The sequence below is a fragment of the Leuresthes tenuis genome, unplaced genomic scaffold (genome assembly GCF_036924035.1).
Source record: "Leuresthes tenuis unplaced genomic scaffold, fLeuTen1.0.hap1 SCAF_23, whole genome shotgun sequence".
NCBI lineage: Eukaryota > Metazoa > Chordata > Actinopteri > Atheriniformes > Atherinopsidae > Leuresthes > Leuresthes tenuis.
The window spans coordinates 3,927,601-4,066,767 of record NW_027325377.1 but is presented as its reverse complement, the minus strand read 5'-3'; the positions used below and the strand labels follow the sequence as shown (position 1 = coordinate 4,066,767).

Below are 139,167 nucleotides of genomic sequence, written 5' to 3'. Positions count from 1 at the left end.
TAAAGGTCACCCCAAGGTGAAGAAGCCCAGAGCTACATCTCAGACTCTCCAGGCCTCAGTTAGCATGTTAAAGGTTAAAGGTCGTGACAGCACAGTTAGAAAAAGACTGAACAAGTTTTATTTACACTTACAACATTTATAAGTTGCCTTTTTGAAGCCCTAAACTTTCTCACCAGCCATCTTTAAAAGTTTGATTAATTATTCCACAATGGCTCTACTGTTTGGGATTTCTACATCACATAATTGATTATTTACCAGATAAAATGAAGAGAATAAAAGATAACTTTAACAGAGACCTAAATGTTTAAAGCACATGAGATGTTTCATTGGAATACATTTAATATGGATAGTAGATTTTTAAAATCCAATATGTTTGGAATTAGAATATTTGAAGTAGCCGTAAAAACCTGAAATAGTCACATAACTTCTATTAATCACCATTTAAACCATTCTGGAATGAAAACAATTCTGTTCTGGGATTTTGTTTTTGATTATTAGTCAATTAAAGGCATAAAATCTAATGTTAATATCACTAACTGAAAAAAATGTACAGTGAAAAACATTATATAAAGTATAATATAACAAGTTAAAAGCCATTAAAATATAGGTAATTGGACACAATTTTGCATTCAAATACACGGATCAGCCATAATATTAAAACCTCTGACAGGTAACACTTCTCATCTTGATCCAATGCAATGTTCTGCTGGGAAAACCTGCATCCTGGGACTCACATGTAGTTCACTTTGACACCTACCTAAACATTTCTGCAGACCAATCACCCCCCACAGACCACACCACTGCCCTAACGAGCAGCTCGCTGCAGAGAGACAGCACTGAGCCTTGCAAAAACAGCTTAGGAAAGGATAAAAAACATGTCAAAGATCCCGAGGTGTTCCCCTGACCCCTAAACTCCCCAGATACCGATGTGATGGGATCTGATAGCATCCGTGAGAAGTAAAGACCCTCCCCACAGGGCCCAAAGAAACCTTTTATTGAGGTCCTGATAGAAGGCACAACGGGACACCTTCAGATGTTCTTTGACCACTTTGGCAGGATGAGGACAGCAGGCTGTGTTAGGCAGGTAGTCATAACAGCTGATTATGAGTATTTCAGTGTTAACATAGAAAATAAACTCTTAAAGTTGAACATTTATTGGTTCCTAAGCTTCTTATTGACAAATGAAAATAATTTCAGGTTGATATGTAAAAGCACAACCATCTTTTAGGCACCATAGGTAACTGATTTCATACTAAATGTAACTGCTTTGACGTGGCTGCAGGTTCAGAATAGTTGGTAAAGTTAAACATGGGATATTAGAGATTTAGGCTGGGATACGGAGCGATTCTGCTGGTTTTTTAACTTCAAATAAATGTGTATATACTTTATTCTTGTATGAACTCATCATTTCATACTGGCATTCTCCAGGAAGTGACATTTAGCACATGTTTAACATGTTTTTCTGTGAGTTTGTGTGAATCAGGTGAGCCTGAAACATCCGTCAAACAGCCTGAACGTGACGTGGGGATGTGGGTTAATCTGGACTCTGAAGTTTGGGCCGTTTCCACCTCGCTGCAGCTCTGATGCCAGCAGACGAATGAGATTCACCTCTAACATGCGGAAACAAACCTGCGAGTGCGTCTATTTTAAACTGGATGTAGATCAGAGCTCAGTGGGAGGTCATGACGGCTGCATATACGCGTAACATGATCGAGTGTGACTGGCTGTTGAGATAAAGGGTCCAAATTAATATCCACTTACAGTACAAATGTCAAACCACATGTACTGTGTACTTAGTGATGAGGCAGCTGTTCCGATATGACATTTACTGTTGACTGTAAATTCCTCTCTTGTCTGTTTCCGTATTTTATTAACTGTTTCTTTAGGTTTTATTGTTTTTACTTTTCGCCACAGTACATGAAGAATGTTTGAGATGAAGTTTCAGTTTACTTGTTTTTAGGCCACTTTCTTATTTGTGCAGAAAAGAACTGAATGGAAATAAGGACGATAGAAGCAGGTTTTACCGGTACAATAGAAACAGATACAGCAAATATGCAAACATTGTTTGGAGAAAAGTTGGTAAAGTTTTCTAAAAATGCAAGAAAAACTTGAATCTGTAATTTGTTTATTAGTTTTAATCTTTATCTTACAGACACAAGTCCAAAGAAATGATTTTCAGTGTCTTCACTGACCAACTCGTTGTATTTAGGGGATAGAAGCAAATCTCCACTCAGTAAAAGTTGTTCCAGAGTCATGTTTCCCATCGTGTTCCTTTGGCTTCCTTTAAAGACACTTTTTAATGCTTTGGGGACACTTTGGGACACTGATTGTTGCAGTTTTTCACAGGAATCTGAGTCCATTCCTGCTGAATCCCAGATTCCAGCTGCTCAGCTCCCTGGTTGCTGTTGTCTGGTTCTCCTCTTCATGATGCTCCAACATCTGCAGCAGGAGACAGATGTGGCCTGCAGGCAGGCAGCCGAGCTCACACACTCTGTGTGTCTGAAGCTGCTGGAAGTCCTGCAGAATGAGGTCTGGCATCGTCCTGCTGAAAGAACCACGGACCTCCCGGGAAAAGATGGCACCTTGATGGCAGCATCTGTCTCTCCAGAACTCCAACATCCAGCTGTGCATCAGTGGTACCTTCACCCAGATGAAGCCCTCCATGCCATGGACTCTGATGCAGCCCCAGACCATCACAGACGCTGGCTTTAAACCTTCCTCTGAGAACAGCTGGATGCTCTTTCTCAGCAGTTTTTCCCAGAAGCAGCTGAAACGTGGACTCATCTGCCCACAGAACACCTGTCCACTGTCTTTCTGTCCCTCTGAGCTGAGCTGGAGTCCAGAGAACTGGGCCGTGGTTCTGCTCAGAGCTGATATATGGCTTCCTCCTGGTGTGATGCAGCTTCAGGTCACATTTCTGGATGCAGCCGTGGACTGTGTTGAGTGGAAATGCTTTTCCCAGCTCCTCCTGAGCCCATGTGGCTGTATGGATCATGGTGGCCCGACGGTTTCTCCTGCAGTGCTACCTGAGGGCTCCGAGCTCATCCAACAGTGCTTTCTGTCCTTGGCCTTTCCACACTGAGACTTCCCCAGACTCTCTGAATCTGTTCCCAATATTCTGCTCTGTAGATGCTGAAAGACCAAAGTTCTTTCCAGTCTGACTCTGAGGAATATTTCCTGAACTTATTGATGATTCTCTGATGGAGTTTGGCACAAAGTGGTGAGCCACGACCCATCCTTGTTGGAGAGGCTGAACCTTTGGTGGAAGCTGCTTTTATACCCAACCCTGACACCCTCACCTGTCAGCAGGTAACCTGCTGCTTGGAGAAGCTCCAGAAGCTGTTGCTGTGGAGTCTATAAACTTTTATGTATTTCTTTGCTGCTACAACAACTTTTACTGAGTGTGTTGCTGCATGTTTTGTTCTCCACATTTTACCTGATAACCTGTTGTTTGTGGCATGTACATCAACAGAAATATAAAAGTTGATGCTCCCAACAGGCTCCTGCAGCTCTCCCAGCATGCACTGGGCTGTCACCTGAGCAGGTGGGACGAATGGGTGGGAGTACAGCTACAGGTATAGTCACCTGAAATGAATAAGTAACAACACTCATCACTGATGACCACTGACGGTAATGTTGTGAGGCCGTTGCCAGGGTGACTAGTAGCTGATGTCCTGTTGGTATTGCTATGGTAACATATTGACCATATTGTGTTTATGTTTATGCGTCTGCATTTGGGTAGGCAGGTAGGGTAAGGGGGTCTTGCCTAAGGACCCCTACTGGAGGTAGGCTTTCATGCAGAGGTGTCAGGATTTCAACCCAGGTCACCCACTCGAAAGGTGGCAATCTTACCACTACACTATCCCAGAAGGTTAGACTCAGTTCCAACCTTCTCTGATGCACCTTCTCGTGTTTTATTTACTTCCAATGTGATGTTTTTGGGGTAAAATCCAAGATTGTACACGTGTTTTTATGAAGAAACAGACCCTGAGGAAGTGATTTTGGTCGACTTTTTGGATGCAGTCTGAAACTTCACCACAAGATGGCAATAAAACCAACTGCCAGATTTGTAAAACCAAAAATTCATGTATAACTTGTATCAAACACATTCTGACCCACTCTCAAAAAAAGATGAAACCTTCTATCAACATACCAAACCCACACACATCACATTTGAACTCAGTAACCCAGTAATTACACTGGTCTGGCAGCTGATAACCAATCCTGAACTTGTTGTCTGAAAACCTATTTAACACTTTTATAATTCATTTAGAAATCATTAGAGTGCATCCTAAACCTTTTACTAATACTCTAAATTTTAACCTATCAGGACTCTTTTAGAATAGATGCTTTTCATGCAGGGAGTGATAAATGATGAGATGATAAATCAATAACATCAGCAGCTTTTTACCATCTAAAAACATTGTCAGAATCAAAGTAATAGTGTCTAATCCAGACTTAGAAAGACTAATCCATGCATTTGTCTCCAGCAGGTTAGACCACTGTAACGGCTGCTCACTGGGCTCTAAACGGGCCGTAAGACAGCTGCAGTACATCCAGAACGCTGCTGCTCAGTCCTGACTAGAACCAGGAAATACGGCCTTATTAGTCCAGAGCTCAGGTCTCTGCACTGGCTTCCTGTCGCTCAGAGAATAAACTTTAAAACAGTTCTGTTCGTGTACATCTCTGACATGTTAGAGCAGGGGTCGGGAACCTATGGCTCGCGAGCCAGGTGTGGCTCTTTTGATGATTGCATCTGGCTCGCAGATAAAACTAAATATTCTCACTTGTTTTAATCCATCCATCGATTTTTCGCTGCTCATGTCCTGTTCAGGGCTGCAGGAGCAATTGTCCATTATTTTAATTGGATGATGCTGGACTACGTTGGCAGCGTAAAACAGGTAAACGGCCCCTTTTGAATCAGTCTGCTCGGTCATTAGCTCAAAGCTAACCCTTCGACGAAGAAGATGGCGAAAAGAAAAAAAGAGTATCGTACATTTCAGGCCGAATGGACTGAAGAATTCGCCTTTGTGGAGAAAGCAAATTCTGCCGCGTGTCTAATTTGCAAAGACAAAATTACATCGATGAAACGGTCGAATGTAAAGCGGCACTTCGACACGCGCCATGCTACCTTTGCATCAAAATACCCGGCAGGAGGCAGCAGAAAGAAAGCGTGCCGAGAGCTACTAAAATATATTATATGGCTCTCTTAGTCAAAAAGGTTCCCGACCCCTGTGTTAGAGCCATAAGAACCAGCTGGGACTCTGAGGACCTCAGGGGGGGGTCTCCTGCTGGGGCCCAGAGTCAGGACTGAACAAGGTTTCAGCTTTATGCTCCTAAAATCTGGACAATGTCTAAATCCAGGCTGAAAACAGTTTATTTAGCTGTGCATATGACAGCTGAAAGTATTTTATCTGCACTCTGAGCTTTCAATTTAATTAATTAAAGATTATTTTTATGTTTTATTGAATGATTTTATTTGCCTTCTTGTGATTTTATGCAGCTGTAAAGCACTTTAAATTGAGCTCTACAAATAAACTTGCCTTGCCACTCAATGCGAATATTAACCTTATTTGAGCTAAGATCATCAGAAAATGCTTTTGACATGGCAGTATCTTACTAAAAATAAGGATAAATGAGGTTAATGTCAGAATATTGCTGTGCATGTAAACAAAATAAAATGAAGACTCACAAGGGGCATCTGAACAGTTTTGATGAAACTTACAAAACAAACAGAAGCTCATCCAGAAAGTCCAGTAAAAGAAAATCCAAAGTGAATTCAAAGGGTATAAAAACAAGATAAAACATTAAACAGGAAGAGAGTTAGTTGGTAAAAGAATGGGACTTACACCTTAATCACTCAACCAACTCATCCTCTCACTTTTCTGCTTACATTTCAGTATTATCTGAGACATAGGTCTGAATTATTATTATCTGAATGTGGTTTCAGGTTCTTTAATTTACAAAAAAGTCCAGAAGACTGAATGCAAATGCACTCAGAGTTATTGAAAGGTAGAGTTGGAGTTGCAGAATCCTGTCAGACACACAGCTCAAATGGTAGAGTGCTTGTTTCACACACTAGATTTGGCAGAATGGTCGTCCACGGTTCTCAAAAATCTTTGATTTGCTCTTCTGGTGATGAACTTAATTACTAACTGTTTTAAAAAGCCAAAAACTGATGTGCAAATTCTTTCTTTTTGGCAAACTGAAAGAAAAGGGAATCTGTAAAATGTTTAAAATCCAACAAGAAGCCATGCAAATAGAGCATAAAACAACAGAGACACCAAGACTACGCCCCAAAGATCCAGGAGAGCTCAGCATCAGCTGGCCTCAGAGCTACAGACTATGAAAGCTCAAAAACTCCCACCTGGAAGTAGCAGTGGGCTTTTTAGTGTTAGGCTCAAATCCTCTGAAATCAATTCCAAAGCAGTTCTAATCAGATCATAAATGACTGTAAACCTGCAACTACTAAGTCCACATGTGTTCTCCCAGAAAACCTGAAATCCTTCATGAGCTTTAGCCCCTTAAACATCCTAATTGTTCTCCTATCTATGCCCCTTCTAAACTCACTCCAGCCCAAAGCTTTTCTCCACTTTTCTTCTCTTCTCTTCAGGGAACACTTCTTTTCCAAACACACCTAACTTGAAATGACTTCTTAACCTCTTCTGTGTGTACCTTACTGCCTATGCCAGGCTTTTCTTCCTGTTTTCTTCCCCAAACTGTTCCAGTAAACCTTGGGAGCACTCAAACCCACTGATAGATGTTAGTTGTTCTAACCTCACTTCCAAAACTGTTAGAATCCACAATTGTGAGCTCTTCCAAACTGTTATAAACCTTGTAAACCGTCAGTTTTGCTTAAAGGATACTTCTTCCACAGCTTTCTTACAGCAAAACTAACCCAAAAATGTTAACCCAAATGTTATGCAAGACTGAATAACCAAGCGGCATTCCTTTCTTTCCAACCCCTGTCTCGGTTTAAACCCACTCTAAATCCATTCTAATCCATCCGTCTAAACTTTAACCTCATTTTCAGTGCAGTGTAACTCAATCTAAAGCTACTACAGCTGTGCACAGAGCCACACGGTCAACTTTCCAAGCACATAAATATGAAACCATGTTGAACCATCTAACACCATCCAATCCAATCTAACCCATTCTGAGTGGGCTCTAACCCAGATTAACTGGTCGTAATGTCAGAGTTACTGGAGTGGCTTTTCACCTCAAACATTTCACCTTCCTCAAACCCTAAATATAAAAGCAGTCATGGAAAGTGTCGCTACCTGCCTCTCTGTCCGTCTGGCTGTCTGTATAATTGAATATAGACCCCCAGCAGGCACACACTGATCTGCTGTGAGGGTCTTCGAGTTCAGGACAAATGGAAAACCGTGTGCGTGTGTGTGTGTGTTTTCAGAGGGTGTCAGATTTGTCAGGCCAGAGGTCAGTTTATTTCCAGCGCCTGTCTTCATCACACGACCACCTCTCGCACACGCTCAGTCTCACCCGTCAGTCATTCCCCGCAGGGTGCTCCAACCATTCTGACCCTCCTCGGTTTTCCAGCTGAGTGCATCCGTTCAAAGTTGCTGTGACAGAAAGTGAGATGTTCAAAGAAAAAGTCCAAACGCTGCCCCTTAAGTCTAAGATTCCCGCTCTGCCGCCATCTAGTGTTCAAAGGCCGTCACTGACCGTTTTAGCTTCATGTGCCACACTAAACATTTAGCAGCTTATGTTTCGACAAATGATCTTTGTTGGCTGGATGAAGCTCAGAAGGAATTCATTAAGTCCCCAAGTTATTTCTTACTCATGTATTTAAGGAGGCAGTGACTGGTTAACAGCATCGTAGGGCTCAGTTCAAACTAAAAAGGTCAACAGTGAGCTATTTTGAATGTTGAGAGTGAGACATTTTACTGTTTCATGAAAACTATCAGCTCATCCTGAATTTGGCAGCAACACTTCCGCCATGTTTGTCCCCCGTGCTTCTGAGACCAGCTGCTGGACCTTCATTTCATCACTGAATGACTGGATATCTATCACCTTTACACCTCTCTGGCCCAACATGGCAAAAAAAAGTCCATTTTTAGATGTTGTCGATTGTATTTTTGAGTTTTTGACCATTATTTTATGGTGTTTACGACTAATCCTGCATCCAGAGGAGTGTAAGTTTTGCATGGATTAATGTTGGCAATCACTCCAGTACAGGTTTTTTTTGTTTTTTTGCCGTTTTAAACCCCAAAGTGCTACTTTTATTTAGAGGAACCCTCCATTTAAGTCCTTATGTCCCTCTGTCTGAGTAAAGAAAAGAGGTTCCATTATGATCTGATGTGATCTACTTTTACCGCTTAATGATGCACACAGCAACATTTTCAAGGCAAACCAACAACTATGATTTAGAAAAAAGAGGGCAAAGTCAGTCATTTACAGTTAAAGCAGAATGTTTGTTCCTTCTGATGGTTTTAATTCATGTTTCTAGTAATAAATAAAAGATTTTTCAAACCAAAGTATCAGTGTCATATAAAAGAATGTGTGCTGCAGAAAGTTGCTGTCCTCACAAGTTTTAGCTAAATAGTTTAAGCAGGATTATGATTTAATTAATCATAAATTCATTAGAAATTTGAATAATCGCAGTAGAAAGAAGTGACTTTCTTTCTACTGCAACATGACATTTCCTCCTCTAACTGTGGTCCTGCTCTAAAAATTTACCGAAAGCTCAGTTTGATTAGCTTTATTTTAGTTCAAACTTGCTGCTTTTTGTGTGTATTCAAGTCGTAAACACAAAAAATATCTGGAAACAGGTGATATTATTTGTTTTAACAATGAAATAACACATTTTTATGGGTCAAACATCAGAATTTATTGGAAAATGGCAGTTATGTCCTAACGTTTGCATTTCAGAAACTGATTTAAATGAAAGACTTCAGGGTTTAAAGCAATGAGCAAAACTGCTACTTCATAGATTTTCAGCAAAGTTGCTAATTAATCATTTCAGCCTATTTGTGCTGGTTAATGTCTTCTTGGTCACTTGGGGAAATAATGACACAAATCAGTGCTGTGATGATCAAGTGGGTACAGTAGCTGATATATAGCTAACACCAGATATAATTAGTTAAATATTGTAGTTATAAATGTTACTTAAACATCACTCAACCAGTGAAATGTATGATTTACATCACATTTTACTGATCTGACCAGTGTTCAAGGCGTAGTTGCAGATTATGTCCACTAGATGTCAGCAGAGACTTCAGGTTCATAACTACAGCGAAGCGCCCAGTTATTGTCACACTCAGTCTGGGCCTAAACTACATGTCCCTCCCTGCAAACAAGACAAAAGCTCCAGTGCGAATAAACACATCAAATATTAGTCTAATAAGGATGAGACAGGGGTGAAGAACACAGGCCCAGACCAACTAATTCCAGCATATTTCTCTCCCAGTTCTAAAACTACATAAAACAGCAACATGTTTCCTTCAGAGCCGTTCTTAAAGCACCCCTAATGGTGTCTAAAGCAGGGAGTGTTTGGAAATGAATTATGGTTAATTTTCTGCATCAGCAGAAGCAAGCACCCCAGAATAATACTGGATGGTGTGATATGACAGAAGGCTGGAAATGTTCGCTGGTAATTTACCGAACAATGTCTGTGAAATAAACAGCAGGATGATTTTTCAGACATGCTTTGAGGGGCAGGGGGTGTTTAATTCATGTATTTCACTATTTATGTTGATGCATATGAGCACATCCAACACAGTGGACCGAATTTGCGGGTAATCTTTTGCGTGTTTGGTATATGATCTAATAAATGCTCCTGATCAGCTGCCCTGAACAAATCATTTTCAACCCAAAATCTTTCTTATTGAGGTCCATTTCCTTTGGGTGACGGAAGCTGTGTGAAACTGACAGCGTGGCAGTGAAGTTTCTGTATTGGGAGTTAGACTTTACCACTACCTTACATGCAAGTTACTATGAGGAAGCAAACTATAACCAATGCCAGGCAGGAGAGCCAATCAGTCAGAGAGATTCTCTTTTTAAGCTCCAAAGTTTAGCCTATGCACTCACATTCACATGAACAGGTGCACTAACCACAGAGAGTTCATGTTATGGATAGTTTTATAGCGTTTTCTTGCAGTGACACCTGGTGGCCGTTAGCGGAACTGCAGCAGTCAATTGCTGTTGCTCCTGGGTGTATTTCTATGAGCCTGTTCTGTGTCTCTGACACATAAACAACACTCGTATTTTAAAGAAACATATTCTGCAAAGTTCTCTTAAAGAAATAAAACTTCCAAAGATAGACTCTGTTTCTGTGGCAGAGTTATTGTCAGCAGCTGATTTCAGAGATGCAGAATAAATTGGATTTTGTTTGTTACAGTGCTGCATTTTCAAAGTCTCTGTAGTCCATTAAGATTCAGTTTAAAGGTGTAATTAATGAATCCACAGAATACACTCAGACACCTTCAGACATCAGTCAAATCCAACAGGAATATTACGAGATGTGGCTGAAAAACACTAGCTGGCTTTTTGTCCCAATTCATTTAGTTTCTTCATGAGTCTCTGTGGTACCGTCACAGTTTATATTCTTGCATGCTGCCAGTATAAAAATGACATGATACAAAACATAACTGCTTGTGTTTATGTGTGTGTGTGTGTGTGTGTGGTTGCTGTTAACCCACTCGGGGCTTCCTTTGCAACAGGAAACAACACACAACTTCATGGAAATGCCACAGTGTGTTTTTGACAGATATGTTAATGAGTTTAATGTGTTTAATGACGCTAAGGTGTTGCCTTTTTTCTTCAGTCAGCATTTACATTGAAACTATGAAACTCTTTGGGAAAAGCTTGTGTTGAAAACACCTTCAGAAAGATCGCTGAATCATCTTTTCATGTACAAACAGAAAGCTCACCCCAACTTTTAGCTTTGTTAAGTGTGCGTTTCCACCTCAGTACCAATGTTGGAAGGACAGTCTGTTTCGTTTCATTAAATGTTCCATCTAATTGGACGGATAAGGACTAAACACTAACAGTTGTGAATCCTTCTGTCCATCTTTGCAAAGGTTATGGTTGAAAATGATTGTTGACATTGGGACTATTCCACCCAGATAGAAGTCAGTCAGCAGCGTTGCCATGGGGACATTCATTCTCAGGTTGTCCGGGATACATCATCTCTCTTACACCCAGTTAACATAGTAAAAACCAGCTTGGTCTCATGAGGAGGCATTGTTACTATTATATATTGTTGCTGGACATTATCAGTGGGGCATATGAGTCAGTGAGTAAGTTGAGTTTATATTATATATAAGGCATAGGTTATATATACATGTGCTTTATCAGCAGTTTTGTTATTTGACTAAAACCTTTATTAGTTTAATTCTACTGCAGTATATCTGGTGGCTGTTATTCCTCAATCTGTCTGTTTCTGTGAACATTACATCCATCCGTTTTCCATACCTGCTTAATCCAGTTTAGGGTTGCGGGGGGGAACCCACGCATACACGGGGAGAACATGCAAATAAATCCTTAAGAAAAGAAATAAGGCTATTCATAAAACAGTAATATAATATTAAATTAGTTTTTAGAATGGGCATATTATCCTTTGATTTAGACTCAGTTTGGTTGTCAGTTTACCTCCAGATGGTGCAACTTACCCCTAGCTGGGGGCATATTTCTACAAGTATTTGTCATAGATTAATTTGGATTATTCAAATTGATAAGACACTTCCTGAAATCTGGTTCGTTTTGCTTCATTTTCTCTTATCTGGAGGACCACACAAGTTAAAAATAAATAAATAAAGGGCCCATCTTACCCCTCGACCCATTTTGCTGTCTTATTTCGCACTTTGTCCTGTGACAGGAAGTCCCTGCCGTGTACTTTTACCTTAACCTGAACCAACTAGGGTCATTTTAGGAGCATAAAAGGTGGCTGAGAATGCATTAAAGGTGGTGTGCCATTTCAACACAGTGTCATGGCTAAATATGGAATCTCACAAAAATTTAATCTATTGATTCATGTCCATCCATTTTCTTTTCCCGCTTAATCCGTCGGTCGGGTCGCGGAGGGGGGGGGGGGGGGGGGGGGGGGGGGGGGGGGGGGGGGGGGGGGGGGGGGGGGGGGGGGGGGGTTCACCCTGGACAGGTCACCAGTCCATCACAGGGCTGATTAATGTCCACAGAACTGATTAATACAGTTCCACAGCATTTTGTGCAATAGTCACATTCTGACTGTTGACATTTAATGAGCCAAAAAGTCCCCATTTGGATATGACGCTATATAACCAACTGCCAAGAGGAGACTTGAGCTGGCCATGTCCTGACCAATAGCGTCTTCTACCAACTTTACCGTACAGTTTCATCTTTGTCAGCAGAATACATGAATCACAATTTCCCATGAGACTGTGCTGGCTATTCATTCTTGAAATAATTTAGTATAAACACCTTTGCAGTGTCCTATGAAACTTTTAACCCTCTCCTCTATCTGCACTTAGCAGTAGGTCATTTCCCACCTTAACAAGGGCTGTCTCAGTGCTACAGAGCAGTGCTATTTTCCTCTAAAACTAGACTGAAAGCTGTTAAAATACTGTTTTCTTTCATAAATCGTATCAACTGTGCAGAGATGACATTTTCCGAGACCTTAGATTGAGCGGAAAGCTTAGAGATGGTCTGTAGCACATTAGAGACGTGGCGTCCATGTTGGGTTTCTTTAGCAGTGGCTGCACAACTGCATGCTTAAAACTGCCTGGAAAAGATCCAGAGGCCAGATACATTAATCAGTGAGATATATATATAAGACCTTAAAGCACTAATTCATTCATCTTAAACTCATTTCAGGAAAGGACATTCAGGGAATTAAATGCATCTCATCTTGTAACACAATGTTGGAAAAATTATATAGTTATACTGTGACAGAAGAGTCCCTCCATCTTTTCTTCTTCTATGATTCAAGCAAAAGTGTTTTGACTCTGGTTCTAGTCTTTCCCATAACATTGAATGTTCCTTCCCATAATAATGAATGGGGAGAGAAGCACCTTTTCTCATAACATTGTGTGATCAGCATAAACAACATAAATAGCTGGAGCTGATTTTTGTCCATTTTTTAATCATTTAGTCATAGTTTTATTGATTTCCATGTTTATTGATTTTGTCCTTATTTCCATGTATTTTTGGTTGTGTATCCGTTTTGTGTTTGCTGGTCACACCGAGGTCCATCACCATTCATTGAAATTAACGGTTCGGAGTGCGACCTTTGATACTGAGTGAGTGACTAAGCGGTCGGTCGCCAAGGAGAGAATGGGGCCATAGGAGAATTTTCCCGTAAATAAAGCAAATGGGTTTTTCGCTCCTATGCACTGCGAACGGTAGAAATACATTCAATGTTAATTGTACGGGGTGCAGGGTTTTTGGAGTTTTAATACTTCATAGCATAAACAGGAGGGATTGTTGGAAAAATGATATAGTTATACTATGACAGAAGAGTCCCTCCATCTTTTCTCTTCTATGATTCAAGCAAAAGTGTTTTGACTCTGGTTCTAGTCTTTCCCATAATATTAACTGGTGAGAAGCACCTTTTATGTTCCTTCCCATAACAAGGAATGGGGAGAGAAGCACCTTTTCCCATAACATTGAATGTTCCTCCCCATAATATTAACTGGTGAGAGAAGCACCTTTTCTCATAACATTGTGTGATCAGCATAAACAACATAAATAGCTGGAGCACCATTTTGTCGGGAGACAACTCTGAGCCAGCTTCCTGACAGGTTGTGCGGACTTGTCTCTTTCTTGCAAGAAATAAATGTTTTGTGTTAATCGTATCCAGCGACTCTGAGCCTAATTTTGAGAGAATTTTTCTAACACACAGGAACAATAACTAAAGTTAAAGTGTGTTGCAGGAACGAAGATCTATGGGTAAACATTGATTTATGATAAAAGTTATGTTTCCATTTGTATCTAATTGCTGTGCTAAATTAATTCTTATGGTATTATTACTTTAGAATGAACCATTTATATGTTTCTGGTCCTTCCACATGGGGACAGACGCATTACTGCCTTTGAATTGAAGAAGAGTAGCGTTCAGAGGGGAATAAAGAAGAAGAAAACACATGTCTGGTTGTGGATTCTTCTTTGTGGGACGTTTGAGGATGCATATTTGGGAAATGGATGATTGTACTTACTGTCCATCGAATGTTTGGGTCTCTGTTCACAGTGAAATCTGTTATGCACTCTGATAATTCCACCAAGGCATCCACAAATTACTTTAAATTCAGCCGGCTGTAACTCGGGAGGAAGAGCATTTTTCTGCCAAAAACAAAGATCAGTGGTTCGACTCCCACCTTCTTCAGATTGTATGCCAAAGTTTCCTGACAATGAGCCTCACGCTGCCTACTGATGCATCCATCAGTGTGTGTGTGTGTGTAGCCTGTAGTGTAAAAGCACTTTGAGTGGTCAACAAACGAGAAAAAGTGCTACATATGCACATATAAAATGTAAAAAACAATCCAGGATATGAAATAAATAAGTGAGGTTTTACTGGAGTTTTACTGCTTTTTATACACGCGGTCATATTCATTCATAGCAGCCCACACAATGATGCTCTCAATAGCCGATAAAGTAAGATGTTCCTCTCTTTCTATTTCTGAAGAGGAGTTTTTTAAAGTTCATATTAGTCATCAACGTCTTGCAGGAGACGATTTGAGAATCAGTGAAGAATTTAGTGAATTTCCTCACTGAGGGACTAATAAAAGTTTTGCTCTCTTTTGATGAGTTGAGCTAAGCTAACAGCTAAAACCTCAAAGATTCAATAGCTGAAATTTTACATTAATTCTATCAGCAGAAGAATCATGTCAGACTTGTTGTTTAGCTTCCTGCAGGGCTTCTTTTTTTTTAAAGATTTAAAATTCAGAAAGTGTTTGCACCTTTCCAGGCTCTGTCTCTTGAATTACTGAATATAATGTTAACTTGAACCAGCAGGATATTTTTTTACATCTGAGTTTTTTAGAGGTGATGCTATGTTAGTAGCTGTTAGCTTAACTCCCCAGTCAAAATTCCTCTGTTCTTCTATGCTATCTATTTAAGATTTAAGATTTTTTCATTTAATTTTCATTTAAGATCAGATTTATTGTCATGCACAGTGAATACACAGAATTTGTCATCCGTTTTTAACCCATCCAGGTTGGCACCTGTTGACGCACACATGCACAGGGTCACGCATTCATAGAGGCAGATGCCATACACTGGAGCGGTGGGCAGCCAATCGCATGTCGGTACGGTGCTTTTGCTCAAGGGCACCACCCATTGAGTGTAAGACACCGACTATTCATAGATACTTCACACAATTAATTCATCCAATTCATCTAAAAGTCTGTCAGGTTGAGGTCAGGACTCTGTGCAGGACAGACAGGTTCTTCCACACCAAACTGGCTCATCCATATCTTTGCTTTGTGCTCTGGTGCGCAGCCATGTTGGAACAGGAAGGGTCCGTCCCCAAACTGTTTCCACAGACTTGGGAGCATGAAATGGTCCAAAATCTCTTGGTATGCTGAAGCATTCAAAGTTCCTTTCACTGGAACTAAGAGGTCGAGCCCACTTTGTTATAACCCCACTGACAGCTGACTGTGGAATATTTAGTTGTGAGGAAATTTCCCAACAGGCCTTATTGCACAGGCATCCTATCATGGTACCATGCTGGAACTCACTGAGCTCCTAAGAGTGACCCATTCTTTCACAGAGGTTTGTGGAAGCAGTCTGCATGTCGCTTTAATTTATACACCTGTGGCCACGGAAGTGATTGGAACACCTGAATTTAATTATTTGAATGGGTGAGTGAATACTTTTGAATTGAATATCTTCTGTATGATGTAAGATCTGCATCTGCCAGATTTGTCCAATCGCATAACAAGTTGCCAGCACACAAACAAGGTCTAATAATTTTAGATAGAAAACCCAAATGTACCATCGCTGTCAAATCTTGAGGAAAACTGCCACAAAAAACTGGGATATTGTTTAATGCATTGACTCCACTGTAAGAATGTTTTAAAAAGAACTCAAACCGAACAACCAGAGCTGGTTCCTGAGGAGACTGCACATCCTTTAGGGAAGCACCTCTGGACAAGTTGTATTTTCCTTTCAAGCATCTCAAACCTGCAGCACGACACCAAGTGCACTGCGTAAACGGTCAACTCTTAACAATAAAAACAGGGTTACTGGAAAACCAAAACTGCCATCATGATTCTGCAAAATCAGTGATTTGTCTGTTGTTTTATTTCATTAATCCAACTTATTCTTGTTTATTAGAGACCATCAACTCACACAAGCGACAAAAGATGAAAAATTGTCATTGGCTGCAGTTTAGTTTGTTTGAATTCTTAATGTTCGTTGCTATATGTTGCTCCTGTTCTAACTTAATACATTTCAAACTTCAGTGGAAATTAGTTTGCATCATCTATGCCACAACCAGCCTGTTGAGGAGAAGGATCGGAGATGACTCACAGACTGCAGCTTATCACGGCAGCTCTTTTTTTTTCAAAAACCTTTGTTGTTTAGTGTTTTGAGCCTTACTTGTCATGTAGTTCTGTTTCTGATTTTATATCCTCCTTATCAGGTTATCCGCTCTCAGTGGTTAGATAGCAATCTGTCTGCTGTGTTCGTGTGTGGTTTTATGATAAAGATCTATTGCTGTTCTACTCATAACGAAAAGGAAACTCTTTAGATTAAAGCGTTTTTTTTAGAAAAACTATAAAATGGATTTATAAACTATGAAATGGCTCCAGTTTGCAGTGTTTGTCCATCACAGAACACACCATCAATGGTTGGATGGACCCAATGAAACTGTGCTCTGTTACTTTATATTTTTATGTCACTGCTTTGGATACATTCTCATGATTTTGGTAATCATCTCAGGTTTTACTTCATCCACATCTTTGATTTACAGCCAAACTTCCAGTAAAAGTAATGAAATTCAAGTATTCAATTACAAGTATTTGTGTTTACTGCTTATTGTGTGAAAATAGTATCGTTGTTGACCTTTTGTATCACTTCAGTTTCAGTTAAATCCTTTTTTTGTCCCAGAAAGAGGAATTGTGTGAGCAATGTGCTGCTTTTTAGCTTCAAGGCAGCAGAGCAAAGTTGTACCAAGGGATTCTGCTTTTGATGCCTTGCAAAGCCTGGAGCTCACCCCATCTGCCACTTGCAGTCATACAAAAACTTCTGTCCTCTCTCCTGCTGCAGCATCTGCAACAAGCTGACTCACACTGAAACCCATTCAGACACAAACTCTCAGAGCAACCACAGAAACAGAGGTGGGGGTAAATGTGGACTCCAATGGCCTCTCTCTGTGTCATCATGGTTTCCATCACTGCCCCACAGAAGGGCCTTTTAGCACTTCTGCATTCTCCCTCTAGATTTTTATAAACCTTCTGTCACCCCCACCCCATCTAAAGAGAGTCTGTGTCATCATCCATCCAACTTATAAGTCATTTAGAACTGTTTGACACCTCTTCTGCAACCTCCAGGATCCTATTTTTATCTATTGACCTAATTTGTCAATGAAAATTTCAACCCTTCCTGCTCTTCACCATACTCTCTTTTCACAATGAACTGCAATTCAAATTGTCTGCATGCTGAATTCAGAGAAAACTGTGACTGGTTTACGAAGATAATTTCAGTTAATGTCAACATACATCTGTTAACCATTTATGCTAGAAATGATATGACTTTGTGAGGCAAGTTAATCTTTAACGATGCCTGTCAAAAGCTTGCATAACAAAAGACAAGGTAATTGTACTTGTAGTCCTTTTGGTTTAAACCTGTAGTTTATGGTACATTCAAGCTGTTTTCTATTACAATATAGGATATTGAGAATACTTGGCCTATTTTGATCTATGAGAGGTGAACTTGCTATTTAAAAAAAAAAACAAAAGCAGGTAAATGTTCAATTAAAGAGGCTCCAGGTTTGAGCTTTGTGGAGCTCCATGCATCATGTCTTCACTCAGCATAAGAAAACAAGCTGAAAAAGCAATCCATCTAAACAAATAATAAAAAATAGCTTTTCTTTTTCTCTATCTGTCCTTTGTGGTATGTATAACCGTTGTGAATTGCCTCTGAAACTGTTCATTGACCACACAGCACTGCCTCTCCAGCTTCTGTGGGGAAGCACAGCTCTGATTCTTAGAAGTCACAGCCTCACATACAAACACACTTAGCACTCAGGATGCATTGTGGGTAAGGGCAGCAGTTACTGTAATTGACGGCTACTCGTTTACCAGAAGTGATGTCGCAGGAAGTGACATCACAGCTGTGGGTTGGAGGGCTGGGGTCTGGCTGGTTGTTGCTGCAGAAGCTCAGCAACCAGCTGGCTCGCCTGCAGAAGGTGGTGGTCGCAGTTTGATTCTGTTTACATTTGGTTCTCCTGTATGCAGAAGTTTCTGTGAAATTAAGGAGTAACAAACAAGGCCCGAGGTCAATTTGAAAGTACTTCAGCGTGCAGATTTTTCATGCATTATTTACCTGTTTTTATGTTTGCATCATAGTTTGTGAATGTAGATTAAGACTTCATACCAAAAGCAAATAATGATCTTGCACCATAGAAAAAACAGACTGAATTATTGGTTTCCAGCCTTTTTTACTTGTAACCTCGTGCTACCTGGAGATTAGCAGCGGGACATGTAAAAAAACTCATCTGGCCCTTTATCACCTGGTGATGAAATGAGGTAAATCCAGTTTCAGATGAACAACAACACATGACTTATTACACTGTGTATTATTTATTGATCAAAAACTGAGACAAAATGCTGAAGCAGTGTCTTCAACTGCTCAGACAAACTTTGAAAAAGCCAAAGGCTCTCAGACTCTACAGGCACAAAAAAATGCAACCTTCACTCTCTTTCTCTTTTATGTATCAGGACATAATTAGAACCAGCTATTCCTGACCAGCTCTTGAAATTACTTAAATCAGACCGCAGATGAACAACCACACATGACATATTACACCAGGACTTTTTTTTTTAACACAAGCTAAGACAAAAATACAACAGCGGTGTGTGAAAAAGAAAAAGGCTCTTGATTAATTGGTCATCACTGCATCTGAACAAAGCACAAGACTTCTGGAACAATGTCCTTTGGACAGACCAGAGCAAAGTGGAGATGTTTGGTCCTAATGCACAGCAGCACGTTTGGAGGAAACCAAACACAGCATATCAGCACAAACACCTCATACCAGCTGTCAAGCACGGTGGTGGAGGGCTGATGATCTGGGCTGGTTCTGCAGGCACAGGACCTGGGCACCTTGCAGTCATTGAGTCCATCATGAACTCCTCTGGATACCAAAGTATTCTAGAGTCAAATGTGAGGCCATCTGTCCCACAGCTAAAGCTGGGCTGAAACTGGCTCATCAACAGGACAAAGATCCCAAACACAGCAGCAGATCTACAGCAGAATGTGGGAAAAAGAAAAGAATCAAGGTGCTGCAATGGTCCAGTCAGAGTCCAGACCTCAGCCTGACTGAAATGCTGTGGTGGGACCTTAAGAGAGCTGTGCAGAAACCAAAGCTGCAAACCTCAATGAGCTGAAGCAGCGCTGGAGAGAAGAGTGGCCGAGATTCCTCCAGAACCATGAGAGAGACTGATAACGTCCCACAGGAAACCATCACTGCAGCTCACTGCTGCTCTTCAATTTTTCTAATTTTAAGACCTGGTACAGACCAGAAGAATTTGAATGATTTTACTGGTACATAAAACCATAGAACGGAAGAGGAACATGCTTTCTTTTCATATGACTGTAGATGCTCCAATTTTTGTCTTTTCAGTGCAGTTCAGTTACCTTTAAGGACCACATATCTCTATGAAGAACATAAACACAATAACTGAGCAAACTTAAACGTATGCTGATCATTAAATGAATCAAATCACATGATACGATCAAAAGTTTGAATGAATTAACCTCTAGTTCACAAACATATGTTGAATCTTTAGCGGCCACATCAAACCAACAGAAAACAGAAAAAAATTCGACAAAAAAAGCAAATTGAAGTTCATTGTTTTATTATTCAGCTGCATTTTTCAGCATGTGCCAATCAATAAATAGATAATAAATAATCAACATCAGTGTTCACTATTAAATAACCATCTTAAATACAAAAATAAATAAAGAAATTTCAAACATGTCAGCAAAATACCACAGTGTTGCACCTGAATTTACAAAGTAAGTACTTTTAAGTGCTTCATCAATAAATTCTGAAGTATTTCGTGCTGTAAATAGGTACATAGAGAAGGAAGGTTGTTGTTGTCTTCCACCAATCAGACTGCTCCCAGTTTGGCTCCTCCCACTTCCCCACCACAGTCCAGTCAGAGTGCATAGAAAAGGATATTCTCTTAAAACAGCAGTAATAGAAATTCAAACCTGACTCACTCAAGACTACATAAATCAACATCTGTAACTAGCTGATTTTCAGAATATTTTATCATTGATTTTTACAAAAAACAAACACAAAATGTCAAGTATTTCCAGGTGATATTGAAACTGGATTCTTGCTGCGTCCACGTATCAAACCCTTAACTACCATTAAAAACTATAGATTTATGCAAAACTAGAACATCTATTAGGCTTAGTCTGCCATTTTAATACATCTTAATGAAATAATCCTTTAGATTAAAAAAACTCTTAAAAAGGCACATGAATTTAATTTTGGTCTTGTAATGTTTCTAATCTTTGTACAAATTTGACATCAGATATCATGCATCCTTGTTTTTGTTCTTTTCATTTGCATTGAAACTGCATTGTGCTTTTTTTTTCTAGCCTCTCCGGTTAGCTCTGTTCTTTGCTTGCCGTCGCCTTCTCCTCTTCTTGCTGATGGTCTCAGCCAGCGAGCTCGCCTCCTCAAACAGCCAGGGCAGCTCCCACAATGCTTTGCCCTGGACCTTCAGGTTGTTCATCTGGAGGAGAAAGACAGATGGAGAAGTTTTTCATTGATGGAGATCAGCAGTACAGTGTTAGACAGCACATTGATCATTATATTCAATGATAACAGAACAATTCAAAATAGAAACTTATATATCTAATGCAGCCTTACTTATAAGTCTTCAATAGGCTTTGCAAACAAACATTTACATACAGTAGCTTCTAATTGGGTCTATGATCTTTTACGAGCTCTGTTTTAAGACCTCTTTAAGATCCTGACAAACTTTTAAAAATCTTTACTTTCAGCCTTACATAGGCTGTAAATGTAATTTGTTCTAGTCCATGCAGAAAGCTTCATTTCAGCCCTTTGAAAATCCTTTGTGAGCTCCACATAAACCTGCTAAAAGGCTTCGTTTAAGCCCTTTAGGCAGGACCCAGGTCTAAGTTCTCAAGCATTACTTTAAGGCCTCTATAAAGCCTGTCTTTCCACAGGGCTTCCAGTAAGTCCTTCATATTCCTGCATAAACTTAACTGTGAAACTTAGAAAAACGCTCCAAGTTTACATTAAAGCACAGCTGCCACAACCCCTTTCACTCCACAGTTATTATGGTCAAAAGCATTCACAATAACTAAATTATCATAATATCAACAGAAATATATTACTTATTCATCTCACATTCAAAATTTTACAAAAGACAATCTCCATTCAATAAAGTGTTGATGCTATTAGCTTAAATTAACTCACAATTTTATCATATGTGTATTATCAACACAATATTGCTATTAACTTTTTGAAAATCCCAATCATCATACTAATACTAATATGTCACAACACCCCATCTTTAAGGTCTAAATTAGCCGTACTTAACATTCAGAAGGTTATCCTTTAGGCTCCCCATCAGTCCTCATTTCACTGACCCGTTATGAGTGTCACTTAAAGCTAAACTCAACATAAGCCTTGATAAGTATCAGGTCATCGTGCCAGCAGTCTCCATACCTGAATGTGTTTGAGCTCATGCAGTCCATGCACAAGCTTCACCTGCTCCTGATAATAGTGTTTCCTCAGCTTCTGGATCATCTCCAGGACGTCTTTCAGCCCCTGCCTGACATCTCCGGTGGCCTGTGACCCTTTCCCACTGGGCGTGATGGATCCAGCAGGGATGGAAGAGGTGACTTTCTCTTTGCTCCTGACTGTCAGAGGACTTGGAGTGGGCAACTGTATTAACATGCGCTGGATCAGATTTTCGTACATGTCCAAAACGCCACCCATGAACACCATCTTTGTCTGAGAAGGAACAAGAAAAAGGTATGTAAGTCAAAGGTTTAGTTCCTTTATTTTTACTTCAGCTGAAATTTCAAATATTGATGTTTTATGCAAGCTGATTTTTTGATGAATTCACTTTTAAAGGTAGGAACTGAATTATGAAAGATTACATTTAGAGTTAATGACATTCATAAAAGCAGTGGTATTTTCTTACTAACAAAGAAACTCCTCTGCTTTGGCTTGACAAACTTGTACCAGGCTCAATGTGCAATAAACATCTCACACAGTGGAAAAACTCTGTGGTTTCTCACACAGAATTAAAAAAAGCATAGTGTAGGCCTTAAAGGGGAAAACCACTCACTGACTGTGAAATATGAATGCCATATTCCTACGCTGCTTAACAGGTTTGAAACTCGTTTGGATGCAAGAGTCTCAGATTTGATATCATGTCAAATGTCAGGAGATACCAAAACTCTTTGTGTCAAGCCTGAACACTTTAAAGCTTTGCACTTCATAGACCCTGGAGAGGCATCCTCCAATTCACCTCAAAAAATGTAACCAACTGAGCAGCAACAATTGGAACATCAACAAAACATTTTCATGATATATATAAATATATATATATATATCATCAGAAAGATCAATTGTTGCCTAATAAGGTGATTCAACACAGATGAGTCATAACAGGACACTGGAGTGGAACAAATTCAAAGCTGTGTAAAGGAAAAAATAAATGGGAAAACCCAGATGTGTGTACATGCTATGTGGCCTTTAAGTCCATGCTAAATACAACGCTCTATATAGCAGCCTCTACCCTGAATACCAGCATGAATACCTAAATGTCTTGAGATATTCATCCTGACTTTCAGTCTTTTCTTCCTTTGTGACTTTTTTGGAAGATTCTGTAAATAAGCAATCAGAAAACCAAGAGATTAGGCCACTTTTGGACCATTTTAACATCCGGACACCAGTGTCAACTGTGGGATTTTGCTACTCAAAGTGCTCCAAATTATCCACAAAAGTCCACAAAATTACCTGATGTTTAATGCTATGTTGCACTGACTGTGAGCCACAATTGGCCCAACTTTGCTGCAACACACATTCAGAGAGCTGTTTTAAACTGTTTAAGAAAAGGTAGTGCAACATATTTTCTAATTCAACCCTGAAAGTGATCTCATCATAGTGTTTCCAAACTAGCCTTGGCATGGAATATGCTGTCTGTTGTAAAATTAAAGAGCAAACTTTGCCTCTGTGTTGTTTTCTGTTTATATTCTGTTCCTCAAATCTAAATCTGAAACTGATCCCTATGATATCACGAAAACCACATAAGACTTCACAAACAACAAGTAGCACTCCAGAAGAAAAGACACCGCCTTCTTCAGTGGTTCAAATATGCTGCGTTAGCTCTCAGTACTCGAAACCATAAGGTGACTTTGGCTCACAGTTGGTGAAGAGTGAAAGTTTAGTTAGGAGTCTGACAATAGTTACAGATAGGCTGCACGGTGAACAGCCAGCAGGAAAAAAACCACAAAAACCTCAACACAAACTCCAGTGTGATCAAGTTCAAACTGTTCAAAGAGTCTGACAGCGCTGTGACAGACAGAAACATGAGGAAAACATCAGCCAGTTGCTAACAAAATGATGGGCTAGTTTAGTTAGCTTAACAGGATAGCATGGAAAGCAGCTTAAAAGCAGTCCACCACCTTCTTCTACACCTAGTTTTCACATAGCAAACATTACTCAACTTTAACATACTTTAAAATCTCAAATCTGACATGAACATGTTTGTAAATTAGCTTTCTTTTTGTTTTTGCAAAGGGAGTCAGACAGTTAGCCTAGCTTAGCATAGAGACTCGAAACAGGGAGAAAGTGCTAGCCTAAGAAATATTTCTAAAAATGATTAACAATAATGTGTATCGTCTTTTTAATCTTTTTAATCGTCTTCCTTAATGAGAAATATAAACATGTCTAATTGTGGTTTTAGAACTATATGATGGAACTTTTCTGTACGGAATAGCTGCAAGGCACAGCAGCCCATAACCCATAACCAAAACCTTTAACTACATCTTTGAATCCCAACTACTGCTGGAAAAATTCCAGAAGAGCAGTGATGATATATACTGTTTCGTCAAGAGAAAGTGTTAGTTTTACCTAAACTTTGAACTTAAACACAAAGGCTTGATACTGATCTTGTCTTTTCTTTAAAATGTATTTAAGTCAAGCTAATTTCACAACTGTCAGTGTATCACCTGAAGAATTACAACTGAAGCAACGAATGGAGTTCAGATTTGTGCAAATCTTAAGAGTAACGGTTGTCTTGCAGCTATGGAAGGCAATTTCCAGTGTGATAAAACAATAAATCCTGTAATCCATCTATGAGTTATGTCTGTTTTAATTTTTTGGGAGACAATAAAACCTAATCCCAATTCTTTCTCTTTAATCTAGTCCTCTATTTAATAGAAGAAAGGTGCCCATATTCTTTTGAGGATCAAGGAGCGGTCATCAAGCCATCCAGTTGCCCCAAAACACCACAATTGGAGTTCTAGCTGCTACTCTTTGATCCGGAAAAGAAAAGGGGTATCTTAAATGTGCAAAACAGAGAAGTGGGGCCTTGAGATGACATTTGTTGTCATTTTGCACTATATAAATAAAAGTTAATTGAATTGAATTGAATTGAATTGAATTGAATTGAATTGAATTGAATTGAATTTAATTGAAACGAATTGAATTGAATTGAATTGAATTGAATTGAATTGAGGGAGGAACTGTGATTGCAAAAGTCTTTAGATTGGTGAAGTTTATCCTGTTAGGAGACTCTGACCCTTTGAGATACTAACTTACTGTTTTGAGATAGTATCTTAGAAACATCAGATGTTAAGCCATAATGTTTACATCAGTGTATATGTTTTCTCTGTGGATGTATATCTGAAGTTCTTGGATCTGTAGTAGTTGATATTTCTTCGGAGATCCACATTTTTTACAATAGGACGCTGAACAACATAAAGTCAGCTTACAGTTACCTCAATTTTGCCAGACAGTGGTTCCCTGGAGAAGACAGTTTTCCCGTTGAATATATCACTTGTTGAAATATTCTGCAAAAGGAGACAAAAACACAAGTATTAAAAGTTTTACATTATTTAATTAACCCTCACTTAAAGCACCGTTTTCACATTGTATTTCTGGTTTAGGATTGACCCCGTAAATGTGAATGACTGCTTTGCTGCGAAAGGTGCATTTAGAGACAGTAAGAAATCTGAGCTTTCACATCTATCTGTTGACTTATGCTGTTTGGTGTTCAAGTCAAATTTAAAATAGATAGATTTATAACAGATCAAGAAAATTAGGTTGTTTCTTTCATGGGCTTTTAAAATTGCGGATGCATTCAAGGACTGTCAGACAGTAATTTCAGTAATGGTGGTGCATTCAAGGACAGTTTGTAATATCAGCTTGAAGAATTGTTGACAAGTTCAGGTACCCAGTCCTCCAAAACAAAAGACAAATAGCACACTAATATAACTAAAACGATAAAAACATGTTTGTTTTTTTCTTCTTGCAGTTTGACTGTTTTAAAAACAAAAGAATACTAACGGTGCATTTAAGGACACTCAGACATGCAACTCTGATTGGTTCTTGCATGATGAAGCCAACTTTTAAAGTAATGTACTGCCTTTCAATACATTATCAGTGACAGTGTGCTTGGACTCCCACATGACCACAGTTTAATACACTTACCAACAAGTCTATGTCACAATTTGGGTGTTGAGTGAAAACACCAGAATGGCCCTTTAACTACTCAGCTCAAGACCAGAAAGGTCTGTTTGCGCATGTGTGTGTTTGTGGTGAGAGCATAAGGAAACAGAGGGTATTTGAAAACTGGTAGCACAAGAGTACAAACAGCAAAAGCAGAACTGTCGATACTCACATAGTGCTGCCGGAGGTTCTGGATGGTTCTGTTCATGTCGTCAGAGGCATATGAGCCGCTGACCTGACACACTGAGGTCCAGAGTGACAGGCAGACCACTGCCCTCACCATAGCTGCCATCATATTAACGCTCGTAGTACACCTGTGCTCTTGTCCAGTCCTTGTAGTCCGAAGTGACTGCTGGTTTTTGATCCGTGTCGGAGGCTGGCTGAGGAGGGAGGCAGAAACCTTGAGGACAATGTCTCTTGCCCTGAAGTTGGCTCAAACTGTTCGACTTGTCATGAAAGCCTTAGATATATCAGGCTGTGAGAGAGAGTGTGTGACGCAGCTTTGCAGCAATGATCTAGGTGTGAAAATTGTGGTTTACAGCTTCCTTTACATCAAACTTCATAGAAGTGGTAGAGGGGTCTCCCACTCATGCATGTCAGACACTAATTATCAGATGAATTTGACTCCACCCAGAGGTTTTATTGGAATTTATGATTTTAATGATCATACTGGAGATTCTAGCAGTCTATTTCCATGCACCCTTGTGGAGGATGCTGACGGGTTCTTCAGAGAGTAGAACCTGTTGGAAAACACTCAACCTGAGATGGTTACGTTGCATCCTGCGTCGGAAATCATTAGATCCAGTAGAAGTTCAATGGAAAATATTACAAAGCCTTACCAGCCTGTTGCATGAAATGTTTCACTGGAACTCTTAGGGTTATTTGAATGTACACTGAAATTTATTGAGATACGTTAAAAGTCATTGGAGACCACCGGTAAAATCTGTAGAAATAATTATCTAGTTTGATCTTTGTAAAAGCCATAATATTCCTGCAGAGAACATTAGAAAACCCCAAGGTTCTGATAAGGCCTTTAGAGGCCACTGGAAGCAATAACCAGCCACAGCCTGTATAAATGCTGATTTTACAAACAAAATCAAGATAAATCAGCTTGTAGCAGCAGCTTCAGCAGCAGTGAGCTGCAGTGATGGTTTTCTGTGGGACGTTATCAGTCTCTCTCATGGTTCTGGAGGAATTTCGGCCACTCTTCTCTCCAGCGCTGCTTCAGCTCATTGAGGTTTGCAGCTTTGGTTTCTGCACAGCTCTCTTAAGGTCCCACCACAGCATTTCAGTCAGGCTGAGGTCTGGACTCTGACTGGACCATTGCAACACCTTGATTCTTTCCTTTTCCGCACATTCTGCTGTAGATCTGCTGCTGTGTTTGGGATCTTTGTCCTGTTGATGAGCCAGTTTCAGCCCAGCTTTAGCTGTGGGACAGATGGCCTCACATTTGACTCTAGAATACTTTGGTATCCAGAGGAGTTCATGGTGGACTCGATGACTGCAAGGTGCCCAGGTCCTGTGGCTGCAGCACCAGCCCAGATCATCAGCCCTCCACCACCGTGCTTGACAGCTGGTATGAGGTGTTTGTGCTGATATGCTGTGTTTGGTTTCCTCCAAACGTGCTGCTGTGCATTATGACCAAACATCTCCACTTTGCTCTGGTCTGTCCAAAGGACATTGTTCCAGAAGTCTTGTGATGACCAATTAATCAAGAGCCTTTGATTAGCAGCTCCTGGCTGCTACTTACCCTCTTAATTCCTATGAGTGGAGTAAGGATGGACTTGTTCACACAACGCTGTTGTATTTTTGTCTTAGTTTGTGTTAAAAAAGGAATAGCTGGTTCTAATTATGTCCTGATACATAAAAGAGAATTGAAATATAGCTGCAAGCAGCGATGGCGGGGTCTAGCAGAATAGCAGGTAAGCCTGCGGCTGCTCAGGAAGGCATCATGAGTCCATAGACCAAGTTTGGTGTTTGAAATGAACTCGTCTTCATCCAGGGATTCCAACGGTACCTCATTTGTCCAATTTGAACCAACGGCTCCAAAGCTATGAGCAAAATGCAGTTTTTGTACTTATAGCGCCCCCACTGGGTGGACGTTCACCAGACTTCTTGGGCTTCTTACAGACTTGGTCATGAGTCTGTGTTATAAGTTTGATGTCAGAAGAGCAAATGGTTGCTGAGATATGGCCTCACGTCCTGTTTGGCGCGTCATCGCTGAGTTTGATTGGCTGCTACGGGCAAACGGTAGCGAATTAAAAAATACCACTTGAAAGCTCATGTGAGGCTTAGTCTGAAAATTCTATATGTCAAGTCCCGTGGAAATCAGACAATCTGGGTGACCTGTAATGCGTTTTGAAGGTTTTTGATATAATTCAAAATGGCGGACAATTAAAGATGGCGCACATGACGTCATAGGATTGGTTGACCTTGGATATATCCAGGGATTACAGCGGTACCTCATATGTGAAATTTGGACAAACGGGTCCAAAGATATGCTCAAAAATGCATTTTTGCTAAATATAGCGCCACCTATAGGTCAAAGATAACCACAATTCTTGGGCCTGTTAGGGATTGAGTTATGAGTCTGTGATATAAGTTTGATGTCAATAGACCAATTGGTTGCTGAGATATGGCCTCACGTCCTTTTTGGCGTAGTCGCCGCCAACTTTGATTGGTTATTGTGGGTGAACAAAGTCGAAATTGAAAAATCCGCTTCCTAACTTTTGTGCGGATTCGTCCAAAGATACTCTCTGCTAATTTTCATGAGAATCGGTTAAAATTTGTGAACGAAGTTTCCTTTTGAAGGTTTTCAACAAAATCCAAGATGGCGGAAAATCTAGTCAGACGGAAAATGACGTCATAGGGTGCGTTGAACTCGTCATGATCCAAGGATTCCAACGATACCTTGTTTTTGAAATTTGGACCAACGAGTCAAAAGTTATTTAGCTGAATGTGCTTCAAACTTTGACATGTTGGTGGCGCTAGAGAGTTTTGAATTTGGGTTCCAAATTTGTTGAATTTGCTAATGGGAATGTGCTAAATAGATGTGCCAAATTTCACAACTTTTTACCATTGCGTTAATGGGGCTGCCATAGACTTCAATTGCAGCGGAAAGTAGATCAATAAATATAGCTGCAAGCAGCGATTGCGGGGTCTAGCAGAACAGCAGGTAAGCCTGCGGCTGCTCAGGAGGGGCATCATGTGTCCACAGACCAAGTTTAGTGTTTGAGATGAACTCGTCTTCATCCAGGGATTCCAACGGTACCTCATTTGTCCAATTTGAACCAACGGCTCCAAAGCTATGAGCAAAATGCAGTTTTGCTACTTATAGCGCCCCCTGTGGGTGGAAGTTCCCCAGACTTCTTGGGCCTCTTACAGACTTGATCATGAGTCTGGGTTATAAGTTTGATGTCAAAAGATTAAATTGTTGCTGAGATATGGCCTCACGTCCTATTTGGCGTGTCAGCGCTGAGTTTGATTGGCTGCTACGGGCAAAGGGAAACTAAATAAAAAATTCCAGGTGATAGCTGTTGTGAGGCTTGGTCTGAAGATTCTATATGTCAAGTCCCATGGAATTCAGACAATCTGGGTGACCTGTAATGCGTTTTGAAGGTTTTTGATACAATTCAAAATGGCGGACAATCCAAGATGGCGCGAATGACGTCGTAGGGTGTGTTGACCTCGGATATATCCACGGATTACAACGGTACCTCATTTGTGAAATTTGGACAAACGGGTCCATTGTTTTGAGCAAAAATGCATTTTTGCTAAATATAGCGCCCCCTATAGATCAAAGATCACTATAATTCTTGGGCCTGTTCGGGATTGAGTAATGAGTCTTTGGTATAAGTTTGATGTCATAAGACCAACCGGTTGCTGAGATATGGCCTCACGTCCTTTTTGGCGTAGTCGCCACCAAATTTGATTGGTTTTTGTGGGTGAACAAAGTCGAAATTGAAAAATCCGCTTCCTAACTTTTGTGCGGATTCGTCCAAAGATACTGTGTGCCAATTTTCATGAGAATCGGTTAAAATGTGTGAACGAAGAATCCTTTTGAAGGTTTTGAACAAAATCCAAGATGGCGGAAAATCTAGTCAGACGGAAAATGACGTCATAGGGTGCGTTGGAATCGTCATGATCCAAGGATTCCAACGATGCCTTGTTTTTGAAATTTGGATCAACGAGTCAAAAGTTATTTAGCTGAATGGGCTTCCAACTTTGACATGTTGGTGGCGCTAGAGAGTTTTGAGTTTGGGCACCAAATTTGTTGAATTTGCTAATGGGATTGTCCTAAAGATATGGGCCAAATTTCACAACTTTTTACCATTGCGTTAATGGGGCTGCCATAGACTTCAATGGTGGCGGAAAGTAGAAGAATAAATATAGCTGCAAGCAGCGATGGCGGGGTCTAGCAGAATAGCAGGTAAGCCTGCGGCTGCTCAGGAAGGCATTATGAGTACATAGACCAAGTTTGGTGTTTGAGATGAACTCGTCTTCATCCAGGGATTCCAACGGTACCTCATTTGTCCAATTTGAAACAGCGGCTCCAAAGTTATGAGCAAAATGCATTTTTGCTACTTATAGCGCCCCCTGTGCTTGGAAGTTCACCAGACTTCTTGGGCTTCTTACAGACTTGGTCATGAGTCTGTGTTAGAAGTTTGATGTCAAAAGATTAAATGGTTGCTGAGATATGGCCTCACGTCCTGTTTGGCGCGTCATTGCTGAGTTTGATTGGCTGCTACGGGCAAACGGAAGCGAACTTAAAAATTCCACATGATAGCTCTTGTGAGGCTTGGTCTGACCATTCTATGTGTCAAGTCCCGTGGAAATCAGACAATCTGGGTGACCTGTAATGTGTTTTGAAGGTTTTTGATATAATTCAAAATGGCGGACAATCCAAGATGGCGCGCATGACGTCCTAGTATTGGTTGACCTCGGCTATGTCCAGGGATTACAACGGTACCTCATATGTGAAATTTGGACAAACGGGTCCAAAGTTATGAGCAAAAATGCATTTTTGCTAAATATAGCGCCACCTATATGTCAAAGATCACTATAATTCTTGGGACTGTTTGGGATCAAGTTATGAATATGTGTTATAAGTTTGATGTCAAAAGATTAAACTGTTGCTGAGATATGGCCTCACGTCCTTTTTGGCGTAGTCGCCGCCAACTTTGAATTGATGTAGCTAAATAACAAAGTCGAAATTGAAAAATCCATCTCCTAACTTTTGTGCGGATTGGTCCAAAGATACTATGTGCCAATTTTCATGAGATTTGGTCAAAATCTGTGACCTGTGAAAATTTTTTAAGGTTTTCAACAAAATCCAAGATGGCGGAAAATCTAGTCAGACGGAAAATGACGTCATAGGGTGCGTTGGACTCGGCATAATCCAAGGATTCCAACGATGCCTTGTTTTTGAAATTTGGATCAACGAGTCAAAAGTTATTTAGCTGAATGAGCTTGAAACTTTGACATGTTGGTGGCGCTAGAGAGTTTTGAATTTGGGCACGAAATTTGTTGAATTTGCTAATGGGAATGTGCTAAATAGATGTGCCAAATTTCACAACTTTTTACCATTGCGTTAATGGGGCTGCCATAGACTTCAATGGTGGCGGAAAGTAGAAGAATAATAATAAGAAAAACTACTAAAACAATAGGGTTCTGCAGCTTCGCTGCTAGACCCCTAAATATAGCTGCAAGCAGCGATACGGGGTCTAGCAGAACAGCAGGTAAGCCTGCGGCTGCTCAGGAAGGCATTATGAGTACACAGACCAAGTTTGGTGTTTGAGATGAACTCGTCTTCATCCAGGGATTCCAACGGTACCTCATTTGTCCAATTTGAACCAACGGCTCCAAAGTTATGAGCAAAATGCATGTTTGCTACTTATAGCGCCCCCTCTGGGTGGACGTTCACCAGACTTCTTGGGCCTCTTACAGACTTGATCATGAGTCTGTGTTAGAAGTTTGATGTCAAAAGAGCAAATGGTTGCTGAGATACGGCCTCACGTCCTGTTTGGCGCATCATCGCTGAATTTGATTGGCTGCTACGGGCAAACGGAAACGAAATAAAAAAATCAACATGATAGCTCTTGTGAGGCTTGGTATGAACATTCTATATCTCAAGTCCCGTGGAAATCAGACAATCTGGGTGACCTGTAATGCGTTTTGAAGGTTTTTGATATAATTCAAAATGGCGGACAATCCGAGATGGCGCGCATGACGTCATGAGATTGATTGACCTCGGCTATATCCAGGGACTCCAACGGTACCTGATTTGTGATATTTGGACAAACAGGTGTAAAGTTATGAGCAAAAATGCATTTTTGCTAAATATAGCGCCACCTATAGGTCAAAGATCACTAAAATTCTTAGGCCTGTTAAAGATCGAGTTATGAGTCAGTGTCATAAGTTTGATGTCAAAAGACCAACCGGTTGCTGAGATATGGCCTCACGTCTTTTTTGGCGTTGTCGCCGTTAACTTTGATTGGTTGTAATGGGTGAACAAAGTCGAAATTGAAAAATCCGCTTCGTATCCTTTGTGCGGATTCGTCCAAAGATACTGTGTGCCAATTTTCATGAGAATTGGTCAAAATTTGTGACCTGTGAAACTTTTTGAAGGTTTTCAACAAAATCCAAAATGGCGGAAAATCTAGTTAGACGGAAAATGACGTCATAGGGTGCGTTGGACTCGTCATGATCCAAGGATTCCAGCGATATGTTGTTTTTGAAATTTGGATCAACGAGTCAAAAGTTATTTAGCTGAATGGGCTTCAAACTTTGACATGTTGGTGGCGCTAGAGAGTTTAGAATTTGGGCACGAAATTTGTTGAATTTGCTAATGGGACTGTCCTAATTAGATGTGCCAAATTTCACAACTTTTTACCATTGCGTTAATGGGGCTGCCATAGACTTCAATTGCAGCGGAAAGTAGATCAATAATAAATATAGCTGCAAGCAGCGATGGCGGGGTCTAGCAGAACAGCAGGTAAGCCTGCGGCTGCTCAGGAAGGCATCATGAGTCCACACACCAAGTTTGGTGTTTGAGATGAACTCGTCTTCATCCAGGGATTCCAACGGTACCTCATTTGTCCAATTTGAACCAACGGCTCCAAAGTTATGAGCAAAATGCATGTTTGCTACTTATAGCGCCCCCTCTGGGTGGACGTTCATCAGACTTCTTGGGCCTCTTACAGACTTGATCATGAGTCTGTGTTAGAAGTTTGATGTCAAAAGAGCAAATGGTTGCTGAGATACGGCCTCACGTCCTGTTTGGCGCATCATTGCTGAATTTGATTGGCTGCTACGGGCAAACGATAACGAAATAAAAAAATCAACATGATAGCTCTTGTGAGGCTTGGTCTGAACATTCTATATGTCAAGTCCCGTGGAAAGCAGACAATCTGGGTGACCTGTAATGCGTTTTGAAGGTTTTTGATATAATTCAAAATGGCGGACAATCCAAGATGGCGCGCATGACGTCATGAGAATGATTGACCTCGGCTATATCCAGGGACTCCAACGGAACCTGATTTGTGAAATTTGGACAAACAGGTGTAAAGTTATGAGCAAAAATGCATTTTTGCTAAATATAGCGCCACCTATAGGTCAAAGATCACTAAAATTCTTAGGCCTATTAAGGATCGAGTTATGAGTCAGTTTAATAAGTTTGATGTCAAAAAACCAACCGGTTGCTGAGATATGGCCTCACGTCCTTTTTTGCGTTGTCGCCGTTAACTTTGATTGGTTGTAATGGGTGAACAAAGTCGAAATTGAAAAATCCGCTTCGTATCCTTTGTGCGGATTCGTCCAAAGATACTGTGTGCCAATTTTCATGAGAATTGGTCAAAATTTGTGACCTGTGAAACTTTTTGAAGGTTTTCAACAAAATCCAAGATGGCGGAAAATCTAGTTAGACGGAAAATGACGTCATAGGGTGCGTTGGACTCGTCATGATCCAAGGATTCCAGCGATATGTTGTTTTTGAAATTTGGATCAACGAGTCAAAAGTTATCTAGCTGAATGGGCTTCAAACTTTGACATGTTGGTGGCGCTAGAGAGTTTTGAATTTGGGCACGAAATTTGTTGAATTTGCTAATGGGACTGTCCTAATTAGATGTGCCAAATTTCACAACTTTTTACCATTGCGTTAATGGGGCTGCCATAGACTTCAATTGCAGCGGAAAGTAGATCAATAATAAATATAGCTGCAAGCAGCGATGGCGGGGTCTAGCAGAATAGCAGGTAAGCCTGCGGCTGCTCAGGAAGGCATTATGAGTACATAGACCAAGTTTGGTGTTTGAGATGAACTCGTCTTCATCCAGGGATTCCAACGGTACCTCATTTGTCCAATTTGAACCAACGGCTCCAAAGTTATGAGCAAAATGCATGTTTGCTACTTATAGCGCCCCCTCTGGGTGGACGTTCACCAGACTTCTTGGGCCTCTTACAGACTTGATCATGAGTCTGTGTTAGAAGTTTGATGTCAAAAGAGCAAATGGTTGCTGAGATACGGCCTCACGTCCTGTTTGGCGCATCATCGCTGAATTTGATTGGCTGCTACGGGCAAACGGAAACGAAATAAAAAAATCAACATGATAGATCTTGTGAGGCTTGGTCTGAACATTCTATATGTCAAGTCCTGTGGAAAGCAGACAATCTGGGTGACCTGTAATGCGTTTTGAAGGTTTTTGATATAATTAAAAATGGCGGACAATCCAAGATGGCGCGCATGACGTCATGAGATTTATTGACCTCGGCTATATCCAGGGACTCCAACGGTACCTGATTTGTGATATTTGGACAAACAGGTGTAAAGTTATGAGCAAAAATGCATTTTTGCTAAATATAGCGCCACCTATAGGTCAAAGATCACTAAAATTCTTAGGCCTGTTAAGGATCGAGTTATGAGTCAGTGTCATAAGTTTGATGTCAAAAGACCAACCGGTTGCTGAGATATAGCCTCACGTCCTTTTTGAAGTTGTCGCCGTTAACTTTGATTGGTTGTAATGGGTGAACAAAGTCGAAATTGAAAAATCCGCTTCGTATCCTTTGTGCGGATTCGTCCAAAGATACTGTGTGCCAATTTTCATGAGAATTGGTCAAAATTTGTGACCTGTGAAAATTTTTTAAGGTTTTCAACAAAATCCAAGATGGCGGAAAATCTAGTTAGACGGAAAATGACGTCATAGGGTGCGTTGGACTCGTCATGATCCAAGGATTCCAACGATGCCTTGTTTTTTAAATTTGGATCAACGAGTCAAAAGTTATTTAGCTGAATATGGGCTTCAAACTTTGACCCATTGGTGGCGCTAGAGAGTTTTGAATTTGGGCACGAAATTTGTTGAATTTGCTAATGGGACTGTCCTAATTAGATGTGCCAAATTTCAAAACTTTTTACCATTGCGTTAATGGGGCTGCCATAGACTTCAATTGCAGCGGAAAGTAGATCAATAATAAATATAGCTGCAAGCAGCGATTGCGGGGTCTAGCAGAACAGCAGGTAAGCCTGCGGCTGCTCAGGAGGGGCATCATGTGTCCACAGACCAAGTTTAGTGTTTGAGATGAACTCGTCTTCATCCAGGGATTCCAACGGTACCTCATTTGTCCAATTTGAACCAACGGCTCCAAAGCTATGAGCAAAATGCAGTTTTGCTACTTATAGCGCCCCCTGTGGGTGGAAGTTCCCCAGACTTCTTGGGCCTCTTACAGACTTGATCATGAGTCTGGGTTATAAGTTTGATGTCAAAAGATTAAATTGTTGCTGAGATATGGCCTCACGTCCTATTTGGCGTGTCAGCGCTGAGTTTGATTGGCTGCTACGGGCAAAGGGAAACTAAATAAAAAATTCCAGGTGATAGCTGTTGTGAGGCTTGGTCTGAAGATTCTATATGTCAAGTCCCATGGAATTCAGACAATCTGGGTGACCTGTAATGCGTTTTGAAGGTTTTTGATACAATTCAAAATGGCGGACAATCCAAGATGGCGCGAATGACGTCGTAGGGTGTGTTGACCTCGGATATATCCACGGATTACAACGGTACCTCATTTGTGAAATTTGGACAAACGGGTCCATTGTTTTGAGCAAAAATGCATTTTTGCTAAATATAGCGCCCCCTATAGATCAAAGATCACTATAATTCTTGGGCCTGTTCGGGATCGAGTATTGAGTCTTTGGTATAAGTTTGATGTCATAAGACCAACCGGTTGCTGAGATATGGCCTCACGTCCTTTTTGGCGTAGTCGCCACCAAATTTGATTGGTTTTTGTGGGTGAACAAAGTCGAAATTGAAAAATCCGCTTCCTAACTTTTGTGCGGATTCGTCCAAAGATACTGTGTGCCAATTTTCATGAGAATCGGTTAAAATGTGTGAACGAAGAATCCTTTTGAAGGTTTTCAACAAAATCCAAGATGGCGGAAAATCTAGTCAGACGGAAAATGACGTCATAGGGTGCGTTGGAATCGTCATGATCCAAGGATTCCAACGATGTCTTGTTTTTGAAATTTGGACCAACGAGTCAAAAGTTATTTAGCTGAATGGGCTTCCAACTTTGACATGTTGGTGGCGCTAGAGAGTTTTGAGTTTGGGCACCAAATTTGTTGAATTTGCTAATGGGATTGTCCTAAAGATATGGGCCAAATTTCACAACTTTTTACCATTGCGTTAATGGGGCTGCCATAGACTTCAATGGTGGCGGAAAGTAGAAGAATAAATATAGCTGCAAGCAGCGATACGGGGTCTAGCAGAAGAGCAGGTAAGTATACGGCTGCTCAGGAAGGCATCATGAGTCCATAGACCAAGTTTGGCGTTTGAAATGAACTCGTCATCATCCAGGGATTCCAACAGTACCTCATTTGTCCAATTTGAAACAACGGCTCCAAAGCTATGAGCAAAATGCAATTTTGCCACTTATAGCGCCCCCTCTGGGTGGAAGTGCAACAGACTTCTTGGGCCTCTTACAGACTTGTTCATGAGTCTGGGTTATAAGTTTGATGTCAAAAGATTAAATGGTTGCTGAGATATGGCCTCACGTCCTATTTGGCGTGTCAGCGCTGAGTTTGATTGGCTGCTACGGGCAAACGGTAGCGAATTTAAAAATTCAAGGTGATAGCTCTTGTGAGGCTTAGTCTGAAGATTCTATGTGTCAAGTCCCATGGAATTCAGACAATCTGGGTGACCTGTAATGCATTTTGAAGGTTTTTGACATAATTCAAAATGGCGGACAATCCAAGATGGTGCGAATGACCTCATAGGGTTGGGTGACCTCGGATATATCCATGAATTACAACGGTACCTCATTTGTGAAATTTGGAAAAACGGGTCCAAAGTTATGAGCAAAAATGCATTTTTGCTAAATATAGCGCCCCCTATAGGTCAAAGATCACTATAATTCTTGGGACTGTTTGGGATCGAGTTATGAATATGTGTTATAAGTTTGATGTCAAAAGATTAAACTGTTGCTGAGATATGGCCTCACGTCCTTTTTGGCGTAGTCGCCGCCAACTTTGAATTGATGTAGCTAATTAACAAAGTCGAAATTGAAAAATCCATCTCCTAACTTTTGTGCGGATTGGTCCAAAGATACTATGTGCCAATTTTCATGAGATTTGGTCAAAATTTCTGACCTGTGAAAATTTTTTAAGGTTTTCAACAAAATCCAAGATGGCGGAAAATCTAGTCCGACGGAAAATGACGTCATAGGGTGCGTTGGACTCGTCATGATCCAAGGATTCCAACGATGCCTTGTTTTTTAAATTTGGATCAACGAGTCAAAAGTTATTTAGCTGAATGGACTTCAAACTTTGACATGTTGGTGGCGCTAGAGAGTTTTGAATTTGGGCACGAAATTTGTTGAATTTGCTAATGGGAATGTGCTAAATAGATGTGCCAAATTTCACAACTTTTTACCATTGCGTTAATGGGGCTGCCATAGACTTCAATGGTGGCGGAAAGTAGAAGAATAATAATAAGAAAAGCTACTAAAACAATAGGGTTCTGCAGCTTCGCTGCTAGACCCCTAATAATAATAGGAAAAGCTACTAAAACAATAGGGTTCTGCAGCTTCGCTGCTAGACCCCTAAATATAGCTGCAAGCAGCGATGGCGGGGTCTAGCAGAACAGCAGGTAAGCCTGCGGCTGCTCAGGAAGGCATCATGAGTCCACACACCAAGTTTGGTGTTTGAGATGAACTCGTCTTCATCCAGGGATTCCAACGGTACCTCATTTGTCCAATTTGAACCAACGGCTCCAAAGCTATGAGCAAAATGCAGTTTTTCTACTTATAGCGCCCCCTCTGGGTGGAAGTTCCCCAGACTTCTTGGGCCTCTTAAAGACTTGGTCATGAGTCTGTGTTAGAAGTTTGATGTCAAAAGATCAAATGGTTGCTGAGATATGGCCTCACGTCCTGTTTGGCGCGTCATTGCTGAATTTGATTAGCTGCTACGGGCAAATGGAAGTGAATATAAAAATTTCACATGATAGCTCTTGTGGGGCATGGTCTGAAGATTCTATATCTCAAGTCCCGTGGAGATCAGACAATTTGGGTGACCTGTAATGCGTTTTGAAGGTTTTTGACATAATTCAAAATGGCGGACAATCCAAGATGGCGCGAATGACGTCATAGGGTTGCTTGACCTCGGCTATATCCAGGAATTACAACAATACCTGATTTGTGAAATTTGGACAAACGGGTCCAAAGATATGACCAAAAATGCATTTTTGCTAAATATAGCGCCACCTATAGGTCAAAGGTCTCCAGAATTCTTGGGCCTCTTCAAGATTGAGTTATAAGTCTGTGTCATAAGTTTGATGTCAAAAGAATAAACTGTTGCTGAGATATGGCCTCACGTCCTTTTTGGCGTTGTCGCCGTTAACTTTGATTGGTTGTATTGGGTGAACAAAGTCGAAATTGAAAAATCCGCTTCGTATCCTTTGTGCGGATTCGTCCAAAGATACTGTGTGCCAATTTTCATGAGAATTGGTCAAAATTTGTGACCTGTGAAACTTTTTGAAGGTTTTCAACAAAATCCAAGATGGCGGAAAATCTATTTAGACGGAAAATGACGTCATAGGGTGCGTTGGACTCGTCATGATCCAAGGATTCCAGCGATATGTTGTTTTTGAAATTTAGATCAACGAGTCAAAAGTTATTTAGCTGAATGGGCTTCAAATTTTTGACATGTTGGTGGCGCTAGAGAGTTTTGAATTTGGGCACGAAATTTGTTGAATTTGCTAATGGGACTGTCCTAATTAGATGTGCCAAATTTCACAACTTTTTACCATTGCGTTAATGGGGCTGCCATAGACTTCAATTGCAGCGGAAAGTAGATCAATAATAAATATAGCTGCAAGCAGCGATGGCGGGGTCTAGCAGAACAGCAGGCAAGCCTGCGGCTGCTCAGGAGGGCATCACGAGTCCACAGACCAAGTTTGGTGTTTGAAATGAACTCGTCTTCATCCAGGGATTCCAACGGTACCTCATTTGTCCAATTTGAACCAACGGCTCCAAAGCTATGAGCAAAATGCAGTTTTTCTACTTATAGCGCCCCCACTGGGTGGACGTTCACCAGACTTCTTGGGCCTCTTAAAGACTTGGTCATGAGTCTGTGTTATCAGTTTGATGTCAAAAGATCAAATGGTTGCTGAGATATGGCCTCACGTCCTGTTTGGCGCGTCATCGCTGAGTTTGATTGGCTGCTACGGGCAAACGGTAGCGAATTAAAAAATACCACTTAAATGCTCATGTGGGGCTCAGTCTGAAAATTCTATATGTCAAGTCCCGTGGAAAGCAGACAATCTGGGTGACCTGTAATGCGTTTTGAAGGTTTTTGATATAATTCAAAATGGCGGACAATCCAAGATGGCGCGCATGACGTCATGAGATTGATTGACCTCGGCTATATCCAGGGACTCCAACGGTACCTGATTTGTGATATTTGGACAAACAGGTGTAAAGTTATGAGCAAAAATGCATTTTTGCTAAATATAGCGCCACCTATAGGTCAAAGATCACTAAAATTCTTAGGCCTGTTAAGGATCGAGTTATAAGTCAGTGTCATAAGTTTGATGTCAAAAGACCAACCGGTTGCTGAGATATGGCCTCACGTCTTTTTTGGCGTTGTCGCCGTTAACTTTGATTGGTTGTAATGGGTGAACAAAGTCGAAATTGAAAAATCCGCTTCGTATCCTTTGTGCGGATTCGTCCAAAGATACTGTGTGCCAATTTTCATGAGAATTGGTCAAAATTTGTGACATGTGAAACTTTTTGAAGGTTTTCAACAAAATCCAAGATGGCGGAAAATCTAGTTAGACGGAAAATGACGTCATAGGGTGCGTTGGACTCGTCATGATCCACGAATTCCAACGATGCCTTGTTTTTTAAATTTGGATCAACGAGTCAAAAGTTATTTAGCTGAATGGGCTTCAAACTTTGACATGTTGGTGGCGCTAGAGAGTTTAGAATTTGGGCACGAAATTTGTTGAATTTGCTAATGGGACTGTCCTAATTAGATGTGCCAAATTTCACAACTTTTTACCATTGCGTTAATGGGGCTGCCATAGACTTCAATTGCAGCGGAAAGTAGAAGAATAATAAATATAGCTGCAAGCAGCGATACGGGGTCTAGCAGAACAGCAGGCAAGCCTGCGGCTGCTCAGGAGGGCATCATGAGTCCACAGACCAAGTTTGGTGTTTGAGATTAACTCGTTTTCATCCAGGGATTCCAACGGTACCTCATTTGTCCAATTTGAACCAACGGCTCCAAAGCTATGAGCAAAATGCAGTTTTTCTACTTATAGCGCCCCCTCTGGGTGGAAGTGCACCAGACTTATTGGGCTTCTTACAGACTTGATCATGAGTCTTTGTTAGAAGTTTGATGTCAAAAGAGCAAATGGTTGCTGAGATATGGCCTCACGTCTTGTTTGGCGCGTCATCGCTGAGTTTGATTGGCTACTACGGGCAAAGGGAAACGAAATAAAAAATTCCACATGATAGCTCTTGTGACGCTTAGTCTGAACATTCTATATGTCAAGTCCCGTGGAAATCAGACAATCTGGGTGACCTTTAATGCGTTTTGAAGGTTTTTGATATAATTCAAGATGGCGGACAATCAAAGATGGCGCACATGACGTCATAGTATTGGTTGACCTCGGATATATTCAGGGATTACAACGGTACCTCATATGTGAAATTTGGACAAACGGGTCCAAAGTTATGAGCAAAAATGCATTTTTGCTAAATATAGCGCCACCTATAGGTCAAAGATCACTATAATTCTTGGGACTGTTTGGGATCGAGTTATGAATATGTGTTATAAGTTTGATGTCAAAAGATTAATCTGTTGCTGAGATATGGCCTCACGTCCTTTTTGGCGTAGTCGCCGCCAACTTTGAATTGATGTAGCTAAATAACAAAGTCGAAATTGAAAAATCCATCTCCTAACTTTTGTGCGGATTGATCCAAAGATACTATGTGCCAATTTTCATGAGATTTGGTCAAAATTTGTGACCTGTGAAAATTTTTTAAGGTTTTCAACAAAATCCAAGATGGCGGAAAATCTAGTCAGACGGAAAATGACGTCATAGGGTGCGTTGGACTCGTCATAATCCAAGGATTCCAACGATGCCTTGTTTTTTAAATTTGGATCAACGATTCAAAAGTTATTTAGCTGAATGGGCTTGAAACTTTGACATGTTGGTGGCGCTAGAGAGTTTTGAATTTGGGCACGAAATTTGTTGAATTTGCTAATGGGAATGTGCTAAATAGATGTGCCAAATTTCACAACTTTTTACCATTGCGTTAATGGGGCTGCCATAGACTTCAATGGTGGCGGAAAGTAGAAGAATAATAATAAGAAAAACTACTAAAACAATAGGGTTCTGCAGCTTCGCTGCTAGACCCCTAATAAATATAGCTGCAAGCAGCGATGGCGGGGTCTAGCAGAACAGCAGGTAAGCCTGCGGCTGCTCAGGAGGGCATCATGAGTCCATAGACCAAGTTTGGTATTTCAGATGAACTCGTCTTCATCCAGGGATTCCAACGGTACCTTATTTGTCCAATTTGAACCAACGGCTCCAAAGTTATGAGCAAAATGCATGTTTGCTACTTATAGCGCCCCCTCTGGGTGGACGTTCACCAGACTTCTTGGGCCTCTTACAGACTTGATCATGAGTCTGTGTTAGAAGTTTGATGTCAAAAGAGCAAATGGTTGCTGAGATACGGCCTCACGTCCTGTTTGGCGCATCATCGCTGAATTTGATTGGCTGCGACGGGCAAACGGAAACGAAATAAAAAAATCAACATAATAGCTCTTGTGAGGCTTGGTCTGAACATTCTATATGTCAAGTCCCGTGGAAAGCAGACAATCTGGGTGACCTGTAATGCGTTTTGAAGGTTTTTGATATAATTCAAAATGGCGGACAATCCAAGATGGCGCGCATGACGTCATGAGATTTATTGACCTCGGCTATATCCAGGGACTCCAACGGTACCTGATTTGTGATATTTGGACAAACAGGTGTAAAGTTATGAGCAAAAATGCATTTTTGCTAAATATAGCGCCACCTATAGGTCAAAGATCACTAAAATTCGTAGGCCTGTTAAGGATCGAGTTATGAGTCAGTGTCATAAGTTTGATGTCAAAAGACCAACCGGTTGCTGAGATATGGCCTCACGTCCTTTTTGGCGTTGTCGCCGTTAACTTTGATTGGTTGTAATGGGTGAACAAAGTCGAAATTGAAAAATCCGCTTCGTATCCTTTGTGCGGATTCGTCCAAAGATACTGTGTGCCAATTTTCATGAGAATTGGTCAAAATTTGTGACCTGTGAAACTTTTTGAAGGTTTTCAACAAAATCCAAGATGGCGGAAAATCTAGTTAGACGGAAAATGACGTCATAGGGTGCGTTGGACTCGTCATGATCCAAGGATTCCAGCGATATGTTGTTTTTGAAATTTGGATCAACGAGTCAAAAGTTATTTAGCTGAATGGGCTTCAAACTTTGACATGTTGGTGGCGCTAGAGAGTTTAGAATTTGGGCACGAAATTTGTTGAATTTGCTAATGGGACTGTCCTAATTAGATGTGCCAAATTTCACAACTTTTTACCATTGCGTTAATGGGGCTGCCATAGACTTCAATTGCAGCGGAAAGTAGAAGAATAATAATAATAATAATAAGAAAAGCTACTAAAACAATAGGGTTCTGCAGCTTCGCTGCTAGACCCCTAAATATAGCTGCAAGCAGCGATGGCGGGGTCTAGCAGAATAGCAGGTAAGCCTGCGGCTGCTCAGGAAGGCATCATGAGTCCATAGACCAAGTTTGGTGTTTGAAATGAACTCGTCTTCATCCAGGGATTCCAACGGTACCTCATTTGTCCAATTTGAACAGACGGCTCCAAAGCTATGAGCAAAATGCAGTTTGTCTACTTATAGCGCCCCCACTGGGTGGACGTTCACCAGACTTCTTGGGCTTCTTACAGACTTGATCATGAGTCTGTGTTAGAAGTTTGATGTCAAAAGAGCAAATGGTTGCTGAGATATGGCCTCACGTCCTGTTTGGCGCGTCATCGCTGAGTTTGATTGGCTGCTACGGGCAAACGGTAGCGAATTAAAAAATACCACTTGAAAGCTCATGTGAGGCTCAGTCTGAAAATTCTATATGTCAAGTCCCGTGGAAATCAGACAATCTGGGTGACCTGTAATGCGTTTTGAAGGTTTTTGATATAATTCAAAATGGCGGACAATTAAAGATGGCGCACATGACGTTATAGGATTGGTTGACCTCGGATATATCCAGGGATTACAGCGGTACCTCATATGTGAAATTTGGACAAACGGGTCCAAAGATATGCTCAAAAATGCATTTTTGCTAAATATAGCGCCACCTATAGGTCAAAGGTTTCTAAAATTCTTGGGCCTCTTCGAGATCGAGTTATGAATATGTGTTATGAGTTTGATGTCAAAAGATTAAACTGTTGCCTAGATATGGCCTCACGTCCTTTTTAGCGTAGTCGCCATCAACTTTGATTGGATATACTGGTTGAACAAAGTCAAATTTGAAGTAAAAAACGAGCAACTTTTGTGCGGATTGGTCTAAAGATACTCTGTGCCAATTTTCATGAGAATTGGTCAAAATTTGTGACCTGTGAAAATTTTTTAAGGTTTTCAACAAAATCCAAGATGGCGGAAAATCTAGTCAGACGGAAAATGACGTCATAGGGTGCGTTGGAATTGTCATGATCTAATGATTCCAACGACACCTTGTTTTTGAAATTTGGATGAACGAGTCAAAAGTTATTTAGCTGAATGGGCTTCAAACTTTGACCCGTTGGTGGCGCTAGAGAGTTTTGAATTTGGGCACCAAATTTGTTGAATTTGCTAATGGGAATGTGCTAAATAGATGTGCCAAATTTCACAACTTTTTACCATTGCGTTAATGGGGCTGCCATAGACTTCAATTGCAGCGGAAAGTAGATCAATAATAATAATAGGAAAAACTACTAAAACAATAGGGTTCTGCAGCTTCGCTGCTAGACCCCTAAATATAGCTGCAAGCAGCGATACGGGGTCTAGCAGAACAGCAGGCAAGCCTGCGGCTTCTCAGGAGGGCATCATGAGTCCATAGACCAAGTTTGGTGTTTGAGATTACCTCATCTTCATCCAGGGATTCCAACGGTATCTCATTTGTCCAATTTGAACCAACGGCTCCAAAGCTATGAGCAAAATGCAGTTTTTGTACTTATAGCGCCCCCTCTAGGTGGAAGTGCACCAGACTACTTGGGCTTCATACAGACTTGGTCATAAGTCTGTGTTAGAAGTTTTATGTCAAAAGATTAATTGGTTGCTGAGATATGGCCTCACGTCCTGTTTGGCGCGTCATCGCTGAGTTTGATTGGCTGCTACGGGAAAAGAGAAACGAAATAAAAAAATCCACATAATAGCTCTTGTGAGGCTTGGTCTGAACATTCTATATCTCAAGTCCCGTGGAAATCAGACAATCTGGGTGACCTGTAATGCGTTTTTAAGGTTTTTGATATAATTCAAAATGGCGGACAATCCAAGATGGCGCGCATGACGTCATGAGATTGTTTGACCTCGGCTATATCCAGGGACTCCAACGGTACCTGATTTGTGATATTTGGACAAACAGGTGTAAAGTTATGAGCAAAAATGCATTTTTGCTAAATATAGCGCCACCTATAGGTCAAAGATCACTATAATTCTTGGGCCTGTTAAGGATCAAGTTATGAGTCAGTGTCATAAGTTTTATGTCAAAAGACCAACCGGTTGCTGAGATATGGCCTCACGTCCTTTTTGGCGTTGTTGCCGTTAACTTTGATTGGTTGTAATGGGTGAACAAAGTCGAAATTGAAAAATCCGCTTCGTATCCTTTGTGCGGATTCGTCCAAAGATACTGTGTGCCAATTTTCATGAGAATTGGTCAAAATTTGTGACCTGTGAAACTTTTTGAAGGTTTTCAACAAAATCCAAGATGGCGGAAAATCTAGTTAGACGGAAAATGACGTCATAGGGTGCGTTGGACTCGTCATGATCCAAGGATTCCAGCGATATGTTGTTTTTGAAATTTGGATCAACGAGTCAAAAGTTATTTAGCTGAATGGGCTTCAAACTTTGACATGTTGGTGGCGCTAGAGAGTTTTGAATTTGGGCACGAAATTTGTTGAATTTGCTAATGGGATGTTCCTGAAGATATGGGCCAAATTTCACAACTTTTTACCATTGCGTTAATGGGGCTGCCATAGACTTCAATTGCAGCGGAAAGTAGAAGAATAATAATAAGAAAAACAGCTAAAACAATAGGGTTCTGCAGCTTCGCTGCTAGACCCCTAATAAGAAAAGCTACTAAAACAATAGGGTTCTGCAGCTTCGCTGCTAGACCCCTAATAATAGGAATACCAGCTAAAACAATAGGGTTCTGCAGCTTCGCTGCTAGACCCCTAATAATAAAGGGTGCTTTTGTCAGGCTAGTTTCTCAGGCTAGCCGACCAACTCTAGAGAACAAATCTTTCAAGGAGGAGGTTGGTTTGTTTGCCTGTTTATACAGGAAACATGTTAATATACTGAAGCAAATGTTTTCTGCTAAGTAGGACCTTTAGATATCATGGGAATCAAGAGAGATCTGAAAACCAAGGCTTGTTGCATATCACGCATAATTTAACGCAAAACATAATAAAATTGCAGATAAGTTTGCTTTATGATGTGCAATAGATGATAGCTCAGCACATCTGACTGAGTAGTGAGGCAAAAATAGCTGTAGAAAAATGGGTGGGGTTGAAGAGTTCCTGCTTAGCAGTCAGTGAGGTGAGCTAATGCCGCATTTACTTAAAAGGAAACAGAGAATATGCAGACTTCTTGTTAGCCACCGACCAACCCATCTGAAAATAGCATGACGACTTACTAAATACTTGGAAACAAACACAGATACATTTCTTAGGCAGCAGGGACTCAGTGCAGCCTGGAAGGAGCACGAACAAACCTGCTGCATGTTGCAACAAACATAAAAGGAAATAAAACCACAGGAGAGCCTGAAAGTTTCATTCAAAATAAAGGCAGATGTTTTCATGTTGCTCAGTGGGTATAATGGCATTCTGACATCTGTTCAGTGCACTAACAACTTGAATTTTGTAAGAGACAAACAGTCAGCAGCCAATGAGCTCATAAGCTCGCATTCCTCTTTTCTAAAAAGATGAGAGATCATGAGAGCAAAATGTAGCGCTGAGGAAAGAGAAAGAAGCTTTCAGGGTTGCCATGGCTCCCATTTAGCATTTAGCTCACCTGCTAAAGACCTGTTTTTGTGCAGAAGTTGGCCTTTAGTGTGGTATCTTATTGCACCAGGTAAACATGGTTAAATGGTTTATCTCTGCGTTGTTATTCAATGATAGATAGCCGACAACTGAACAATACACATGCTTTAACTCATGCGTTTTATTGTTTATGATGGTTGTCTCACACATTCTGCATTTATATAGAGTGACAGTTGTGCACGTCAGGCGACTCAGGCATGAGTTTATGGTCACGTGACCAACGGAGACAGTGTAGGTACAAATGTTATTCAACCTCTAGATTTTTTGATGTTACACACTAATAAATCCAGGTGGAGGGGTGCAGCTAAAGATATTTAGGCTGCTGTGGATTGTGGCCCTGTGCTCTTATACACTCCTAACTGAGCATGGTTATCATGTGGGACCTGCACCATGTGTATCGCAGGCTCATGCACACACACACACACACACACACACACATACACACACACAGTCATTGGCCCAGTAGCAGGTTCGCTAAGCAGTTATTGTGTTATCCTGTGGGGTGGCTGTAGCTCAGGAGGAAGAACAGTCGCCCACCAATCGGAAGGTTGGTGGTTCGACTCTGAACCCCAGGATACATGTCGAAGCGTCCTTGGGCAAGACACTGAACCCCACGTTGCCCCCCCAGTGTATCATTGGGGGTATGAATGTGTGTGAATGATTAGAAGGCACGTAGTTATGTGTATCTTAAGACTTATGAGTGGGGTGAATGCGGCATGTAGTGAAGCGCTTTGAGTGGTCTGTTAGACTAGAAAAGCGCTATACAAGTACAAGTCCATTTACCATGTACCATTTCAGGTCATCTATATCCACACCTGTTGTTTGTGATTGCTGCTACTTGTGTTTTGTTTGTTTTTCTCTGCTTTCAGGTGCTCCTGGTGGCTCTAAGGCTGGATTCCCAACAGAGACCATGGATTGTTGTCTGTCATGTTTTTTACAGGTGTAGCAGCTGGTTGTCTGGTTTTTCTTTCTATTTCTATTTCTGTTCCGTTTCTTTTTCTCTTCTCTTCCTCTTCCCCTGTCCCCCGGTTCGGTACAGCACTATTACATGTTAAGTATTGTAATAAAAATAAATGAATATCAAGCATCAAGGTGAGCTTTACATTCATAAAGCTTCCCTTGGCAAAGCAAATGTGTTTGGCATAAACAGTATTCAGATTACAATTCTGCTGCCATAACGCTGGACAGGACAAGGGGAAAAATTGTAGAATAATCCTAAACATATTTAATCAGTCATACTTGGGGGGGGGGGGGGGGACCTGGACCTTAGAACACGACCTGGTCTAACTTAGGTTTCAATGAATTTTGTCTCAACTAGAATTTTAAACATTTCAAAATCTCCGTGGTGCTCTTGAATGCAACACATCGTGCCAGTCGATATTTCACACGTCAATCATAATTAGGTTATTAGCAGCGTGCACGCGTAGCTTTTACAAGAAGAGGGCAGTCTGTAGTGACGTAATGCAAGCTCCCATTGGCTCAAGTGTAGTGTCAATCATAAACCAGCCAATCGGGCTACATCTTGGTAACACACCTGTCGGGCAGAGTTAAACACATAAAACAGAGAAAATAATGCTAATTTAAATGGTTTATTAATCATGTCTTGGTATTTACGGAACAAACATTTTACTTGGTTAGATTAGTTGAACCGTTGCCGTCGTAACGAGACTTATTTTGATTGGATAACATGAATCAGTGGATGACTGTGGAGCATCACGGGTGAGTTCTTGAGTTTGATGAACGTTGGCGTGGCTTGTATCAGCTGTGGGGATTGAGTCTAAAGTTGGTAAGCATCAGTAACTTCACATTAATCTGGGCTTTCCAGCAGTATGTTGATTCTATTTACGAAAAAACAAGTATATATTTGTATTACTTTATTTTATTTCGTGTATTTATTTATCTCACTCATCCATCTACAAACCATCACACTGAACAAATTAAAATGGAAATATAATTGTTAGTTTTCTCATTGGGGAACATGTGTACATTTTAAAAGTAACAGGTTGTATCACTCGTTCATAGATACGTTTTTCAGTTTGTACTCTGCTTTAACATTTCAAAGCAAAACCTTTACATCTAAAAGTGAACTCATCCTCATTTATTTGTAGTTTGTTGTAAATGATTTTAATTTTCATGAAACTTGGCCTTGTTGGTGTTCTCAGCCTGGACCTGCAGTGAAGCCCAACACGCTGCAGCAGGATAGAAATACAGACCGACTTGTGGTTTGCAGAGCTCTGCAGATGCAAAGGTCTGCATGTGGGGTTAAGTTCAGGACACACACAACAACATTGGAGACATTTATTTGCAATTTTGGGTTACAGAACAAAGTATGCAAGATCTCCCTCAAACTCTGAGCTCTTTTTCCTCCTTTGTTTGGCTTTTGAGGCCCCGCACAAACGGAGGTTGCTGCTGAATGTTTGCTGAGAGCTACTGGTGAAGGATTCATTTAAGGTGAAGGTTTAAAGTGAAATTAGCAGAGTGGAGCATCCTCTGCTATGTGTGACTTTTCAAAACAAACTCATTAAAGAACATTTAAAAAGATGATGTAACATTCACAGCATGTTCAAAATACTCACTTCACCAACTCTCAAAGCCTTTCTGCATACCCTCAATTCAAACTATTTAGGTGTGCTCATGACTGTCTTTCCAATTCCACTTTTCAGATATAATAAGTTGGAATAAAATTTGTTGTGTCCAAACGTTGAAGTCTTTCATACTTTTGTGAAATCGTGAACAGAAAACAGTCAAGTACTTCAGGGGACACGGCTGACTTCCATCAACACATCGACCTTGTAATGTTTCTTCTTCCATCAGAGTAAAGGCATCTTGTTCCGATTACCGATGCAGGGTTTTTTTCGAGGAACTTAACAATTTGGGGACATGTCCAAGAAATCGTTAAAAAATGTTCTATGGCATAAACCAGAGTCCTTTGTGGTGATTGTTTCCGTGGTGGTACAGAAATTTGACCTCTTTGATCTGCAAACTAATACTTATGTGATAACCACCACGATAATATCAGAGATAATGTCAGAGTCCACCTGAACATCTCCTGCAGAAGCTGCCGTCTCCTCTGGTCCTTTACCAGACATCAGCCCCAAGTGATGGTGGAAATGTGCTGGTTTTCTTCAGCCAGTCATCTTTCGGTGTTTCATTGGACCAAACTAAAGCTCCAGCATCGTCTCCTTGGTGATTCATCTCTGAGTCTCACTTCCATCCAACCATCCACAGTCCATGGCTGCTTCTCCTCAGCCCGCTGTGACCTGCTTTTCTCCTCTTTAGGTGTTACTGATGGTTCATGTTTGGCTTTTCTGGATAGAAATCCCATTTCCTTCAGCTGCTTTCTTAGTTTGCTCACAAACATTGACTCCTGTTATTTTATTTTTCTTTTGTTCCTCCCTGTGATGGACTGGCGACCTGTCCAGGGTGTATCTGCTCATCACCCAATGAAAGCTGGGATAGGCTCCAGCCCCCCCATGACCCTAAATTGGATTAAGCGGGTATGGAAAATGGATGGATGGATTTCTTTAGTTTCATATTTTTTTATTGTCAGACATATTGTTGACTCCTTGGTCAACCTGTATGCCTCCATTTTACAACCTTCCCATTCTGTTTGTTGGTTCCAAATTTTAGACCCAGCTGACAGAGAACACCTAATATATTTTAGTGGAATTACCTTCTTTAAGGAGTTTTATAATCCTTTATTTTGTCTCCACTGACAGCTCTCTTGCTGTTTTCTGACAACCAACAGGTGAAACGGCTCGCTAAAGTCTGCAAGAACTCTCTTTTAGCTGCAGACTCATTTGCATTCTTAAACCTTTTTCAGGTATAGAAATGGGGATTCTTCTACTTGGTCTAAAACAGTAGCCATTGATAGCAGCAGTTTCATTCATTTTTTAAAGAATCTTTTACAAAGTGTGATAATATGTTTGTTTTTTTTCCTTTACAAAATGAAACCACTTCTAGGGTGACGATGCCATATTTTTTTGTCAGGGGTTGTATTCAAAGCAACTTCAGTAGCTGGTAGCTGTTCTTTTTCTTCCATTTTCTGTTCATTGTCACCACAGGAAGGCAGATGACGAGGTGACACCCTGACCCCTTTCACCTACCTGATGTCTGCTGGTATCGCTGCAGGAAACACTAAGACAAACAGGAAGGCAGGTAGACTGCTGCTGACAGTCGGCTGTCAGAACGTGTATCCCCTTCTCACACGCTGTCACAAACACTTCAAGGGGTTTCACATGTGGAATTTTGCGTCTGGTTTTAGAAGAATTTTCAGCAATTTCTTCTGAATTTCTGATAAAACTGGGTGTAGTCCTCTGAGCCTTGATTCACTTCTTTTGTAATGAACTGTAATGGTTTTCTAGTCAACTGTTAGTTTCTGGGTGAATTTTAGGGATGTTTGAAGGTTAATTTGGTCCAGATTCAGAACCGCTGCAGTGGTGAAAGTCTTGAGTCTGTGTATCAAAATCCAAATAGATCTGAGAGAATTTGCAGAATTGTGCAGATGGGGTTCCCATAGGTTGTGCTAAACTTATAGCAAAATATTTTCTTTAAAAGCCAAGACCAACATAGATGCACTGTTGGTATAAAGGCTGATATTTAACTCCATTAAAGTACAGGCAGTCAGGTAAAAAAAAAAGTATACTCTCTTTTTGACTCTAGAATACTTTGGTATCCAGAGGAGTTCATGGTGGACTCAATGCCTGCAAGGTGCCCAGGTCCTGTGGCTGCAGAACCAGCCCAGATCATCAGCCCTCCACCACCGTGCTTGACAGCTGGTATGAGGTGTTTGTGCTGATCTGCTGTGTTTGGTTTCCTCCAAACGTGCTGCTGTGCATTAGGACCAAACATCTCCACTTTGCTCTGGTCTGTCCAAAGGACATTGTTCCAGAAGTCTTGTGCTTTGTTCAGATGCAGCTTTGCAAACCTAAGCTGTGCTGCCATGTTCTTTTTAGAGAGAAGAGGCTTTCTCCTGCAGCCCTTCCAAACAAGCCATCCTTGTTCAGTCTTTTTCTAACTGTGCTGCCATGACCTTTGACCTTTAACATGCTAACTGAGGCAGCACCTGGCTGCTACTTACCCTTTTTTTTTCCGGATGAAGTAGTAAAGGTGGACTTTACTTTTTGACCAGAAGATTTTAGGTTATTATATCTTGATATATAAAACCTTAGAGCTGATGGGATGTGCACTTTCGTTTGTACATTACTGTTCGTGCAGTTGTAAAGAACTAGAGGAGGAGATGAGAAAATAATTCAGCTGATAGATGATGCAAAGGCTGCATCCATTTGGATCGCTTCCTTCCTTCCTTCCGGGCGTACTGCTGGCTCCGGGGTGGAAAGGGTTAAAACTGAGGCGTCCTGCAGCAGCTCAGCAGAGGACTGTCCACTGACTCAGAGGGGAAGCAGAGAGGTGGTATTTTCCATCGAAGCTGTCCATCCTCACCTGTCAGCCGGATGACTCAGTTTTTGCAAACTTTGGGGAAGACGTCAGATTTCCTTTTGCTCTGAGAGAGAAAAGTCCCGCCGTATGGCATGAGGGATATCCCCTGTTCGCAAAAATTATGACACCTGAATCAATCAAAACCTGTGGTTTAACGCGACATTCAGATCCCTGTGTGTAAAGAGAGAAGAAAGACCGACAAAGCATCGCAGGGATTCCTGTAAAACAAGGCTTATTCAAATAAACTTTACTGCTGTAGTGAAACCGCAGATTAAACACAAGAATTTAAGAAAACAAAATGATATTCCAGAAATGTTGTGTTAGTTTGATCTGTGCTTTGGTTGTTTATTGTAAACCAGCCAATGATGTAGTGGTGATTTTTCATAGATCAGGTGATTTATAGGTGAGATTTTTCTTTCAACTCATTGAATTTAATTAGATATTATTACTTTATTCATCCCAAAATCTTTTCCATCTCTATTTACATATATTTGTATCAATTAAATATGTTCTTTTTTTATCAGGCCTACCAGCACAGTCCAGCAAAACAGACACAATTCCCAGAAAACCCACCTTATATTATCAACCATGTATGACACTTTAATATCTTATTCAACCATATATTTACTCCTGGTGTGTATGTCTCCCTTAAAGGAGCTCCCCGTTAGCTCTCCTATAGCTGCAAGTAGCCACATAACAGCAGCTATGAGCTAACAGAGCTATAGCACACGTTCATTCATTCATTCTTCTTAAAGTATTGGTGAAATAAAGACAGATGATGCCTTATTTAGAGGCTGCATCCTCTAAGCCCCGTTCACTCCGTTATATGGATCTCCAGTTATCTAAATATCTTCTGAAGGACGCCGACTTTCACCAAACTGTTCTCAGTGAGCAGATGAACGTATTTAATGCCAGAAATAAGGTCCAGGTTTAAAAATACCGGAGTTCTCCTTTAATGTTTTTTCTTAAGCAACACTTTTTAATCATCATCTAACGAGTCCAGTGATATTTAGTGAAACAGCCTCTTCCAAGCCCACTTCTGTGTTTGTCACCACCAGGAGATGTTTGGCAACAGGGAGCTGTGTTTCAGTGGTTTCCAGGCCGCGGACATGATCTCCCCCGAAGGTCCTCTGTGGATTCTGGGAGATGTTTTTCTGACCGAGTTCTACAGCATCTTTGACAAAGGACAGGACAGAGTTGGCTTTGCTCATGCTAAACATCCCATCGAATAGTAACCCATTAATTATTTAGCTGACAACTGTTTGATCGAAAAAATACTGTACAATTAAAATGCATTTTGTAATCCTTACCTTACATGTGGATTCTCCCTGACATGCGTGTGGATGAAGTGGTCCCAGTAGAGTGCCTGTGTAGAAATCCCTCCGTTAGCTCTCCTATAGCTGCAAGTAGCCACATAACAGCAGCTATGAGCTAACAGAGCTATAGCACACGTTCATTCATTCATTCTTCTTAAAGTATTGGTGAAATAAAGACAGATAATGCCTTATTTAGAGGCTGCATCCTCTAAGCCCCGTTCACTCCGTTATATGGATCTCCAGTTATCTAAATATCTTCCAAAGGACGCCGACTTTCACCAAACTGTTCTCGGTGAGCAGATGAACGTATTTAATGCCAGAAATAAGGTTTAAAAATACCGGAGTTCCCCTTTAAAAGACTTTTAGATGTATATCTAGATGCGTTTAAATGCCAAACAATGCAGTCTGTTACAGTCCTGAACATTTGTTTAACATAGATGAGTCATTTCTAGAACTGTGGCACTGGTTGGCTTCCTTCGAAAATATCTATTAACATCAGAGAATCACATTATTTTTGCTACTTTTTATCTTATCTGATAGACGGTAAATTTGTTACTCAGTACAGTCACACGATCAGTTGATGGGAGCTGTGTTTACAGCCTGACTTTAACTGGGCGCAGTCCTTGTCCCAGTATACATGCTGGGGAGGGGAACAGATTTATTGACTGATATCTGTCTGATATATTGGCCAATTGCAGACTTTCTCTACAAGCTTGTATTCAAATGTTCCCACCATTTTTACTGTTGCCCCACATCCGGTCAAATTTGGCCCAACACTGCTTCTACCAGGCAGTCGCCTACATATTTCAACTTGTGTAGCGTTAGTTTCTGAGGACATATATACGAACAACACTCCAAACAAATGTAGAGTACTTGAGGCAGCCATGATAACACACACTTACCTGTAATCAAAACCCAGTATATTCCAGGCCCGTGAGTCCATTTTCAGGACATTCTACTGCATCTTCCTCTGTGGGAGGTCCCGGTACATTTAAGTGCAGCTGAATTCACGGCATAGATGTTGTCTTTAAGTTATTTGACTGGTGATTTTTCTGAGATGAGGCTGTGGTTATAAAATCTAGATTTTATTAGAGCAGAGCGACAGTCCAGAAATGCTTTAAGTGACCACGAGTCAAATCTCAGTTTCTGACATATTTCACCATCTTTAACAAAAGAAACAACAATATGTGAATGAGAGCAGCTTCACTGTGAATTCATCTGTATTAATATGCATTTTACTTTTTGTTTTACAAAATGATGGCACATATACAGAGCACCTAGGTTTATTTGAGTCTATTAATCATATAAATGCATGAGGGATTTGATCCCCAACCGTATAATCTGGGTGTGTTAGTCCAGAGTTAACAAACTGGATTTTGTTCTGACTAACGTGTTTAAATGCTATTTAATATTCTAGTGTTGACTGGATTAAGCTGAGGGGAGTTGGACCCGAGTTGCTATCGAGGCGTAGTAAGTTGTCGTCTTCAGTAACCCATGACGGCTTCTCGTTTTCTTTATATATTTCTCTTTTATGTGCTTAGTTAGTTTCATTATTATTATTTTTATATTCTATTCCTTTTCATGCTCTTTGAATAGGTGCAGCTGTAACAAAAGAATTTCCCCCCTGGGATCAATAAAGTTTTCTGATTCTGATTGGTCTGATCAGCAGCTGGATTCAGCAGCTGGATTCAGCAGCTGGATTCAGCAGACATCACCTCTACCAGCTTCTGAATTTTATCCCTTTTGCTACACTATACAGGGGGGGGGTGCAAACTTTATTCAAACCTACATTATTTTTTATATTTAATTTCTAGAAAACCAATTCAATTTATTTATAAAGCGCCAGATTACAACAATTGTTACCTCAAGGCACTTAAGTATTAAAGTCCAATTCAAGCCAATTGGAATTCAATTCATTGTAAACATAATCCAATTAATTCATATAGAGCCAATTAAAAAATAATATCCGAGCTAAGGAAACCATCAGATTGCACCGAAACTTGTCTTCAGTCCAATCTCCCGTCCTGAGCCTGAGGGACTGTGGAAAGGAACGACTCCCTTTAACAGGAAGAAACCTCTGGCAGAACCAGAACCAGGAAGAAACCTCTGGCAGAACCAGAACCAGGAAGAAACCTCTGGCAGAACCAGACTCAGGAAGAAACCTCTGGCAGAACCAGGCTCAGGAAGAAACCTCTGACAGAACCAGAACCAGGAAGGGTGGCCATCCGCCTCGACCAGCTGGGGTTTGAGAAGACAGAAAAGAGGGAAAAGAGGGGGGAAAAACACCATAACACCATTCAAAGGATACCTGCTGGAACAGGGAAACACAAGTTAATAACCACAATAATGTCACATGGACATAAAATCATTTGTGAAATTAAACAGGGGAAAGAGAGCAAAGTGAGGAAAGGTGTGACAGATGAGGTCCCCCAGTAGTCTAAGCCTATAGCAGCTTAACTATGGGATGTTTCAGGGTTACCTGAGCCATCCCTAACTATAAGCTTTATCAAAAAGGAACGTTTTAAGCCTGATCTTAAAAGTGGAAAGGGTGTCTGCTTCCTGGACATTTACTGGCAGCTTATTCCACAAGAGAGGGGCCTGATAACTGAAGGCTCTACCTCCCATTCTACTTTTAGGGGCCTGATAACTGAAGGCTCTGCCTCCCATTCTGCTTTTAGGGGCCTGATAACTGAAGGCTCTGCCTCCCATTCTGCTTTTAGGGGCCTGATAACTGAAGGCTCTGCCTCCCATTCTGCTTTTAGGGGCCTGATAACTGAAGGCTCTGCCTCCCATTCTGCTTTTAGGGGCCTGATAACTGAAGGCTCTGCCTCCCATTCTGCTTTTAGGGGCCTGATAACTGAAGGCTCTGCCTCCCATTCTGCTTTTAGGGGCCTGATAACTGAAGGCTCTGCCTCCCATTCTGCTTTTAGGGGCCTGATAACTGAAGGCTCTGCCTCCCATTCTGCTTTTAGGGGCCTGATAACTGAAGGCTCTGCCTCCCATTCTGCTTTTAGGGGCCTGATAACTGAAGGCTCTGCCTCCCATTCTGCTTTTAGGGGCCTGATAACTGAAGGCTCTGCCTCCCATTCTGCTTTTAGGGGCCTGATAACTGAAGGCTCTGCCTCCCATTCTGCTTTTAGGGGCCTGATAACTGAAGGCTCTACCTCCCATTCTACTTTTAGAAACTCTGGGAACAACAAGTAAACCTGCAGCTTGGGAGCGAAGTGCTCTGTTAGGAAAATATCTTACAATGAGATCTTTAAGATATGATGGAGCTCGGTCATTAAGAGCTTTATATGTGAGGAGAAGAATCTTAAATTCTACTCTGAATTTAACAGGGAGCCAATGAAGAGAAGCTAAAACTGGAGAAACATGATCTCTGCTGTTAGATCTCATCAGAACTCTGGCTGCAGCATTTTGGATCAGCTGGAGGCTTTTCAGAGAATATGTGGGACAGCCCAATAATAAGGAATTACAGTAGTTCAGTCCTGAAGTAACAAGAAAAATTGTAAAACTTTTTAGGATTATTATCAGAATTTTATTGATAATGCTACACTAACTAATGATGGATATAACTAAATCCAATTCAGAGGATTTTCATTGAAACTTTCATTGAAACATTAAACTCTTGACTGGCTGAAATTTCTTCAGTTAATGAGGAAGTGGGTGTGCTTGGTTGGGGTGGATGTAGTCATAAAGTTTAACCACTTGTCCATCCTGTGATTCTTTCATTGCATCATGAGCTGGAGGGGAAATCCCTCCGTGTAATTGGTGGAGAGCTGGGGAACACAGTGATGTCACCGAGCCTCTAAACAGTCGGAAACAAACTTTCTTTCCTTCCTTCTGTAATTTTGGTCTTTTTTTTTTCTTTTTCTCCAACAGTGACGAACAAACAGAACTCATTCTAGTTTAATTTCTTTTTAGTCAAAAAGAATCTCCGGCTTTTCACAGCAGCTACCGTCGTGTTACACCCACCATCAGTTACCGATGTCTTTAAAGAAGAGAAACCTTCGTTCAGCTGGAATCAGCTCAAATTCCATCGATGTTTCTGACACTTTGAAATATTTAATTAACTGAACAGATTGCAGGATAAGACCAAAGTTCTAGCAGAAGAGAAAACAATAAAAATGAAATGTATTAATTGACTTTTAGCACTAGTAGATTGTTTCATTGAATAAACTACAGCCACCTCTGATCATTCATATGTTGTGATTCAAAACTAAACTTAAGTTTTCAGGACTTGCTATCAGTAAAAAAAGGTTTATCTAATGTTGTCTCATATTTTCCTTTCAGCACTTTCTTCCTTTCAGTTCAGAGTGTCTACAGCTGTTTTACTGCTCTTTCTGCTCTGAGTATTACGCCCAGATCGCAACGTGTCCTCGGAGCGGCACAAACAGCCCGTAGATACGTCGAAAACAAATGTTGGGGAGCACTGACTGAAGCACAGTGAGGAGAGAAGGGGCTGAATGAGGGCTTCCCAAACAGGGATAAGCCATAGTTCTAACAATGTTAATCTAACATGTGTAATTTGGAGCTGGGGGCCGGCTTAATTTGCATATCCAGAGATCCAGCATCTTAAATCCGGCTAAAGGGCTCGTTTCATGGGGAGAAAAAAGACTGAATACGTCATTTTGAATAACATAAGTGCGGTTTTAAAGATTTAATCAATTACCAGAATAATTTCATCTTGAATTACTTCCTCTTAGCTTTACCTTTTTGCAACTTAAGCAAACTTATTGACTCTTTCATTCATATTAAGCTGCACTGATACATTCACAGATACTGATCTTTACTCTTTTTTGCTAAATATTTGCATCATCTGATAAAAGGACCGAAACCAAAGAGGAGGCGGCATTTCTCACGCTGCTGAATTTCAGTAAGTTACATCATTAATATTCTGAGTTTCAGATTACAGTCAAAACTGCAAACACGTGTCAATGTTTGCGTGAGAAAGGTAAGCAGGGCTCGCTGTGTTTTTGAATAGCTTTTAGAAAAGAGCACAAGTAAGACTTTAGATGGTGCTGATTTGTCCTTTTATTGAATCGACATCAAGAAAATAAATTAAGATAAATAAATCATAAATAAATGATCAGAAAAATAGATATAACTCAGTTAGGTGTCAAACTGCAATGAGAAATGGCCTGAAGTAAGCTTTTAAATTTCACAATAAATATGAGCAACATGGGAACCTGAAACCTTAATAAAAACACATGGAAGAAAATGATCTATCAGTGAACAAATGAAATGAGGCTATGCAAGTTGGAGGGAAGCCGTTTTCCATGGAAAGTTATCCCCAGAACCCCTGTTAGTCAGAACTGTTGAGAAAGTTTACATGATGCTAGAAAAAAAGCGAATCATTGTGTTAGTCCAAAGTCCCACCTTTCAGTCATTTTTGGGAAGTGATGCTGTATTAATACACACTGAAGCTTTGCTGTTTTTACAAAAAGATGCAACTCTGGAGCACGTGCAGAGCGCCGTGACCCCTGACCCTATTATCTGGGTGTGTTGGGCTGGCTTAGTCAGACTAACACGTTTACATGCATTTTAAAGGTCAAAGTTTTTGGACTAACAGAATGATTCTTTTCTAGTGTCGTGTACACTTGTTCATTGTAAACAAATCCTTCTGCAGAAGAGTTTAGATCAACAGCTGGAGGTGCTGATCACAGAAGCTGCCTGGTAGACTTCCATGAACTCAGCCAGAGCCTTCCTTTGCACCATGGGGTCATCAACCTGCAGACAGAATGAACAAGCAGTCAATAATATCCTGTTAAATGAACTATGAACAGTGAGTTTCCACATGAAACAAGTTGCTAATGAGCTTAAACTTAAGTTCAGTCTCGGATGAATGCAGCTCTTAGAATTAGCAGCTTAAAAACAACAATTATGTGAGATCAGGACTGTTTCCACTCTAAATAAACCAAATGTTTTACAGTATTGTGCTGATCCACTCAGCCCTTATGTTTCCTTCCAAGCAGCTGGAGCGTATAATCTTTTGAAGTGGTTTGCTGTATGTGTGGTATATGCTCCCACAGCTGTGTGGACGACACACAGATCTGCATCGCCTGAGGATTAGGATTCCTCACAAACACTCCTTAAGTCCCTCAAACAAACAAATAACTGGATGAGACAGAATTTCCCTCAGTTAAACAAAGACAAAACAGAAGTAATTGTCTTTTGAGCCAAAGAACGGTTAAAAACCTGAGCTCAGCTTCAGTCTGTAATGTTAAAAACCACATATGCAAATATGTGGAAAAGACTTTTCTGTTAACTGCTGCATCCAATTCATTGATTTGATTAAGCTGAAGGACTTTGATCAATAACTTTAATTGCACTGTACCTCTCTTTACTTTCTTAAATTTTCTTATATTAAGTTCTATGTAAAGCATTTTGAATCACTATATCGTTATATTTGTGCTGTTTAAAAAGAATTTGCCTTGGTCCTGATCAATAGTTCTGCAGCTTTCTGAAGCTCTTTCAGAGTTTTTCTTTGGACATTTTCTGCTTTTTCACTCATTCTCAGTCCTTGTACCTGAGCATTTTCAGAGGAATGTGTTTTTTCTTTGTTCAGCCACTTAACTCTGACCTATGAACCATTCAGGCAGAAAAAAAGGCTCCTAACTCAAGGGATGAACCAGTGTTGTGTCGACACAGAACAGACAACTTAGCAAAGAAGCCATTTTAAACTGGATCTTTAGGCACTTTGTCACAAAGACACATCATTTGTTCCCATTTCTTTAGCTGCATCTATGAAAAACAGCAAAGAAAACACAGTTTGACAGACAGAAAATAGGATTTCTGCAGCAACAAGGTGATTCCCAAAGAGCTATTAGCTGAAAACTTGGCATATCTCAGCATGGTGTGCAGTGTGTCCTTAAAACATTTGAGGAAACTGGACAAGTGGAGGACAAAAGAAGAAGTGTCAGGCCTAAAAAACTATCTACAGCAGATGAACAGGACCTGAAAATCAGTGGCAGCGGTTCTTATGGAGGGATGAAGACTACTTAAATAAATGGCACGTTTCAATAAATTAAACTCCTCGCATGTTAATTCCAAATGTACAAAAATGATCTGATTAAGCAGACTTGGCTACAAATCCAGTTCACAGCAAACGGCAGCTCTCACAATCTCTAACAACAATTTCCAATGATCATTTTGACGCGAAAAGAAAAATTTGTTCACTCCAGATGTAATGTCAAGATCTATTTTATTTGCTCTCATTTGTTCTGCTGGTCAGTTTGAGTGATATTTATCTACAGAACTGTTTGAGGTTAAGAATAAACCCAGTTTGGTCGATAAACTATCGGCAGCATTTTGTTTATCTTTTTATGCGACTGTTGGGTTTTAATGTCACCTTAAAACCCAACAGTAGACCTTACAACTATCCCAAATGTGCTGTTAATGGTGCACAACAACACTCATGCCACTGCAAAGGACCCGCAGTATTACCAACCAGTAATAAACACAGATGTACAGTTAGAAGGGATGTTGTGACCCAACAGAAAGATGTGAAAATGCCCACTAACAGGGAGTCAAGGTGTATCACCTTAAAGGGTAAATGGAACCCACTGATCATGACAACCAGAAGTTATTACCTTGATTTTGTTGAGCTTGCTGAGAACATCCTCTGTGTCATTATTCTGGCGGTTCAGGTAATTCCTCAGATTTTCCATTAATTTCTGGAGCTCCTTGAGAGCCGAGGTGACCTCTGACCTCTTCGGTGTGGACAGGCGGTTCAGCAGACCCGAGGTGTGGGTCGTGCCGTGGTGCTTGTGGTGGCTGTGCAGCAGGATGCTGGAGAAGATGCGCATGTAGACGTCCAGAGTGGCGTTTACGAGCTGCATGTCGGTTTGTCTCTGTGGAGGAGAGTCAGAACGCGGTGATCAGAGAGGCTCGGCACGATAAAATGGTCCTGAGGTTGAGTTATTAAACGGTTCTGTACCTGAAAGGTTTCAAGCAGCTTCGTTATGCTGCCTGGATTTTTATTAATAGATGCATAAATCCAGTCAATCGCTGTGATCTTATCTGATTTTCACCACATAAATATCACTGAGAAAAAAGCTTCACGATAACAATATCATCAGTAGATTAGAAAAATAGATGAATGAATTGCTTTAAGCGTAATTAAGAAGTTAGAAACTGTGATTGTGCAAAAATCCTCATATGTGCAATAAATAACTTTATCAGCTAAGATTACATCACAGCATTATCAATATTCAACTCTGGTTCTGTCACAATTATCTTCAATTCTGATATATTATGACAACTTTAGCACTAAACATTTAGTAAAAAATTAACAATACATTTAGAAAACTATTGCTATATGATACAACCTGGTTTTTAGGTAAAAATAATATTAGTTTAACTACTTGAAAGCATTTAAAAACACGTTTGCTTATAAATGATGTTTGGTTTGAGCCCGATCAAGTAAAAAATGAAAAGTAAAATATATATATATATATAATAAACAAGTAAAAAATGAGTGACGGGAGGCCATGGAAGAAATGATGAGTTTACCTCCGACGACCAAACTTCAAAACTCCAATTAAAAAGTATTCGGAGAAGAGCTTTACTCCTATGAATTTAGAGGTGTTCACAAGATATTTTCACGGCTTGAAGTGATCCATGTTGTCACAGAAAAAGTCAAATTCTCCAGATCTGCTCTGCTTGTTCTTTACTGAAGGAAGAAATAATCGGCTCAGTGGAGGCTGTGTTTGAGGTTACCTGGCAGGAGTTGTTGATGCTGGCGATGACCGAACTGAAGAGAGGATGAAGGCCGATCTCTGGCCGCTTCAGCTCCTGAAACACACATTTATTGATTACGTTTCTTTTTATTTAAGGTGAAGTCGACGGCTTACAGCTGCAAACAACAAGTTTAGAAGAGACACAAAAGTATCAAGTATTCGAACATTTTGGATATCTGACAGTCGTGAGAGAAGAAGTGAATTTATTCTTTATTTATGAGGTGGAAAACAAGCCTCATGAAATAAACCATCATTGTGACACACTAATGCTGCCTGAACCTTTGGCCTGACATAAGCTGCTGCCTCGCACGATTACTCAGAGGTTCGGCTTCCAGAACTGAATGGTTTAGATTGTGAGATGAGAGGATGAGATCAGTTGTTTTAGTTTTCAATAATGAATGAATACTTCCAGAAGAAAACGACTGCTGTACTGTGAGAAACTGTCTTTGTCTTTGCCTTCAAGTCCTGAAACGAGTGAGATGCTCACTGTTGGAATCATGCACAACATAGTTTTAGAGCCAAATGAAAGTAGAGAATAAGTTTTACGTCGGACTGTAAAAAGCTGAAGCACAATTTTGAAAGTAGAGATAAGATAACAAACACAAAGTTGGCGTTCAGTTTAAAAAGGAAATTGAAGAATAATGGAGAATAAATGTGACATTTCAAGATTAGAGTCAAATCATGGAAATTAAACCAAACCAGAATTAGCTTTCAGACCTGTTAAATGCCTTGGAAGATGCCTTGTACTTCAGAAAAGCTTCTAGTAACAATTACATTCTCTCTTATTTAGCATTTGCACAATGTGATAATAAGTATTAGCACTTTAGAAGAGATTTAGAAGTGAAATCGGGCGAACATGGAGCATTCGGATGCATTCCTGCATGCTGAAACAGCATGGAAGGGTATCGGTTGTTTCCTCTGCACAAAGCACAGAGAGAATATGTTCTCACAGCAGACAGTCAGGCAGATTATCTACTTGTTTGATCATTTAGATGCAGGCTTGCAGCATTTGAGTGTCAGACATCACCACAACAAAGTTTCTAACACGATTGTTCCAGTAAGCTCAAGTTATCAGCAGCTGGATTGATGACGGGACTAATTTCTCTCCAATTAATTGTTTTGTCAGTGACCAGAAATACTGTTTAAAAAACCAAGTATCACCACTTTTTCATGCAATGTTGCATACTAAGAGAAAAACATCTTATTCAAATCAAATCAACCTCTGTGTCTGGTACAATATGGATAAAAGTAATCAAAGGTTGATCAAATTAAAGGTCAGAGGGGACATGTTTGTGAATGTTTCAGGCTTAAAAAGCCGATTCATTAACTTGGTCATTAGAAAATCAGACTCACATAACCATTAGGATTACTTTTATCCAGCAACTTTACGTGAACCTTTTATGTTAAATCTCTGCAGCATGATTATCGCACACTTTAAAGCTGCAGAAAGCTCAAATTAAAAGGTTGGGAGAAAGCTTTTTTGTCTTCCATTCATGCATAGAAATCAGAACAAACCACAGTAGTGGGTAACAAGTTTCAGTTGATCTCTGCAAACAGTTGGAGGAAAGTGTCAGACTGCTGGTTTTTACTCAACTCAAAGTCAGAGATTTGTTTTCATACATAAAATATATAACTCATGCACACAAGTTTGTAAAGAAAATGCACACAGACACAAAAACAGAACAGTTCACCGTTCATAAATAGATCTAAGTTTTGATTTGAAAATGTCCTAAAATCGATCCCTGTGGAACGTCGTAATTAAACTTACCAGCTCCTCTGTGATGGACCCATGGGCACCTTTCAGATGCTCCGAGATGAACTGAATGGGCCCCCCAGATGCCAAAGCAACTCCCACCAAGACCAGCAGATGCACTACACCACTGTGTGAAGCCATATTGGATCGTTAATTTCAGAAGAAACTACGGTAGATGTGCTGCGAAAAGTGTTCTGTGAGAGAAGCTTGGTAGTGCTTTGTCTAGTCACTCATACACTCTGTTGACCTGGACCTGTATTTATACAGCTATCTGTAACCTCGTCAGTCACTCAGTGTGTCGTTTTTCTGTGCGTGGTTCATCTCTGTGGTCTGTGGGCTTTCAGCAGCAGCACCAGGTTTCTCCTAAAACTTACTCTGCTGCTGCTAAAAGTGCACAAACAGGAGACTCCCTGGTTGCATTTCCATTCGGGTCCATTCACTCAGCACACACACATGCACAAAGTGAGGGGACTCCCTGGTCAGAGTGGTTTAAACTGGTGGAACGTCAGAATTTACGAAGAAAAAATCTGACGAGCACGACTCACGAAGCTGAAGAAACAGAATGTCCTGCTTCATGAAATCAAGCAGAATTTTTGTGTCTGTGTGCATTTTCTTTGCAAACTTGTGTGCATGTGCAGGTCTTACGTTTTTCAGAGAAACTTCTCGTGAAACGTCAAACTTTAACAAAACTTGCGTTGCCGTGGCGACGTGTCCAAAACGGGGTCAAACTTTGGTTGTAAAAGAGTTGAGATGTTGACCAAAGTGCAGCTCAGATGTCACAGCATAAGAGCTTTAAGGCAGCTAAAAGAGATGCGCTTTATGTTTGCAACGGGACTTGAACAAAGGAAAGGTTAGAAAAAGTTGTTTGGCTGGACTGTGGACGAAAAGACCAGGATTCACGTCCAGACTCTGGGATTTATTCAACAAAACTGCGTTGGACATGGTTATAACAAGAGAATTGAAAGTCAAAACCGGCTTTTTCTGTGTTAAAGCAGAACATATTTCTGCCACTTTACATTTAATTATGGTCCCTAAAAAGGGGGTTTTACCAGAAAATAACTTCGACATTTGATATTTTAGTATCTTTATAGTATTTATAGAGCTAGTATAGGTGTATTTTTATATTATAGACCATACACATAAAAGTGTATTTCCATGACAACAGTTTAAACTGAATGTCTTTGGAGTTTTGATTGATGGTTTATTTTAAGGGCATTTTCACTGACATTTTAGTTGAAATAACTAAAACAAGAAAGTTAAGTCAGTGCTATACAGATTTCCAATTCTACAGCAAAAACCTGCATCTCAGGCTGCCACAGTGGCTGCAAATCTGTGACTGAGTGGCATTAAAGCATCCATGAGAGACGCCAGACAACCACCACAGCTACAGTGTTCACTTTTCTCTGTTCTCATGTTTCTTTGCATGTTCCAAAAGATCTTAATAAAACCGGTAGTATGCTGTTAAGCCTTGACATTGGACACGAGGTCACGGACAATCGTTGGCCTTGTGACTCTGGCTGCCCACCCTCTGTTGCTCTCCTCTCGGCTTTGGTGCAAAGTCCAACACCACCTGGGCCACTTTGTTGGGTCAAACCAGCCTCCGAGGCCCCGCAGCAGAGGCCATATGCAGAGGAGAGTCCCAGTACTTCAGCCCTTTGTCTTTTTCACCTCCCTGCTGCTATCCACATGTCCTCTCCTCCTGTGGAAGCTAAGGGGTTCAGATCCAGAGGCCTTCAATAACTGAGAGAAGAACTTTCATATCCATCATGAGGCAAATTCTACAAAAAATCATTGAGCCGAAGTTCTCCACCTCGAGGGGAAAATAGTGCAGCTAAAGTGCAGCACAATATTGCACGCTGCACTGTTGAGCCGTGCAAACTTAAAGCTGTGCAGCTTTATTCCACTTCCACATGCACGACTGTTTCAGTACTGTGGTCTCTCTGCACACTGCTGACAGTCGCTGCTCAGCTCGTTGGGTGCACATAGAATAAAGATGTACTTTTACTTTTGCTTTTACTTGTTACTGTCTGACTGTGTTTATTTTGCATATCTCTGGCTGTGAGTGGGGCGGATCGGTGGCGTTAGCGCTTCGTTTGTTTTTCATGGAGACTCAAGATTACTTGTATTGGTGAAAGAAAGTTTGTGAAACCCTTGAAACGGTGTTTCTGTGTAAATATAAAACATCACCAGCTCTAAAATAACCCTGAAACTCTTCACTGGTTTCTGTGTTGTGTGAAAATGATGATTAAAACATGTAAACCTCCAGTATATACAGTTAATTCAATCGAATGCCAATCAGGTGAGTTTTCCCTTTAAAAACGCCATCTATCGGTGGCTGTGGCCTTTAGAGTCCACCAACCAACAGTGAAGCTCTGAGCAAATTGTTGTTGCCCATCAAAGGTCCCTCAAAGAGCAGAGGTGTAATAATCTGTGAGCTCACAAAGGCAGCTTCCACACATCTAATGCTCCACCATCAGGAGAGCATCTTAAAAGAAGAGCAGCCAGAAGGCTATTGGACGTATGTGAATGTAAACATATAAGCCCAAAACAGAACTTCCTGGTTTCAATCTGACGTTACGTCTTGAGAAAAGGAAATGCTTGTCATGGTTTGGGCCTGCTTTGCTGCATCTGAGCCAGGATCTGATCTGCATCTGATGGAACAATAAGGATAATAATGGTAATAATTGTGGTTTGTTGTACTCATGATGGGTTCCACGGAGACTTCCTGCACACTGCAGGGCAAACTATGACATCAACAGTCATCTCTGCCCGACAGAGCGTTTAGAGGGGAAAGACTGAGCCAAGCTGGTAGATGCAGTAAACAGGTCAGAGGGGTTGATGTTTACTATGACTCTGAGGGGAAGTAGACCCTCAACAGCTCTTTAGTTTCCACTATTGTTCAGTAATCAGCATTCTATGGTAAAGAAGGGCTGCTCGGCTCCCGCTGCCTCCTGGGTTAGTTTTTACTAAACTAATCAGGCTTTGATCTCAATGTTAACTGATTTTCTTCCTGCTGTTATTCAGGGTTGCTAACCAACATAAGAACTCGTGCCGTGTAACAAACGCACAGTTAAAACTACAAAGCTGAAACTTTGTTTGGCATCACTGGGTCAAGACATCCAAGCTGATGCTAGCTGAAGCTAAAGCCTTTTTCAGACAAGATGCAGAACGTTGATATCTTCATCAGGGTGCAAAGCGGCAGCCTTCAGTCATTCAAAAGCATGTTCTTTTCATTAATATTCCTCACCTTTTGCTTGAGCATGGGGAAGGGTTAGTAGGCCGACTGTGGAGGAGAGAAAATTACATATTTTATCAAGGTGAAGCAACCTCTATAAGTTACATAGAGAGCATTGAATTTGTTGTTCCCAGAGTTTCTAAAAGCAGAATGGGAGGCAGAGCCTTCAGTTATCAGGCCCCTCTCTTGTGGAATAAGCTGCCAGTAAATGTCCGGGAAGCAGACAACCTTTCCACTTTTAAGATTAGGCTTAAAACTTTCCTTTTTGATAAAGCTTATAGTTAGGGATGGCTCAGGTGACCCTGAAACATCCCATAGTTAAGCTGCTATAGGCTTAGACTGCTGGGGGACCTCATCTGTCACACCTTTCCTCACTTTGCTCTTTTTTTCCCCCTGTTTAATTTCTCAAATGATATTATGTCCATGTGACATTATTGTGGTTATTAACTTGTGTTTCCCTGTTCCAGCAGGTATCCTTTGAATGGTGTTATGGTGTTTTTCCCCCCTCTTTTCCCTCTTTTCTGTCTTCTCAAACCCCAGCTGGTCGAGGCGGATGGACACCCTTCCTGGTTCTGGTTCTGCCAGAGGTTTCTTCCTGAGTCTGGTTCTGCCAGAGGTTTCTTCCTGGTTCTGCCAGAGGTTTCTTCCTGGTTCTGGTTCTGCCAGAGGTTTCTTCCTGGTAAAGGGAGTCGTTCCTTTCCACAGTCCCTCAGGCTCAGGACGGGAGATTGGACTGAAGACAAGTTTCGGTCCAATCTGTTGGTTTCCTTAGCTAGGATATTATTTTTTAATTGGCTCTATATGAATTAATTGGATTATGATTACAATGAATTGAATTCCAATTGGCTTGAATTGGACTTTATTATTTAAGTGCCTTGAGATGATAATTGTTGTAATCTGGCGCTTTATAAATAAAATTGAATTGAATTTGAATTTGAGCTGCAGCTGTTTTCGCTGAGTAGAAAACAGCACCTATGTCAGATTAACTCCCCGATGCTATTAGTGCCTTCTTGAAACTGGTGTGTATTTGTTTCTGGACCCAGCAGACTGTCCACCTCTTAGACAGGTGCAGACTGCATTTACTTTCCAAAATATGTGACCTCTGGTGGTTGTGAGAGCAGCTGCATATGAAGGATAGAAAGGATGTCCTTGACAACGTCACGTTGTAAAAAGAATATATGTTAGCTCACACCATGATTGCCTTCTAATTGTCCCAAAGTAGAGTTGTTTGTCTGAACCTAACCAGGAAGAGAGAAACGTTTTTGTAAAGCTACTTTCTGTTAAACAGTCGGTAAACGTAGGTTGGAATGCCCACGGTTGGAAGCATAGCATGTAGCTGCTTCATTTACCCACCTAACTTCCCACTTATACTGATATGGAAACACTTAAATGAAGCGTATTTCCCTCATTCCTCTTTTAAGGGCTGCACTTTATCGGACAGATTCTGGTGGCTTCAGCACACTCAGCCAGGATGAAAGTCAGCTTCTCCAAATTTGAGACCATGGTTCACTCAGGGCTGAGTGCTCCCTTCAGGCTGAAGATATGTCCTTGCCTCACATGGAAAAGTTGAATTATCTAGAGAGCTTGTTCACAGGTGATGGGATGTTGGATTGAGGGATGGACAGACGGATCAGGGCTTCATCAGCAGTAATGACGGTGCTGCTTGGGGTTAAAAGGAAGCCGAGCAGGAAGGTCAAGCATCTGATTTGCTGCTGTATTCATTCCAACCCTCACCTATGGTCATGAGAACTGGTTAGTGACAGCTGAAATGAATTTCAACCTCAGAGGGTGGCTGGGTTCAGCCTTAGAGATGGATGGATGGGACTGACCATCCAGGAGGCCTCCTCCACAGTGACAGGAGGCAGCTGTGGTGGTTCAGGCATTAGAAAGCCTCCAGATTAGCAGAGGAACCGGATTATAAATCCCTTCTGGATGGGAATCTCTCAGGATCCCCCAGCAGGAACTAGAGCAATCTGTTGGTTTCCTTAGTTAGGATATTCATTTTTGAATTGGCTCTATATGAATTAATTGGATTATGATTACTATGAATTGAATTCCAATTGGCTTGAATTGGACTTTATTACTTAAGTGCCTTGAGATGACAATTGTTGTAATCTGGCGCTATATAAATAAAAAATTGAATTGAATTGAATAGAGAGTGTTGCTGGATATCCAATCGCGGATAAGTGGAACTTAATGGGTGAATGGAAATTAAAAGAAAAAATGCATATTAAACGGTGTGGTGGAGTGCTACAAATGACATAATTAAGCCACATGATTAGTCCACCTGTTCAGGCAGAGAGTCTCCCGATCTCAGTGTTTCTACAAGGCCCGAGAGTTGACACTGAGCCAGGGGCATCACCTCTAAGGTTGGAATAAATGTGATCATAGTGGTGGGGTAGGGGTCCCACTGTTCAAGTGGGGAAGTGTTACTGCTGAGAGAGAGGAAAAAAATGTCACTGCAGCAGGAAGAAAATGTCACTGCATCGTCTCTGCTGGTGAAAAAGCCACCACAACATGTTCACCGAAACCTGAATCATCATTGTGGCAACAGTTAGTTGGTATTTCGAGGAATTCCCCAATGCATTTAATTGATCTAAAGCAGAATCTGTGCAATTTTATCATTATATTTACCTACATGTGCACAGAAAAAAAATGCATTTGAATTTGCTGCTTGAATTTGGGTGGAAAACGGACGTTTTCGTGACCAAGAAAGTAACCTTGGCAACAACAGGAGAAACAACTGAAACAATGGACATGCTCATCTGGCTTTGGTATTTCATTTCCACGAAGGGTGTGACACGTTCTAAGCAAGAAGTTGGCTCAGATAAAACAGGCCTTGGAGTTCAGAGCAGCAGAAATGTGAGACCAGAGGTCGGGTTATCTTTTTAATAGAATATCATGCCTTTGATTGCATGTGACATACAGTGTTTTTGTGATGCCTCTGTGCATGAAGAAGTTAGTTTGTACATAACCTAAGATTAGAAGTGACATTTGGGATGTTTTTAACTGTCTTTAGAGGGATGAGAGTTCAGCTCATAGATGGCTGTTGGGTAAAAGCTGGTTCTGAATCTGGAAGTGTAAGTCTGCAGGGCTCTGAGTCTCCTCCAGAGGGTTGTGGTGCAAACAGGTCATGAAAAGGGTGGCAGCTGTCCTTGATTATGTTGGAAGCTCTGCTGTGGCAGCCAGACTCTAAATGTCCACAAGAGGGGAGTGTTAGAGGAAGATCTTTGTGGAGTGTTTCATGACCCTCTGTGGTGCCAGATTGTCAGCTTTTGAGCAGTTTCCACATCAGACTGCGATGCAATATGTCTTCTTCAGCGTGGCAGAGGCTCCTCAGGGTTCTGATGAACTTAACGGCGCAGAAACTTGAATCTGCACACCCTCTCCACTTCCCCTCCCTCATGATGTGTGTCAACATTTTGTAATTCACAGCAACACTGTGGATGACCGCATGGCTGAGGAGTAAATGTCATCATTTTCCATTTGTCTAAAGGTGTGAAACGATGCAGAAACTGGGATTGAATGAGCACTAAAGTAGCCCCATTGAACATTCAGCGTTAATAGATGATAAATAGATAAATGAGACAATGAAAGATAAAATACTGGCAGAATTTATTTGAATCCTTTTCACAGACAGAAAGAAAGTCAAATGCAACCACTGCATGAAATGCTACGGCAGCGGTTTTACCAGAAAAATCATCTCAGCTGTTCTGACATAGTGGCTGTTGGCATTTGAGGTAAAAGTTATTTAACTGGAATTAACTGCTCATTTCCCCCATTTTAACCGATCACTTTAGTGTGCATCTTTGTTTCCTAGAAACCTCAAAATGAGTTCATTTTTTTTCTTCTGTGGGCCAACTGTCAGTAGCACACACACACACCCCACATCCTCCCGTGTGTGTGGTAACAGGTTGACTTTCCCACCAATGTTTTTTTTTACAGTATGTTAACAAACTAAGAAAAATGATGTATGGTTGCGTTCTTCTTTTGTCAGCCGGCGAAACGCGCCAGAAACCAGGACTGACTTTCTTTGCTCTGGACTTCTTGCTGCGTTTTCCACCTGGTAAACTCTCTGGAGACAATGTATGACAATATTTTTGGCGTATTTGCTGCCACTCTGGAAGTATGTGTTCGTTGGTGAGAGTTTGTTCTTTCTGCTGACCTGGATATTGCTTTCCACTCACTCCACGCTATTGTGGTTATGAACAGATAGACTATGTTGCCAAAAGTATTCACTCATCCATGAATCCAAGCACCTCGGCATGTAGATCTGTGCAAGAATGGGTCGCTCTCAGGAGCTCAGTGAACTCCAGCGTGGTTCTCTGGAGTGACCAATCACGCTTCTCCATCTGGCAACCTGATGGAGGAGTCTGGGTTTGGTGGTTGCCAGGGGAACGGTACTTGTCTGACTGCATTGGGCCAAGTGTAGAGTTTGGTGGAGGGGGGATTATGATGTGGGGTTGTTCTTCAGGAGCTGGGCTTGGCCCCTTAGTTCCAGTGAAAGGAACTCTGAATGCTTCAGATACCAAGAGACTTTGGACCATTTCATGCTCCCAAGTCTGTGGAAACAGTTTGGGGACGGACCCTTCCTGTTCCAACATGGCTGCGCACCAGAGCACAAAGCAAGGTCCATAAAGACATGGATGAGCAGGTTTGGTGTGGAAGAACCTGACTGTCCTGCAGAGTCCTGACCTCAACCTGAAAGAACACCTTTGGGATGAATTAGAGCAGAGACTGAGAGCCTTCTGTCCAACATCAGTGTCTGAAATCACAAATGTGCTTCTGGAAGAATGGTCAAAAACTCCCACAAGCACATTTCTAAACCTTGTGGAAAGCTTGTCCAGAAGAGTTGAAGCTGTTATAGCTGCAAAGGGTGGGCCGACACCCTATTAAACCCTTTGGATTAAGAATGGGATGTGACTGAAGTTCATATGCGTGTAAAGGCAGATGAGCCAATACTTTTGGCAACATAGTGTATATGCAGGACTTGTATGAACACAATAAGGAGCCTCATCTCCATGTTCAGTGACTCTTTTCCAGCTGGGAGAGTGCATCTCCAGCAGAAAGCCTCCCACAGTGATGCATTTGTGCAGAAAAAGACCAGATCAAACTGCCTCACATTCTCCTGAAAGTTGCTCATTGAAAACAACTTCTAACACCTTTAGTTTACAGTGTGTAATACCAGTACTAAGCCACTCACTTGTCCTTTGGCATTTGGACCTGTTTCGCGTCCGGTTTCACGATGACAAACTGTTGTAGCATTCGTTGCTTCTGTTGCTGACTCGGCAGAACACCTCAAACCACAAATTCATTTCTACCAGATGGATCATTTTTCTGCTCATACTTGCTTATTCCTGGTCAGTTATTACAGGTGCATTTTCTATCTCTTCAGTGTAGAAACTCCTGTGTGGATCTTTACTGGTAAACCTGACGTAGCTTAGTTGTTCTCCTTCAGGCTACGTCACTGCTGAACTGAAGTGTACAAATCTCTGTGACTCTAACGCTCTAAAAGCTACTACAGCGCATATAAAGACCAGTTTTTTGTTTTAAATCTTCTTAGTGCTTCATGTTTCTACAACCCAAGCTGGACTAAGTGATGAGAAAAACAGGATGCAGTGATTTGGAAATCTCAAAAGCTAAAACACAAAAAAAAAACTTTACGAAGAAAAAGAAATTACGAACCGCAGGTCTCAAAAAAAGTTGGAAAAGTAAGTGTTACTGAAAAGAAACGGCTCTTAATAATCCGCTTAATTCAACTCAGGGGAGCAGAGTACATCCTGGATGGGTCGCCAGTCCATCACAGGGCCTTGAGGAACATGTTGCAGCCAATTAGGTTAATTGGCGACAGGTCAGTAGCATAATTGGGTATAAAAAGAGCACCTTAGACAAGGTATTAGGAATTAGGCATTAGTGCCTCTGGAACTGGAAACCTGCACTTCTGGAAAGGCTCCATCAAAGCTGAAAGGTATGAACAGGTTTTAGAGCAACATCTGCTCCCATCCAGACACTTTTATTGGAACCAGAAGTGACCGCATCCATGTTCTCTATGAATCTGTGGGCAGGTCATCTCCTGCAGAAGCCTGGAGAAAATATCACTGTAACATTATTAAAAATACTGAACAAAGTCTAGTTTTTTTGTCTGATAGATAAGCCACCGGACTATTCTAAAGGTTTTTATCCAAACCAATACTGATCTTATCACCTTATCTCAGTTTAAACATGATCTCAGAGGAGATCCATGAAAAGAGGAAGCTCACTCACTGCTGCACTGTTTCCTGTATTCAGTGTTAAGTTGATGCAGGGTTTTTAAAAAAGACGTTTATTAGAAATGAGGTTTGTTGGGTTTTTTTTTTCTTTTTCTTGAATGTATTTCCTTTAATGAAAGCTAAAGAGCTAGGAATACTAACCCCTGGGGTTAGAAGGTGTGACTGTGCAGTATTTTAAGAGTAATGCGTCTCCGCTGCAGCAGGGCTGAGTCAGCGCAGCCATGGAGATGAGTTCAGAGTTGTGTCAGCATGTCGGGGGCAGAGATACGGCTGCGGGTTTTGTGGCTCGTCCAAACGTCTCTGTTGGAGTTTCCAGCTAAAGGAAGAGATCATGACACGGGTTTGTGTTTGAGTGTACTGTTCATTTATTCCTTTCACTAACTGAAGTCGAAGCCAGGCTTCAAACTCCAAAAACTGCCTCATGTGTATTTGTCTCTTCCTTCTTTTTGCTTTTGATCATATTTTCATATCAGCCTGGAAATAATCAGAATAGTTTTGAGAAGTAAATATAATATATGACCATTTGACATGTAGTTTTTCAGTGAAATCAAACTGCAGCACATTTAGTACAGTTGTGTCTTTTCAACTGAACTTAAACTTGTGATGGTGAGGAACATGGCATCAGAACTGAGCAAAGAGGGCCTTTTAATATGTCTCATCATGGCTGGACTGAAGGTTTCTAAAGGAAACTAAAGTGCCTGGAGCTCTGAAACACTTTGAAGGATCTGGATCAGTTGTTAATGACTTTTTAGAAAGGAAGAGATGAACATATCAGCTTTTCCCAGCAGAGGATAGAAAAGATGTCAGAAGAGGAACTGCAGAGAGATTCAGTGTTTCACACAGACTTGAATCAAGGTTTTATAAAAGTTTATAGTTAGTAGCTATTAACATAAAGCTGTTTGCAAAACCAATGAAGTCTTGATTCTTATTCGTGTGTTGTAGTACCAGGTTTTGACCAGCAGAGGGAGACAACAATTGAAACACTTTCACAGAAGCTGAAAACGGATGAAAATGAAAAATTTGTTTATTTCACTCAGAATGTGACAAATTCATATAAATATATGTGAGATAATTACCATAAAAATATCTTCTTTTTCAAGCATTTTAACTGGAATAAATATTTTCTCAAAAATAACTTAGTTTGTGAATAAAGCTACACTGATACAAATGATATCTGTACTTTTTTTTTTAAAAAAAGAGGAAAAACAGCAGGGAACAGCGTTCTGTGTTTAGGCTCAAAGGTGTAAAGTTTCACCTTTTAGCCCAGTTTTGATTAGTCTTTTTCGTAATTGATCAAATAAAAAATAATTAAAGTGCTTTCTTTGAATTCTGCTTAAAATTTCTTTAAATTAATTCCACCTGTTATTTTTAAATAAAAACTGAAAGTAATAATCCTCTGAAGGTGGTGGAGGTAAAGGAGATAATACTGAGCATGATGAGGCTGTTGATGGTGAAGAGGCAGTTTTATCTATACTGATGATGATGGAAATACTGACGATGATGAGGTTGTTAATGGTGATGAAGATGATCTATCACATGTGATGTCGTGCCAGCTCATCGATCCATCTGAGGATGAAGATGAACTCTCCTACGGCCTTCAGCGCCCCTTTGTCTCTGGTCTGGACGCAACAAAACGTGTTTCGTGTTACTTTTCTTTAGCTTGTCTCTAAGTATAAACAGTCGCCGTTGTGTACGTCTTTACCTTTTTAATTTTTCTCTCCATCTTCTTGATGTCTTTGAGATATTTTGAAGGTTTTGAGGATGAAACCTGAACATGGAGACACCACGTTAGAGCTGAGCATTTGTGGGCGAACGTGCGCGGGCGGGCTTAGGGTAAAAGTACTCACGCAGTGCTGCAGTCTGTGCTGCAGCCGGAGCATCAGGTCGTTGTAATGAAGGGGGAGGAGCTCCTGGATCACGTCTCTGCTGAACACGCTCTTCTGGTAGACATCAGTCATTTCCTGTATCTCCAGCCAGCCAATCGTGTGCTGAGGCGACGACAACAAGTTTTCGCGCCATCGTGAGAACGTACGCAAATTAGCAGAAGAGTAAAACTGAAGCTAATGTTAGCTTTGGAGGGATGTTTGACTTGATTTTGTAGCTACAAGTCAAGAATGTTTTCCATGAGGTTTTCCTGCAAACAAACACTGGAATTGAACTTTTATCCATCCGTAGTTTTGTCTACACTGAACTTTCCAGCCGTTGGTGTGAACAGGGAAGCTTTTCTGACCTCTGCTCCTGGTTCATCTTCATAAAAAACTACACTTTCATCATCTTAGATTTAGCAAAGCTAACCGAAAGTCAGACTTTGTCTGCAGAAGCCCCAGACGCTCCACCAGCTGCTGTACAAACAACCCAAACACATGAAACTCCAGAGAAGCACCAATACATCACTAATTCTGTCGGGGAAACTCTCAGCCCAGCACTTCCTCCCTGGAATCCAAACTGTACGCGTGACTGCGTTCAGATGGAGTCTCTGGTTTGACGCGTTAATGTTTGTGGGAAGAAATTCCCTGTCAGGCGTGTGAAGACCTGTCTGGTAGTTTGAATGTTATGGCTCAGGCCTGGTGAGGCGTCGCCGTGGTGACGGTTAAGGGTGAGGTTGTGGTTGAGGTAAACCAAACGGACACGGCTGGGAACCGGAAACTTCGAGGAAAGATTTACCTCCATTAAACTTCCATTTCAGTACAGATGGCGTGTGAACGGTTGCTTTTTACTGACCTCAGAACATTTGGTGCAGAACTTGGGCAAAAATCTGAGTCGCCTGGAGAAACTTTCTTCTGTCTGCAGATAGAAACATAAAATCATTATTTTGGTTCAAACAAAACAAGTTTTACAACCGTGTAAAATCCGCCATTTCAGGTCAAAACTGCTCACAGAAGAAAAATTCTACGCAAAGTGATGAAGTATTTTTTCTGTTTTTGCTTGAAGTCTTTGATCTGATCGTAAGCTTTGATCTGATCAGAAGCTTTGATCTGATCGGAAGCTTTGATCTGGTTGAAGTGCTGCAGGTTTTCACATCCTGAACGGACCAAACCTCAATGTGAAACCAATCGTATGCATCTCAGACATTTTGATTCTTGGTGTTCGACCCGCTTTTTTTCTTCTTTAAACCATAATCGATCAAATTTGGAATCGCAGAAAGCTGCAGATCAATATGCAATTGATCCATTTAACCTAAATATTAAGTGATTTAAGGTGGAAAAGTTTACAATTTTATGATTTTTTTTTTTGTATTTTCATATTGCTGATCAATAATAAAAACTGATTAATAATAATCATGGATGAATCATGGATGAACAGTCAGATCAATTAATTGATAAATATTAAACCTTTAAGTGGGGAAAATGTGATAACTGATAAACTAATCAATACGTTTTATTAACCAGGATTTAATTCACCGTAAATCCACATAATGACTGATCGACTAATAAAATGGTTTATTAGCATTTAATCAATAATAAACTGACATAGTTAACAGGTTAATTAATGATTATTGATGATGAATTGATAACACATTGAAATATTGATCTAATCAGTGCAGTTTACCAATGACTTTTTATTTATAATAGGTAATAAAAAATGGATTATTGATCATTGATTTACACTGACTTATTGATGGTAAAATTTCATCAGTAGTTTTTATTGATAGCTACCTGATAAAATGACATTATTGATTGATAGAACAATCAATATGTTATTGGTATTTCTAAGTAATGTGACGGACATGTTAAGTATTCTGATTATCAGACTAATCAATAAACAGCAACGTGTGGAGATTTAGATATTAATTTATATTAAATCAACTTATTGATTGTTTTTTGGGAATATTTGCTCGATAATGAATTGAAATATCGATCACTTTTTAATTGATAGAGAATGATGGAGGGGAAAATAAGATCCTACCGGCAGCGTATTGATCAGCTGTTTGGTCCGGTTCCACAGCTCCCGGATCAGCTCGGTGTGTATCTCCTGTCGGCAGGTGAGCCCCTCCTCAGACGTTGCCGTGGCAACGATGCTAGCAACAATGCTGATGAGCAGAAGGAGAGCAGACATCTTGATGATGATGATGATGATGATGATGAGAGACTAATTCATCTGCAGCAAACTCGACTCCCTCTGCTTCATTTATACACCGTCCTCTCCCCCGCCTCCCCCCCCTCTGTTGACACTCCCCCCTTATTTCTTCCCTCTTCTCCTGTTGCAGAAATTTCCTAATATCGCTGACTCACAGCTGCAAATTTCCAAAGAGTCTCTCAGATGACGTCACCTCCCTTTCTCTCCTATTCCCTCCTTCCTTCCTCTTCCTCTTCTCTCCTATTCCCTTCCCTTCTCCTTGCTTTTTTTATTTCCTCCTTCTGTTAAGTCGCCCTGTCCCACTGCAGCAGCGGTGATGTCACTACCCCGCTCTGTTATCAGGTTCAGTTGGGTGAAACCTGGTTTTGGTGTTCAGATGTGCGGTCAGATAGAACTAGGTTGCAGCCTTGATTGATGCAGCTGAGGAACTGGTGACGGTGCAGGTTTGTGTTCCACATCACGGGTTTCTAAAAGCTGCAAGTCACCACCCGACCCAGATTAAAGACGAATATGTCAGCACACTGGCACCATAGAAGAAGAAGCTTTGCAGCTTGTGAGTCAAAAGAAAAGTTCTATTGTTCCTGGAAGTCTGAGCAGTAACCAGGTCAAGCAGCCACACTGCCAGTGAAGCTCCTGACGGTGCACCTGCTGCAAAGACCACATTGAACATGAGGGATTTTTATTTGTATTCCACCCAGATTTGTTTTTTATCATAAACCTGCAGTAATTACTGCCTCAGCCATGCTGTGCTTTCAGATAACTGCTGTGCCTGCTTCATATGATGCCTCAGATGTTAAATCCTGCAGAGCATATTTGGAACCAGTCTGATTATTATTTGTTGTTCTAAAGTTTGTACTCCTTTGTGTTTCCATCTGCTCGTCAAGCAAACTGTAGAACGGTTACCTTGCAGAAAATGCACGTCATTAACTGATGTGGGGAGAAAACCCCTGAGTGACCTGTTTTCATCTTCAAAGTGTCCAAAATCCTCTTGCTGGGTTTCCTTTGCTGCTTTTGGTTCAAATGTAGAAGATTTAGAAGAACAAGCAAAGGTGGATTGAAACCCTAAAGATAAAGAATGTTATATGTTCATTCGAGGTAGTTTTTCCCCGCTTCAAGCGAGACACGATGTGCTTTAGAGGACCTAAAACAACTTAAACTTTGGATAAAATGACTGCGGTTTCTCAAAAGCTGGCTTCAGATTAGCTTTTCTGTACTGACTGGAAACGTTTTACATACAAAAAGTGTTATCCGTTATCCCGTTTTATCCCGTTTCTTCTCATTTTATTTTCCTAACAAAAAAATCACTTCCGGTTTTTGTCGAGACCCAAATCGATGTCATCTAAACAAAAATATAGAACCTCTCTGAAGAAGTGGAAGGAGTGAACGCAAAAATCTCTATCTCTCTGTTTTGGTTCAGTAATTGTTTGGTTATGTTTTGGATACATCATTTCCTGGTTCAGTTTAGGAGCCAAAACTACTTTATATTTAGGAAAGTATTGTAATTGTGGTTAGAATACCAACTACAATACTTTTGAGGCAACTTTTGGAAAGCACTTCCTTTTCTTCCATTCAGTTCCTGTTTATGTTTAGGCAACACGATACCCTGGTTAGGTGTAGGACGTAAAACTACTTGGTTGGGTTTCGGGCTTCAGGAAGAATTGCTGGGTTTGGACTACAGTCTTTTCGAGGCCATTTTTGGAAAGCACATATTCTGTCTCTCCGTTTTGGTTCAGTAATTGTTTGGTTATGTTTTGGATACATAATTTCCTGGTTCAGTTTTGGAGCCAAAACTACTTTATGTTTAGGAAAGTATTGTAGTTGTGGTTAGAATACCAACTACAATACTTTTGAGGCAACTTTTGGAAAGCACTTCCTTTTCTTCCATTCAGTCCCTGTTTATGTTTAGGCAACACGATACCCTGGTTAGGTGTAGGAGGTACAACTACTTGTTTGGGTTCCGGGCTTCAGGAAGAATTGCTGGGTTTGGACTACAGTCTTTTCGAGGCCATTTTTGGAAAGCACATATTCTGTCTCTCCGTTTTGGTTCAGTAATTGTTTGGTTATGTTTTGGATACATAATTTCCTGGTTCAGTTTAGGAGCCAAAACTACTTTATGTTTAGGAAAGTATTGTAGTTGTGGTTAGAATACCAACTACAATACTTTTGAGGCAACTTTTGGAAAGCACTTCCTTTTCTTCCATTGAGTCCCTGTTTATGTTTAGGCAACACGATACCCTGGTTAGGTGTAGGAGGTAAAACTACTTGGTTGGGTTTCGGGCTTCAGGAAGAATTGCTGGGTTTGGACTACAGTCTTTTCGAGGCCATTTTTGGAAAGCACATATTCTGTCTCTCCGTTTTGGTTCAGTAATTGTTTGGTTATGTTTTGGATACATAATTTCCTGGTTCAGTTTTGGAGCCAAAACTACTTTATGTTTAGGAAAGTATTGTAGTTGTGGTTAGAATACCAACTACAATACTTTTGAGGCAACTTTTGGAAAGCACTTCCTTTTCTTCCATTCAGTCCCTGTTTATGTTTAGGCAACACGATACCCTGGTTAGGTGTAGGAGGTAAAACTACTTGTTTGGGTTTCGGGCTTCAGGAAGAATTGCTGGGTTTGGACTACAGTCTTTTCGAGGCCATTTTTGGAAAGCACATATTCTGTCTCTTCGTTTTGGTTCAGTAATTGTTTGGTTATGTTTTGGATACATAATTTCCTGGTTCAGTTTAGGAGCAAAAACTACTTTATATTTAGTACAGTATTGTAGTTGTGGTTAGAATACCAACTACAATACTTTTGAGGCAACTTTTGGAAAGCACTTCCTTTTCTTCCATTGAGTCCCTGTTTATGTTTAGGCAACACGATACCCTGGTTAGGTGTAGGAGGTACAACTACTTGTTTGGGTTCCGGGCTTCAGGAAGAATTGCTGGGTTTGGACTACAGTCTTTTCGAGGCCATTTTTGGAAAGCCCATCTTCTGTCTCTCCGTTTTGGTTCAGTAATTGTTTGGTTATGTTTTGGATACATAATTTCCTGGTTCAGTTTAGGAGCCAAAACTACTTTATGTTTAGGAAAGTATTGTAGTTGTGGTTAGAATACCAACTACAATACTTTTGAGGCAACTTTTGGAAAGCACTTCCTTTTCTTCCATTCAGTTCCTGTTTATGTTTAGGCAACACGATACCCTGGTTAGGTGTAGGAGGAAAAACTACTAGGTCGATACGTCTCAGATTCCACAGAGAAAGTAGACAGTTTAACTTTTTTAACTACATGGGAACAAATGGGTTCTAAAAGCTACCTTGATTTGACTGGACAGAGTTTAGGCCCATTAGGATGTCGTCAGAAGTTACACTAATCTGACCCAAAACTGTAGGGAGGATGAATTGGAATTGAACTCTTACAAGATACTTAATAATAAGTGAATCTGAGGGCTTTTGCTCCCTTTTATTGTTAAGTTCGGGAGAATTGAGGTATTTTTACACATTCCTTTGTTACTTTATGGCTCTTGTTTATTGAGGGACCCTGTGTTGCTGCATATTTACAACAGAAAAATAAATAAAATTAATCCCAAATAAATTGTAACCTTTATCCAGTGAAATTATTCCGTGTTTAATCATGTTCAAGCAATAACACACTAGGTAGTGTTTCCTTAATTTTGTATCGAGTGTAATGTTTTGGAGATTAAATTAATTGATCGTAAGCCTTAAATTGATCTTTTATAACTTATACTTGCTGTATAATTTAAGTAAGAGCCTCTACACTTTATTCTTTTTACTTCTGTTGTAGATACATGTATCTATGCGTATGCCTTCCTCAGGTCTAACCACACAATGCAGCTGTTGCCACGTGCAGATGTTGGGTTACATAGAAAGCATGTATGTTCACACTTCAAAACAACTGTGGCTTGATTAGCTCAATGGATTTCTTTTTGAATTAATATGGATTTTAGAGGGAAAAAGCCAACTATCTCGTCTCAGATCTTTTGTGGATATTTTATAATCTCAGATTTATTGATTTATTGCAGCTCTTCTGTGATTCACAAGGTATTTAATCCTTTTGCTGGTCTATCAGATGTTTGTTTTGGCAGGTTTTAGATGTGTGGTCAGATTAAAATAGCAGGTTTGTTGACTTTGCTGGAAAACTGACTGCAGTTTGTGTGCCGTGTTGTCATAAAGACCCCCTGCTTGACACTTTACTCCCAGCTGGAAGGTCCTGATATTGATCGCTGGAGCTTCCTGAGTGGAGTCATGTTTTCTAATCGTCTAAGTGGAATTTCTCTGTGTGCACCAGTTTCCTCAAACAGTACAGAGTCATGCAGGTGAATCAGTGACAGTGAAGCACCTGCAGCCAGGAGGGCGAGTCCGTAACAGATGGATTGTTGTGTCTCTGAAGAAGAGCTGAGAATAAGCCAAAATAAATGTTCATCAGCAGAATCAGCCATAACATTATGACCACCCAGCTGACATAGTTTTTCTACAGAAACATTGTAAACTCCACTAGACCTCTGAAGGCTTTGCTTTGGGAGCAGCAATGACATTCTCAGGTGCTGACTGGCTGTCATCACAGCCTATAATTCCTTTATATCTGTGCCAAGACTGCATTGCATTATTACCAGGATTACACGGTGGAACTGTGGACCTGCAGTCTTCGTCACCACAAAGGAGGATAACGAAGACCAATGAAAACATCCCTGCTGTAGCTGCAGAGCTGCTTGTAACCACCAACTCTGATCAGAGTGAAACGTGCTGACGCCTAAAACCTTCCACCACAAAAGACTCATCACTTCATCACCTCAGGACACGGGGATGTTTACACGTTGTACTTTCTATTTAGATTAACAGATTCTTGTTTCTTATCAGACTAATTGATTTAAACTTGCCGTATTCAGTGTAATGAAAGCGACTGCATGTGATTAAAGTCACCACCACTGAATCTCGGCTAATGTGCTAATTTGCATCAAACTTCGCCCACTTTCTTGGGGTCATGACTCATTTATGAATGTGTTCCAAAATGCCTTCGGTGACTCCACCGAGTCACATTTTAACCTTATTAACGCCACGGGATTTGAGTTTAAGGTTCCTCTATTGACATCAAAAGTGGATGTTGCTGTGTGGCTTCATACACAGATGATTGATGATTTATTCAAATGCAGCTCTAATCATTCACAAGTGATGTCTTCATCCACAAACGCTGAACATGTGCACCAGCCCCCCAGCACCTGCTGTACGGCGGAGTTTTAGAAAGCTTTCTATACATAGAGCCACAGAAAGACCGGTTTAACTGTCTTTTTAGCTGGATTCTGATTCAATTGGAAATGTTTTTTAGATCAGTTTCATGCTGGTTTCCCTCAGGTTTTGGCTGTTTCACTTTGTTTTGAACACAGTTTTGTAATAGTCTTGTTTTTATAGCTTTTAATACCTTTGCTTAGCTCCTGTTTTACATTGATTTTGCACGTGGACATTGTTGCAGATAGCTGGTTTCAGACTTGGTTTTGGGTTCTGATCTGGCTTTACACTCATTTTAGACGTGTTTATTTAATGGATTTAACCTCAGTTTGGACAGGCTTCAGAGTTTGCTTTCATCTGTGTGTTGCTCTGGTTTTTCAACATATTTCAGCTAAATTTGGACAGATTTTGGAGTCCTTTTGGACACATGTTGGATGGATTTTTGGGCTTTTGACTCTTCGTTGTCACTTCAGGAGCATTAACACCTCCTTGTGGCCTGGGCTAGATCTGCTGACCTTCTTTTACATTTTGCAGACGCATCTGACATAATTTTCTTTATTATCTGACTCAGAGATGGAGACTGATTGTAAATCAAAGTGTCATCTGGATTATATTTGAACACGAGACTCCTGAAAACGAAAGTGTGCCAGTCTGTTGAAACAGCTGTGCTTCTATAAATAACTGAAATAAATCAGCAGTGTTTGAGCCTGTGGAGCTGGTCTGTTTCAGCCTTTGTTTCAACACAAAGCGCTCGGCTAAATATGGATCCTTATCTCTCACACACTCACACACACACAGGGAAGTTTGCTGGTGTTTCTTCTTTCCTGGTGACACCTGAGTGGGAAATCCCTTGTGACGTCATCATGCAGGTGGAAGCTCTGCTGCCCCCCCACAGTGGTTCCAGTTAGCCAACTGGTTTATGACTTAGTTTAGACTGTTTTTAGCCTGGTTTTGTGTTGTTTCCTTATGCTAAAACCAATGCTCACTTTATAAAAAGCAAACAGTGAGATTGGAAAGTCTCCTCAGTTTGCAGGAAGCTGACCCAAAACACACCAAAGCTGGTCAAAGAATAAAAAGCAGGCCGGCGTTAAGTTAAGTACAAGAATGCAACCAGTTCTGTCCTCTGGAGATTAAAACTACAAATTAAGGTTTGCTTTTTTTAATATTAATGAGCTTGTGTTGTTTTATAAAAACCCACGGTTGATTTTAGATGTGCAGAGACTTGACTCCAAGAAGAAGAAGTAAAAGCCAAAATAAGTAAAAGTCCAATTCTGCTGCGACCTTCATGTTTGAGTCCATTTGAGGCTCCAGCAAAAGCTGATGAGAATTCGGAGATCAGACCTCCAAGTCACTGCCTCGATGAGTGAAAAAGCTCTTCAAACTGTGCTTCTTTAGATCCTGTTTGTCTTATTAACAGATGAACTTTATTCAAAGTTCAAAAGAAGGCAGTGAGCGACTTTCCACATGGAAACAAACTGTAGTGGCCAGCATCCACTCAGCAGGTGGAGCTGCAGAGAGGAGTTAAAGGACGAAAACACAGAGCCCAAAGAGGAGCCGTCAAACTTCTCATTTAGTTAAAAAAAGACTCACAGTTGGATATGAAACTCGTGTTTTTATTAAAATGAGTCATTTTGGCTTTTAGAAAGAAACATTTGAAACTTTCGTGACACCGACGTAAATCTGCTGCGAGTCTTGCTCTGTAACAAACTCCATCTCCACAAACCTTTTCACCAGAGCTGAAACTAAACCTACACCATTGAAAGTAGGTAAGTAGGTAGGTGTCGTCTGCTTGTGGTTTCTGCAGATTTCTGCACCAGTTAATGTAAGTGTGTCAGAGAACAGCTTCGAGTCCATCGCAGCAGAAACCATGACAACACACAATATTAAGTGTTCAAGCGCAGGTGATAAAGTGAAGCCCCAGGTTCTCATTAACGGTTTAATTCATCAGCTTCTTCATTTATTTACTCCCCATTGGCTTTCTGAAACGTTTTTCAGCATTATTTATTAAATTTATGGACTCCTCTGGGTTTTTATGTCTGTTTTCTCTCATGAGGAGCTGAGGCCAGTGAGTCCAGACGAGCATAGTCTCATGTTGCATTGAGCTGTAACGGGTTGGTGGGGTTCGGCTCCAGCGTTGTTTATCAGTTTTTGCAGAGTCTCACATCACAGTCGGTAGTTTTCTGCCATCTGTCAGAATTGTTCATCTGCTTTAAACTTTATTTCGGCCTTTTTGGGTTGTTTTGGGTTGTTTTTTTAATGGTCAGTTCGACCCAGTGAGATCTGGATCATACTATGAACAGAATACTTCACAAATGTTGGTTTGTTGGTGGTGTTTTGGTGCTTTTTTTGGATTTTTATATTTTGATGGCCAAGGTTCTTGGATTTAAAAAGTTAAATTCTGAAAGTGTCACTTGTTGGGATTCAACTGGACCAAAAAACAACGTATTGATTGTCACCCAGTTCATCTTAAAGGGCATCGCACTCGTGTGTGACTCATGTGAGATCACCAAGGTGTTGTAGCTGCTCACTGCTACTGCCCTGACATGCCAGGACACGTCAGAATACACCACTGTCCTATTTAAGAGTCTTATACACTGCTTACCCGGCCGGTGTCGACCTGAACTGTGTGGGGGCAGAGCTGCCGGGGATGAAGATGTGGGGGGGTTATTTCCATCCTGACATTATGGCAAAAGAGTGACAAAGAGGTCGAGTGATACTCTGCAGCCAAAACCGAAATAATGTCAATGAAATCATGAAGATGACACATGAAGATGCCTATTCTCATACTTGCGAATTGATTAATTCCTTATTTTTATATCACTTGTTCCCCAAGATCATTACAAAATGAGAAAATCTCTTTCACTTTACCAGAAAACTTTAAAAGGTTGGCTGTTGGAGTTATATTAGTGTGAACTGATTGTAAGAAAACACACATGTTGTCTTATTATTTAGAGATATTGATGGTTTTGGCTGAATATTGATGACAGTTAATTATTTCTATATTAAGTTTTTTGTGTAAAAAAGAAAGAACTCCCTTCTTCAATTCTTAGGTTTTATGTTGGATAGAATAAATAGATAGCATTAAAATAAGGTAAACCCAACCTCGGATGAACAACGCATGACATATTACACAAAAGGCAGAAGCAGTGTGTGAAAAACTTAGTGAACACTGACTGCTTCAAGGAGGAAAGACATCAGCAATGATCTTAGAGAAGCAGCTGCTGCTGCCCATCAGTCTGGGAAGGGTTATAAGGCCATTTCCAGACTATCTGGAGTCCATCATTCTACAGAGAGAAAGATTATTCACAAGTGGAAAACATTCAGGACAGCTGTCAATCTTCCCAGGAGTGGACGTCCCAGCAAGTTCACCCCAAGGTGAAAAAGCCCAGAGCTACATCTCAGACTCTACAGGCCTCAGTTAGCATGTTAAAGGTTAAAGGTCATGGCAGCACAGTTAGAAAAAGACTGAACAAGGATGGCTTGTTTGGAAGGGCTGCAGGAGAAAGCCTCTTCTCTCTAAAAAGAACATGGCAGCACAGCTTAGGTTTGCAAAGCTGCATCTGAACAAAGCTCAAGACTTCTGGAACAATGTCCTTTGGACAGACCAGAGCAAAGTGGAGATGTTTGGTCCTAATGCACAGCAGCACGTTTGGAGGAAACCAAACACAGCATATCAGCACAAACACCTCATACCAGCTGTCAAGCACGGTGGTGGAGGGCTGATGATCTGGGCTGGTTCTGCAGCCACAGGACCTGGGCACCTTGCAGTCATTGAGTCCACCATGAACTCCTCTGGATACCAAAGTATTCTAGAGTCAAATGTGAGGCCATCTGTCCCACAGCTAAAGCTGGGCTGAAACTGGCTCATCAACAGGACAAAGATCCCAAACACAGCAGCAGATCTGCAGCAGAATGTGGGGAAAAGAAAAGAATCAAGGTGTTGCAATGGTCCAGTCAGAGTCCAGACCTCAGCCTGACTGAAATGCTGTGGTGGGACCTTAAGAGAGCTGTGCAGAAACCAAAGCTGCAAACCTCAATGAGCTGAAGCACCGCTGGAGAGAAGAGTGGCCGAGATTCCTCCAGAACCATGAGAGAGACTGATAACGTCCCACAGGAAACCATCACTGCAGCTTATTAAGGCTAAAGGTGGTTCTACAAGCTGCTGGATCAGGGGTTCACTTAGTTTTCACACACTGCTTCTGTGTTTTGTGTCAGTTTTTGTTCAGTAAATAATGAGACGGTGTGATATGTTGCTGTGAGGTTAACTGGTGAGGAGCAGATTGTTTTATTATCATGTCCTGAAGCATAAAGCTTTAGAGCTGAAAGAGGGTGCACTTTCTTTTCGTTGGCTGGTGTCTGAATTCACAGTTCAAATCAACACTGTCTGATATCAGCTTTAAGGTCTGAAACAACACGGATCAAAGCATGTGCTTCAAGGCTTTGAAAAGAAGAGAACTAAAGACAACTTATGTTAAAGATCTTTATTTGAAAAACTTTGGATACATATTTAAATACTGTAACATTTATAATAATGAGCCATAACATGGCAACATGGTCGACACCGGAGTCCTTTCAGCTCTGGCATCAAAACGCTCTGATCAACAAAACGTATCAGTCAATATAAATATTTAATGTGGAAGTTAAAAAACTTAAATATGCTCTCAATTTAAATATGTTAATAAATAAAAAGTATAAAAGCTGCGGCTAAAAAGTGTGAATATGGCTAAACATGTTCCGATGGAAGGCTTCATTTAGCGGCGGCGGGCTTTGGCTCCACGCAGTAATCGTGCAGGTAAGTGAACAGGATCTCGATCTCTCCCACCGCTTTGTTTATGCCGCGCTCCCCCTCCATCTGAAACCAACAGAAACACGTGAGGAACTGTGGAAATACACCAGGGTAAGGTCGTCTGAAAGCCCCACTCACGATATTATGTGTTCGCAGTATAATATCGATATTTTATTCTTTCAGCATCGCAATTTTTATCGATAATCGCCCTCAATCAAAGTCAATAAACAGAACCTTATTAACTGATTAATTAAGCATTTTTTGAATATCTAATCATCTTCACATTCGTCTGGAAGACAATTCATAAAATGTCCAATAATTCCAGTTATGCTATTGAATATTTTTGCCGTTTTAATCTTGTTTTCCTTCTTTAATGCTCGTGTGCAGGTTCGACCTTGAACCTTTCTACAGTTATTCAGTAAAATCTCACCTTTTCCAGCTTCCTGCGGAACTCCACCGCGTGAAGATGGTTGTGGTAGTGAGTCACATTCTGCAGAGACAGACAGGTTCTGGAGGTTAGAGTCTGCTGAAGGTCTTATCTCTTTGATCTGTCGCCATGTGTTTTGTTTGTTCACTCTCGGAAACCACAGAAAGGTGATATCGATTTTAGGATCAACCACATCTCCGCCACAAAAAGATGGCATCAGTTATCGCAGCTTACATTTGACTGTGTGACAGACTGTGTGACCCATTTGATGAAAGTCGGTTATTTTCAACATTTTCAGGTTTTATCAACAAAAAACGTGTGGAAACAGGCTGACTTTGTTATCTAAAAGATCATCTTTCATCACCAACAAGAAGCAGCGATTACCACAACTGCTTTCCTCTCATTTCAAAGAGGGTTGAGATAAGTTAAAAACTGTAACTGACTCCTGCATTTATCCCTGAATAAAGGCATGAGGACTCACGCAGCCATGAGTCTTCAGATCCTCGCTGACGCGGTGGAGGTCGATCCTCAGTTTGGGAAAGCTGGGATGCTCGGTGTTGTGGTTCGGTAGGATGTTGTGCAGGTAGAAGTCCAGGATGTTGGCGTGGAGGCAGCAGACCGTCAGGTGCTCCTGGAGGAGGTCAGACATCATGTTCCAGTTCATTAGAGTCCTGCTCTGAAAGCGTTGCCTAAGTTGAAATATATTTGGGCAAATTCTCAGGTAGATGAACTCACCTGATCCTTCTCAGGTCTGGGTATCACTCGAATGCTGGTGTCCTCCTCAGTCTCCATTCTCTGAGCCTGAAGAGACAAATTACCACAACTTATTCACCTTCAAAATGAGGATCATTTGAAATATAGCTTGTTTCTTATGGATTGCAGTAGGTGATAAACCAGAAGCCTGTTTTACTGAATACAAAAAGACTTTTTTCTAAAGCTAAAGTAGAATTATGAAAATAAAATGATCACACTTCATTTTTCTGACATCCTGAACAAAACTTTAGGTCAAAGTCGTTAAACGTGAACATTTATCTTCTGTCAAACTTTTACATGAAATCAGAAGACACTTCTGAAACTGAAGGCTTACGTCTTGCGACACGCCAATGATCGCCTCGTGCACAGACGGGTCCCGTAGCGGCGGGCTGAGCGACTTCTTAACTGGGTGTGCTACCACCTGCTCAGCCCAGCCAATCACAAGCAGGATGGCGAGCATGGTGGCAGCCGCACGGAGGATGGAGACGAGTGTGGCGGCGTTGAGCTGCATGGTTCAGGCAGATGGAGGATTGTAATCCGTTCAGAGGACGAGTCTTTGAGCTGCAAGACAGAAGCAGATTAGAAAGTTAACTGAGGGTCAGAACATGAAAGAGTTAAAGGAAACTGCTGCATCTGAGCATGTGCACCAACCTGTGAGCAGGTGCTGGTGTGAAGACGTCTCTGTGCCACGGCCCTTTATACAGATCTACCCTCCGCCCCCTCTGCAAGAATATAGGACACCCAAAAAACCCCAGAGCTCACACACAGTGATACACACTCACACACACACACACACACACACACACACACACACACACACACACACACACAGGTCAGTGATGACCTGGTATCTGTTTACTGTCTTTTCCACAAAGAGGAAATGAAGGTGAGTCAGTCAAGGTGTAACAGCTTAATGAATGCATGTCATCAATTTGCTTTGAGCATTTTAATTCTACTTCTGTGTACAATTCTTATTTCCTTTGTGTGTGTGTTTGTGGTCCCTGGTGGATTACAAACTGGAAGTGACCTCTTTATTTCCCTGAGAGGAAAAACTCCGCTCAGTTTACCAGTTTTATAGCAGATTTATTGTGGTCACACTTTTGCAGCCTCAGTTTAAAGCCACTGGAGTAGGTAAAGTAGTAAAGAGTGTCATAATGCTGCGTAAAACGAATGATTTGAAGCTTGTTCTGTTTTCATGTTAAAGTGGACATGACACCATCATCTGCAGTCATGTCATTCTTAATCTTGGGTATCTCCAGATTATCTTTGATGAGGAAGAACTTTTTCCTCCTGATAACAAGAGGATCTGGCTAAAGTCTCTACTGATTGGTCGAATTCTGGTGCACTCATCATCAGAACAACTGAAAGGGCTGCGTTTTACCACCAATCTGCTTCTACAGTGTGTCAGTCATGCCATAAAGGACTTATGATCTGTTCACCTCCTCCCTCCTTCTGTTTGAAAATGCAGGTTTTGTTACCTGATTAGCTTTAGCTTCAAATTTGGTGGATATTAATAGAATCACGCTGCAAAAAAACAAGCTAAACACCGTAGATCCATATTTGGACTGAATTACTGACCCTGTTGCTGTATTTCACTCACATTTCTACACAATCAAATCTACATTTTTGCACATTTTTGAGCGTGAACACGTGGCACAAAATCTAAAGAAGTTAATAAACAGTTCTGCACTGACTGTTAAAGATCCGCTGATCTGATAAATCCAACTTCCTTTTTTTTTTTGCAAAAGTAAACCAAACACTTTCAGACTCACTCAACTGTGAGTTCATTTTATTAAGTTGTAATCAGTGTGTGCCGTGAAAGATTTGCTGTGATCACTTTATGTTGCGGTGCTGAGAGTTGTTATGATTTCAGAGGCTCGTCTTACAGTATTTTCAGGTGATTCTGAAGGTTAGGCTGCAGGGTCCCTGCGTGCAGATGATGGCGTCAGTGTAGACGGCGGCAGAGGAATCGTGTGGGATCAGCTTTTGGCTCGATTTAAGCACAGTTTTGGAATTAACAAATGAAGGTGAGAAGAAAGCTTTGCAAATGCAAAGGTAGTTGGTTTAGTTGGACAAAAGGCAGAACAAAAACGTAAGGAGACGTGTTTCCACCTGTTCAGGTGTGTGTTTTTGGACTTTTCTTCCATTTCTTTTCTTGTGTTGCTGTGCATCTATGAAACAAAGTGTAATGTTAGCTGTTGCTTTGCTGCTTTCTGCTTTTTATTCTTGGTTATTGGTTGCTGTTGCATTTGATTTATTCAGCCAACAGATATCAATTCATAAAGGTGGTTTTAAAGCTCAGGTTGAATATTGGAAAGGCCAATAGTTTGGTCATTTTCTTTGTTAGAAAGAGAGTTTCTTTGTGTTTCTTTGATAATTTACACCTATTACATATTCTGAATTTAACAGGGAGCCAATGAAGAGAAGCTAAAACTGGAGAAATATGATCTCATCAGAACTCTGGCTGCAGCATTTTGGATCAGCTGGAGGCTTTTCAGAGAATTTGCAAAGTTGAACTGCAACAACTTTAGACAAAAAGGGGAGATTTAATATAGGTTGATAATTAGCCAACACTTCTGAATCAAGAGTAGGTTTTTTAAGTAAAGGTTTAATTACAGCATCCTTAAAAGTCTGAGGTACATATCCTGTCAACAAAGACCGACTGATCAAATCCAATATGGAAGTGTCAATTAAGGGGAAAACCTCCTTGAACAGTCTGGTTGGGATTGGGTCTAAAATACAAGTTGATGGTTTAGAAGAGACTATTGCTGTTGTTAGCTCAGAAAGATCAACTGGACAGAAGCCGTCTAAATACAAATCAGGTTCTAAAGATACTTCTAAAGCTGCTCTACTTGATGATACATCAGTGATAATAGTGGGAAGGATTCCATCAATCTTCTCTCTGATAGAAACAATTTTATTGATGAAGAATCTCATGAAATCATCACTGCTGAGAGTTAAAGGAATACATGGCTCAACAGAGCTCGGACTCTTTGTCAGCCTGGCAACAGTGCTGAAAAGAAACCTGGGATTATTCTTATTCTCTTCTATCAATAATGAATAATAAGCAGTTCTAGCTTTACGAAGTGCTTTCTTATACGTTATTAAACTATCTTTCCAGACTAATTGAGACTCTTCTAAATTAGAGTCTCTCCAGCTTTCTTGCAGTCTGCTTTAACGCACGCAGCTGTGAATTATACCACGGAGCCAACCTCTTCTGACTGATTACCTTCCTTTTCAGAGGGGCAACATTGTCCAGTGTTGTACGCATTGAAGCTGTAGTGCTGTCAACAAGAGAGTCAAGTTCTACTGGAGTAAAATTTAGGTAGCCGTCCTCTGTCATATCAGCACATGGCAGTGAAGAAAAGGATGATGAAATCAACTCTTTAAATCTGGTTACAGCATTCTCAGACAGACACCTTCTATATGTAGAATTCTTCTCAGAAACCGTGTAGTCAAGTAATGTAAATTCAAAAGTTATTAAAAAATGGTCAGACAAGACAGGGTTATGAGGGAACACTGTTAACTGTTCACTCTCAATGCCATAAGTCAGCACAAGGTCAAGGGTGTGATTAAGGCAGTGAGTAGGACTGTGAACACTTTGAGAAAATCCAATAGAGTCTAATATAGAATTAAAGTTAATATTTAGGCTGTCATTTTCAACATCTACATGAATATTAAAGTCACCCACTACAATGACTTTATCTGTACTCAGCACTAACTGGGATAAAAACTCTGAGAATTCAGACAGAAACTCAGAATAAGGGCCAGGTGGACGATACACAACAACAAACACAAGAGGTTTTTGTGATTTCCACTTTGGGAAAAACTGAGAATCAGAAATTCAAAAGAGCTAAAACTAATCTTGGGTCTAGGACTGATTAGTAACCCTGATCTGAAGATAGCTGCCACTCCTCCTCCTCTGCCTGTGGTTGGAGGAACGTGAACATTTAAATAGTCAGAGGGAGTTGATTCATTAATGCCAACATGATCCTCCTGCTGCAGCCAGGTTTCTGTCAGACAAAATATATCAATATGATGATCACAAATCAAATCATTCACTAACAGAGACTTCAAAGGGAGAGATCTAATATTCAGCAAACCACATTTAATAGTTTGGTGTTTTTGTTCAGTTAAAGTGTTGTTGGGTTTCTGGATTTGCTCCTCTTGTATTTATAGATTTATTTAATTTGGGAGTCATTATGTTAGACTACAACTCTGCATCCTGGTCTTAACCCTGGGTTGTCATGTATTTGGATCTAATCTAGTCTCCGGTGACATTGTTTGGTTTTCTTTAAAGAAATAATCTACTGTGATGATGCTGTAGCACCACCTATGCTGTCACTGAACCATATCCCATCCCAAGCAGCCAGAACAAGACCCTGATTGGTCCAAACTACTGGGGATTGACCATGAACACACCACTTGAAGCCTGGCATCAATATCCCTGCAGTTATTAAAGTAAAACATCTCTTTTTATCGCTCTTTAAGGTAGTTTTAGATTAAAGATGGTTATATTTAAAGAAGCAACAGCTCATAAACTATCCTCCTGGTGACTGGGACACCAGCACCACGTGCCTTTTTTACTTATATTTGTGCAACAGTGGATGGAAACTGGCATAGATTCAAAAGTTATTTGTGTTTTCTTAAAGTTCCACCTAATTTTGGATCCAAAACACCTACAGCCACATAACCCCATTAAAAGAGTTAAACAACAGACAACTTTCACATATTGATATAAAATACTCCGGATGAAACAGTAAACTTATGAAAGAACATGTAATAGTGTGGGAATTACATAATGGTGAAAGTTGGTGCCAAATATGAAGTAAGTATCCCCTAAGGGAAGCTAAATAATACTGTGAATAAAAAGGATCCTACTATGAATCCCTGGGGCACTCCAGAAAACACTAAACCTCTGGCTTAGTGGCTGTTTCTTGGTGTCCACTACATAAATTTAGCTCCACGTCAGTGATCCTGTGGGCATATTATCTCGGCGCCAAATGGCTCTTTAGTTGATACAGATGTCTGGTTTCCCCTCAGACTCCCAACAGAGTTTTCCTGGTTGTCTCTTTATCCGTGACTGAAGGATCAAGTGGCCGTTTCCTTTATCAGTTTTACACTTATTGTGCTGAATGTGGGTGTGTGGATCCCTCAAACGCATCACAGCTACAATAGAAATGCAAAATTTGCACTTTTAAAAACTTGTTAAAGGTAAAAAATCTGCTTTTTATTTAGCTCAGACAGACAGAATTGAACCCACATAATAATTCATATTTACAAATTTCCCATCTGAGGCTGAAAATTCTGCTTAAATTGCCGGTTTGTTTGCAGTAGTCTTTAAAAATGTGTCATGAAAGCTTGAAACAAAGCGTGACATCAGCTCTGCGTCATGGGAAAAATCACTTGTCATGACCTATTGCAACACGTTTTAATGAAGAAATGGAACACCCAGTTAGCAATGCAAGGAAATGACAAGCAATAACTAACAGCTCAGCAAAGTTCCTGGGACTTTTGGCAGAAATACAAAAAGGTGTGTTTCTGGATTAAGAAATAATTCAGCAATTTAGCTCCTTTATTCTCCATCACAGCCTGAACCCTCTGAGACCAGCTTTCTGTCATTTCTTTAAGGAGTCTTCAGGAATAGTTCTCCAGGCTTCTTGAAGGACATCCCAAAGCTCTTCTTTGGATGTGGGCTGCCTTTTGTTCCGTTCTCTGTCAGATGATCCCACACTGCTTCAATAATGTTGAGGTCCGGGCTCTGGGGAGGATTCATCCCTCCATAAGACCTGTTGCCACTGATTTTCAGTCCACTTCTTGTGTCATTTGGCACAGCTCAGCCTTTTCTCCCTGTTTCCCTTCCTTAAGAATGGCTTCTTGACAGCCACCCTTCCATGGAGACCATTTCTGATGAGGCTTGGGCCAACAGTAGATGGATCAGCTGAAGGTCCAGATGCATCTCTCAGGTCCTGTCAGGTCACAGCTGGATTTTTTCCTCTTTCTTAAGGACATCACTTTCAGATCCTGTTCATCTGCTGTAGATAGTTTTTTAGGCCTGACACTTCTTCTTTTGTCCTCCACTTGTCCAGTTTCCTCAAATGTTTTAAGGACACACTGCACACCATGCTGAGATATGCCAAGTTTTCAGCTAATAGCTCTTTGGGAATCACCTTGTTGCTGCAGAAATCCTATTTTCTGTCTGTCAAACTGTGTTTTCTTTGCTGTTTTTCATAGATGCAGCTAAAGAAATGGGAACAAATGATGTGTCTTTGTGACAAAGTGCCTAAAGATCCAGTTTAAAATGGCTTCTTTGCTAAGTTGTCTGTTCTGTGTCGACACAACACTGGTTCATCCCTTGAGTTAGGAGCCTTTTTCCTGCCTGAATGCTTCAAAGGTCAGAGTTAAGTGACTTAGCAAAGAAAAATGTTCCTCTGAAAAGAAAGCAGGAGAACTATTGCTCAGGACCACTTTAAGAGATTATAAGAAAGTCTGACTGCTTGTAGGGAAAATGTGAAGAAATGAGGGCTGGATTAAGACTTTTGTACAGCACTGTGACTTTAGAGAAACATTTTAGGACTTTTTACTTGTACATCAGTAAAACATGACAGTGGGAAGTTGCCTGTTTTCATGTCGAACTAAGATGTAGCTCAGTTGAGGTCGATGTAAATTTAGCTGCAATAAAGCTGACGTAAAATAACCACGATTTACAACATAAACCCAGTTTTATCATAAAGGTTAAGCAGCTCTTATCAGTCATTGTGTGTCGTCGTGTTTCGGATGACGCCACAGGAGAGTCCACTCAGCTCTGCATTGTTTGCTCTACTTAGTACATTGTTATGAGGGGAATTCACAGGCAGCGGCTGCATCTCAAACAGGTGAATGTGTGCATCTGTTGTGTTTTTGTAGGGCGTGCTGACAGGTAATCCGTCCTTCCTTCTCCGGCTGGAGGAAGGGATGAAGATCATTGTTCTACCTCTGCTGCGATGTGCGGAGAGGCGTGGGAAAATGCTCTCTGGAGTTCTGCAGGTAATTCCTGCCTCAGTAAGGCTGAATAGAAATAAAGCAGTGATCAATTGATCCGAAAACACCACCAGGAAGAACTCTGACTTTAAAAGTTTACTTTTAGTGAAAAGATGTGAAACTGAATCTGTGGTTTCACTGCTGCAAAGAAGACATTTGAGGACATAAAGCGGTGGCATGTTATTGATAAATAACTGAGAAATGGTAAGAAATTCAACAGATTAATCAGTGATGACGATAACTGTCAGTTACATTATTTACATTAGTTACATTTGTGTCACAGCTTTTTATAAACCGTAGTGATGAGAGCATCAAGATGTGACAATACTTTAAAGCAGCGCTTCTAGTCCTGGATTTCCAGATGTGTTTCCTTCCAGATGAGTTTCCTTCCAGATGTGTTTCCTTCCAGATGTGTTTCCTTCCAGATGAGTTTCCTTCCAGATGAGTTTCCTTCCAGATGAGTTTCCTTCCAGATGTGTTTCCTTCCAGATGTGTTTCCTAACAGATGAGTTTCCTTCCAGATGTGTTTCCTTCCAGATGAGTTTCCTTCCAGATGAGTTTCCTTCCAGATGTGTTTCCTAACAGATGAGTTTCCTTCCAGATGAGTTTCCTTCCAGATGAGTTTCCTTCCAGATGTTTCCTAACAGATGAGTTTCCTTCCAGATGAGTTTCCTTCCAGATGAGTTTCCTTCCAGATGTTTCCTAACAGATGAGTTTCCTTCCAGATGAGTTTCTTTCCAGATGTGTTTCCTTCCAGATGAGTTTCTTTCCAGATGTGTTTCCTAACAGATGAGTTTCTTTCCAGATGTGTTTCCTTCCAGAACAGGAAGTACAAAACCAATTAACAAACCTAACTATGCAGTTTAAACTTCCATCTTTAAGTTGTGTTTTGTTTTTGTGAAATTTACAATGATTTTATTTCCTCAGTTTTAATGCGTCATACAGAAGCTGTTTCCAGCTGTTACTTAGTGCCAATATTAATCAAAAACCTTATCATTTTTATGTTCGTATACATGATAAGAAATGCCTGAACCTCACCTTAATCACGTCATAAAAGTGAGATTTTTTAATCTTCTGCTGCCATCAGTTCATCATGTAAATGTTCCACAGATTGATTTCTATCTGCAGTCATTTCGCAGGTTGGTGGAAAAGAAAAAGACTGATAATAAACACACCCTGTTGGTTTGTAGATGTTGTGGGATCCACCAGGAGGCGCTGGAGGACATGACCGGAAGGTGAGATGACCTCCAAAACAATGACCCAAATGAGATAAAGGAAAGCTGTGATCACTGCTTCCAGAAAAAAGTCTGGATGCAGTGATGGTGATCAGAATTTGAACCTCGGGAGGAAACTGCCCCGCCTTTCCACTGCAGGACTGTTTGACTACAGATGGAAGGATATACCTGCATCTCCACAGAAGGAGTCTGCGTCATGGTTTAACTCCACATGGGGCCTCTGCTCAGGGAGGAGAGGCTTGTAATGCCCTGAAAGAATGTTTTCTTTCCTGCATTTGACACCACCACCAGCAAAGCTTCTGGTTTTTTCTTATTGAGCTTTACACAAGATGGAGGTTGCAATTTAAGCTTTAAAAAGGGACAAACTTGAGACTGAGGAGCCAACAGAGGCTGTACCCTTGTAGTTATTTGGCTGGTCAAGGATCAGCTGACTGGCTCAGCTCGTCGTCACTTTCGGGTCCTTCTGAGGCTGACCGTGTGTGTTTGTCACCAACTGTGGATGCTACTGGATGCAGGGGAACCTTTCCTTTCCTTTGGGGACTGATTTTTTTAGGGCAGTTTATGTTATCAACACCTCTAAAATGTACTGTAGCGTGAATACATGGAAAGTTTCGTAGTGTGAAGAGGACATGTGCAGAATTCCAGATGGAAAGCAGTAACCCAGGCTGAGGCTACCACACCCTGAAGGAGGCAGAAAAGTCTCTCATCAAATTTAACTTAATTCAGCTAAAAGAAAGGACATATCTCCTTAAACCTGATGAAATCCATCAAACTGAAACTAACACAAGTGGAAGCAGGGCTGCAGCACGCGATTATTTAGGTGCTCTATTATTCCATGGATGTACTCGAGCAGTCCGTGTGAAACAGGAACCACTTGCATGGAGGATGTTATGTAATCGAGTTACTGAAGGAATCACTTCAGCCCTGCGTGGAGGAAAAGGAATGACGCCTGGTGGATGTGGGAATAAATCAGCTTCCTGTTTCCATGACAACAGTCAGCGTTCACAGCCTGGGCCCGCATTCAGTGAGTCAGTAAAGACATAAAACCAGAGAGGAGTTTGTGCCGTTTATCACATGGTCACATGATCAAACTGACAGAAGGATTCTACAAAAGTACATCGATGATCGTCGCACTAACTCAGCTACACACACAGCACAGTCTTCAGCCGCCGGGTCTTTATCATCTCTTCCCCCAGAAGTTCTCTCGTCTCTTCTGAGCGCGCTCCAGGACGGCGGACGCCGCAGAGCAGGAGGCCGCCGACCGCCACGACATCACAGAGAGCCGGTCGTCTGGGCAACAAACAATAAACAAGGACAGATTTAACATTTTGAGTTCTGAGGATGTTTTTCTGATGTTTGTCACGAGGAGGTTCACCTTCATCAGAGCCGCAGCCGCCTCCTGAACACGGCGGCTCCCTGAACCTCAAACCCAGCTCGCCTGAGGAGACACAGGACCACAGTCACCATTACTCTGACACCCAGTCTGTCGCCTTCTGCTCCCCCTCAGACCGTGGGAGGAGTTTAGACCAGATTTAATACCAAATCTGATCTGCTGAGGAAACTTAAGGAAAGCATGAGAAGGCAGTAAAAGAAGGAGAGGCCCCTTCACTCCTGAACATCAGCTTTAGTTGGTCTGAGATGCTGATGGATGTGAGTTTTCAGGCTGAACTGACAGGTGCTTCACATTCAGCTCGATGAGAGTCTGGGGAAAAAGAACCAGTCTGCTTTAACCTGAAGCTACAGAAATGAATCACTCACCATTGTGCTGGAAGTCTGGGTGCCTCAGGGTACCCTGGATACCGTGCAGTGGGGCGGGGACAAGAGGGGGCGGGGCTGCAGGTGATGGGGATGTGTGCTTTGTCCTGATTGGTTTGGATGGAGGACTGGATATCGGTTTGTGGTCAGGGGAGGGGTTGGTGGAAATGTGGATATTCTCTGACCACGCCTCCTTCGGTTTGGTTGGCATGTTGACTGGGGGGCTCTCTGACCCTGTTGCCGTAGAGACGGCTGACCCACATGTCTGAGCACAGGAAGAGTCCCGTCAGTGTCGTAACGTAACAACGTCTGACTGAATCCATGCTGTCGTATTTTTACCTGCGGTTTGTTTGGAGAGGAATCCTCGCCGCTCCTCAGGTTTCCTACAAGTATGGCGCCCCCTGCAGGCAAATGGAGGTCAAGGGTCAGTGTGTGGAGAAGTCTCTGCAGTGTGTTACTGCCTGTGTTGTGGAGCGTTACGGCGCTGCCTTTAGGTTCAGTTATTATTATTTTTTATTAATTATCATTTCATTATCAACAAATGCAAATCTACATCTGTGCAGCGAACAGCATAAATACCATCAGAAGCTGGGAAACATTTGTTCCTGAAAGGGGAACCTTATTTCTGGCATGAAATACGTTCATCTGCTCACCGAGAACAGTTTGGTGAAAGTCGGCGTCCTTCGGGAGATATTTAGATAACTGGAGATCCATATAACGGAGTGAACGGGGCTTAGAGGATGCAGCCTCTAAATAAGGCATTATCTGTCTTTATTTCACCAATACTTTAAGAAGAATGAATGAATGAACGTGTGCTATAGCTCTGTTAGCTCATAGCTGCTGTTATGTGGCTACTTGCAGCTATAGGAGAGCTAACGGAGGGATTTCTACACAGGCACTCTACTGGGACCACTTCATCCACAAAATCTGATAAATCTCCTGCCATGTTGCACAAAACTATCAGCAGCAAACTCTGTGTGAAGTTAGCCGACTGTCACAGAGCACGGAGTGAATAAGCTGTGCTGCAGGGGGGCGTGTGGATGAAGTGGGCCCAGTAGAGTGCCTGTGTAGAAATCCTTCACATAATTCCTTCACATCCCAGCTTTGTGGGTCCTACTGTAGATCCATATAACTAATATATATATATACTAATCGAGGTCTTTTCTTTCTTTTTCTAAGGAAATAAGACCTTAACACTCGAGGTTAGTGTCTCTCTTTATTTGAATTACTTTTTATATTGAAGTAGCACTTTACTTCCCTTTGTTTCATGATGTTTTCTTCCAGAATTTCCTGCTTTTTCAATCTTCATTTTACATGTGACATGTCAGCTTCCAGCTTGCATCAGGCTTGTTTAGACGTTAATTTAATAACTTTATTAATCTTTATTAATATAATTTAAATCATAACAACACAGCTTAAAGCTCCAGTCTAATCAGGATTCTTGGGGGGGCGTTTCAGACAAACAACGATTGTTTTTCTAACAATCCTTCAAACAGTTTTCTCGGAAAGTTTTCTAGGTCTCCCAGACCTCAACTTGCCCTCTACTCTTCCTGCCAGCGACCATTTACTGTTAAACCTGAGGAAGCAGCCTCCTGACAGTCTCTCCTGCTTCATGAGCATCAGTTGTTTAAATGAGCTGATTGTTTGTAAAGGTTTAACCTTTTGGTTCTTTTCTATGGTGACAGAACAAGACAAAAAACGAGATGTGACTTATAAAGTTGTCTGAGAGCTGAAATCTTATGGGGAGCCTGAACTTTTCCTTACAGAAGTGATACACTTAAAGGAAGATGGGTTTCTTTGTGTTTGAAAGGTGCCTATATGGAAAAAAGATCTGAAACCGAAATGATGACCAAACTGCCGACACCACAGTGAACCCTTTGATTTTGTTTGAAGTCGGGGTAAAGTCCCGTGAGGTGATGAAAGCTGTGTACGTTTACCTGTGGCAGGTGTTGTGAGGTCATGGTGAGTTCTCTGAACCGGCTTTGTTTTCAACCTGGGAGTTGGTAGCCTTCCCTCCTCTCTGCACACACACACACACCTACAGTCAGTTCCTCAGAAACAGTGAGGTTGATCTGACTTTAAGACCTGTGACACACTTTCTGTCTTCCTCAAAAATGGCACTTTAGTGAAATATGTTTGTGCTTTAAATGCATGCAGCATTGGTTTCTGCACAGCTCTCTTAAGGTCCCACCACAGCATTTCAGTCAGGCTGAGCTCTGGACTCTGACTGGACCATTGCAACACCTTGATTCTTTTCTTTTTCCCACATTCTGCTGTAGATCTGCTGCTGTGTTTGGGATCTTTGTCCTGTTGATGAGCCAGTTTCAGCCCAGCTTTAGCTGTGGGACAGATGGCCTCACATCTGACTCTAGAATACTTTGGTATCCAGAGGAGTTCATGGTGGACTCAATGACTGCAAGGTGCCCAGGTCCTGTGGCTGCAGAACCAGCCCAGATCATCAGCCCTCCACCACCGTGCTTGACAGCTGGTATGAGGTGTTTGTGCTGATATGCTGTGTTTGGTTTCCTCCAAACGTGCTGCTGTGCATTAGGACCAAACATCTCCACTTTGGTCTGCTCTGTCCAAAGGACATTGTTCCAGAAGTCTTGTGCTTTGTTCAGATGCAGCTTTGCAAACCTAAGCTGTGCTGCCATGTTCTTTTTAGAGAGAAGAGGCTTTCTCCTGCAGCCCTTCCAAACAAGCCATCCTTGTTCAGTCTTTTTCTAACTGTGCTGCCATGACCTTTGACCTTTAACATGCTAACTGAGGCCTGTAGAGTCTGAGATGTAGCTCTGGGCTTCTTCACCTTGGGGTGAACTTGCTGGGACGTCCACTCCTGGGAAGATTGACAGCTGTCCTGAATGTTTTCCACTTGTGAATAATCTTTCTCTCTGTAGAATGATGGACTCCAGATAGTTTGGAAATGGCCTTATAACCCTTCCCAGACTGATGGGCAGCAGCAGCTGCTTCTCTGAGATCATTGCTGGTGTCTTTCCTCCTTGACATCGTGTTAAAACACACCTGAATGCTGACACAATGGAAGCAAACTGACAGAACTCCTGCTTTTCTAGAGCTGCTCACACTGACTGATGATCAGTTAATCAGAGCATTGATCAGCAGCTCCTGGCTGCTACTTCATTCCTGTGGGAGCAGTGAGGGTTCACAAAGAATGACACAGTGATCCGTCATGAGTTCATCTCAGGTTCGGAGCTGTTGAGGAACAGATGAGTTTGTTTTTTTTTCTGTTGTCCTCCTACGTAAAAAAGTAAAGAACTGAGAAAGGTTGACTTTCTTTTTCACAGGACTGTACATGCAGAGTAAAGCAAACCGATGTTGGTGCTGCACGCTGATGTTTGACAGTTGCTGAGGTTCGTTTGCAGGTCAGATAAAGAGGAGACATTCGTGCCATGGTGTCAGCTGATGTCTGTCTTTACAAAGGACTGGAAAAGGAAAGCTTCTGTTTGTGTGTTTATGAGCACACATAAGAAGGTACATTATGAAAAGAACTATCAGAAAATATCAAACCATCGATGGCAGGACAAAGGAAACAAATGGGGGATAATATCCCACCTTCAATCAAACATTAAAATGGAGAGAAAGTGAAAACATACTCATCTGCACTGTCTTCTTCTTCTTCTTCTTCTTCCTCTGCTTCCCCCCAGGCTGTACTCTTTTCAGCCGGAGGACCTGCAGGTTTTTGTGCTTTTGTTTCTGTTTTTCTCTGAGTCTTCTTGTGTGTGTGGCTCGTTTCTCCAGAGCCAGCAACAGAGGACCTCTTACTGGAGTTACTGGAGAGGAGAGACAGACAGACATGAGCGCAGGAGTCCTCAGACTGGGCTTTTGCTTCCTGCCTGTGTCAGCTTTCACCTGGCCAGATCCAGGGCCTCCACACAGGAAGTGCAGCGGCTGTTCTGCTCAGCAGAAAGGTCAGAGGTCAGGCGGGGGGTGGAGGGGCCTGTGTGTGAGTCTGTGGTGTCGGTTGGTTCCCACAGAGTGTTGTGGTCAGACAGCAGCTGGCCCAGGTGAACTCTGGAGAAGTTGGTTCCCCAGGCACGATGACGGTACATCAGGGCCTTCTGCCTCAGCTCCTTCACCTGGAGGGAATCAACAGGAAGTCCTTTACTGCTTCATGGCTGATCCAACCCAGGTGATGAATCACAACCGTTTTATCTGCCTTTAAACTGCGTCTCATGAAATCAAGGATTCCCCTAATTTACATGTATCAGATTCCTTCTCCGAGGGCATCGGCCTCCCATCTTTCATCAAGAGCATTTATTCTAGATATTGTTTTCCCACTCAGATATTGTTCTGCTCGCCGTTAAAACTCTGTCCTCCCTTCTCCTCACATGGTTTCTCCCCGTGGATCCCTCTTGAATCTAAAACATACAGCCTTGAGTAAAGGTAGGGATACACCCCCCCCCATACTCTCCCAGCTGGACAGTTTCAGATCAGCCTTTTTAAAGAAAAGAAAGTGTTGGATCATTTATTTTTATTTGCAGAATAGCACCTAAAACTAGCGAAAAAGCAGCGAAAACAGAGGCTATCTAGAAGAAAAGATCAGAGGCTTAACTGCACAAAAAGCTCAATTTTGTGGGAAATCTGACTCATAATGATGCAAAAAAAAGGTGTAGGTGTTGAGTTCTGTCTCGATATGAACTGCAGTGGAAGAAGGCTCATGTCGCAATCGTACAACTCACAAGGCAGTATTACACAAATTAAAAAAAGGTTGACATTGAGAGGTCTGTGCCATTAAACCTGCCTTTTCTAACCCCCCCACAGTGCTCTGGTTTGATCGCACAGCTTGAGCTGCAGCCATGTGACACCTCACACCGTAAATTCTGGTAAACCTGACGACAACCTGAGTCTGACCCCAGTCCAGAGCCTGGAATAACCCTAACCTTGTTTTCACAGCTAACCTCAACCTGACATGAACTGTAGGTCTGACGCTGCACATCCCTGCTGCTGAGTGACAGCATTTTTAGCATTTCCTCTCAAAACACAACACCAGCTGACAGAAGCTGCAAAGCTACACCCCGCTCACAGATTCATTCGGATTTATTTTGATTTCCTGTCATGAAGAATGAATAAAAGCTGCAGCGCTGTTAGCTTTAACCAAAGCACAACAACAAGATCGCTTAGAAAGCCTCTAAAAGTTGACAAATATCCATTCAGATGACATTTTATAGCCAATTCTGCTATGAATCCCGTCTCTGTGAGGGTCACTTACTGTTTCAAAGAGCTTTCTAATATTTCTTGGCGCTGGTTTGTTTTCTAAATTCAGGAAGACTAAAGTCTGGGCTTCTTCTACAAGTTGTTGTTTAAAAGAAAAGAAAAAATCTCCCATTTTAACAAGATCCACAACCGAAAACGCCTTTTGGGGCGCTATCCTGTCATCAAGCGTGAAGTTGAACGCCTGTTGCCATTATTACGGTGCAGGAAAAGTTTGCATTCTGTGTTAACATTAAGAAGTTAAAGCTGTAACACACATCTGTAACCAACTCTACATGCTTTAACTCACATTAAAGAGGACACAAATGAAGAGAAATCCCTTTTTATTCTGTTCCTGGGAGCATCTGAAGTCACCAGCAGGTGTAAAACACAAGCCTGGCTTTTTTTTTAGTGCCCTTTATGTTTGAAAGTTCCTCATTTAATGATCCGTTCTGATTTTCATTGCCAAAGTACGTCACTCTTTTACCCTTCAGACACCATAATGTATGCTCCTAAGAACAGAACAAAGAGATTTTACCATAATATCTCATCTTTAAGGTGAAAGTGGATGATTCACTTGGTAGTTTAATCACAGCAACTGTTATGCACACACATTACTTTCTACACAGTGGATGAAGTGATCAGAAGTCATTCTAGCACAGCAGCCTACAGAGTTTTCATCAGCATTTATGATCCCATTACCTAAAACTGATGGCGAACTTTGAGCTGCTAGAGTCAAAATGCTTAAAAAAGCCTCGACTTTCTGCTCTGAATTCAGCTACATGTGAACCTTCTTTGGGCAGCTAACTGCTGATAAACTGCCGATGGTGTCGGCCGCTGCCGTTAGCAACAGGCTAGCTGGCTCGACCTCTGTTCTCCCTTTTTAAAGTTGCACTGACGAGCCTTCAGGCAGCCTGTGATTCCTGGTCCCACAGCATTCAGAGGAGAGATGCCACTGGTCATTTCAAATAGATCCCTCATTGCATTACTGTGGTATTGTGTGCTGCTGTCCTGCAGAGGGCCAACCAATCACAGAGCTGTTGTCTTCCTGGCAACACAGAGAGGAAAAACTGACCAATGAATGGACCAATTTAAGGGGTTTATTTCTTGAAAAATCCAAATTTTGTAAGATAAGTGGGGATTTTTAATTAAATTAGGCCTCTGATTGTAGTGTTCAGCCAGTCCGTTTGTTTAAATTAGGCTTTTTTATGATCGTAAAGGTCTCCTTTGTGTGGACAGCAGAATAACGCGACTGAAAGAGATCAATGAAGTTAAAAATCTCACACCTGAACTGGGTTGATTTGACGGTTCTGTGGCTGATGAGCAGCCCAACAAACAAGCTGCCACATAAATGAAAACGTCAGCAGGAAGCAGACACGCTGTCAGAGGCTGCTCTGACTGAACACCCCCACAGATGTTCATCTCTGTGTTAGAGGTGAAATCAAAAGAAAAACAGCCGGAGGGAAGCATACGCCACACTTTTCTGGGGAACATCCCACAGCTTTTAAGGCAAGAAGCTCAAACTTTGGGAGCATAACGCAGAAATAAGAGGAAAAACACAACAGTGTGACGCTGCTTTGCTCAGTTGAGTCGTCCAACGTTAAGTAAGTGTCCTCATTCTGCAGAGGCATGAAAATTGTCTTTTCTTTAGCTTTCAGGCCGACAAACAGTCATTCAGCGCTCCCTGCTGCTGTGAGGAGCCCCGCCCTCCTCTTCCACGCCGACTCACTGCCTGCGCAGTGTTTCCATTCGGCGAGTGGAACACCTTCAGGATTTTAGCACTAACGAGCTCACACGTCACTACCCCCGTCTTCCAGTTAACTTTTCAACTGTTACCCCACAGCTGTGGCCGTGATCTGCTCTGACTCACTGCCGCTGAGCCAGGTAACAGCAGATTTTGGGCTTTGACCATGGAGAGATCAGACTCTGCAGAAACTGTTCATCCTGCAGGTTATTTCCTCCTCAGTTTGATGTTTTCAGCTGAAATCTTTTATCAACCCCCCCCCCCTTAAGCTACCTGCGACTGTGACTAACGAAGTCATTTCCCTGAAATGAAGCTCTGTGGTTTCACTGCTGACATTCAGCACTCTGGTTTTCCATCAGCAACACACACTGAACACACAGTTGTGCTCGCCGCTGCACAAAGGCCACTTCAGAGTCATCACACTATGAACCAATCATGTGCGCTCGTTTGTCCACAACTGAGTATATTTTTAAGAAAAGGTTCATAATGAACTCTGACCTGCAGGGTGCCATTGGCTGCGTCTGCATCCAGGTTCCTGCAGAGAGGAGAACGAAAGCTGGACTCATACTCTGTCATTATCCTGTCAGACACACACACACGATGAATGAATGGATTCATGAACTCAAAACACAGTAAAACACACGCAGATGCACATGCAGAAACACACCTGAGTCCTCTCTGCACCCGAGCAGCAGCGGCCGCGCCCTTCAGAGGTGACAGTGACCCGTCGTCTTCTCTCAGAGGCGTGTCCAGGGGTGGGCGGGGCTGTTTCTGTGACTCCTCCCTCCTCTTCCTGTTGGTCTGCAGGTGGAAACAAACAAAACTCATCTGAGCCAATGTCGAAGCAACACGTCGATCTTAACACCCAAATGAGCAAACATGCAGGTTTTCTTGTTTGTTCAACCACTGAACTCTGACCTCTGAACCATTCAGGCAGAAAAAAGGCTCCTAACTCAAGGGATGAACCACAACTTAGCAAAGAAGCCATTTTAAACTGGATCTTTAGGCACTTTGTTACCAGCAGCCTGTCACAAAGACACATCATTTGTTCCCATTTCTTTAGCTGCATCTCTGAAAAACAGCAAAGATAAAACAGTTTGACAGACAGAAAATAGGATTTCTGCAGCAACAAGGTGATTCCCAAAGAGCTATTAGCTGAAAACTTGGCATATCTCAGCATGGTGTGCAGTGTGTCCTTAAAACATTTGAGGAAACTGGACAAGTGGAGGACAAAAGAAGAAGTGTCAGGCCTAAAAAACTATCTCCAGCAGATGAACAGGATCTGAAAGTGATGTCCTTAAGAAAGAGGAAAAAATCCAGCTGTGACCTGACAGGACCTGAGAGATGCATCTGGACCTTCAGCTGATCCATCTACTGTTGGCCCAAGCCTCATCAGAAATGGTCTCCATGGAAGGGTGGCTGTCAAGAAGCCGTTCTTAAGGAAGGGAAACAGGGAGAAAAGGCTGAGCTGTGCCAAATGACACAAGAAGTGGACTGAAAATCAGTGGCAACAGGTCTTATGGAGGGATGAATCCTCCCCAGAGCCCGGACCTCAACATTATTGAAGCAGTGTGGGATCATCTGACAGAGAACGGAACAAAAGGCAGCCCACATCCAAAGAAGAGCTTTGGGATGTCCTTCAAGAAGCCTGGAGAACTATTCCTGAAGACTCCTTAAAGAAATGACAGAAAGCTTGTCTCAGAGGGTTCAGGCTGAGTTGGAGAATAAAGGAGCTCAGACCAGATATTCACTTTAAAGCTGCTCAGAACTGATAAAAAACTCTGTTTCTGCCTCAGATTCTGGATTTAGATTCATGTCTGAACATGTTTCAGTAAATCACTGAAACCGTTTTCACTGAAACTATAAAGAAATAAATGGTGGGTCAGAACTTTAGCAGAATATTGTACAACAGCTGGTGACCCAAAGGCATGTTTAGTTTTAACATAATGTCTGTTTTACATGTTCTCAGCAAACATACAAAGATTAAACTCTTGTATGAGCAACACTACAACTTTCACTGTTTAACAGACTTTAAGACACTCTCACCTGCTGTCATTTCTGTAATTAAGTGTTATTAAAGGGGGGGTTGTGGCTATATGAGTAGGCCTGCACAGCTAAACAGAATCCCAATGTGGGATATAAGTCAGTATTTTAAATGAATAAGAGCTAAAAACATCACGAGTGCTGTCAGGTTCCAGCTGATCCACTCAGGTCTTTTCAACCAGAAATGATATGAAACGGTGTTTATAAGGGAAAACAAAGACAGGAAGTAGCTGAGAGGCAGCAGGAAGGTTAGTGCGTTACCGCAGATCCACAGCATGGTCGGTTCTCTGTCAGCTTCAGAGCCTCCATGAAACATACTCTGTGAAACGGTACGTCTGACTGGAGCTGAAGCCCATCACCATCACTGCATGGGCTGAATGCAAAACCTGCGACCTTCCTGGTGAAGCAGGGAGGACTTCATTACGCTTCAGTAAAAAGGTCACCGCCACTAATTTGGATTAACCGAAGCCCGTTCTGTGAACGCGACCCCAGTCTGCGGCCTAAAGGCTCTTTAAATCCTGCCAGGTGGCGTTCTCTCCAACACCAAACTTACCCGCTGTGTGACCTGCGTTATGACCGGAGTGTTGAACTTCACCGGGCTGATCCCGCTCACTAAAGGCAGACCAGGCTCAGAAGTTTGAAGCAGAGGCGCCTGCAGAACTCTACCTGCAGCAGAGATTCTTCTCTTACAGATTGCACATAATCACACAACATGGTCCAACTGGAGCCCTGAGGGTAAAGTAAATGTCCGGGAACCTTTTCCACTTTTAAGATTAGGCTTAAAACTTTCCTTTTTGATAAAGCTTATAGTTAGGGATGGCTCAGGTGAGCCTGAAACATCCCATAGTTAAGCTGCTATAGGCTTAGACTGCTGGGGGACCTCATCTGTCACACCTTTCCTCACTTTGCTCTCTTTTTCCCTGTTTAATTTCTCAATTGATTTTATGTACATGTGACATTATTGTGGTTATTAACTTGTGTTTCCCTGTTCCAGCAGGTATCCTGTGAATGGTGTTATGGTGTTTCCCCCCCCTCTTTTCCCTCTTTTCTGTCTTCTCAAACCCCAGCTGGTCGAGGCGGATGGACACCCTTCCTGGTTCTGGTTCTGTCAGAGGTTTCTTCCTGGTTCTGGTCCTGCCAGAGGTTTCTTCCTGGTTCTGGTTCTGCCAGAGGTTTCTTCCTGGTTCTGGTTCTGCCAGAGGTTTCTTCCTGGTTCTGCCAGAGGTTTCTTCCTGGTTCTGCCAGAGGTTTCTTCCTGGTTCTGGTTCTGCCTGAGATTTCTTCCTGGTTCTGCCAGAGATTTCTTCCTGGTTCTGGTTCTGCCAGAGGTTTCTTCCTGGTTCTGGTTCAGCCGGAGGTTTCTTCCTGGTTCTGCCAGAGGTTTCTTCCTGGTTCTGGTTCTGCCAGAGGTTTCTTCCTGGTTCTGGTTCTGCCAGAGGTTTCTTCCTGGTTCTGCCAGAGGTTTCTTCCTGGTTCTGCCAGAGGTTTCTTCCTGGTTCTGGTTCTGCCAGAGGTTTCTTCCTGGTTCTGGTTCTGCCAGAGGTTTCTTCCTGAGTCTGGTTCTGCCAGAGGTTTCTTCCTGGTTCTGGTTCTGCCAGAGGTTTCTTCCTGTTAAAGGGAGTCGTTCCTTTCCACAGTCCCTCAGGCTCAGGACGGGAGATTGGACTGAAGACAAGTTTCGGTCCAATCTGTTGGTTTCCTTAGCTGGATATTATTTTTTGAATTGGCTCCATATGAATTAATTGGATTATGATTACAATGAATTGAATTCCAATTGGCTTGAATTGGACTTTATTATTCAAGTGCCTTGAGATGATAATTGTTGTAATCTGGCGCTTTATAAATAAAATTGAATTGAAAATTAAAGCAGCAACTACTGGGAATGAGAAAAGATTTAATCAGCTTGTTTCAGCAGGTGAACATGTTTGAAATTCTAACTGTTTTTGGTGTAAAAAAGCATGTGTTTGTGTTCAAACTCAGTGTAGATAGGTTCAATAAGTCGTACCTTTAATGATTTGAAGCAGAAAGTGGGGCATAACTGCTGAACTTTACAGTTGTAAAACAGTTGCTCATATAGAAATAAGGGTGCAGACATGTGGGCGGGGCTCTTGGCTTTGGGGTGCAGGTTGTATTTACTGTTTGTGTGTGGAACAGAGGCACTCTCTGCTGCTCCAGATGTTTCTGAAGGCGGGGGCCGGTGGGCGGGATCAGACCCTGGAAGCTCCGCCGATACTCCGTTTCCATGGAGCAGGGGTTGGTCTTGAAGGGGGGGACCGACTTGTTGCTGGAGTACATCACCTGCAGAGCGGGAACAGAAGTCTGTAACACCGAACGCCATCATTTCAAAAGTAACACGATTCTACCGAGGGATGGTGGCAAAGGAACCAAACCAACCATCTTCTGACCCTCTGTCCGCTGAAACTACTCTGTCTGTATATCCTGAGCCTGCTTTAGCTTCTGTTCGCCTGTGAAGCTTCTCCATAACTGGCTTCCTGCTCTTTCTGTTGCAGCAAAATAGATTAAAAAAACCAATCACATGCAAAGCATTTATCAATTTAAAGTAGAAATGACTCTGAAATGTCTGTTCAAATGAACCTTTGGTGAGTCTTCTCCTATAGAGCCTGTGTTTCCTGAGCCTGCTACAGCTTCGGTTCACCTGTGAAGCTTCTCCATAAGTTGACCAGCTGCTGGCTTCCTGTCCTGACCCCTGCCTGCTCTTCCTGCTGAAAAATAGTTAAATATGTACAAAGCAACAGTAAAACTCATCACACAGTAAATCAATGACTCTGGATCCATTTCCAACATGAAGCCAGCAAGCGAGCTACTTATCTAATCTTGGTAACAATATAGCTAGTAAGCTAGTATTTGCTGAACTTTGGATGGTGTGGCAATTATTTCTACTATAAATAAATATTATTCACCAATTAATGCAAAAAAGTGTCATTTAACTTTATGAAAACCACACATTGTGCATCATAAACTGTGTTTGAAGCCACATGTGGGACATAATACATTAGAATTATATTAATCTAGTTGGTTTTTTCCATAAAATAAAGGAATTGTTGGATAAAACGTGTGTCTGTGTTGTACTGTTGTGCATATAAAACATATATAGAGCTGAAAATTAAACTTTGCCCGTCCTTATTAATCAATAAATCCTTTAAACATTTTAGATCCGTACAGTTTACAGTTTATATTATGTAGTTATACCATGTTTGGATCCAAAAATGTTTTGAATAAAGAGACGAAAGAATAGTTTTAAATGTTTAAGGGGAATGATATCGATGAGTTTAAGGCAAAATGTAAAATAATTGCTGGTATATTGCTGGCATAAATAAGCTAATGTGACAATAAGTGAAGTGAATATTGTTTGTTAACATGCATACAGGCCAAATTCATTCATTCATTGATAACTATTGACACTATTTCTCCTGAGTGTGAGACTTTGGAGCTAAATGCTGACCCCTGCTGTACAGTTTACTATGTGAGACACTTAAACCATGCAGTCAGGCGTTGTAACTGCATACAGATCAAAAGAAAAGCCTTTTCTGTGTTCAGAGGGCATCAACCAGCTGTGGTGGCAGCATTAATATCTGAATCCTCAGAGTAGTTAAATATGTTGGTGTCAGCAGGTTTCTGTCACTCCTGCAAAACCAATTCTGACCTCATTCCACAAAAATAAGTTCTGGTGTTTTCTTTAAAATACAAGGATGCAGCTCTGCATCTGTTTCAATTACAACACGGATACAGGAAGTTGTTTTGGCTTTAACTATTGGTGGGATTAAAATGTATGACACCTCATACAGATGATATCTAACTGCACTTTGCACCTTTGAACTTATCACTGGCTTCTAATTCAATTTTTACTCATTCTTTAAATTTTGATACTTTTTGACATCTTTTTATTTTATGTATTTTTTTGCTGTTCAAAACATCAGCTGTGTGTAAAAAGACAAGCTGAAACTCCATCCATCCATCTATCAATCCATCCATCCATCCATCCATCTATCAATCAATCCATCCATCCATCCATCTATCAATCAATCCATCCATCCATCCATCCATCCATCCATCAATCTGTCCATCCAACCACCAATTTATCCATCCATCTATCTGTCCATCCATCCATCTATCTATCTGTCCAACCACCAATTTATCCATCCATGCAACCATCCAACCATCTATCAATCTGTCCATCCATCCATCTATCAATCTGTCCATCCATCCATCTATCAATCTGTCCATCCATCCATCTATCAATCTGTCCATCCATCCATCCATCTATCTGTCCATCCATCCATCCATCTATCTGTCCATCCATCCATCTATCAATCTGCCCAACCATCCATCCATCTATCAATCCATCCATCCATCTATCTGTCCATCCAACCACCAATTTATCCATCCATCTATCTGTCCATCCATCTATCAATCTGTCCAACCATCCATCTATCAATCTGTCCATCAATCTGTCCATCCATCCACCAATTTATCCATCCATGCAACCATCCATCCATCTATCAATCTGTCCATCCATCCATCTATCAATCTGTCCATCCATCCATCTATCAATCTGTCCATCCATCCATCTATCAATCTGTCCATCCATCCATCCATCTATCTGTCCATCCATCCATCCATCTATCAATCAATCCATCCATCCATCCATCTATCAATCAATCCATCCATCCATCCATCCATCCATCCATCCATCCATCAATCTGTCCATCCAACCACCAATTTATCCATCCATCTATCTGTCCATCCATCCATCTATCTATCTGTCCAACCACCAATTTATCCATCCATGCAACCATCCAACCATCTATCAATCTGTCCATCCATCCATCTATCAATCTGTCCATCCATCCATCTATCAATCTGTCCATCCATCCATCTATCAATCTGTCCATCCATCCATCCATCTATCTGTCCATCCATCCATCCATCTATCTGTCCATCCATCCATCTATCAATCTGCCCAACCATCCATCCATCTATCAATCCATCCATCCATCTATCTGTCCATCCAACCACCAATTTATCCATCCATCTATCTGTCCATCCATCTATCAATCTGTCCAACCATCCATCTATCAATCTGTCCATCAATCTGTCCATCCATCCACCAATTTATCCATCCATGCAACCATCCATCCATCTATCAATCTGTCCATCCATCCATCTATCAATCTGTCCATCCATCCATCTATCAATCTGCCCAACCATCCATCCATCTATCAATCCATCCATCCATCTATCTGTCCATCCATCTATCAATCTGTCCATCCATCTATCAATCTGTCCATCCATCCATCTATCAATCTGTCCATCCATCCATCAATCAATCTGTCCATCCATCCATCTATCAATCTGTCCATCCATCCATCTATCAATCTGTCCATCCATCCATCCATCCATCTATCTGTCCATCCATCCATCTATCAATCCATCCATCCATCTATCTGTCCATCCAACCACCAATTTATCCATCCATCTATCTGTCCATCCAACCATCTATCAATCTGTCCATCCATCCATCTATCAATCTGTCCATCCATCCATCTATCAATCTGTCCATCCATCCATCTATCAATCTGTCCATCCATCCATCTATCAATCTGTCCATCCATCCATCCATCTATCTGTCCATCCATCCATCTATCAATCTGTCCAACCATCCATCCATCTATCTATCCATCCAACCATCTATCAATCTGTCCATCCCTCCATCCATCCATCTACGTATCTATCCACCCAACCATCCATCCATCCATCTATCAATCTGTCCATCCCTCCATCCATCCATCTACGTATCTATCCACCCAACCATCCATCCATCCATCCATCTATCTGTCCATCCATCCATCTATCAATCTGTCCAACCATCCATCCATCTATCTATCCATCCAACCATCTATCAATCTGTCCATCCCTCCATCCATCCATCTACGTATCTATCCACCCAACCATCCATCCATCCATCTATTAATCTGTCCAACCATCTATCAATCTGTCCAGCCATCCATCCATCTATCAATCTGTCCATCCATCCATCCATCTATCTGTCCATCCATCCATCCATCCATCTATCAATCTGTCCATCCATCCATCCATCTATCTGTCCAACCACCAATTTATCCATCCATGCAACCATCCAACCATCTATTAATCTGTCCAACCATCTATCAATCTGTCCAACCATCCATCCATCTATCAATCTGTCCAACCATCCATCCATCTATCAATCTGTCCAACCATCCATCCATCTATCTGTCCATGCATCCATCCATCTATCAATCTGTCCAACCACCCATCCATCTATGTATCTATCCACCCAACCATCCATCCATCCATCTATCAATCTGTCCATCCATCCAACCATCCATCCATCTATTAATCTGTCCATCCATCTATCAATCTGTCCAGCCATCCATCCATCTATCAATCTGTCCATCCATCCATCCATCTATCTGTCCATCCAACCACCAATTTATCCATCCATCCATCTATCTGTCCATCCAACCACCAGTTTATCCATCCATGCAACCATCCATCCATCTATCAATCTGTCCAACCATCCATCCATCTATCTGTCCATCCATCCATCCATCTATCAATCTGTCCATCCATCCATCCATCTATCTGTCCATCCATCCATCCATCCATCTATCAATCTGTCCATCCATCCATCCATCTATCTGTCCATCCAACCACCAATTTATCCATCCATCCATCTATCCAACCATCCATCCATCTATCTGTCCATCCAACCACCAATTTATCCATCCATGCAACCATCCATCCATCTATCAATCTGTCCAACCATCCATCCATCTATCTGTCCATCCATCCATCCATCTATCAATCTGTCCAACCATCCATCCATCTATGTATCTATCCACCCAACCATCCATCCATCCATCTATCAATCTGTCCATCCATCCAACCATCCATCCATCTATTAATCTGTCCATCCATCTATCAATCTGTCCAGCCATCCATCCATCTATCAATCTGTCCATCCATCCATCCATCTATGTATCTATCCACCCAACCATCCATCCATCCATCTATCAATCTGTCCATCCATCCAACCATCCATCCATCTATTAATCTGTCCATCCATCCATCTATCTGTCCATCCATCCATCCATCCATCTATCAATCTGTCCATCCATCCATCCATCCATCTATCTGTCCATCCAACCACCAATTTATCCATCCATGCAACCATCCATCCATCTATCAATCTGTCCAACCATCCATCCATCTATCAATCTGTCCAACCATCCATCCATCTATCTGTCCATCCATCCATCCATCTATCAATCTGTCCAACCATCCATCCATCTATCTGTCCATCCAACCATCTATCAATCTGTCCAACCATCCAACCATTCATCCATCCCTCCATCCATCCATCCATCCATCCATCCATCCAACCATCTATCAATCTGTCCATCCATCCATCTTTCAGACTGTGGAAAATCTAAGAGCTTCTCCTTTTGCCATCACTGAGCAGCTTTGAGCTTTAACTCTTCTGTCGGAAAGCTTCAGATTTTCTGCTTTCTACTGCAGGTAAGACACTGAATACTGAGTACTACACACAACCCACTCCGAAAAACACAAACTATCCTTTTAAAGTGCGAATGGAAATACTGCATCTATGAGCTAAAAGAGGAAGAATTGGCTTGTTACTGAAATCTACTCTGAATATGCCAACAGCTAATCTATTCAAGGCATTTTTAGACATATTGTAAGTCAAATCTTTCAATTCTATACCATCTTTATTTTCAACAGTTGAAATCTGGAGAACAAAAAGAGATGAACCACGTCCTCTGGTGCTTTCCTAAGTGTGGCTCCGATACTCTGTTGAAGGATTAAAATCCCCTCTGAAGACATAAATGTGTCCCGTTGGGAGCTCTGTATGATCTGGTCTGATTTCAGTATACCAGCTGTGGGTGGTCTTATTCGGCAGCGTTAGTGCAGCAGTCACCTGAATCAGTGTGCTGTGGGGTTTGATGATATTTAGGCATGTCTCACCCGCATTGCAGTCAGCAGAGGTGATGCAGCGGTTACAGGCTTCTTCCAGCCAAACTGTTTGTGGTACTCTGACCTATGACCTCCTGACTTATGACCCCCTGGCCGCAGCACGTTGTCAACCTGCAACACGAGGTGGTGAAATCCCACAGATCCTGAAATGTTCTGATACAAGATCCTAATATTCAGGTTCAACGCCGCTCACCTTGACGGCTGAAGGTTGATCATCAGGTGTGCTGGGCTGTGGTTGGCTGTCTGGCTGGGAGGGGCGGGGCCTCACTGTGAAGACAGAGAACAGCTGTCGAACCCCAAAGACCTGACACTAATCTGTAAAAATAAAGCTGCTGTGGTGCTCAGGACAAAGAAATAAAACATTCTTCAGCAAGAAAAACAACTTTCAGGGATCCAAATGTCTGAAAACCTTCTCATGGAGCTATATGTTACCAGATTTTCCATCAGCCACTGGTCGCACTGAAGATCCGGGATCTGCAGCAGGTCGGGGTCCTGCTGGAGTTTCAGGTGCTAGTGGAGATCCATAGTTTGCTGGCCGTTTGGGGTCCAGAGGAGGCTCATTTCTGTGGGCTGAGCGGCTTCTGGAGGCTGGAACAGAGAAAATTAAACAAATCACTGACAGGTTTGTGTCTTTGGGACGTCCTGCAGACTATTTCTGCCCTTAAAGCCCCAAAAAACCCAATGCTGTGCAAGAGTTCCTGCCAGAAGCTTTCCAACAGCGTTCTGATGACCTCACACAAAGATTTCTATCATCGTTACACACTTCATAAAAGCTGGATTCACTTCTTTCTGTTCAGCTGCGGTTCAAACATTCAACGTGGGCTTCCTACCAGCAGATGGCGCTTTTCTGCGAGCTTGAACCCCCGGATCAGCCACAGACTGCTGCTGCACATCTGGAGGACAGAGCAGAGAGCTGCAGGACCGAGCAGCACCGAGTGGACCGGGCCTCCTGCGGTGCTGGAGACCGGGTTCTCTGCTGATCCCTGCAGACACCAAACAGCGATTTACCTACATCTATGTTGTCTTTGGATAGCTGTCAAATCTGCCATGTGTGGAGCTTTTTTATTGGACAGAAGCAACTCCACGCCAAATAAAGCCGTTTGAAAGAGAAGCGGCTCCTTTGTTACCCATGTGGTCAGAGCGAAGGCCGGCCAGCGGAGCGCGGCGCTGAGGCGAAACACTTCTGGAGCGGGAAACCCCCCCGTAGCTCTTCTGATATTCACTCTGAAACAGAAACAAACCATGCAAGCATATGAGTCAACACCCCAGATATTTCTCTCCATGTTCCTCTCGTGGATGTTCACCACAGCTGCCGTTTTCTCCTCCTCAAGGTTTGTTTCCCGTCAGGAAACTGAATTACAGCCGCCACCTGGTGACGGGGCACAGCCTCAAACTTCAAACCGGTAATAAGACTCACATCTGCAGCTTTCCAAAGATGGCCTCAGATTTGATCTGCTTGTGAATAGAAAGCCAGCCGCAGTCCTGTTCAGACCACTGACGATTATTCACATTTTATTGCTCGTTTTACCACACTTTTGACAACCGTTCTGCATCATTACAATGAAACTATGAGCTTTGAATATTTACCATCATTTTCTCATCAAATTTGATCAACTTTACTGTTAATATTATTGTCAAGCGACTGCTGGAAACATGGCATTGAGTTTGGACCGCAGGACAGATCATGTTCATGTTGTACTGCAGCCTAAAATGACTTTTTTTGCATTTAAAATGTTTTAGCAGTAAAATGCAGCTTCCATTAAACAGAAAAAGCAGTTTGCAACCACTGGAATAATCATAGTACTTTTTAGAGATGCAGAGGTTTTTAAAAGAGTGAAGCGGGCCTCCTCAGCAGGGTCCAAACAGTGAGGAATCATTACATCAGTTGAAGAGCTCAGACATTCAACAGTTTCCCCCAAAGGTTAGAAACTGATCGATAAAGGCGTCTGAGAATGTCAAAAATGTATTTATGAGTGTGAACAGCAAGGCACACGTGCACAGCAGCGGGGGGGTATTCATCTTCAGATGGCAGAGTCAGTTTCACAGCATCTCAGCCAAATAAACAAGACCAAACTGTTTAAGTGTTTGAGCTTCGGCTTCTGCTCTCTGTGTGCTCGCTGCTCCCATCCACCACCGTTTTATAACTTAATGCAGAGCATTTGTGATCTCAAGATGAATTTTTATGGGAGAAAAACATGTTTTGAGGAAACATGAACTCTGTAAGATCCTTAGGTTTGTGGTGTTGCAGCTGAAAAACAGTTTTGGTGGTATAGATGGTGCTCTCGGTTTAAAAAAGGAGCATTTTTCATGAGTTACAAACAACCCTCACAGTAAAACACTGACTGTTCAGTAAGATTTTACCCTGCTGCTGCAGCCGGACGTGTTCATATGAATTATTATAGCAATATGACATGTTGTTGTGAGAAAACTCTGACTCTATACGGACTATTTCAATTTATCTCACTGGATTTACTGTCAAATCACACACTAATGGCAAATATCTTCATTTTATCTCTACAGACACGTCTGAATGAACCTATGAATGAAATGAATGCAAAGGTGACCAATGAAAGACTGAATGTCGTCACTTTCACAGGATAACCAGGTTAACTTAAACTAACCAACCCAGGTTTTCAGACTCTGGGTTTGTGGGTATTCATGTAAAACCGGTGGAGTGACATCAGCTGACCAATCACAATCTATAGCTCCATCAAAGCAGGCAGGAAAGATGGCAGAAAAGGAAATGCCAGCATGGACAATGTAACAGGATTTAATCAGCTGAATAACATCACTGCCACGTCATTAAAGATCTGATCGATTTCTCAACTGAATGCAACACAGACGTACTCTAGGAGAAAGTTTCAGTCCAACCTTTTCTGTTGGATTTAAGTCTGGCTGCTCTAAATGCTCTTTGCACCAAATAAAAGAGATTTAAAGCAGTCTGTAAAAGTCTAAGGTTCATTTTCTGTTTTCCTGCCTCTGAAATGCTGAACAAAAGAATTTCTGGATGTCTCGTCATTTGAAAAACACTTCATAGGATGTATGTGGATGTGAATGCACATCAACTGATGCCATTTTGTGAAGTTTACACACTGGAAACTATGAAAGAACAGAGCGAGAAACATTTTCAGAGACAGTTCACACCTGAGCCACCGTCTGTGTGCAGCTCTGACCTCTGGGAGGCGCTAAACCTGCACAGTTTAAAGCAGAAACCGCTTCAACCCTGATGAATGCAAACATTTACTAACCACCTCTCATGCTCATTCATATCATCATCAGTCCTTTTTATCCTGGGAGGAAACGTTCAATAATGTGTGTGTGTGTAGGATGGTGTTGTCTGTGTATTATTCTAATAAAATAAAGCTTCATCTTTTTATCTTCCAGTGTTGGTTTTGAATGATAAAGTAATAAATGTTAGTTCCGGGTCTTTAAAAGACAGCAGGAACAAGCTTTAGAGGAATCAATCCCTGTTTTAGGCTACAGAGACGTTCCCTTTGGTCTAATAAAGATGCCTCTGAGTCAAAGACACAGCCTATCGGTCTTTGACTCCAGGAGGAGTCGGACAGAGTTAAAGCACAAACGTCTGGTATTTTTTTCCATCTTTAAGGAGAAGTGATTGGTCGGGAGGTGCTGATCTCTTATAGGCAGGTGACTCGTGGGTAAAAAGGATAACACTGAGGGTTATTTTGTGCTGGTGAGCAAAAAAATTAAAGAATAAAAAGTTTATTGCTTCAGATCTCCACCTTTTCCATTTCATGATGTACGTACACAAGTTTAGCAAAAACTGGTGTGGCTCTGAAATGGTTTTTCACCAACTGAAACAGAAGCTGCGACTTCTGAGCCGCAGCTGCTTGTGTTCATCAGAACTTTTCCTGGGATTGTGATATTGGTTCTGTTTTATTTCAAGCTATTTATTAACTGTGAAATGTCTCTTTCACACTAATAAAAATAAAAAGGCTGATAACCAACTTCAAAACTGAGGCTGTGCAGGGAAAAACATCTATAACTCTGATGCTGGCGCACATGTGAACAGTTTGATCAGCATAAGTGGGTTTATCAGAATAAATAAAACTATCTAACACTCAAGAAAGTACAGACAAATAAGTCTGCAAATCAAGAAAATAATCAGCAGCTCAATCATTATTCATTAAAGTGATTAAGTGTTGTAAGTTTTAAATTAGTGAGGCTTTGTATCATATAAATCAGATTTTGTAACCCTCCTGTATTATTTGCATGTCAGATCCATTCAACGTACAACAGGTGGCTGAATGCTGTGTTCGTTAGCTGATTAAATCAGATTAAATCCCAATTGATCCCGTCTTTGCTGTCTCGTGCAGGGTGCTGTGCGGTAAACCAGTACCAGACAGGTTCAGTATAACTTGAACCGTGTAAATAATGCATTCACTTCTAATTCATGAACATTAGCAACTAATGAGCTAGGTGGCTAAGTTCGTGAGCATCGATTTGTTTGCTAACTCGCCACTAATGCTAGCAGCAGTTGTTGTTGTTTACCTTGAAGCGGACGGTCATGGCGCGGTTAATCGCTGACCAAACAACGGCAGACGTCCGTCCTTAGTCATGATTCAACGAGCTGAGACCGTTAACGGGAAGGTTAACACAGCAAACCAGAAAATAGCGCCATACGAACGAGCGGCTCCAAGCTACTGACGTTGCCATGGCAGCTCATTGTAATGCGCATGCGTGTTCGCAGCAAGCCGATTTATAGTGACGTCAGTTCAAAGTCTGCCTGATTTTCTTTGCATTTATTTGAGCAAGTAAAGCAAAATGTTAAATATCTACTGTTCAAAATAACCTTTTTAACCCTTTATGACACGGTGCAACAAACCACATTTCTGCTCTCACACAGATTACACTGTCCTTTGATAAACTGACCTGTGGATCACCAGAATAATGGGGATTAGATGAGGGTTTGACCTTATCTCAATTTTATTCATGCTGAAATCAAAATGTTATCTATTTTACATAAGGGTATGTGCATGAATATTTGCATAAATGTGTTTAATTGTTTAAAGAAAGGTTTTGATTGAATTCATTTCCTAAAACAGCTTCTTTTTTTTTAAATGTTGTCACTTCTGGGCAACTTATTGCAGTTGGACCACTTAGAGAATTGGTGATAATGCAGTTCTCCAGCCATCCCACACCCTGCTGTTGCACACAGTATAGTTTTCAGTGTCAGACATATTCAGTCACAGAAACACTGCCCGCTTCTTTAGTTAAGATGTCTGAAGGAGTATTTACGGATGACATTTTGGTGCCTTTTTTCTGGTGTGGGTGACAGATTTGATGATCGATAGAGTAACAGGGTCCCGAAGCGTTTTCTACAAATAAATCATGACATAAAGGGTTAATTATCTTGAAATGATACAAAACCACCACGTTAGAATGACACAACAGCGGACAACACCTGATTTTTCCATGTCTAGTTCAAAATGACACCACATCACAGGTTGCTGTTACAAAATTGCACCACTTTTATTCATTTAAGGCTTTTTAGTTTTTACTTTACATTTGGCTTCACCCCCCCTCCCCTGCCCTGCCTCTCCCGCTGCTGCTGTGGGTTTCTGTAATGGAAGAAACCTGTTCGGACCACTTCAGTACCAGATCCAGACCTCCCATCAGCTGCAACTCTGGGACACTAGCCTGATACTTCACTGACTGAACTGGATTCTTTTACATTTCACTGGTCATCATGCTATACAGAGAAAAAGAAGCAGATTTATTTCAGCAATGGAAAATTCTTTTCCTCGTTTGCATTGGGCTGCAGCTGCAATCGTCACGTCAAAGCCACTGACAGATGAAAAGAAACATTTTAAGAATGCACGATGGGGATTCTGGCTCAGGATGTGTATAATATGCTTATAAACGATTATTAAAACATGTAATAAACAGTTTATAACACAGAACAATGTAGTTGTAAGCAGATAAACTGACATTTCAAGCGTTTATTATTGCACAATAATACTTGAATCAATTACATTTCCTATAAAATCATCCAACATGTATGTATCAGCTTACGGCTACATTACAAGGTGTTACTCCATTTATTAAATGTTTGCAAACTCCTTAAAAATGCTAAAACTTAAAAATGTTACCTGTTAGTATAACCCCTCTATACCATAACTGTTAAGGCCTCAGTATGCTTTAAAACAAGTGTCTGTGGGCAGACTTCAGATCTGCCAAACGTCAGGAATCTAAGTTTGGCCTCAGCTGTGAAATATTACAGAAGACACATTAACTGACGAATGCCACTGCAGCCGGTGTGTGGAGGCCAGAAAGGTCTGAATGCAGCCACTGCTTTTCATTTCAAAATCAATAAGCTGCAAAGAAGCGTGTGATTAACGACTAATAATATACTTAAAAGTAGCTGCAAAGAGGCATAAGGACATTTTAAGCACTTATATACATGGCAAAAACCTCATAAAATGACATATTCTATTCATAGATTCTCTTAATACAACACGAATTGACGATGATCATAATCCTACTCAATATTAGGTATTTATACATTAAGGAATACTTTCCAGGGTCACAAATAAACCTTAAGGTTAATACAATTTCATCAATGTGTTATTAACTCACCCAAAGCTGAGTCTGTATGCTGATAAATTGAGTACATATCTGTTATTAATGTCCTTATATCTCTTTGTATTTACATTACATTAGAATTAAATGTTTTGTATACCGATTATAAATGAATACTTTCCAAGTAAAAAATGCAATTACGAAACACTGATAAAGCATAAATTACACGCCGCCAACAGCTCTCAGTAAAAGTAGAAGCAATGGAGGGTTTCTGCTCTATGGAAGCTCCACTGGACCCCAACGCATGGGGAAAATCTAAAGTTTTAATTCTACCAACATCTTCTAATATAAGCTTAAACATTTCAGAATTTTTATAATTACAAAATTTGGAGATTTTTCTTAGCCTCCAGATTTTTAGTCAAATCTCTGAGAATTTTCTTGGTACAAAGTCAGAATTTTTTTTAATATTAGTTTTTTTTTTTTTTCTTTTAATGAGATATGAGGCAGAATTTTGAGAATTCTGAATTGAATTAAAAATATTTTCATCTCTGATGTTGGAGTGCAGCACTGGAAGAGGACATCCCTCCCATTTTCAGTAGTCTGGGGTTTGTCTGTCTGATGGTATGTGGTGGCTGCACACAGACCTTTCACCTGGAAGCTTCTGTTTGGCATGCAAACTGTTGCAGCGCCTCCTGAAGGTCAGACTGAGTACTGACAAAAATATCAACATGCTACATGACTGAACGCACTGGAGGAGAACCACACTACTGACAGCAGTACTCCTGATAGAACAACACTGTGCGCAGCAGGACTCACAGAGGTCACTGGTCCGAAGTACTGTTTCTATAGGCTGACCATTCACATCACATTTCAAACAGAATACAGATACTCAAAGGCTTTCTACGGCTGCACCAGGCCATGCCACAGCTTACACTTTAAGCTCAGCCCCCTCTTATTGGTCTCAACCAGCTGTGCTCCTGTTAAACAGAAACACTGAGATTTTACTTAAAAGTCTTTGTTTAACTGATGAAAATATCGACATCAAACTCCTAATGTGTGGGCGGTTTGGGTCCCCCACACCATGATTACTTGATATATGTCAATCAGTTAAAGGGACAGTTCTTCAGTGTTTCTCTCTCTGACGAGTTAATAACATTAAAAATCAGGTACTAATGTGGTTATTAATGCAGAAACAAGGCTCACAGAGGTCCTCCTCGGTAAATATAATACAACCCCCACAAGTCCATCACAGAAACCGGCCTGGTTCAGTCACTGTTGTTACGCAGCTCAATTTCACTCAAAACACAAACACACACACACACAGAGTTAAGGTATTGGACCAGTGTGAGTCTGCTGTCTAAAGGCAACATGTCCACCGTGAGCAGCAGGTCCAGAGCTAGCTCACTGTGCTGTTGCGCTAACAAGTTAGCTCACCGCTACTATCGCTCATTTCTTTTCAGTATGCTATTGTTACCATTCCTTGTTATCATTCACAGACTGTTAGCATATTTGCTAGCCCAGACAAGCCTTTTTTTTCCCCCCAGCTACACTGATGATGTTTCAAAAGTAAGAAACAAAAATGTTAGCAAAGTCGAGATTTTCAAAAATGGCAAACGAGCTCAAAGTTCACAGCAACTTTCACAGATTTAAGAATAAAAATGACTCAAAAACTCCACAAGCCATGTGTTGGCGTCGTCAACATTTTCTCAAAATAACAGCTAACACTTTAGCTCCAAGAACTTGAGGCTGGCGAGGAAATCGCCAAGCTTCTTTAGGGATTCATTTTAATGCCGATACCTCACAAAGAAAGTAATAATAGTGTTGTTAACAATGTTTCAAATTATTATTTTTTTTTTGGGATGTTTATCTTCCTTAAGAACAATGCTAAGGCTCCAAACCTGTGTTAGCACAGTTAGCATTCCCTTCTACAAACGCAAAAGTTTTTCATGAGCTACGGGTATGAGCAGCTAGCCTGCGAATGCAACTTTCTTTAGAGATATTTCAAATGTTTGCTAATAAGCTAATGGGTAGCTATATAGTCACAGATTTTTCTAAAAGAGAATGCTAACAAAGACACAGCAGGCATTTCTTCAAAGAATTTCAGTTGCTAATTTACACTAGGAGCTGGACCACAACCAATAAACTACCATCAGTTTCACTGGGGGTGTTTTTTTAAAGCCAACACCACACAAACAGTGTCTTCTCTCAATGTTTTGTTATATATTCTGCTTGCTGCTAGGCTAACAAGCTAGCCTAAAGCTAAAGGTGAAATTTAATCTTATCTAACCAAACCAAAACTGTTCAGTTAGCACATGTAAATATTCAGCAATATCTCTAAATATTGCCAAACACATTGTTAGTTAGCTGTCAGCCAACTTAAATTAGCTCAGTGCAAACAACACAGTGAGCTAATGTCACGACCTGCTGCACTCCCCAGCCCCCCCCCACGCCCTACTCAAAAAGTGAAATCAAAAACATTAACTGACTTTATATCTTTTCACAGAATTATAATAATAACCACTGTAATAATAACCACTGTAAGGATCCACAGGTTCAACCACAGCCACACAAACACAGACAGCCATGTTAGACGTGCCATCACCAAGGGAACTGTGGCGCCAACATGGCTGACAGTCATATTGCATGCGACTGGCTTAGGACTGCTGGAAAACAAGTCGAAAGAAAAAGAAAAAGAAAGAAAGAAAGACTTAAAAATCAAAAAGCAAGAGGCCACTCCCCAGTGCAGAATGGCCCAGCAGAGAGCATGATGGGAACTGCAGTTTAAATTTGGGCAGTTGTTGGGATAGCCACGCCTTCCTGCAACAACAGAATCTTCATCATCATCATCATCGCCGCAGTCTTTTGATGTTTGGTTTTTATGTTTCCAAGGCAACAGTCTCCATTAGACGGTATGGTGGGGAATGGGAGAAGTGGTCATCGTGGTAGTGGAGGTACGAGGTGGCTGATGTTGATGATGACATGTTAAAGGGGCGTGGTCAGCTGGAAGATGTCCTGTGATTGGTTGGTATGGAGGTCGTCGGTCAGGTGAAAACTGAAGAAACAGAGAATCGGAGCGTGTAAACCAAACGAGACAAAAGTGCGTGGTTACATCAGCAGACTTTGAAGGCTCACCTGTCATTAGAGAAGTTGACAGGTAGACTTTCTGCGAGGTTTTCCTGGAACTGGACTCTTCCTGTTTATCTGCCGGACAAGGTCGTAGAAGATCTGCACACACAACACCACCGTGAACCGGGGGATAAAGTCCCGGTGCGGTTACAGTAAAACAAAGAGTGTGGCGTCACCTCGTTGACGTTAATCTTGCTCTTGGCCGAAGTCTCCAGGAAGGCGCAGGAGTTCCACTGACGGGCGAGGCCGATGCCCGACTCTTTGGCCACCACACGCTCCACCTCCAGGTCACATTTGTTTCCAACCAAGATCATGGGAACCTGCAGGTTCCCAGCAAATATCAAGCATTCAAGGATTAACCTGCGAACGGTTCATTTGTGACCCCTTAAGAAGTCTTTTTATGTTAATATACACAAAGCAACAATCCATTTCACTGGCTTTAAATGTGCTTTAACAGCTAAAAGTAAATGTTCAGCTTTGGGTGACACATAGCAACATGAAGCTACTGGGATATATCGTCAATATGTGAAAAGAAATATTGTTTGAACACAAAAACAAAAAGTCAACATTAATATAAGAACAAAGAAAATCAATATAATGTATATGGATCTGGTTTTTTTATTTGCTTCCATAGATTTCAGATTTATTCATTCATTTAATACTTAGATTGGGTTTTTTCATGTAATTTTTAATGTTTGTTCAAATTGCTATTTAAAAAAATGTATTGTTTTTATTTGTATTATTGTTTTATTCAAATTTATTTATTTATGCAAATGCACCAGAGTTAGTAAAAAGGACATTTTTTTATACACATCTTAACCGATAATGTTTTGGTTGAATATCACCATCTAAATGATTTACTTTTTATATTATATATATACACCGGTATATATATATATATATATATATATATATATATATATATATATATATATATATATATATATATATATATATATATATATATATATATATATATATATATATATATATTATTACATTTTTAAATGTATACAATATTTACAGCATCTTTCTCTGTTTGAACTGATCTAATTTCAAGTTTATCTATGGTCTATTCATATTGTTAATAGTAAATTCATTTAAATTGTTCATTTAATAATGTTAAACATTATTTTTTTTCACAGCGTGCATCTAACTCCGAATCCACGTTTTTGTTTTAAATACATTCAGATCTCTTATCCTTTGTGTGGGAAGTCATTTGCAGGAAAACGCAGGAAAGAAGGCAGCAAAAGTGGAGCCGAACATACACCTGACGTCCAGCAGGTGGCAGCAAAACTATCAAAGCTGCTTAAAGAAAGCATTTTTAAAAGAAGAATCTGCTTTCAGGTGAGACAGCGGAGGAATCAATGACATATTTTTCCTTTGACAAACAAAAATCTGCACTCGGAACATGAGTAATGTTCAGCAGCTTCATGTAGACAGACTCATTTATTAACTCTCCTCTGACGTATGTCTACAACCAGCAGCCACTTGGCTTAAATAAGACTGGAAGCAGGGGTCTCGTCTTTCTCAGCGATTGCCTGACAGCTGCGAAAACTTCTTATTTAAAGGTGAGAGATCGACCTCTTAGAAACGAAACCTCAGGCCCTGACATGAGGAAAGCCTGGTGTGAAATCTACATCATGCTGTAGAGGCTGAATTATGAAAATGAGCCAGAATAAAGCCCTGTGAAGCGCTATGAGCGTGCCGTGTGTGAACCGTACGTCCTCAGTGTCTTTCACTCTGAGGATCTGCTCTCTGAGGTCCTGAAGGTCGTTGAAGGTGGACTGAGCCGTGATGGAGTAAACCAGAGCGAACCCCTGACCGTTCTTCATGTACAGGTCTCTCATGGCGGTGAACTGCTCCTACACACACACACACACAGGTTGTCAGGGAGACGCACAAACACACCGTGCAGTTTATCTCGGATCAGAGTCCAGTCTTACTGTTCCTGCTGTGTCCAGGATCTCCAGCATGCACTGCTGTCCATCCACCTCCACTTGCTGGAGACACAAACAGAACGAACACCTTAAAATCTTATTTTTTTCTCCCTTTTTCACACATTCAACAGACAAAGATGATTTACATCATTTATAACCTCATTATGTACACACATCATGAGTTGAAAGCAGCTGATTTTAACATACACGCCCAATTTTTGGGGCTATTTGTCAAAACTATCATTAAAAAAATCTGTATTAGAAAATACATTAAATTCATTTTGTTTTATGTTGATATTAAATAATAAAGAAAATCCTACAGAATCTGATCATAAGCAGAGGTTATTCAGGAAAAAGATGCAAAAAGAAAAATCAGTCATACTATAAATAAAAATGTAAAAAAAACAACAAAAAAAATAAACTGGCTCATTTTAAGCAGTGGAAAATAAAAAGGTTTTAAAATGTAATAAAAAGTAAACAGCTGAAAAAGCTAATAAAGAGTTAAAAAACGGGCCACATTTCATATAATATATGAACTCATGTTTGTGGCAGTCATTAAAGGCATGAATCAATAAAGAATCTCCAGAGCTAAAATTTCATAACCAATAATTAAAATAGCTAATTAAGTTGGTGCAATACAGAAAAAATAAATACACGTCACCCAGAATTATGCAAGAATAAATATGAAATGTGGCGTATGTTGAGTAGTAAAAAATATTCCTGTTAGGTGCAGTTGGAACATATGTTAAAAGTGTGATTATTTTGCGATTAATCGCGAGTTAACTATGGTCAATTACGCGATTAATCGTAAGTTAACTATGGCCAATTACGCGATTAATCGCGAGTTAACTATGGTCAATTACGCGATTAATCGTAAGTTAACTATGGTCAATTACGCGATTAATCGTAAGTTAACTATGGCCAATTACGCGATTAATCGCGAGTTAACTATGGTCAATTGCGCGATTAATCGCGATTAAATATCTTAACTGACTAACAGCCTTAATTCTAATGTAATGCAAACACTGTTTACTATTCCGGTAAATGGGAAGACGCTCAGATACGACTTCTGGTCCACTCGGCTCAATTAAGAGACACTAAGCGGGTAGGATTTGTGATCAATGGTGCTGACAAATGTTTAATAAAATGACCAGCTGGCTATTCAGCCACACTGACACGATCCTGAAGGGCGACAGCTTTGGTTTTCCACGTCCACCTGAGTGCAAAATCTAAAACAAGGATTCACCCCGAGTGCAAAGTGACAGTTTAAAATGAGATTAGACGAACACATGGAACAAAACATGGCGATGATGAGGAGCTCTGACCGCCCAGAATGGGAGATGACGAAGGTTGAAGCCCTCCTACCTTCCTGTAGGAGTCCTCTATCGTCGGGTCGTATTTCTCCACGAAGATTCCCTGAACGAACTGGACAGTCTGCACACAGAGACGGGACGGGGAGGAGAAGTGGGGCAGCAGTGTTAATGGAGCTCTGTTCTGCTCTCCATTGGAAGTCATTAGAGTGGAATTAATGTGGCACACTGACACGTCTCCGTTATATCATTGGAGTACAGCAGCTCTTTGTGGCGAGGCTGACAGCAGTGGGTTTGTGTGTCAGAGCTGAAGGACCACGTCAGTTTCACCGGAAAATAGCAACTGAGGTTTCTCACTTTTACCCAATAATACACTCTTTATTCTCCTGTTATTCAATCTGAAAAGCATTCAAAAATAAAAATGTGGCAAAATCAAGGTGTTTTTTTGCTGATCTGAGCCCATTATTTCTGAACTGCTCACAGTTTATTCCTCCGACATCATGTACAGCACAATTAACTTCATCCAACAGCCATTTTAAGCCCCAACGGGACCATTCTTATGGCTTGTGGTTAGTTTTTCTTCTTTATTCTATGACTATAAGTTCTATAGGTACAGAATACGTATTTATTCTTTATTGAGTTTTAAATTAATTTTGCATGAAAAAAAAACATTTCCAGAAAACTTGTTTTTCTAAAAAGCCACAAAAACTTGAATCTGTAACTCGTTTATCGGGTTTGACAGATGCTGTATGCAGCGGCCGGTGGTTTGATTCCCGGCTTCCTCTGACCTTTAACCTGTACCGAGGCTCAGAGGTGCTGTGTGAGTGCGTGGAAATGGATGCCTGTGGCTCAAAGTGTAGCAAAGTGCAGTCCATTCACCTCTTAAAGACCAAAGAAATCCTTCACTGATCTACTTAAATATGTTTAGAAAACAGAACCAAACGTAGAATCTGCAGCATCAACACTCAGTAAAAGTTGTCCCAGACTCATGTTTCCCATCGTGTTCCTTCGGCTTTCTTTAATGACTCGTTTTAATGCTTTGGGAACACTTTGGGACACTGATTGTTGCAGTTTTTCACAGGAATCTGAGTCCATTCCTGCTGAATCCCAGATTCCAGCTGCTCAGCTCCCTGGTTGTTGTTGTCTGGTTCTGTTGGTTCTGGCTCATTTTCTGTTGGAGTTTGGCACAAAGTGGTGAGCCACGACCCATCCTTGTTGGAGAGACTAAACCTTTTCCACCCTCACCTGTCAGCAGGTAATCTGGACTTCTTTGAACGATTCTTACTGAGTGTGTTGCTGCATTTTCTAAATATAATGAAAATAATTCCTTTGGACTTTAAAAGAAAGTTTAAACCAATTAAAAAAGGAGCCGTTGGGTTTCTGTTTGAGGCTCTTGTGTGTTGACAGTAATGAAGGGAAATGTTTGGAGCCACATAGAAGCTCACTGATGTGCATTTGTGGTCAACAGACCGTCTCTGAGCGTGTTGTGTTTACTGACATTAGGGAAAATACATAATCAGAGCAGACTGACACAAACAGCTGAGTGAAAACAGCAAAGTGGATTCTGGGACTTACCAGAGCTGACTTCCCGACGCCTCCTGATCCTAAAACAACCAGTTTGTATTCACGCATCCTGACCGTCTGTCTGCTGGGTGAGACACAAACAGAGGTGACCACGTCACTTCCAGCAGCCAATCACAGAGCAGTGCAGCGCCACATGCAGCGAGCAACACCTGGAGCTGTAAAGCCATCAATTACGCACACACAGATGAAGATTTCCTCCCTCTGACTGGGAGATCATAATTACCCAGCATGCATCAGGGTGAGTTAATGAGCTCACGTGATCAGGCAGCTGGCGGCGATGTCACAATGCTAGAATCCTTCCTGGTTACTGTTGCTATGCTGGTACATGTTGGAGTGTGTGTGCATACCAGTCATGCCTCAGCGAGTGTGTGCAGCGTCACAGCAACACACACAAACACACACATCTTTGTGGCTTTGTGAGGACACGATTTATTCGTCCTGACACCAAACGCCTCATTTTTGTTTGTTTATATAAAAATTAAACAAACACAAACAAGAAAATACGTTTAAACCCAAAACAGAGCGGGAAAAATGATCAATGATCAGATTCTAATTGATCAAAATGATTTATTACTCTAATCATCGTAAATATTTAGTTATTTTCAATTTATTTATTCTATTATTCCCGTAAATTCTTATTCATTATTGTTAAAAATTCCAAAACATTTCAGTCTGGACATTATTGTGTCCAGTTTAATTATTATTTAATTATTATTCTTTGTTGATACGATTGATATTTGATATTGCTAATATTGATATTTTTCTGCAGATATTTTACTCTGAATATTTTTTTATTATAATTTATTAAAATCTAATTATAGAGTTTATTTCAAATCAATATTTAATTCGAAGATGAAACACTGACACTTCAAATCTCCTTCACATTTGAGGGTTTATTGAATTTGTATGAAAGTTGGTCAAAATCTGAAAGGTTATGTAGCTTTAACAGGATTGGCTGCCTGATTAGTCAGAGAATATATGTATTTCTTACATTTAAATTTGCACAAATATAATACAGAACGTGTCAAATTATCATGAACAGCACATGAATGTGTATTATATGTGAATGTAGGTTCATCAATACACAGTAAAAGCTTATATTACAGCTTTTCTGTTAGATCTTAGGCTTAAAAGATATGGAGAAAAACATTTAAATCAAACTGGATTAACTTACGTAAGATGTTAATGTTCTCATTTGGGAAGATTAAATGTTCAGACTTTAGTTTGTTCTATTCCTCATAAATATCCATCTATAAGCCCAGAAATGGCTTACTGTGCTGAAGTTTAGTTTCAGCATCTTTAGAAACAAACAAACATGTTCAGCTTTCCATGAAATTAAAGAAGTAATTCTTTGAAAAACATTCAGACAGAAAGAAGCTACATAAAAAAAGAAAGTGTGAGTTTATGAAACAGCTGTTGTGAGGAACCGAAAACATGCTCATTAAATGATTCATTATTATTATCCTTTCTATTATTTTAAACTGCAAAAAAAAATTAAAGTTGAAATAAACTAATAAAAAAATAGTTGCTGAAGCTCTTCTCCGTGTGTCCTCACAGGGATAGACAAACACGCACACACACCCTGAGCCTGCTAATGAGGGTCTGCCGGGTTACCATAGTGACGCGATGAGTGTGTTTGTGTGTGTGGTTAGCAGGTGGTGTCGGGACCAAACATTAACAGCGCTCTCTAAATGTCATCTTAGCAGTGTGTTATTTTACCCAGAATGCCCCTTTCTGACCAGTGAGCTCAGAGCAACAGAACCGGCGCCGGCAAACCCGACAAACGGGCTTAGTGGCAAGAATGTCCCATAAAATGTGGAGTTTCCTTCTTTTCTAATCTGATACGACTTTCACATGTATAAAACTGATCTGTGTGAAACAGGCCTTGGTGTGTTCTTCATGTTTTCTGTCTCATCTGCACGCTAAAAATAACGTATCGTCACATTAAAGCTAAAGAAACTTTAGTTTCAGGCGTCTGTCGGGTCGGCATCAGACTTACGAACAGACTTTAGCGCAAACATCGTGAAAAGGCAGCGAATACGGTTCTCTGTGCTTCTACAGGCGCTCAGAAACACAAATTTACCAAAACAACTGAAAACGTAGCGTTTTTCTCAGCGTTTTTTGTCTTTTCGAGTCGTCCTCGTGTCCTAGGCAACAACTGGAGTCATCATCATCATCGCCTCTAGGAATTCAACCAATCAGAGGACTCTTTAGCCATTCGATCCGTCAGAAACTGCAACACAGCAGCGTGTTTCGGTTATTACGTCACAATCAGCTGAATCCAAGTTATTTTATTCCTTTTTTGCTAAACCACTAAAAAATCCAGTCGTCATTGAGGAATATTTTCATGCAAGACAGCTAAAAAGCAAGAAACATTCAGGTTAAAACCGAACGGTGTGATTGGTGCATATATGTGGACACGCCCCAATATCTGAGCCGCTTTCAGGGACTTAAAGTAGCGCCACAGCCCTGCGTTATAATAATTCTATTTCACTAAAAAACATTTAAATCATGTCTTACGTTTCGTATTTTCAAAACTCACAAGAAAAACTGTTTGATGTGACAAAATGTTTTTATGGAAATAAGAAATAAATTTTAAAAAACTCAACTCTTCTTTTCCCACTTACACAGAAAATCTGAGCCGAGTTTATTCTTTAATCCAAATCCTTTTAGATCATCAGGACGTGTTCCGGCTCGTTCTTTGACCTCAGATTAGTTTTTTATGACACCAACACTTACGCTGAGTGTTTATTGGCCTTCAGTCGTGATTACTCCTCACTTAGCAACAGTTACCTGGAAACCACTCTCAACACGAAACATCTTTCTAAACGTCGATACCTTTGATTGTCAGATAGGTTGGAGTCCTCTTCTTCACAGAAACACTGGTTTTCCTGGGAGTTAAAAGCCGTGCTCAAGGGCACATCAGTACAGTTTCCTCTCTGGGGTGAACAATTAAACCATCTTAAAGGTTTAAAAGCTACAGTTTGTAGGGTGTAGTGACATCTAGTGGCACAAATGGCAAACTACAACCAATACAGCAGCATGGCGGAGGGTCGAATAGCCCGAGCCACTGCCCCATCACACACAAATCTCCTGTTCAATAACAACAATTCTTATTTTCACATGATTCTGCATAGTTTTAAACACTGTTGTGAATTTCTACAGAAAAACTTCTACAGTTAAAGCAGCTGGAACATCAAAGCATGACGTCCCTGTAACCTTACACTAATAACCAGGTAAGCAGGGGGGGGGGAGCCAGAGAGCTCTGGTCTAATATTAATTCACAAACTAAAGTTTTGTGGATCATTTTGTTTTTTAACATTTCAGAATCAAAAGAAGGAATCAGTTACAACTGAAATCAATAAGAATCGAAAATTAATCGGAATATTAGAAAAATTCTCAACTGTATTCAACTGATAACTTAGTCTAACAATATAGATTTAATTTGTTGCTAGACAGTGGGTGCATGGCATTTAAGACAGCTGCCTTCTCCAACTTGACCACTAGATGGCACACTGTTACTGCAAGAATAACAACAGAATAATCTGCACTCATAGAGGATAAAAACATCAGCATTTCACCACAACTGTAAGCTAACTTTAATCTAATGGATAATTTACACAATTTTCCTACGAAAAACACAACCCAGTTTAATGAATTCATGTAACATAAACCTTTTCAGTGGGTTTCCATCTGTGTTTGTATGCAAATTTAAACGCTGATGAAAAATATGCTTAAAATAGAAAAGAAACAGTTTCTGCTCGTTGAGTTGAGTTCAGTATTTACTGAATGATAAAATACTTTTCCTACCCGTGGTAATAATCACATCCCAGAGCACACATTTTAAAACGTTTAATCGTACAACTTCTGTGTAAATAATCTGATAATCTTGCTTTAACTAAGATCCCTGCATTACCGGGTGCTGAGTTTTATCTGTCCGACTGAAAGCCTCAGCAGAGATAAAATCCACTGCCTGGAGGTGTGAACTGGGCTTGTCTCGCTACGTAGCTCCTCAGTTTGCTGCAACAAGTCCCAACAAGTTGAGCAAACTGTGAGAAGCTGGTGACTAGAAGAGCAGAAGGGAAATATGGATGAACTCTAGGCCAAAAACCTTCTGTTTTATCCACTGAACATGCTTTTATCCAACAGATTCTGGAGTTTATGCTGCAACACTTCAGCTGAGAACACGGAGCTCGAGCCGCCAAATAAACACAAAAGCAGTGGAAAGAGTCAGTCAGATTCTTAGATTACACAACCCAGAATCATAAAAGGCCGCAGTAAACTGATCATACATTTTTATGTTTGATCAAGACAGAACACGTCTTTTAAGAGATAGAAGCAGCAACACACTCAGTGAAAGCTGTTAAAGCTGTTCATAGACTCTACAGCAACAGCTTCTGGAGCTTCTCCAAGCAGCAGGTTACCTGCTGACAGGTGAGGGTGTCAGGGTTGGGTATAAAAGCAGCTTCCACCAAAGGTTCAGCCTCTCCAACAAGGATGGGTCGTGGCTCACCGCTTTGGGCCAAACTCCATCAGAGAATCATCAATAAGTTCAGGAAATATTCCTCAGAGTCAGACTGTAAAGAACTTTGGTCTTTCAGCATCTACAGAGCAGGATATTGGGAACAGATTCAGGGAGTCTGGGGAAGTCTCAGTGTGGAAAGGCCAAGGCCAGAAAGCCCTGTTGGATGAGCTCGGAGCCCTCAGGCAGCACTGCAGGAGAAACCGTCAGGCCACCATGATCCATACAGCCACATGGGCTCAGGAGGAGCTGGGAGAAGCATTTCCACTCAACACAGTCCACGGCTGCATCCAGAAATGTGAGCTGAAGCTGTATCACACCAGGAGGAAGCCATATATCAGCTCTGAGCAGAACCACGGCCCAGTTCTCTGGACTCCAGCTCATCTCAGAGGGACAGAAAGACAGTGGACACGTGTTCTGTGGGCAGATGAGTCCACGTTTCAGCTGCTTCTGGGAAAAACTGCTGAGAAAGAGCATCCAGCTGTTCTCAGAGGAAGGTTTAAAGCCAGTGTCTGTGATGGTCTGGGGCTGCATCAGAGTCCATGGCATGGAGGGCTTCATCTGGGTGAAGGTACCACTGATGCACAGCTGGATGTTGGAGTTCTGGAGAGACAGATGCTGCCATCAAGGTGACGTCTTTTCCCGGGAGGTCCGTGGTTATTTCAGCAGGACGATGCCAGACCTCATTCTGCAGGACTTCCAGCAGCTTCAGACACACAGAGTGTGTGAGCTCGGCTGCCTGTAGGATGGAGGGATTTCTGATCGGATCGAAGGGAGGATGGTGAAGTTTATTTCAAATGGCGATCTTGAATTAATTTAATGCCATAAGATGTTAAAGAACAAATCTGTAGAACCTGCTCTTTACTGTGTACTGAAAATGTTTCTCACGGATCAACTTGTCTGCATTCAGCGCCCTTTGATCTGCAGCTGAGGAGCGAATATTAAACTCTAAATTACGCCCTGTTGCATCTTCGTTTCCTTCGCCGCGGACGCAGCTCTTTGTCTCCTCTGTTCTTCATCTTCTTGCTTGCTTACTAAACACTTTCTCTGCGCCACAAGTGGTTTGCTATCATCTTTCTTTTTAGTCACAACATAAATAATTCACGCATATATTTGAACAACAATAACTTTATTAAATCAGCGTAAATTAAACGCTCCTCACACTCATAACCAAACCAAACCAATGCTTTGAGCCACAGACACTTAAAAAAAACTGTATTTCTAAATAAAAACAGGCTGTAAGAGGGATGGAGTGACCGGTGAGCAACGGGCCGATCTTACATCCCTGCTGCTGAAAGTGACCGGAGCCCCTCCCAGAAACTAAAGTGGACTCAACCAGAACTCCAGGCTGTTGAATCGCTGCCTTCCTGGACAAAGATGCTCCTAGAGCAGAAGAAACTGACAATAATCAGCCAATAAACTGACTCTTCAGGGGAATGAACATCAATCCGCAGCCATTTTAATGACAGCACTTGTTGCCCTTCTTGGACTTATTGATAACCAACACGATCACTTTCTCATGACAGCCGTTTTTCATCATTTTCTGACGTTTCATCAATCGAATGATCGGCAAATTAATGGTGAAATTAATCAGCAGTTTCCTCCCTGCATCTTTACGTCACCTTTATCTTTACTTAATGCCATTAAACCGGTTCCACTTGATGCCCAAACAACAGAAAACCCAAAGGCATGATGGGAAAGACAGAACTTCTGCTGGTTTCTGTGCATTGATGTGAGGAAGGTGACAGTTTCCTCATCACTCCACAAACATCTGATGAAGTCACATGACTCCTCCTTTCATTAAGGGTGGAAGACAATTAAAACAATACAGCAGTGAAAATGGATGGAAAACACAGCTGTGATGTGATAAAAACACACTTTATCATCTGAGAAAGTGTCCTCAGGGTGGAAGGAACAAACAGAAATGCTGAAAAACGTGCTTAAAGAGAGAAGAACAGTCGTCCAATCACAGCGCTCAGATGTTCAGCCGTCAAATTCAGACAATTACAGATAAAACCTTCCGTCTGATGAAGTCTCAGACTCTATCAGTCCGTTTCCTGTTTAGTTCCAGCAGCGCGTCAACTTTTCCACCTCAGAGATAAAAAACTGTCTCAACTTCTCACTTCTTCTTTGTAATGTTGAGGAAAATGTTCAGTTATGTTTCTGGTCTCCGATCATATCTGAAGTTTGGGCTGATGAACGAAGTTTCAGGTTAAATTAAACTTAAAGAATTCAACAGAAACTGTCTGAGGGCTGAAACACAGATTCTATCCAGACATTTAGGAACACCTGGATCCACACAGATGGGCCCTCTGATCGTTAAGGGACATAAAGAAGAGCGTCTGGAGCCATTTTTCAGGCTGAATATTGCTCAATATTTAAAGAAAGAGCATTAGAATAATGATTAAAACAGTTATTGCAGCTCTTGAGATGGTTAAATGTAAAATGCAACAGGGAAAATGTCCCGAACCCCTGCACAGCACCATGAAAAGCCCTGTTTTCTGCTCCTGTTGCCCGGCACAAACACCACATTTTAACCCACATTCACTGATTCTACAGCTTCATTAAACTAACCGTGTGCTCATCATAAGCAGAAAATAATCAAACAACTTGAGAAATCCTTCCCAAAGTGGGCCGTAATGAAAATAAGCTGCAAACATTGGCTCCGCCTTCTTCAGGAGGAACGAGCTGCTGAATTCTGAACTTATAAGGATGCCTTAAACTTTCATTTTCATTCACTGGAAATCTGGACAAAAGTAGAAATCTATTTGGTCTTCAAACGGACGTCATGATTAACAGGCGAGAAGAGATGAATCCCTGAAATAAGGCCTAAGAAAGAATGACACGAGCTCGTAAAAATGAGGCTTTTCTCTGCATTTTCACACCTTTGCTGCATTTTTCTGGCTCAGACTTTTAGCTGTGAAGCTATTTGTACCTTTGTGCTGTGCTTCCTGTCTGAGGACACCAGCATCAAGTGTGTGTTTATACGTGACACATCAGGCCGAGAAACTGAAAATAAGGCAGAAATGTCATCAACGCGTTCAGTCTGGAGCTAAAAGAGCTGCTGTGTCTCTTCTGGGTGTTTCCCCCTTTCAGCTCTGATCATCTAAATAAAACCTCCATTTGATCTATTTTCTTGTGCAATACGCACTCATTGCAAACTTCTGCTTTTGCCAAACAGCAGGATGATGGTAATCTACTGAAGTAAAGTTGCTGGAGGAGATAGATGGATTCAACACGCACAGATCCCTGAGTCAAGCAGAACTAGGTGGGGCCTGTCAATACTCGGTGTGTGTGTGTGTGTGTGTGTGTTGCTGACAGTACAACAGCAGAGGAATAAACCCAAGCTTTGTCTGTAAATAACAGTCAGACAGACAGAATGTCAGACAGGCACACACGGTCCTCCAAACTCCTTCACTCTGCAGCCTGTGTCAAGTTACTTCCTCTCTTTATCCTCCAGCAGAGCAGCGGGGGTTCCGCAGCTCTGTGGCCGCCTCATAGCGCTCCCTGCCCGGTCTACTCTGCCAGCAGGCCCCGCTGATATGGAGGACCGGAGAGAAAATGCAAGCCGGAGCCCGAACACGCCTTTACCGATCAGAGGCAGACATACGGACGAACAGACAGCCACCGTGATGCCGCCCAGCTGTCTAATATCAACTGTATTATCGTTAACGGAGCCGCTGTCTGTCCGTCTGTCCGCCGGTCGCTCGCTTCCGCAAACCCAACCCAGCTCGGCTCAGCACCGGCCTGTCTGCCCCTCTGCCCCACGCCAGCCTGGACCTGTGCCGGTTTGTTCTCAGTTAATCTACATCAACAAGATGGAGCGAAGAAGGAGAGGAAAGGGGAAGAAAAAGGGAAAAGAGAGGAACGAGAGAAAGGAAGCGGTACTCACAATCATCCACCCGTCCGCTCCGCCGCGCGTCGCTCTCTCTCGCACTCTCTGTGAACGTCGCTCTATCACAGCCGCTCCCTCCTGCCGCCGCTGCGCGTTGACGTCAAGCTGGACGTAGTGAAAACGGCACTTCCTGTTGAGATTTTCTAAATAAAAGCCTCAACTGGTGAAGGTAGACCCAAGAAGGGGAGAGGCAGAGTCCGATGTTAAATACGAGTTGTTAGCATAAACTAAAAGGTAATTTTGTGAAAACAAAGATCGTCATCAAGTCTAAAAAAGTCAAACTGGTAAAAGTCGTTTGATTATGAGAAATGTCAACCTAATTTTTAAACTATTTTCAACAACTATCAAAATAGTGCTTCTGGTTACACCCAATTATTTTATTTATTTATGTATAAAGATTCAATATTAGTTTCCAAATAATTTATTTTCAAAAATTCTGAAACAAACAATCAGAAAAG

At 41.2% G+C, this 139,167-nt stretch overlaps 6 protein-coding genes across 8 annotated transcripts; all 6 read right to left on the bottom strand.

Annotated features, from left to right (window-relative positions):
• Window positions 1–20,045: 20,045 nt before the first annotated feature.
• On the bottom strand, window positions 20,046–26,309 carry LOC140282760 (interferon gamma-like). Its single transcript, XM_072377313.1, has 4 exons — window positions 26,055–26,309; window positions 25,153–25,224; window positions 21,866–22,153; window positions 20,046–20,903 (listed from the first exon to the last, which is right to left on the bottom strand). Exons 1-4 carry the CDS (start codon window positions 26,175–26,177, stop codon window positions 20,763–20,765), a joined length of 624 nt encoding a protein of 207 aa, XP_072233414.1. The 5' UTR covers window positions 26,178–26,309; the 3' UTR covers window positions 20,046–20,762.
• A 32,689-nt stretch (window positions 26,310–58,998) lies between these two features.
• Window positions 58,999–64,204, bottom strand: ifng1 (interferon gamma 1). The gene is made up of 4 exons (XM_072377449.1): window positions 63,975–64,204; window positions 62,187–62,261; window positions 61,058–61,318; window positions 58,999–59,195 (listed from the first exon to the last, which is right to left on the bottom strand). Exons 1-4 carry the CDS (start codon window positions 64,098–64,100, stop codon window positions 59,106–59,108), a joined length of 552 nt encoding a protein of 183 aa, XP_072233550.1. The 5' UTR covers window positions 64,101–64,204; the 3' UTR covers window positions 58,999–59,105.
• A 10,770-nt stretch (window positions 64,205–74,974) lies between these two features.
• il26 (interleukin 26) lies at window positions 74,975–77,533 on the bottom strand. The gene is made up of 5 exons (XM_072377450.1): window positions 77,370–77,533; window positions 76,185–76,247; window positions 75,311–75,451; window positions 75,166–75,231; window positions 74,975–75,082 (listed from the first exon to the last, which is right to left on the bottom strand). Exons 1-5 carry the CDS (start codon window positions 77,517–77,519, stop codon window positions 74,996–74,998), a joined length of 507 nt encoding a protein of 168 aa, XP_072233551.1. The 5' UTR covers window positions 77,520–77,533; the 3' UTR covers window positions 74,975–74,995.
• A 9,732-nt stretch (window positions 77,534–87,265) lies between these two features.
• il22 (interleukin 22) lies at window positions 87,266–89,365 on the bottom strand. The gene is made up of 5 exons (XM_072377372.1): window positions 89,064–89,365; window positions 88,712–88,777; window positions 88,458–88,604; window positions 87,980–88,039; window positions 87,266–87,615 (listed from the first exon to the last, which is right to left on the bottom strand). Exons 1-5 carry the CDS (start codon window positions 89,238–89,240, stop codon window positions 87,511–87,513), a joined length of 555 nt encoding a protein of 184 aa, XP_072233473.1. The 5' UTR covers window positions 89,241–89,365; the 3' UTR covers window positions 87,266–87,510.
• Window positions 89,366–98,062: 8,697 nt separating this feature from the next.
• On the bottom strand, window positions 98,063–120,463 carry mdm1 (Mdm1 nuclear protein). Of its 2 annotated transcripts, none has more exons than XM_072377276.1 (16): window positions 120,302–120,463; window positions 116,917–117,013; window positions 116,620–116,772; window positions 116,222–116,377; window positions 115,983–116,056; window positions 115,781–115,900; window positions 109,871–110,032; window positions 106,359–106,492; window positions 106,190–106,271; window positions 102,607–102,833; window positions 102,351–102,527; window positions 100,677–100,759; window positions 99,079–99,140; window positions 98,743–99,004; window positions 98,360–98,422; window positions 98,063–98,274 (listed from the first exon to the last, which is right to left on the bottom strand). In XM_072377276.1, exons 1-16 carry the CDS (start codon window positions 120,317–120,319, stop codon window positions 98,165–98,167), a joined length of 1,980 nt encoding a protein of 659 aa, XP_072233377.1. In that variant the 5' UTR covers window positions 120,320–120,463; the 3' UTR covers window positions 98,063–98,164. The 2 variants fall into 2 exon arrangements, with proteins under 2 accessions (XP_072233377.1, XP_072233378.1); XM_072377277.1 differs by having other exon boundaries at window positions 106,190–106,226.
• Window positions 120,464–123,871: 3,408 nt separating this feature from the next.
• On the bottom strand, window positions 123,872–138,796 carry LOC140283240 (ras-related protein Rap-1b). 2 transcript variants are annotated; one of them, XM_072377962.1, is made up of 8 exons: window positions 138,707–138,796; window positions 130,284–130,356; window positions 128,764–128,832; window positions 127,405–127,461; window positions 127,183–127,323; window positions 125,635–125,778; window positions 125,465–125,557; window positions 123,872–125,384 (listed from the first exon to the last, which is right to left on the bottom strand). In XM_072377962.1, the coding sequence occupies exons 2-7, from the start codon at window positions 130,338–130,340 to the stop codon at window positions 125,471–125,473; spliced, it is 555 nt and encodes a 184-aa protein (XP_072234063.1). In that variant the 5' UTR covers window positions 130,341–130,356; window positions 138,707–138,796; the 3' UTR covers window positions 123,872–125,384; window positions 125,465–125,470. The 2 variants fall into 2 exon arrangements, with proteins under 2 accessions (XP_072234063.1, XP_072234064.1); XM_072377963.1 differs by having other exon boundaries at window positions 130,284–130,353; window positions 138,707–138,790.
• Window positions 138,797–139,167: the final 371 nt, after the last annotated feature.

Coding starts and splice junctions, on each gene's coding strand:
- LOC140282760 (XM_072377313.1), bottom strand. CDS start 26,177: ATGATGGCAGCTATGGTGAGGGCAGTGGTCTGCCTGTCACTCTGGACC. Junction 25,225..26,054: donor AGAACCTCCGGCAGCACTAT/GTGAGTATCGAC, acceptor CTCCTTTTGCAG/AATATTTCAACAAGTGATAT. Junction 20,904..21,865: donor ATGAGCTCAAACACATTCAG/GTATGGAGACTG, acceptor TTTCTCCTCCAG/ATGAACAACCTGAAGGTCCA.
- ifng1 (XM_072377449.1), bottom strand. CDS start 64,100: ATGGCTTCACACAGTGGTGTAGTGCATCTGCTGGTCTTGGTGGGAGTT. Junction 62,262..63,974: donor GGTCCATCACAGAGGAGCTG/GTAAGTTTAATT, acceptor TGTGTGTTTCAG/GAGCTGAAGCGGCCAGAGAT. Junction 59,196..61,057: donor GCAAGCTCAACAAAATCAAG/GTAATAACTTCT, acceptor TTCTGTCTGCAG/GTTGATGACCCCATGGTGCA.
- il26 (XM_072377450.1), bottom strand. CDS start 77,519: ATGTCTGCTCTCCTTCTGCTCATCAGCATTGTTGCTAGCATCGTTGCC. Junction 76,248..77,369: donor AGCTGATCAATACGCTGCCG/GTAGGATCTTAT, acceptor TTCTATCTGCAG/ACAGAAGAAAGTTTCTCCAG. Junction 75,452..76,184: donor TCTGCACCAAATGTTCTGAG/GTCAGTAAAAAG, acceptor TCGTCGCCTCAG/CACACGATTGGCTGGCTGGA.
- il22 (XM_072377372.1), bottom strand. CDS start 89,240: ATGCAGCTCAACGCCGCCACACTCGTCTCCATCCTCCGTGCGGCTGCC. Junction 88,040..88,457: donor ATCTGAAGACTCATGGCTGC/GTGAGTCCTCAT, acceptor CTGTCTCTGCAG/AATGTGACTCACTACCACAA. Junction 87,616..87,979: donor TCCGCAGGAAGCTGGAAAAG/GTGAGATTTTAC, acceptor TGTTGGTTTCAG/ATGGAGGGGGAGCGCGGCAT.
- mdm1 (XM_072377276.1), bottom strand. Junction 106,493..109,870: donor CTCTGTTCCACACACAAACA/GTAAATACAACC, acceptor TTCCACCTGCAG/ACCAACAGGAAGAGGAGGGA. Junction 99,141..100,676: donor CCTCACAACACCTGCCACAG/GTAAACGTACAC, acceptor ATTTGCCTGCAG/GGGGCGCCATACTTGTAGGA.
- LOC140283240 (XM_072377962.1), bottom strand. CDS start 130,340: ATGCGTGAATACAAACTGGTTGTTTTAGGATCAGGAGGCGTCGGGAAG. Junction 127,462..128,763: donor TAGAGGACTCCTACAGGAAG/GTAGGAGGGCTT, acceptor TTGTGTCTCCAG/CAAGTGGAGGTGGATGGACA. Junction 125,779..127,182: donor GAGTGAAAGACACTGAGGAC/GTACGGTTCACA, acceptor GGGAACCTGCAG/GTTCCCATGATCTTGGTTGG.